Genomic DNA, 144,179 nt, shown 5'->3' with positions numbered 1-144,179 from the left:
TCCCCGGCCGGCGATGGGCCAAGTGGCCGCCCGTTTTTGCCAGTCCCGCCGGCGTAAATTAGAGTAGGCCCTTACCGGCGGGACCTGGCGGCGCAGGCTGCCTCCGGGGTTCTCGGGGGGCGCAGGGGGTTCTGGCCCCAGGAGGTCCCCCCACGGTGGCCTGGACAGCAATCGGGGCCCACCGATCCGCGGGCGGGCCTGTGCCATGGGGGAACTCTATTCCTCTGCACGGCCGCTGTGGTCCTCCGCCATGGCCAATGCAGAGATGTACCCTCCCGCGCATGCGCTGGGATGACGCCAGCACACGCTAGCGCTCCCGCGCATGCGCCAACTCGCACCGGCCAGGGGAGGCCCTTCAGCGCCGGTTGGCATAGCGCCAAGCCCCTTCCCCGCCAGCAGGCAGGGCGGAAACCACTCCAGGGCCGGCCTAGCCCCTGAAGATGCGGAGTATTCCGCACCTTTGGGGCGGCCCGATGCTGGAGTGGTTCACGCCACTCCTTCCCGCTGGAGTGGAATCCCACCCAAGGTCTGTGAAATTTTTTAAAATTTCATTTATGAGATGTGCGCATCGCTGGCGAGGCCAGCATTTATTGCCCATCCCTAATTGCCCTTGTTCAGAAGGACAAGTCAACCGCATTGATGTGGGTCTGGAGTCACATATAGGCCAGACCAGGTAAGGACGGCAGATTTTGTTCCCGAAGGTCATTAGTGAACTGGATGTTTTTTTTACGTTGATTGGCAATAGTTATATGGTCATTATTAGACTTTTTAATTCTGGATTTTTATTGAATTCAAATACCACAATGCCGCCATCTTCAAATGCCACATCCCAGCAACTGCAGCGCTACCTTCAGTCACTGCGCAATGCTCCACATCACCATCATTCAACCACCAATTTCAATCAATCACGTGTCAGAACTAACATGCATAACCTGCACATCAGCCTCACACACATGTGAGTGATACATGCTTTGCACCTCACATCACAACCTGGTTGCACTAAGAGCTGTTCCAAGCTGCCCAGCACAATAGGAGCAGGACTATGCTATTTAGTCCCTCCAGCCTACTCTATATCGTTCAATATTATGAAACTGGTGGCCAACTCTGAGGATCTAGACATGACGTGGTGTCTGATGGCTGATGTTGCAGTTTCCAACGCAGCATCAGCAGCAACAACCCAGCCTTTTAGTGCTGCACAGGGGAGCTTGGGCTGCTGTTGCTATGGCTGTGGATTAATATTCAAAGGGTATCACAGCGATCCATCAGTCTGCCCTCTAACAGGTTGCTGAGGCGCTGCGCCAGGGGGAGTGGCAGTGGTTCCATGAAGCATTAACCTGCTGTGATCCCTCTGGTAGACATTCGTATTCTCGCCCCTGACACTTTCCAATGCCCTTTGTTGTTGCTGGTCAGCTTCCTGAGTCCAGATTGCTAACCCCTGCCAAAACGGTGCTTTCTGGAGCCACACAGGATTACAGTGGTAGGATGACAGTGCTCGGATACAAGTCACAGAAACAGACCATTATACCCAAACAGTCCATTCTGACATTTATGCTCTCTGGCGACGCAGTGGCAAGCACTGCACCAGGGACCTGGGTTTAATTCCAGCCTTGGGTCACTGTCTGTGCGGAGTTTGCACGTTCTCCCAAGTCTGCGTGGGTTTCCTCTGGGTGCTCCGGTTTCCTCCCACAGTCCAACAATTAGATTAATTGGCCACACTAAATTGCCCCTTTGTATTCAAAGATGTGCAGGTTAGACGGGGTTACGGGGATAATGTGGGGGAGTATGCCTAGGTAAGGTGTTCTTTCAGAGGGTGGTGTAGAATCAATGAGCTGAATGGCCTACTTCTGCACTGGAGGGATTCTACGATACTATGACTTGAGTCTTCTCTCATTTTTTCTCATCTAAGAATAAATCAGCGTAACCTTTCTCCCTCATCTGCTTGTCTATTTTCCCTTCAATGCACCTATCGTATTCAATTCAGCCACTCCCTATGGTAGTGAGTTCCACATTCTTCCCACTCTCTGGGTGAAGAATTACTATTGGTTGTCTTGGTGACTATCTGATTTGATGGTCTGCAGTTATGCTTTCCTGACAAGAGGAAGCGTCCTCCCTGGATCCTCTCTGTCCAATTTTAAAGAGCTTGAACAGGTTACTATTCAGTATTCTTTTTTAAAACGCCAGGTTACAGTTCTTGGGTACCTGAGAGGAAAATGGCACGAGGATATGGTGCGGGCGTGGTGGAAAGTAAGAGGTCCATGCTTCCACCATCAACAGTTTGTAAATCAGATCATTGTGTGGGAAATGGGATGTCGGAAGGAGATTACACATGAAGATGCTATTATCTTCGATGATTCCTGATAGGTATAACAATGAGTTTCTATTAAGTCCTTTCCACACCCTTTCGAGTGGCTCCAAATTTATTTACCGCACAAATATATTTTCATTCAATGGAAATAAGGTCCATCCATAGTACATTCTTTTCACATGACTGCCTCATTTTATAATGGTTGAAGCAGTTTTCATTGTGATGTTGCTAACCGGAGTCCGCTCTTGTTAAGTTGCTCGAGTGCCAAAAAAAACGGCTGAATTATCTCCTTTTGCACTGTAGGAATTCTGTGATTCTATGATCAAACCCTCGGCTGGAGCTGAAGCCTCCCTTACCTGAACATCACTGGAATGGCCAAACAGAAACTCAATCTGAAGATGCCCATGTCAAAATGAAAGATATTTACAAACAAATACTTCCCTAGAAAAAATGTTTTCAGCTTGAATTACCAGTAAACAAATTACTTTGACTATTTTTCACATCTTTGTCACATATTCTGATCGTTTCTGATATTTATGGATGTTGATCATATATTTGGAAATTTAACAACGTAGTTTAGTACTTACCCACTTGCAAACCAATACCCACCAACTAATATGTTGTACGATGAAATGGCAAATCCCACATCAGATCTCTAACTTGGTCATTGGATCTGTTTTGTTTTAAGGTTAGTTCGGTTGGTTAATGGCTAGCTTGTGGATCAGATTCATGCCAGTGTAATGGGGTTCGATCCCTGTTTTGGCTGAGGTCTGTCTCCTCACCGTATCTGTAGTAAAAGCAAATCACAGAGGCAGTTGTTCAGCAGAGAACTTTTTGTCTTATTCACTTACGGGTACTTATTGCCCATTCCTAATTTGCCTTGAACTTACTGACTTACTCGGCAGTTTCGAAGAACTGATAAGGGTCATTGCTGTGGATCTGGAGTCACATGCAGAGTTGACATGGCTCCAAAACTTTCACACCAGCAGAAGGATGACATTTTATTTTGTGTACAATACTGTGCGGAGTCAACTGCAAGTGATACACAGTTTGGTGCAAAGGCGGCATTTTGGCCAGGATTCTCCCAGAATTGACGGGGTGGCCCGTACCGGCGCCAAGAGCGGCGTGAACCACTCTGGCGTCGGGCTGCCTGGAAGTTGCAGAATCCTCTACATTTCCGGGGGCTGGGCCGGCGCTGGAGGGGCTGGTGCCGCACCCCCACGTCCCTCTGAGGACCCTGCTAGACGGCCAACAAGCCAGGTCCCGCTGGGATGGACCATGTCCATTTCACGTCGGCGGGACTGGCCAGGAACGGGTGGCCGCTCAGCTATCAGGGCCCGGAGAATTGCCAGGGGGGCTGCTGCCAACGGCCCCCATCCGGCGCGGCGCGATCCCCGCCCCCACCTGAAAACCGGCGCCTGCAAATACAGCAGCTGGCGTCGGAGCGGCGGGGCGGGATTCACGCCGCTCCCTGGCTAGTCTCTGACCCAGTGGGGGGTCGGAGAATCCCGCCCTTTAAGTCTAAGTATGGTGATTGAGTACAGGATGTCAAGTAAAGTTAGTAAATCTGTATGTGAAGTTAAAAAATGCGGGAAGAACTTTTAAAATGAGAAATCATTATTCTATATCCGGTTATTATGTTACAAAATCATAGAATAGAATTCCTACAGTGCAGAAGGGAGCCATTGGGCCCATCGAGTCTGCCCCGACCCTTGGAAAGAGCACCCTACTTAGGCCCTCGTCCCCACCCTATCCCCATAACCCAGTAATCTTGTGACTTAATTTTGCATCAGGTTTTTGAAAACCTCAGCATTCAAAATTCTACAAATTACCGAGGAAGAGACAAATCACAATCCGGGTGACGTCCAAGATGTCCAGGGCCATTTAATCCGACAGCTGAGTATTAATTTCAAGAGTTGCATGAATTTTGAAATCGCAGGGTCAATTCAGAACTCTAGGAGTTGACCACTTGGACCCTTCCCTTGTTGCAAGGACAGATGGCTTTTTTTATATTGGACTTTATAGATTGACCTTGGATTGTTTCAGCAGCTGCGAGCAGATTCCTAACAATTACTTTGCTTTCATAGCGCTAAGCAGTCCAGAACGGGGCGGCTTCTGTGAGCAATGAATCCCTTCCCCGTGTGCTCTTCTCAAAGGGGGAACATCAGTCAAACTGCAGCAGGAACTATTTAATCACAGTGAATAATGCTCTCAATGATCGGCAGAGGTGCAAACACAAAATCAAACATGAGCAGCAGAATAAATCGCATTGTTCATAATCTCATAAATAATTGTCATTCATGGAAAATTATTGGAAACAATCAAATGAAGTTGTGTTTCTTGCTCCTTCATGCGCACATAAAAAACTAAGCAGATCAATTACCTCATATAAAGGGAATAAAAATATTAATCTAAAAAAAAGAACAGTGCCTTTCATGTGGACTGGATGTTCTCGAGAGCTTTACAGCCACTGAATAATTGCATTTTGAATCGTAATCACTGTTGTTTTATTTAGAGTACCAAATTCTTTTTTTCCAATTAAGGGGCAATTTAACGTGGCCAATCCATCTAGCCTGCACATCTTTGGATTGAGGAGGTGAGACCCACGCAGACAAAGAGAAAGTGGGCAAACTCCACATGGACAGTGACCCAGGGCTGGGATTGAACCTGGCTCCTCGGTGCCGTGAGGTAGCAGTGCTAGCCATTGCACCACCGTGCCGCCCGTCACTGTTGTTTTATAGGCAAGTGCAGCAGCTGATATCTGGACAGCAATTAAAAGTTTGGTCAGGTAATCTGTTTTCGTGACATTGGGTGAGGGCTGAATGTTGTCCAAAACATTGGGACCTTTTATATCTCCTGCGTAGGCAGACAAGGCCTTAATTAAACATTTCACCTGAATGACAATACATCCGGAAATGCAGGTTGTGTGCTTGACAAGTTATAAAGCTAATTTGGAGTTCCTGACGGCACGGGGGTGCCAACAATGGGACACCCCATTGGCCGGCTGCTGGGACGGATGCTCCCATTGTTGGGATGGAAGATCCCACTGTCAGCAGTGGCACATTACACCCGTTGAATCCTGCCCAAAAAGTTTACTTTACTCCCACTTATCTTCAGACATAGGCACAGGTTTTAAGGTTAAGAACATGAGAACATAAGAACATAAGAACTAGGAGCAGGAGTAGGCCATCTGGCCCCTTGAGCCTGCTCCGCCATTCAGTGAGATCATGGCTGATCTTTTGTGGACTCAGCTCCACTTTCTGGCCCTAACACCATAACCCTTAATCCCTTTATTCTTCAAAAAACTATCTATCTTTACCTTAAAAACATTTCATGAAGGAGCCTCAACTGCTTCACTGGGCAAGGAATTCCATAGATTCACAACCCTTTGGGTGCAGAAGTTCCTCCTAAACTCAGTCCTAAATCTACTTCCCCTTATTTTGAGCCTATGTCCCCTAGTTCTGCTTTCACCCACCAGTGGAAACAACCTGCCCGCATCTATCCTATCTATTCCCTTCATAATTTTAAATGTTTCTATAAGATCCCCCTCATCCTTCTAAATTCCAACGAGTACAGTCCCAGTCTACACAACCTCTCCTCATAATCCAACCCCTTCAGCTCTGGGATTAACCTAGTGAATCTCCTCTGCAGTATGTCCTTTCTCAAGAAAGGAGACCAAAACTGAACACAATACTCCAGGTGTGGCCTCACTAACACCTGATACAATTGCAACATAACCTCCCTAGTCTTAAACTCCATCCCTCTAGCAATGAAGGACAAAATTCCATTTGCCTTCTTAATCACCCGTTGCACCTGTAAACCAACTTTCTGTGACTCATGCACTAGCACACCCAGGTCTCTCTGCACAGCAGCATGCTTTAATATTTTATCATTTAAATAATAATCCCGTTTGCTGTTATTCCTACCAAAATGGATAACCTCACATTTGTCAACATTGTATTCCATTTGCCAGACCCTAGCCCATTCACTTAACCTATCCAAATCCCTCTGCAGACTTCCAGTATCCTCTGCACTTTTCACTTTACCACTCATCTTAGTGTCATCTGCAAACTTGGACACATTGCCCTTGGTCCCCAACTCCAAATCATCTATGTAAATTGTGAACAATTATGGGCCCAACACGCATCCCTAAGGGACACCACTAGCTACTGATTGCCAACCAGAGAAACACCCATTAATCCCCACTGGGCTGGTTTAGCTCACCAGGCTAAACCGCTGGCTTTTAAAGCAGACCAAGCAGGCCAGCAGCACGGTTCTATTCCCATACCAACCTCCCCGGACAGGCGCTGGAATGTGGCAACTAGGGACTTTTCACAGTAACTTCATTGAAGCCTACTCGTGACAATAAGCGATTTTCATTTCATTTCTTTGCTTTCTATTAATTAACCAATCCTCTATCCATGGTACTACTTTACCCTTAATGCCATGCATCTTTATCTTACGCAGCAACCTTTTGTGTGGCACCTTGTCAAAGGCTTTCTGGAAATCCAGATATACCACATCCATTGACTCCCAGTTATCTACTGTACTGGTAATGTCCTCAAAAAATTCCACTAAATTAGTTAGGCACGACCTGCCTTTTATGAACCCATGCTGCATCTGCCCAATGGGACAATTTCTATCCAGATGCCTCGCTATTTCTTCCTTGATGATAGATTCCAGCATCTTTCCTACTACCGAAGTTAAGCTCACAGGCCTATAATTTCCTGCTCTCTGCCTACCTCCTTTTTTAAACAGTGGTGTCACGTTTGCTAATTTCCAATCCACCGGGACCACCCCAGAGTCTAGTGAATTTTGGTAAATCATCATTAGTGCATCTGCAATTTCCCTAGCCATCTCTTTTAGCACTCTGGGATGCATTCCATCAGGGCCAGGAGACTTGTCCACCTTTAGCCCCATTAGCTTGCCCATCACTACCTCTTTAGTGATAACAATCCTCTCAAGGTCCTCACCTGTCATAACCTCATTTCTATCAGTCGCTTGCATGTTATTTGTGTCTTCCACTGTGAAGACCGACCCAAAAAACCTGTTCAGTTCCTCAGCCATTTCCTCATCTGCATTATTAAAACTCTCTTCTCATCCCAGCATAGGGGCTGGTTTAGCTCACTTGGCTAAATCACTGGCTTTTAAAGCAGACCAAGCAGGCCAGCAGCACGGTTCGATTCCCGTACCAGCCTCCCCGGACAGGTGCTGGAATGTGGCGACTAGGGGCTTTTCACAGTAACTTCATTGAAGCCTACTCGTGACAATAAGCGAATTTCATTTCATTTTTCATTTCATCCTCTAAAGGACCAATATTTACCTTTGCCACTCTTTTTTGTTTTATATATTTGTAAAACCTTTTACTGTCTGTTTTTATATTCTCAGCAAGTTTACTCTCATACTCTATCTTACTCTTCTTTATAGCATTTTTAGTACCTTTCTGTTGCCCCCTAAAGATTTCGCACTCCTCTAGTCTCCCACCAATCTTTGCCACTTTATATGCTTTTTCCTTCAATTTGATACTCTCCCTTATTTCCTTAGATATCCACGGTCGATTTTCCCTCTTTCTACCGTCCTTCCTTTTTGTTGGTATAAACCTTTGCTCAGCACTGTGAAAAATCGCTTGGAAGGTTCTCCACTGTTCCTCAACTGTTCCACCATAAAGTCTTTGCTCCCAGTCTACCTTAGCTAGTTCTTCTCTCATCCCATTGTAATCTCCTTTGTTTAAACACAAAACACTAGTATTTGATTTTACTTTCTCACCCTCCATCTGTATTTTAAATTCCACCATCACTCCTTCTGAGAGGATCACTAACTATGAGATCATGAATCAATCCTGTCTCATTACACAGGACAAGATCTAGGACCGCTTGTTCCCTCGCAGGTTCCATTACATACTGTTCTAGGAAACTATCGCGGATACATTCTATAAACTCCTCCTCAAGGTTGCCTTGACCAACCTGGTTAAACCAATCGACATGTAGATTAAAATCCCCCATGATAACTGCTGTACCATTTCTACATGCATCAGTTATTTCTTTGTTAATTGCCTGCCCCACCATAACGTTACTATTTGGTGGCCGATAGACTACTCCTATCAGTGACTTTTTAGCCTTACTATTCCTGATTTCCACCCAAATGGATTCAACCTTATCCTCCATAGCACCGATGTCATCCCTTACTATTGCCCGGATGTCATCCTTAAATAACAGAGCAACACCACCTCCCTTACCATCCACTCTGTCCTTCCGAATAGTTTGATACCCTCGGATATTTAACTCCCAGTCGTGACCATCCTTTAACCATGTTTAAGTAATGGCCACTAAATCATAGTCATTCACGATGATTTGCGCCATCAACTCATTTACTTTATTCCGAATACTACGAGCATTCAGGTAAAGTACACTCATGTTGGGTTTTTTTACCCCTGTTTTGAATCTTAACATCTCCAGTTTTATTCCTTTTAGTATTATTGGGCCTATTCACTGAGCTCCCCTCAGTCACTGTACCTTGTACTGTCGACCTTTTGATTTTTGACTATGTCTTCTCTGCCTTGCACTTTTCCCCTTACTTCCTTTTGCTTCTGTCCCTGTTTTACTACCTTCCAACTTCCTGCATCGCTTCCCATCCCCCTGCCACATTAGTTTAAACCCTCCCCAACAGCTCTAGCAAACACCCCCCCCTAGGACATCAGTTCCAGTCCTGCCCAGGTGCAGACCGTCCGGTTTATACTGGTCCCACCTCCCCCAGAACCGGTCCCAGTGCCCCAGGAATTTGAATCCCTCCCTCTTGCACCATCTCTCGAGCCACGCATTCATCCTGTCTATCCTGACATTCCTACTCTGACTAGCACGTGGCACTGGTAGCAATCCTGAGATTGCTACCTTTGAGGTCCTACTTTTTAGTTTAACTCCTAACTCCCTGAATTCCGCTTGTAGGACCTCATCCCGCTTTTTACCTATATCGTTGGATCCTATGTGCACCACGACAGCTGGCTGTTCACCCTCCCCCCCCCCCCCCCCCCCCCCCCCCCAGAATGTCCTGCAGCCGCTCCGAGACATCCTTGACCCTTGCACCAGGGAGGCAACATACCATCCTGGAGTCTTGATTGCATCCACAGAACCGCCTGTCTATTCCCCTTACGATCGAGTCCCCTATCACTATAGCCCTGCCATTTTTCTTCCTGCCCTGCTGTGCAGCAGAGCCAGCCACAGTGCCATGAACTTTGCTGCTGCCTTCCCCTGGTGAGCCATCTCCCCCAACAGTATCCAAAGAGGATCTGTTTTGCAGGGAGATGACCGCGGGGGACACCTGCACTGCCTTCCTACTCTTGCTCTGTCTTTTGGTCACCCATTTGCTATCTCCCTCAGTAACGTTCACCTGCGGTGTGACCAACTCGCTAAATGTGCTATCCACGACCTCCTCAGCATCGCTCCAAAGTGAGTCCATCCGCAGCTCTAGAGCCATCAAGCGGTCTAACAGGAGCTGCAACTGAACACACTTCTTGCACGTGAAAGAGCCAGGGACAGTGGACGTGTCCCTGAGCTCCCACATCACACACGAGGAGCATGACACGGGTCTGGGATCTCCTGCCATGTCTTAAACCTTAGGTAAACTTATACAACTACAATTTCAAAATATAAATAAATAAATTAGACAATGAAAAGAAAAACTACTTACCAGTCACTTACCAGGCTTAAAAAGCACCTCTGAAAAAGCACCTTCTCTCACTCTGCACCAAATTACCTCACTGCACCAAATTACCAAGTTGCAATTCCCACTCTGGAAGTGCCTCACTCCGGTTGTGTCTCCTTGACAAGCGCAAGCTTACTGAGTGCGCTTTCTGTCTGTCTTTTATGCAGACCTCAGCTAACCGATGACTCAAAAATACCTAAACTTCAAAGAGAAGAATACAATGTGCCCTTTGTGCCCCTAAACAGGCATCTGGTTACTGACAGATAACTGCCTCTCAGCAATTAGGGTGGGGGCAGCTTCAGCCAATCAGACACTAAGCTACACACTGCACTTTTAACTGAAAAACAGCAGAATTAGATTTACCACTTACCTTTCCTGATTACCTCACTGCACCAAATTACCAAGTTGCAATTCCCACTCTGGATGTGCGTCACTCCGGCTGTGTCAAGTTAAAAGTTACAAAATATATCTTTTGCAAAAATGGTCTCAGTAGCGCACAGTCCCTTTAAACACAGGCTGGCTGTGGTCAGACACACTCCACTTTGAACCCCAAGTAAAAATCAATGGATTTCAACTCAAAATCCCCCCTGATGTTTCTTATACTTTGAGCCACTTTGTCTCATAGATCATAGAATTTACAGTGCAGAAGGAGGCCATTCGGCCCATCGAGTCTGCACCAGCTCTTGTAAAGAGCACCCTACCCAAGGTCAACACCTCCACCCTATCCCCATAACCCAGTAACCCCACCCAACACTAAGGACAATTTTGGACACTAAGGGCAATTTATCATGGCCAATCCACCTAACCTGCACATCTTTGTGACTGTGGGAGGAAACCAGAGCACCTGGAGGAAACCCACGCATACACGGGGAGGATGTGCAGACTCCGCCCAGACAGTGACCCAAGCCGGAATCGAACCTGGGACACTGGAGCTATGAAGCGATTGTGCTATCCACAATGCTACCGTGCTGCCCTCACTGAACTCCGACTTCCACAAGAGTAATTTCAAATTCTTCTATCCAAAAAACGGACTCTCAAATTGTCTGTTAAACAATGCTTTCCCTCAGCTTCTTCCATCAAGGTTTCACTTTCAGGTTTTACACCTCCCCTTCAGGATTCTTTTGTCTTGACTGTTACACTAAATTTTCACAATTGCTTTAACTATTGATTCCCAGACTGCATTAAGATGGTGCCAAAGTTTAGATTTACCTCCAAAGTCTGCTTCCCCATTTTACATCGGAACATAGAAAATAGGAGCAGGTGGAGACCATTTGGGGTTCGAACCTGCTTTGCCAATGAATACAATGCTAACGGACTCAATCTCTCCTCACACATCTGTCCTTCCATCCCGGGAATCAGGCTGATGAACCTTTGCCACACTCCCTCAAGAGCAAGAACATCCTTCCTCAGATAAACTGCACACAATACCCGAGGTGTGGCCTCACCAAGGCCCTGTATAATTGCAGCAAGACATCCCTGCTCCTGAACTTGAATCCTCTCGCAGTGAAGGCCAACATACCATTTGACTTCCTTACCGTCTGCTTCACCTACAGCTTACCTTCATCGACTGCTTTATGAGGACACCCTGGTCTAATTCCCTTTTCTAAATTATGGCCATTCAGTTAATAATCTGCCTTCCGTTTTTGCGACCAAAGTGAACAACCTCACATTTATCCAAATTATACTGCATTTGCCATTCTTTTGCCTACTCATTCAACTTGTTCAAATCACACTGAAGGATCTCTTCATCCTTGTCAAAGCTCACCCAGCTCACCCTCCCACCCAACTCGGTGTCATTTGCAAATTTGGAGATATTACATTTTGTTCCCTCATCCAAATCTTTAATATATATTGTGAATAGTTGGGGTCCCAGTCCCGATCCCTGCGGTACCCCACTAGTCACTGCCTACCATTCAGAAAGAAACCCACTAATTCCTACTCTTTGTTTCCTGTCTGCCAACCAGTTTTCTATCCATCTCAATACATTACCCCTAATCCAATGCGCTTTAATTTTACACGCTAATCTCTTATGTGGGACTTTGTCAAAAGCCTTCTGAAAATCCAAATAAACCACATCCACTGGCTCCCCCTTATCAACTCTACTAGTTACATACTCAGAGAATTCGAGTAGATTTGTCAAGCATGATTTACCCTTCAGAAATCCATGCTGATTCTGTCCGATTCTGCCACTGTTTCCAAAGGGCTCTACTTTAAAATCTTTGATGATGGATTCTGGAATTTTCCCACTACCGACATCAGGCTGACTGGTCTATAATTCCTTGTTATCTCTGTAACCCCCCACCCCCATTTTAAAATAGCAGGGTAACATTAGTTTTATAAGGCCACAAAGGAATTCACACAGAGTAGTTCAAAGAAACTTAGTTTATTTACTATTCCTACATCAACAGTAGATCCCAACTGGGTCTGCTTTGCTGGTGCCTAACTGGACAGTTTATATACCATAGCAACTATATACATTGTTTAGAGGTACCCCCCCCCCCTCTCTTAATAGGGGAGCTTGTATTCTGCAAGGTTCACAGGAAAGTTAATTGTTCCCGCCTGTAAGACCCTTGCTTGTTACAACAATTAGCTACCCCCCAATCTGTGGAAACTGTTCCAGGGTCGATAGAATCTTGGAAGGTGACCACCAATGCATCCACTATTTCTAGAGCCACCCCCTTTAGTACTCTGGGATGTAGATTATCAGGCCCTGGGGATTTATCGGCCTTCAACCCCATCAATTTCCACAATACTGTTGCCCGACGAACATTGATCCCCTTCAGTTCCTCCCTCTCTTTAAACCCTGCATTCCCCAACATTTCTGGTATCTTATTTGTGTCTTCATTTGTGAAGACATAACCAAAGTATGTATTTACTGCAATTGTATCGGGCATTTGTGAGGCCACACCTGGAGTACTCTGTGCAACTTTTGTGTCCTTATCTGAGGAAGGATGTTTTTGCTATAGAGCAAGTGCAGCAAATGTTTACCAGGCTGATTCCTGGAATGGCTGGACTTCCATATGAGGAAAGACTAAGTCGATTAGGATTATAATCATTGGAGTTTAGAAGAGTGAGAGGGGGTCTCATAGAAACTTTAAAAATTCTAACAGGATTAGACAGGGTAAATTGTTCCCGGTGCTGGGGGAGTCCAGAACTAGGGGTTTTAGTTTGAGGATAAGAGGGAAACCTTTTAGGACTGAGGTAAGGGGAAATGTCTTCACCAGAGAGTAGTGAATCTGTGGAATTCGCTACCACAGTAAGTAGTTGAGCCAAGACGTTGTGTAATTTCAAGAAGGAATTAGATATAGCTCTTGGGGCTAAAGGGATCAAGGTATATGGGGAGGAAGGCGCGATCAGTGTATTGAACTTGATGATCAGCCATGATCATGATGGTAAGAAGTCTTACAACACCTTCAGGAGCTCTGCTCCGAAAGCTAGTGATTTGAAACTAACCTGTTGAACTTTAACCTGGTGTTGTAAGACTTCTTCCTGGGCTTACCCCAGTCCAATGCTGGCATCTCCACATCATGATCATAATGAGTGGAGGAGCAGGCTCGAAGGCCAAACGGCCTCCTCATGCTTCTATTTTCTATGTGTCTATGTTTAGTTGCTCAGCCATTTCTTTGTCCCCCATTATAAATTCCACCATTTCTGACTGGAAGGGACCTACATTTGTTTGGTTCCTGCAGTTGTCTCTTTAACTCCGAACACTTTGTCTGCTTTTTCTTTGAATTCTGCTGAACAATAACACCTTGTTCAACTTCTTGATCTCTGTTCCCTTAACTACATGTGTAAAAGCAAGAGGGTGGCCAGGGAAAGGATTGGACCAATTAAGGACAGTGGGGGGAATCTATGTGTTGAGCCAAAGGAAATGGGCGAGGTACTAAATGAGCACTTTGCATCAGTGTTTACCGAAGTAAAGGACTTTCTAGAAGATGAATCTTGGGTAGGGTGTGTGGACAGTCTGAATCATGTTAACATCGAAAAGGAGGAGGTATTGGGTCTTTTAAAAGATATTAAGGTAAATACGTCTCCTGGGCCAGATGGGATTTACCCCCGAATACTGAGGGAAGCAAGGGAGGAAATTGCTGGGGCCTTGACTGACATCTTTGTATCCTCATTGGCTACAGGTGAGATCCCAGAGGACTGGAGAATAGCTAATGTGATACCGTTGTTTAAGAAAGGTAGCAGGGATAATCCAGGAAACTATAGGCCGGTCAGCCTCACGTTGATAGTAGGTAAATTATTGGAGAGTATTCTCAGGGGCAGGATTTATACCCATTTGTAAACAAATGGACTCATTAGTGATAGACAGCATGGTTTAGTGAAGGGGAGGTTGTGCCTCACTAACTTGATTGAGATTTTTGAGGATGTGACAAAGATGATTGATGAGGGGAGGGCGGTGGATGTTGTTTACATGGACTGCAGTAAAGCCTTTGACAAGATGCTTCATGGCAGACTGGTTATGTTGCACTTGGAATATTGTGCACAATTCTGGTCGCCACGCTATCAGAAGGATGTGGAGGCTTTGGAGAGGGTGCAGAGGAGATTTACCAGGATGGTGCCTGGTCTGGATGGTGTTAGCTTTGTGGAGAGGCTGAATAGGCCTGGACTGTTTTCATTAGAAAGACTGAGGTTGAGGGGTGACCTGATATGGGTCTACAAGACTATGCGGGGCATGGATAGAGTGGATGGGCAGGCATTCTTTCCCAGAGTAGAGGGGTCAGTCACCAGGGAAATAGGTTTAAGGTCCATGGGGCAAAGTTTAGAGGAGATGTGCGAGGCAGCTTTTTTATGCAGAGGGTGGTGAGTGCCTGGAACGTGTTGCCAGGGGAGGTTTTGGAAGCAGATACATTAACAGATACAAAGGGCATCTTAAACACATGGATAAGATGGGTCGAGGGATACGGCACGAGGAAGTGTTGAGAGTTTTGGCAAAGGTGGGTATCATGACCGCTACAGGCTTGGAGGGCTGAAGGGCCTGTTCCTGTGCTGTATTGTTCTTTGTTCTTTGTTCAGTCTTCTAAGACATTCGTTCTGTCCTAATTCCCTGATTATCTGTACTTTATCTGGTTCTTTGGGATGTTTGCCTTTATGAACCCCCCTTGTCTTTCCCAGCTTTTCTTCTGGCCAAGCTGAAAGATGTTCCGTCCCTGGCTTCTATCTTCAACTGCGAATGAATTCAGTTGAATCTAAACTCAAAATACATTCCTACCCTAAAGGTGCCCCCAGTTGCCAAACAACAAATGAATGCTTCTACAAGCTTATTGACTTTCTACGCTATAACCCTCTCTTAGCACGATAGAAGCACAGTTTGAACGAAGCAAACCCCCACACATACAAACACCTTTTTCTAGCATGAATCTAATTATAGGTTTATCCTTCCTTACACAGAAACACTCAATTAAACCCACTTAGAACTATGCCTTATTTAATAAGATTTAAGAATAAAAATATAAATCCCTTAAAACTACCTTTGTTTTATTGACACCTCGCTCATGCTAACAAGTTAAGCGTGGTGATTGTCCCTTTAAGGGCAACACAGCAGAGAAAAGGTCACCTGGGTGGCCAATTGGGACTCAGAGTGTGGATTCACCCTAGAGGGAGGCGTTCTCATAGGCAAAAGGCATCCCAGAACTAGCTGCAGACATGCTGCTGAGCTTGTAGCTCCTTGTAAATAAATCCTTTGCTGTGTATCATTACATTAAAAATACTCATTTGAACAATTTTGGTCCTAGGGAAATAGCTTCACCACTTACCTCAGTTGGGAAGCCAATCTGTCACCATTTTCCCCAAGCTTTTCCAACTCTCTGGTCGTTCCTGTCCCTCTTTCGGTTGCCAATATTGGTTTGACTGAAACGCATTACTGCATTCGGCTGCAACTCACTGGAATGAAGTCAACCTTATCCATCTCCTCCCCAGTGGGTTATAAGAATGTAAAAACTAGGAGCAGGAGTAGGCTATCTGGCCCCTCGAGCCTGCTCCGCCATTTAATAAGATCATGGCTGATCTTTTGTGGACTCAGCTCCACTTTCCGGCCCGAGCACCATAACCCTTAATCCCTTTATTCTTCAAAAAACTATCTATCTTTATCTTAAAAACATGTAATGAAGGAGCCTCAACTGCTTCACTGGGCAAGGAATTCCATAGATTCACAACCCTTTGGGTGAAGAAGTTCCTCCTAAACTCAGTCCTAAATCTACTTCCCCTTATTTTGAGGCTATGCCCCATAGTTCTGCTTTCACCCGCCAGTGGAAACAACTTGCCTGCATCTATCCTATCTATTCCCTTCATAATTTTATATGTTTCTATAAGATTCCCCCGCATCCTTCTAAATTCCAACGAGTACAGTCCCAACCTCTCCTCGTAATCCAACCCCTTCAGCTCTGGGATTAACCTAGTGAATCTCCTCTGCACACCTTCCAGCACCAGCATCCTTTCTCAGGTAAGGAGACCAAAACTGAACACAATACTCCAGGTGTGGTCTCACTAACACCTTATACAAACTGTAGCATAACCTCCTTAGTCTTAAACTCCATCCCTCTAGCAATGAAGGCCAAAACTCCATTTGCCTTCTTAATCATCTGTTGCACCTGTAAACCAACTTTTTGCGACTCATGCACTAGCACACCCAGGTCTCTCTGCACAGCAGCATGTTATGTTGGGTAGGTTGGCTGATCCTTCCCCGTACAGATGCGATGATGTGGATCACAGAACAAACAGCAAAGGGATTCCAAATTATGGAATGACAAGCCATCTCCTGCAGTTGCTATTTTGGCAACCCCTTTGGCTTTCTCTTCCATTTTAAATGTGAAGGAGAAGATGCAAAGTAGTTTGCAGATGAGATTTTTTTAAATTGCCTGTCAGGTTGACAGCCAGGAGGAAAGCTGTAGACTGAAGAAAAATTTGAAACGCTGATGCTTCAGTCATGTCACACTGTGCAGGAAGCTAGACTTGGAATAGAAAACAGGCTTCAACATCAGGGTTCAACATTCTGATGTAGAACTGTTGGGATTTTACCAACAGCTAGGGGGAAATGGTGACAAATTGGCTTGATCTAAGTAGTGAAGCTTTTTCCCAAATGGCCACCATTGTTCAAATGAGTATATCATCAACCGTATCTCTTTCCACGATGCCCCACTGATTTGAAAAACACCTCATTCTGATCAAATTACGAACAGCTCAAAATAAACAGAAACTCTGAAGAACCCAGCTCCATAAAAATTCCCTCCCTCATCCTCCAGGTAACAGTGGCCCAGGAGTTTCAGTGATCTAAACTTCTGCTCTTCTCAAATGAGCTTTGCCTTGGAATGATTGAGAAATTAATTAGTCCCTTTTGGCAGCAATATAATGGGCTGAATGGCCATATTTCATAGAATCATAGAATTTACAGTGCAGGAGGTGGTCATTTGGCCCATCGAGTCCACACCGGACCCTGAAAGAGAACCCTACCTAAACTCTATTCTCGTAACCCAGCAACCCCACCTAACATTTGGACAACACGGAGCAATTTAGCGTGCCCAATCTACCTAACCCGCCCATCATTGGACGGTGGGAGAAAACCGGAGCACCTGGAGGAAACCCACGCAGACACGGGGAGAACGTGCAGACTCTGCACAGACAGTGACCCAAGCCAGGAATCAAACCCAGGTCCCTGGCGCTGTGAAGCAACAGTGTTAACCACTGTGCTACCGTGCTGATGCTATGATATGAGCATCCAGTGCACTTTGTGGAAGCTGTGCGTTGAAATGGACAATCTCTGGCTGTCCACCATTTTCTTGCTCTCTCATTATTTCTTGCTGGGAGGACGGCATGAGATATTGCACAAGCTTGCGGCTGATCTGCCATGGTAACAGTGATGCTTTTGAACAAAATAAAGGCTGCTTCCCCTGATGCTGCTGAATCCCAGGGGTGAATTCAACACAAGGGCAGCATGTCGGAAGGTAGGAACTGTGACCTAACTAATACAACAATAAATTGTAAACTCTATGATCGCCCTGTTGATTGAAATGGACCCTGTGGAAAAGCAAACAGTTAAGTGCTGTTGTCACTTTTAGCGCCGTTGGCAGTACATTGTTGATGTTCCTCTGTGGTCACAGGCACGATTCTATGAAATGCACAATTCGTCTCTGGCTTCGATCGAGCCACACAGCCTCTGTGGAAGATTAGAGATCTGTCTCGTTTCAAATTATGAAAGGCTATATTTGGGACTGGTTCAATAGACCGGCTGCTCTTTTCCTGTCTATCAATTCCACATGTTTGAATAGTTCTCCATCCTAAAATGTTCTCACACACTCCACAATGACTTTTAGTTAAAATTCATAATCGTTGACCTGCATGTTCTTCACCTTAACGTGCTGGCTGCGCAATAACATGCTCTGCCGAACCACCACTACCCCACTAATACCCAAACTGCTTAAAACCCATGAAAATAAATAATCTTTATTGTCACAAGTAGGCTTACATTAACACTGCAATGAAGTTACTGCGAAAAGCCCCTAGTCGCCACATTCCGGCACCTGTTCGGGTACACAGAGGGAGAATTCAGAATTCTCAGCTGGTACGGATGGGAATTGAACCCATGCTGCTGGCCTTGGTTCTGCATCACAAACCAGCTGTCTAGCCCACTGAGCTAAACCAGTCCCCTAACTGCCATGCTAATATATCCCTCTGACAATAATAGGTCAGCACTGTGTAGTCGTCATCACTGAACTCAGTCCAAGTTGATGGCGACATGTTTCCAATTCCCCCCTGAGGCAGCAGGTAGAAATTAAATTCAATTAATAACAATGGACTTTTTTTTTTAAAGCTGGTCCCCATTAAAAACTATCATCAATTGTTGTAAAAAACTCATCTGGTTCAGTAATATACTTTAGAAAAGGAAATCTGCCATCCTTGGTTTGTTTTCACTGGAACGACGGAGGTTGAGGGGCGACCTGATAGAGGTCTACAAAATTATGAGGGGCATAGACAGGGTGGATCGTCAGAGGCTTTTCCCCAGGACGATAGTGACATTTAAGCGGCATCTTGACAAATACATGAATAGGATGGGAATAGAGGGATACGGACACCAGGAAGTGTAGAAGATTGTAGTTTAGTCGGGCAGCATGGTTGGCACGGGCTTGGAGGGCCGAAGGGCCTGTTCCTGTGCTGTACTTTTCTTTGTTCTTTATTAACCCGTCTGACCTACAGGAGACTCCTGACCAACAGCAATGTGGTTGGTTGACTCTTAACTGTCCTCTGAGATGGTTCAGCAAGCCACTCAGCTCAAGGGAAATTAGGGATGGGTAATAAAAGTCTAAGAAACAGCTGACTTGGGAACTTCATCCAGCTGGAGACGTCAGTGACGATTACATGGAAGAGAAAGCTAGTCTGGAAAGGCAGATTCGGAAGGCAGCTAAGATCGAGCATCAGATCGCACAGGAACTCCAACAATCCAGCAACCATCTGCATGAGTTCAAAGAGGAAGCAACCACGACACGGGAGAGAGCTATTCACAAGGTAGCAGGTTGTGATGAACGAAACCGCAGGAACTGTGGAGCTCCAAGAGCACTCAAATTCTTATCATAATGGTGGCGCAGCCAATGATGACACTAGGATCTGGTCAGGAGGGACAGATGAAGGACTAAAGCTGCCTCACCGTTTCGCAGAGAGCAGCGCGCGTGGTGGAATCTGGAATCTGGTGGCTGAAGAGCTGATACAAATGTAGCTAGAATAGTCGGCACACTTTTCACCCTGCAACGACTGGTATTTGACACTGTCCACATGGACCAGCCATTACCAATTAATTTTGCCTATCCTCAACAGACAGCAAAAGAAGCAGAATCCAAAGCCATTGATAAATTTAACCCACTGGTGATGAATGCTGCAACAATGATCAACAATCTGTCATACGATCAGGTGGAACACTGCTGGTAAAGACACAAAAATAGTTTATTTCCTTATTATTTAGTGTACACCTGCTTTAGGATTTTCTCAAAGAGTCTCTGATTCATAGACATTTACAGCACAATAGGAGACCATTTGGTCCATCATGTCCATGCAAGTCAACAAAGACTTGGCTACATTAATCCCATTTTCCAGCACTTGGCTCATAGCCCTGGAGATTAAGGCGGCTCAAGTGGACATTTAAACTTTGCAAGAGTTTCTGGTTCAGCGACCCTTTCAGGCAGTGAGTTCCAGACTCCCATCACTCTCTGGGTGAAAAGGGTTCTTCTGCACTTCACTTAAATCTATGACCCCTGGTTATTGGCCCCTCTACTAATGGAAACATGCCTTCCTATCCACCCTATCAACACCCCTGAAAATCTTTTACACCTCTATCAGGTCCCCTCCCTCCGCTACTCCAAGATTCTCTGATACTTGCCTCATTTGCATGTCATGTGGATTCCTACCTTACGAATGTTGCACGGAATGAAAGCAGGAACTTGTCATATCCTGAGGGAATCTCAATGCTTAGCATCCAGTAAGCTTAAACCATTATTCTTCCACGTGCAAGTCACTCACCACACTGACTTGGGAATATATTGCCGTTCTTTCACGGTCGCTGAGTCAAAATCCTAGAATTCCCTCCCTAACAATACTGTGGATGTACCTGCAGCTCAGGGCCTGCAGCGGTTTCAGAAGGCAACTCACCACCGCCTTCTGAAGGACAAGTAGGGATGGGCAATAATTACTGGCTTAGCCAGTGGCACCATGACCTGTACATGAATATAAAACAACGTACATAAGGACTGGTTTTCCAAAATTGTCCAATTTGACCCCATATTTTGCAGTTTATTGTGGGATTTTGCAATTTGATCATTATTAGTTGATCGTTGCTTGCTGAGCATAAATGCTCCAGGTAGGGACATGAAGCACAAAGATTCTGGGCGGCATTATCCTTTCTGGGTCCCCACGCCGGTGGGAAAATCGGCGCGAACCACTCCGACGTCCACCTAGCCACCTAGGAATTCCCCGCACTTCTGGGGGCTTGGTGGATGCCGGAGGGGTTGACGCCGCACCAGCCAGCGCCGAAGGGCCTGCGTGGTTCCATTCGTCGAAGGCCCAGCGTGGTTCCATGCAGGCGCGGAACCGCCGGCGTATTCTGGCGTATGCGCAGGGGGTTGTCTCCTCCGTGCTGGCTATGGCGGAGCCCTACAGGGGCCGGCGCGGAAGGAAGGAGTGCCCCCATGGCACAGGCCCGCTCGCAGGTCAGTGGGCCCCAATTGCGGGCCAGCCCACCGTGCCCCCCCCCCCCCCCCGCCCCCGGGCTCGGATACCCCTCACCGCTCTGAGGACTGCACAAGCCGTCTTACCTGCCAGGTCCCGCCGTGTGGGACCATGTCTAATCCACGCCGGCCGGATTGGCCAAAACCGGGCGGCTGATCGGCCCATTGGGGCCCGGAGATTTGAAGTGGGGGGGGGCGCTGGCAACAGCCCCCGTCCGGCGTGAACCCTGCCCCCGCCTGAAAACCGGCACTGGTGAATACAGCAGCAGCGTTGGGGCGGCGGGGCCAGATTTGCGCCGACCCTGGGGATTCTCCAACCCGGTGAGGGGGGTCACAGAATCCCGGCCGTGACTTTCTACATTACAGTGACCACTTCAAAGTATTTAATTTGCTGTAAGTCCAAAGATGTGCTGGTTAGGTGTATTAGCCTGGCTAAATTGTCCCTTAGTGTCCAAAGGTGTGTAGGTTAGGTGGGATTATGGGGATAGGGTGGTGGGTGGGCCTAGTCGGGTGCTCTTTCAGAGGGTCATTGCAGCTTCAATGGGTTGAATGGCCTCCTTCTGCACTGTAGGAATTTTATGGATCTATACTTTGGGACGGCCTGAGGTTGTGAAAGGCGCTACATGACTGCAAATCATTTGTTCTTTCTGGGTGCTGAAATAACTTTAAAAGTCCAGGTGGACGAGGCAGCACTGTTGCGCAGTGGTTAGCCCTGCTGCCTCACGGGGCCGAGGTCCCAGGTTTGATCCTGGTTCTGGGTCACTGTCCCTGTGAAGTGTATTATTCCTTGTGTCTGAATAAAGCTCAGCCTTACAGTTGAAGTAGATGCTTTATTTTTTGAGTTTGTTCTCTCTCCAGCACTTATACTATGTTACATCTACGCTGCCTGTCTGTGTCCTGCCCACCAGCTGCCGTTCCTGTGAAGAGTGTCCTGACTTCCTGTTTGGCTATGTATATATACATCTCTGGTGCTCCCTCTAGTGGTTACTTAGTTGTAGTGTATTTACATTAACCTCTTGTGTATATGTAGTGATGCATATCACTGCATATCACCTTTTTAACATAGTTTTTTAAATAAATTTGTACGAAACAGGTAGATAAATGATGATATGTACAAGTTGTGATGATATTGATGATTATACAAAACCAATTAATATTTCTGAGTCCAATCTTAATTTAAAAATTTATGAGTCTAAACTTTATGAATTTGTTCGGTTGAATTGTTTTTCTGTTGTTGATGTGGTGATATTGATGTTGTAATTTCTTTGTGAATGTCGTCAGTGTTCTTGTTTTTAAGTTAGAAACAAATATAAAAGGTGTTCGAATGGTCGAACCACTGATGTTGACTGACGTGGACTTTTTGTTTGTGCCTGTGGTATCGATTTAGTGTGTCATCTGCCTTGAAAGCTGGTGTGCTTGTTTGTTCCGGAGCAAATGTGAATTCATGAGATTCATTGTCATGACATGGTATGTTTGTAGGCTTGTCATTGTTTTGGAGTGTGCTGTGCATTGTCCTTCATGTGCAGATTTGTACCATGTTGTTCAGGCCGTTGTCTCATTGTTGTTGTTTCAGCCGTTTCTGTCTTTGTTGTTTTCGTTGTCGTACTTGTTGTTTTTGTCGTGCTTGTTGTTTCTGTTTTGTTGTTTTTGTTGCTGTTCTTGGTGGTGTTGTGTTTGTTGTTGCTGTTGTTGTCTTTGTTATGCTTCTTGTTGTTGTTTTTGTTGTTGTTCTTGTAGTTTTTGCTGTTGTTCGTGTTGTGCTTCTTGTTGTTTTTGTTGTTGCTGTTGTTTTTGTTTCTGTTGTGCTTCTTGTGGTTTTTGTTGTTCTTGTTGCGCTCAATGACTGTTCCGTGTGGATAATTTAAGTCGTTCTCAGATTTATTGGTGGTATCTGATGTTTCATTGAACGTTCCTTCTTGAGGATTGTGAGAATGATCTGAAGTTGCATTGATCTTGCTGACATCAGTCATTTGTGGTGGATTTGATTCCTCTTCTTTGCTTCCTTGGTGCTCCTCTTCTGGAGTCATTTCTGGTTAATTTGAATCATCTTTGGTTTCTTGGTGCTCCTCTTCTGGAGTCAAAATCTTCAAGATTTCATTTTCTTGTGGGTAGTTTAGAGTAGATGGGGTTTCAATTGATGTGGTCTCACTGGACTCATGAGTTGTTGTGCTTTGATTGTCAAATTCTTTTGTGCAGACGAGCTGAGATATGTCAGTCTTGCTGTGATCTTGCACATCTTGTATGGGAATTGTGATTTCTTTGTCTCTTGTCTCACATACAGTGGGTAGACTTACATTGTCTTCTTGTTGATTATGTGAGCTTGGTAGACTTTCATAGTCTGCTTCTGTTTGCTCAGATATGGTGGGTAGACCTTCATGGTCTTGTTCATGCATGGATTTCGCTATGGATTCTTGAGTTGCTTCCATTTTGAAGTCTGTCAGCGAGCTCTCTCTGGAGGCTTATGTTGCTCTCTCTGTGGAGTCTTTCATCGCTCTCTGGGTGGAGTCGTGCAGTGTTCTCTCTGTGGAGTCGATCTGTGCTCTCTCAACGGAGTCGGTCAGTACTCTGTGTGATGTTATTTTCTTCTTGGGTATCTGACAGGTTGCTGTCATCCAATGTATCGACGATCTGCCATTGTATCATGGTATTGGATTCATCTACCATAAGTGGAGTCGTGTTGAGCTTTTCAACCGTGTCGCTGATGCAATGATTAGCATATCCAAATAACTCAGTCATATCTGTGTAGTATTTTTCGATAAACAAATCACCTTCCTTGGTTTCAGATTTGTCATTGTGCTCTTCAGTTTGGGTGGTGCAAACTGCTTGTTACAGTGTGCTACAAACGTTATTTTCAACTGTTGGTAGAAGTTCAGGCAATGTTGTGCCTTTTGAGGTTGAATGTTTTGGTCTTGTGCCTTGAAGAGTCTTGTTTGTGATTTTTGGGCATTTCCCCTTAAGTGGGCATGGTCTGAGCCTTCTGACATCATGACGTTCGTGACATAAAGCGTAGGAATCGATTGCACATGCACAAAACTATTTTTCTTTATTGTACGCTTTTTTGTAAACTGCGCACTCTTTCTGTTCAACTGCGTATGCGCGTCTTGCGCATGCGCAGATCCATCGGCAAATGATGTTCGATCTTCTTTCGGCTGCACATGCGTGGCTTGTACATTAGCAGAACAATCTGCACCCAAAACTTATTTTTTCAATTGCGCATGCGCAGAATGATCTGCTTCTAAAACAGCTGTTTCAAACTGCGAATGCGTGGCTGCGGTTTCCTGCGCATGCGCAGACTCAGATTTGCATCTTTTGTTCCTCGGGCAGTTTAAAATGTGCTTTTAACTTCTTCAGACCCGTGGAAAAGAAGTTTATCGGCATTTATTCCTGTTAAAATCTTAAAGTTAATTTTTTCTTGCGATCTGCACTTGTCAATCACGATTTCCAGCATTAAACCTTTCTGTCCTGATAATGATTGTTTGAGTTTCACATCACTCATTCCCTGTGCAATTTGGTCTCCAAGCATTGAATGTCTTAAAGTAGCATTGTTACTGGTGTTACAGTGATCTTCAAATTTTTTAAGTATTACTTCTAATTTGGTGTTGTCTTCACCTTTCAAGTAATTGAAGCAGTTAAAGGTTTCTCTAGCTTCATGCCCTGCTAGTAGAAGTGCTATTTTCATTTCCTCTGAGGCTGTGCTCAAATCATTAGCTACGATATATAGTTCAAAAGTTTGTTTAAACATTTTCCATCTATGACTTTAATTACCGGTTATTTTCAGTTGCGGTAGAGTTCCAATGAGTATCATCGACTTAGCAAAGTCTCCCCGCGTACGATTTTTCTTCTGTTTTTGATCTTGCTTTGTCTGCATCTTGTGTAACCTTCTTATAAGCATTCTGAAGGCACCTGGTACCATGTATTATTCCTTGTGTCTGAATAAAGCTCGTCATCTTACAGTTGAAGTAGGTGCTTTATTTCAATGAATTAGTTCTCTCTCCAGCGCTTATTACATCTGAGCTGCCTGTCTGTGTCCTGCTCACCAGCTGCCATTCCTGTCAAGAGTGCCCTGACTTCCTGTTTGTCTATGCATATATACATCTCTGGTTCTCCCTCTAGTGGTTACTTAGTTGAAGTGTATTTACCTTAACCCCTTGTGTATATACAGTGATGCATATCACTACATTTAGTTGCACGTTATCCCCGTGTTTGCGTGGGTTTCGCCCCCACAACCCAAAGATTTGCAGGGTAGGTGGATTAGCCACACTAAATTGCCCCTTAATTGGAAAAAATGAATTGGGTACTCTAAATTTATATGAAAAAGAGTTCAGGTGGACATCTTCACAATGCCAGACACAAAGGGCCCGATTTTAACTCAAAACCCTATTCCCTTGCGCGGAGTTAAAATCAGGCCCTGCTGTTCACCAATTGCTTCCTCAATCAGTTACAACCATGGGTTTGACCTGGCAGTGAATCAGTTAAGAGGTAGAAAATGCAGAGGCAGCTTCCACGCCCCCTTCTGTCCTGAAAAATGTAATTATTTAGAATCTTGATTACTGTGCTGCAAACCACATCATCTGTCCCATCAGGGAGTCCTGCAAACAATCCTCACCACTTGTCTTTTCCCTGAAAGGACATGGATGGCTGAAGGTTGTTAAGAAGACCAGCCTGAATTCTTTAGACCCTGCTGTGATTTGAGAAGGAGATTTCAATTGTCTGTATTATCTCTTTGATACTGTTTTGTTCGAATTCAAGTTTTAAAGCTGAGTGTGTGTATATATTTTGCCCTGTGCCTGTCTCTCTCATGAATTTCTGCACTGGCAAATAGTGAAAATCCATTGTGTGTACTTACATTCATGTGTGATCCAAATTGTGTGAATTATCGAATCTTTGAGGCGATCCTTAATTTTAAAATTGGCTTGGCCACTGGTTTGAAATAACAGGAGATGGAATGTGATGGGGATTCTTACAGAGCCAAAATGGAAGCGACTTGGATGAAATAACGCAGACTGTACCATTTTCCTGGGACTTCCATGGCTCTTTGGTGAAATTATGGTGAATGAGTCAGAGCGCACCAATAGGAAATGACCCCCGCCCCATGTGTCACTTCACTATATCTCGGGAAAATCATGCTTCTCTCTCATTTTGCTCCTTGAGTAAGCTTGATTTACAGCCAGGACGATCTAGGGCGGGATTTTCTGAATCCCACCTGAATCAGGGTCAAATGGAGTCAGAAGCCCACACAGCGTGGGAAACAGACATTCACCCGTGACCCTTAAATTGGTCAATTAGTGGCCAGAAGATTGGCTCACCGTCCAATTCGGGACAGTAGATGGGCTCTCAAAACTGGAGGATCAATAGGAGGCCCTCCCACAGTAAAGAAGCAGCAGGGTGCCTTTTCAGGTGCGAGTCCAAAGGTGGAGGCACCTGCTCTCCAACCTCTTCAAATTTAAAATAAAATTGCCTCAGCATCTGGGCCAATGTTGGTGGGGTGGGTGGGTGGGGTGGGTAAGATGGGCGAGGTGGGGGGATAAATCCCCTCCACAGGGTGGCCTGGAGGAGTTTCTGATGCTAGACAGACAACTGGGATCTCTCAGCCAGTCTAGAGTGCTGTTTCCTTGGACTACCACCGGGAGGCCACCGCCAGGCAGCTTGCTTCCGGGGCCTGGAGGTTGACTAACAAATTCTAATTGACCCCCAACAATTAGGTCTTAATAGGCCCTTACCTAGTTTAATCAGTGACCTGCCACTTGCAAGCACCCCCTCCCACATACGCATACACCCACAACCTCCTTCCTGCCTCGGGGGGAAAAGGCCGGGGCACGGGATGGAGCTAGGGAAACATGCCAATACAGTGAACTTTCATGCCCAACCCCCTCCATGCCAGTCCCCATCGAGGGCTGAAAGTCCCCTCTCCGGTCTTCCACAGAGTTGCCCATCAGCCAGAGAGTCAAATGCTCAGAGATGCTATGAACTGTTTCATTTATGTTCATCCCGGACACACTCCATTATCTGATGCTTGGTACGTAGAATCACATGCATTGGTTCATGGAGAGCAAGGCCTTAAATACAATAATAGTTTTTCGTGCTCTCTGTATAAACTGTGAAACCTAATCACTTCCTCACATTTTGCACCTTTTGTATGGTTGTGCTCGTTTAATAATCTGCAAGCTGTCTGTAGTAATAGCTAATTCAAGTGGTTGAGCTCCTAATGCCTTGAAACAGCTTGGCTCCTTCCTACAATGCTTTTCCTCCTTGTTGCCCAATATGTCCAACACAGGAAGACTGTTCCTCTGCGAAAGTATTGAGTCATCATCAACAAAAAGAAGCAGGTGACACCTCAGTTAAAATGGGGGGGGTGGGGGGGGGGGGGGGATAATTCCACTATAGGTGCGAATAGTGTCAATTTTTATTTTTGCCTCCAACTGTACTCAATGCTGAATCATTGCTGACCCTCGTCCATAATCAGGCCTCTTCAGAACAGGAGAGGACCATTTAACCCCTCGAACCTGTTTGGCCATTTTAATTAGATCATGGCTGATCTGCATCTTAACTCGAGTACCTGCCATGCCTCCACATTCTTTAGTACTCTTGCCCAACAAAATCCTGTCAATCTTAATTTTTGAATTTTCAATAGATCCCCCAGCCTCTACAACTCTTTAGCGGTGAGAAGTCCAGATTTCCACGACCCCTTGATGTCCCCTGAATAATCTAGTTTTAATTTTAACTCATTTGCCCACCAGGGGAAATAGCATTTTACTATTTATTAAATTCTTTAATCAAATTCGACATCTCAATTATCTACACCTCTTAATCGTCTGTACTTGAGGGAATGCAAAGTTGTCTTCATAACTTAAATCCTTTTACCCCCACGAGCTAGATCATTCTGGAATTCAGACAAGAACCTGTTTGTACATCTTTGAGTGCCACATGACAAACCCTTAATAACTCAATTGAGATGGGAGTGCTGGATCTGTGCACTAATGTTCAATGAAATGGTTCGATCCCACGGAAAATTTGAGAAAGTGAACAGGATTAGAGTAATCAGTATGATTGACACAACTGCTTATACAGTAACACATGCTGGGTCCATGTGTTAAACCAAATCCAAAGAGGAATTTTCCAAGGTTTGTAGCTCCAAAATTCCTGGCACTGACCTGGGGAATCACACCAGGTAGAGATGTGAGTAACTCGGGGCAGGATCTGATCAGGAGTCTTCGTCTTACTTTTTGGCCAGTTGAAAATTCTGGCCAGAAGTGGGGACAGGTCTTCCTTGTACCCGGCCACTTCTACGCAGACAACACAGAAAGAGGCAGGACAAGGAGGACAGTACCAGAAACCCTCCCTGCCTTGCCCAACTGCAGTGTGCCTGATCCTAGTGGAAGTGTGGCCCATATTGTTCTCAAAAGCTGGTCTCCTGCACAGTCATTGGGAAAGTGACAACTTGGCACCTACAAGGTTTAATACATATTTTGGTGAATCACTGCTAATGGCAATTGACAAAAGAAGCAATATTGACATGAGGGAAAACATTTTTATGCAGCGATTCGAGCGGCTGGGTTCCTGACGGCGTTGGTCTCTCATGGTCTCACCTGTCGGGAACTCGCCGTGGCGGCTGCGGACTCAATCCTGCGCAGCCACAGTCAGGGGAGGGCTGATCCGCGGGCAGTGGGGGACATTATTCGGGGCTGGGGGCACTGTGGGGGTTGTGGTCCAGGGCGCGCGAGCTGGCCGAAGGGGGGCCTATTTTGCGGGCTGGGTCCGTGAGAGGCCCCCACCAGATAGCGCGGCCGCTGCAGGCTGCCACGGTGCGCGTGCGCAGCCACAGACCCAGCAATTCCCCGGCACGTATCGGCAGCTAGAGCCGGGTGCTCTACGCTGTCCTCCAGCTAGCCCCCAGCAAAACGGAGAATGGGTGGCTATTTTGCGCCAGTTGTTCTGGCGTAAAATGCCACTGTTCCCATGCCGGCGTTGGGACATACCACCAGAATCGGAGAATCCAGCTTTTTTAATTTAAATAGCGCCTGTCACGACAACTGGACAACTCAAAGAGCTTTATAGCCAATGAGGTATCTTTTAAGTGTAGTCACTGTTCTAAGTCGGAAAAATGGCAGCCAGTTCACACACAGCAAACTCTTTCAAACAGCAATGCAATATTGACCAGATTGTTAGGATGTTGATTGAAGGATAAATATTAGCCAGGAGACTCAGAATCACTCCCCTGTTCCCCTTCAAAATAGTGCCAGGTAAGTTGTGGTGAATGTAATATATGAATGTATATATACTAATTCACACTGTTATTGTAAGCGCAGTAGCGCCATCCTACCACTAGGGGGAGTAGCGCTGGGGGCACTTAGGAACTTGTACTGGGCTCCACCCTTGGTTTCGCCCACGACTCCTCCCCCTAGTGCAGCTGTACAAGTACCCGTGTCCAGAGTCAGCCTGGGTCACTTCGAGTTCATCAATGGGTAACAGGCTGGCTCTGAAGTAAGTCGATTAAAGCCTAGATTCACATCGGAAACACGTGTCTGGTGAATTGATGGTTACATCAAATGTCAAACGTAATTTTTGTATTCAAATCCTGGTGTTGGGACTTGAACTTGGAATCTTGGACTCATTCTGCCGTGGACTCTCCGTGTCCACGGAGGGGCCTCACGGTAGCATGGTGGTTAGCATCAATGCTTCACAGCTCCAGGGTCCCAGGTTCGATTCCCGGCTGGGTCACTGTCTGTGTGGAGTCTGCACGTCCTCCCCGTGAGCGCGTGGGTTTCCTCCGGGTGCTCCGGTTTCCTCCCACAGTCCAAAGATGTGCGGGTTAGGTGGATTGGCCATGCTAAATTGCCCGTGGTGTAAGGTTAATGGGGGGATTGTTGGGTTACGGGTATACGGGTTACGTGGGTTTAAGTGGGGTGATCATTGTTCGGCACAACATCGAGGGCCGAAGGGCCTGTTCTGTGCTGTACTGTTCTATGTTCTATGACTCTGTGAGGGATGGGTTAATTCTGTCCACTGGGAGGATACTTGATAGCCTCCCAGAGCCAGGATGTTGACTGGAACATAAAGCAGCAGGTGTTCAGATTCAGGTGTTCTCATACATCTTGCTGACTTTCCCAGCCGCTTATCTCGCCTAGACTTACTTACTACACTGTATAAATATGAGGCCTTTTTGCCCGTTCGTTGGACTTCACCTGAGACCTGAGACGCGACAGGTACCAGGAGCCGAATCTCAAAGCTGCCGTCAACACCGGGGTCCCTGAAGAGCTGATGAGCGAGAGATTCTTGTGTTGTATTCTTAGCTTATACTATTCTTATATTATATTCTTGTATCATATTATTCTTATCAATAAAGTAGAGTCGACAAACGTCTTCATTGTTCTCTTGATTACATTGCGTCCGAATCTCACAGAACCCTCGAAGTAATCCAAGACGGACACCCATGAAAGCAAAATGGACACCCTCCCAAAAGATATTGGGCGCGATATTGAACCAAATGGGAACTATGTCCCATAGCGAGTGCGTTTAGCCGCGTGTTTCCCAGTGCTCACAGCGCCCTGAAACACAATGCTATGTAACGCGGCTCCAGTTAGATATGGGGCCTCAGCGGGGAACCCGCGATCAATGCTCCATTTTGTTCCATTTCCTGGACTGATGAGTCCTGGTCGCTGAAACTTCTTAGTGTAGGGAGAGATCGGGACACCATTTTCAAATGGCGTCCAAATCTCTTGGAGCCCTGGGCATGACCTCCCGAATGCCCCCAAAGCCTCAACTCATCTGCCCAAACGGCTTGTGCACACGGAACCCCCGGGCCCAATCACCACCATGCAAACAATGCCAGCTTGGCACTCTGGCAGTGCCCCTGCCAGCTGTCAGTGCCATCTAAGCACCTTGGTTGCTGGGTTGGCAACCAGTTGGCACTGCCTGGGTGCCAGGCTGGCACCAGCAGTGCCAGGGTGCCACTCTACCAAAAAGGTAGTGTACCGGGAAACCTCCACGGGTGCCATACATGAAGGGGTGAGATGCCAATGCCTTGGCTACCTCAGGGAACTGCATATTCGAGTGAGACTAGCTCAAATAAACAGATTTGACAAAAAGTGATCTCGCCCACAATGGGTGACGTCACATTGCGACATCTTGTATTAGACCTCGAGAGGCGTGGCGAGCCAGGTAGATCCCGCGAGTGGTATTTACCGGCCACCTTGCGCCGTGGCACTCTGCCTTTCGAGTGCAGCGTGGCCGATGAATTTCCCCAATAACCCCAGAATTACCCACTGGGTCTGTGGTGCTCCTTATAGGCAGGCAGATGTTCGTCTTTTTCCCAGATATACTGGAGTTTGGAAAAGGAAGCCCTGTGTGTTTAACCTGTATCAATCATAGCTAAAATATGATACAAAATAAAGGTCATGTTTTAAGATAAGTTTCATCCAATCACAAAAACAGTTCTATACTCCTTTCACTATCTTTCTTTTCTATTTGTTCTTGGGATGTTCGTGTCACTAGCAAGCCAAGCATTTATTGCCCATCCCTAATTTTTTTTAAATTTATTTACGGGATGTGGGCATCGCTGGTGAGGCCAGCATTTATTGTCCATCTCTGGTTGCTATTTAGAAGGTGGTGGTGAGCTGCCTTCTTAAAGCGCAGTCCCTGAGGAGTAGGTACACCCACTGAGCTGTTAGGGAGGGAGTTCCAGGATTTTTGCCCCAGTGACAGTGAAGGAATAGTGATATATTTCTAAGTCAGGATGGTGAGTGACTTGGGGGGGAGCCTCCAGGTAGTGGGTTTTCCAGATAGTTGAGCCTTGAGAAGGTGACAGTGCGTCACCTTCTGGATCTGCTACTGTCCATGTTGTGTAGGTACACCCACAGTGCTGTTAGGAAGGAACTTCCATGTACTTTAATCCAGCGATGTTAAAGGAATGATGGAATATGGGGCGGGATAATCCATTGGCTGACGCCAAAATCAGGAAACGTGATTGGGTGGAGAATACATTCTAACACCAAAACCACGGCGGACACCGACTTGACGTCAAATCGTAATTCTCCGTCACCTCAACGGCAGTGTCAAGGCGGTCCGGAACGCATGTACAGTAAACACCGTTTGCACATTATTCGCCGGTCTGAACTGGTATTTTGTGGGGCCTTCACAATTCTCCGCCTCCGATGGACCAAGTACTTGAGCTTTTAAAAATCATGAGACATGCGTTGTGGCTGCTGAGGGAAAGAGAGGGGGTACGGGAAGTGTCCAACATCGCCATAGTTTGCTGACAGTTCTGCCGCTGGCCAGGGGGCTTCTGCCACGGCCAGGATTGTAGCGGGGGGTGACCAGGAGGTGGGCTGTGCGATCGGGGTGGACGGGCACGGAATACCATTGCTGTAGCCGGAAAAGCAGCCATGCAGCTACATATGCCGCTGACTGCCCACTGTGAACTTAGGGCCATGCATCATATGGGTACCCCCCCCCCCCCCCCCCCCCCCCCAGGCCCCAGCCAACTCATCAGCTGTATGGGCATGCTCCAGCACAATCAGTGCACCTTGCTGGCTGAGATGAGTGTGCGTGTGTGTGGGATTGTGTAATGTGTATGTGTACCTACAGCTTGTCAGCCTCCAGAGTGTCAATCACAGACCCAGCGAACACCGCACCATTTTTCATTGGAATCAATTATGTTCACGTGACGCCGGTGCTGGCCCCTCCACAGTCGCTGAATCAGTCCCTGTTCGGCGCCAGTTTTGCTGTCACGAAAGTCTATCAATCTTGCCCCTGCATCAACACTTTAGTCTCAGGAACAGAGAATCCAGCCCATGGTGTGTGACTTGGGGGGAAACTTGCAGATGAAAGTGTTCCCATGCATCAGCTGCTCTTATGCTTCTAAATGGTAGCGGTCGCCACATGAATCCACGCATAGGGGAGAAAGAAACTAGAGGACATAAATATAGATTGATCACCAATAGATCCAATAACAAATTAAAGAGAAGTCTCTTTATCATGCAGCTCAAGGAAGGTGGTGTTGTAGGAGGCTTGACGAGTTGCTGCAGTACAGCTCATATATGATACACGGAGCAGCCACAATGTGGGGAATAAAGGTTTTGAATGGTGGATGGAGTGCTAATCAAATGGACTGCTTTGTCCTGAATGCTATCAAACTTCTTGAGTGTTGCTAAAGCTGCAATTACCCAGGTATGTGGAGAGTATTCCATCGCACTCCTGGCTTGTGCCTTGGAAATGGTGGACACGCTTTGGGGAGTCAGGAGGTGAGTTACCTACCACAGAATTCCCAGCTTCTGACCTGGTCGTTGTATGGTTGGTCCATTTCAGTGTCTGGTCAATTGATTCCCGGGATATTGGTAGTCGGGGATTCAGCAATAGTATTGTCATTCAATCTGAGGGGGAAATGGTGATATTTTGTCTTTTTGGAGATGATTGTTCCCTTGCACCTCTGTGGCATGAATATTGCTTGCCACTTATCAGCCCAAGCCTGAATGTTGTCCAAATTTTGTTGCATGTAGGCAAGGACTACTTCAGTATCAGAAGAGCTGTGAATGGTGCTGAACACTGAAATCATTAGTAAACATCCCCACTTCTGACGTTATGATGGAGGCAAGGTCACTGATAAAGTAGCTGAAGATAGATGTGCCTCGAACACTACCCTGAGGAACTCCTGCAGTGATGTTCTGGGGCTAAGATGATTGACCTCCAAAAACCACAACCAACATTCTTGGATAGAATTAGATATAGCTCTTGGGGCTCAAGGGCTTAAGGAATATGGGGTGAAGGTGGGATCAGAGTATTGAACTTGATGATTAGCCATAATCACAATGAATAGTGCAGCAGGTTCAAAGGGCCGAATGGTCTCCTCCTGTTTCTATTTTCTATGAATGCTATTAGTAATAGGTATGACTTCAACCAATCAAGTTTTCCCCGATGCCCATTGACTTCTGTTTTGCATTTTTGAATATTAAAGCTTATGAGATGATTTAGTAGGTTGGACGTTTGATAGGGTAGACGTTGGTAAGATGAATCCACACATAGGGGAGAAAGAAACTAGAAGACATAAATATATATTGATCACCAATAGATCCAATAACAAATTAAAGAGAAGCCTCTTTATCCTGCAGCTCAAGGAACAACTACAATGGCCCTGCAGTGATATCATGGCTGTGTTGTAATTCATCGGCTGACCACTAGAAGTCTCATTAGTATTTAAATGAATATTAGAGTGAGGTGAACAGGGATAGAGGTTGCTTGTGCATATTCATATTATTATTCATCTGTTGTTTTGTATATTTTTGACCCACAGTTAATGTTAATAAATCATTTATAGCTTTAGCTGCAAGTGTTCTTGTAATATAAATCAGGCCATCCAACAAGAACATTACATGGCATCAGGGTTGGATGGTATTGAACACTGACGAAAAACTATCCGCTTGCCACAGACTACAAGAATTAACAACATGGAGTCATTGAAGCCACCAATGAGTCTCAGATTTCATGGTAATGTGGACAGCATCTGGCATGTGTATAAACATGTAATTTGTTTCTTACTGCAGTAAATTTAGGAGATCAATCAGATTTGCATAAGGTAGTGATGCTCCTAACAAGGGCCAGGTCCCAAGCAACCGCTCTGTTTAATATGTTTAAATTTGCAAACGATGAATGTAGTACAAATTTTTACAAAGTAATTTGAAGATTTGATGAACATTCACCCCCGCAGAAAGAATTACATTTATGAATGCTATGTGTTTAGATCATGTTTACAGAAGATAGAAGAGTCCATAGATCGTTTCATCACTGATTTAAAGTTAAAAACTAAAACCAGCAATTTTTCGGCGGTGGAATCTTCCATGATTTGGGTCAAATTGTGTTTGGTGTGAATGAAAATAAGCTGAGGGAATGGTTGCTGAGTGAATCGGAGCTGACTTTGGAACAAACATTTAAGATTTGTCAGGTTCACGAGCTAGCAGCACAGCATTCTAAAATGTTTCTTAGTAATAGTAGCGTCTTCTTGAAGGAAAGCACTCTGGTTGACGCCCTTTTTCCAAAAAGGTGGGAAACTTCCGAAAAAAGGCGAGAAAGTTCCTGCAGCTCCTTGCGCACCAATAAACAGGTTAAAGATAAGGGTGAAGTATTTCTGTGTAAAAGTTATGGTCAAAGGCACAAATTAAGGGAGTGCCCAGCGTTTGGCAAGTTTTGTTCCAGATGCAAAAGAATAAAATTAACTTTGCTCAGAATTGTTGCTCTCGGCTCAATCCCAGATCAGTCAGCACAGTGAAAGAAACAGTCTCCAGTGATGAAACATCATTGTTTGTTGGAGTAATAACAGAGAAGAATAATTTTTTGGAGACATCAAGAAATTCTCCAGCATTTAAAAAAAATGCAAATTGAAGCTCCACTTAAAATAAATGCTGTTGATGAGGACAAATGGCTGCTACCACTTGAAGTGAATGGTACATTGGTCCATTTGAAGTTAGACACTGGTGCCAAAGCCAATTTAATCAGCATGACTGATATTAAAAATCTAAAAATTTAGCCGATTAGAAGAAATCACAAAATTTCACTGAGAGATCATAATGGTTCAAGCATTAAATGTTATGGTGCTTGTGGCCTGAGTGTGGTGGTGAAGAACACAGTTTATTCTGTCCCATTCTGTATTGTATCCGAGGGCTTGGATTCATTATTAGGTGATTAATCCTGTGAAGAATTAGGTCTAAGGCAGTTGGTATACAACATCCAAAAAGGATTGGTCAGTACTCCAATGATTCTGAGAACATTATCAGCAAATTCAGTGATGTGTTCACTGATACACCAATGAGATACAATTCAAATAAGATGCTTTATCTAAAGCACCGATACAAACTATTCGTCATGAAATTTCTGAAGATGTAGATCTGCATGTCAATCTCATTTCTACCCTAGTATGAGATACAAAACCATAAGTTATCAAGAAGATAGAAGAACCTACCAATGGGATAAATTCCATGGTATGTGTGAAACCAAAAATGGTGATGCTCTCATAGGCATGGATCCCAAAGATCTTAACGAATAAAGTGTACATATTGAAAACAATCATTACAGAATGCAATAAACAGCCAATCTGATCCATATGTCACGCAATAAGTTACAAAATGTTACCATTGTCACATGATTGATCGCCAGCAGAGTTAGTCATGAATAGAAGGTTGCGTACCACACTTCCACACTTGGAATAGAATGCAGTGATACTGCAGGAAATGCAAAACATTAAAGCTAAACAGAGGCACTTCTATGATAATGTTCTGGAACTATCAAAGTTCTAGAACTTTACCACCACTGAGTAGTGATGACATTGTGAGAATAGAAGATTCAGGCAATTGGTCGAGAAAAGCCATTGTACTTGAAGAAGTAGCATCTCATTCTTACAATGTACAGACAGAGGATGAGTTGGCTTTCAGACGAAATCATCGCGCACTTGTGAAAACCAGAGAAGACTCTCACAACAACATGATGGATGACCAATCAATGTCAGAATCAAAGGCAGCTGCACTGTTAGATAGTTCAGCAATTCCTTAGCATGAAAAGTTATGGAAAACATTGAATCCAGAAGTTCTGAGCAACAAAGTCAAACCTTGAGAAGATCAACCAGAGTCAGAAGAAAACCTGATCGACTCAATTTGTAGATTTGGACTATTTGTACATACTACGCTTTCTGTTCTTGTATATATATTATATATATATATACATATTTGTTAAACCAGTTTCAAAAATTATAAAGAAAAAAAAGAATGCTGTTAGACTCACAGGCTAATGATATCACATGTAAATAAACTAATGATAATGTATTAATTTATTCCTTCAAAGGAAAGAAAGGGGATGTAGTGATATCATGGTTGTGTTGTAATTCACCGACTGACCATCAGTGAATGTTAGAGTCAGGTGACGTCAGACTGACTAGAGAGCTGGGAGCGAGGTTGCTTGTGCATGTTCATACTGTCATTCATCTGTTGATTTGAATATTTTTGACCCACGGTTAATGTCAATAATTCATTTATAGCCATAGCTACAAGTGTTCTTGTAATATAAATCAGGCCATCCAACAAGAACATTACATGCCCCACTTTGAAAAGTATGCTGCTCGGGTTGCATGAAGTAGAGTGAGAGAGGACAGAGGTCGGAGTTTGGAACTTGCTACGTCATATCCCACACGGGACTTACGGAGTGTGAATGGATATCTTCCCCATGGTTCTTGCAGAGTACGAGCTTCCCCGCTGAGGGGGCGAAGGAACTCCATTCAGCTATGTTTAAAAGGACTTCCGGTGGCGGCGATGTGCTGAGCGGACTCACATCAGGTGGCTCTCCTTCCAACTAGAACCAGAAGAGTTAATTGCAGAAATTTCTAGCTCAAAAAGCCATCCAAAACTTTCCTGCAGGACAAAGACCAACAGTGATGAAGAGGATGCTGGCGAACAGTAGCCCAAAGAGCCAACGAGAAGGCAGGAGTGGCAGAAAGGGGCACGAGCAAAGAGCGGATGGACCGGTGGACTGAGGAGTCGAGGTGGAAGCCCCAACTACCCAAGAGCGGGGAAGACTGGCGACCCGAGCGGCGGAACCAACGCAAGTGACGGCCTCCCTGGAAAAGCTTTTTAAAAAAGGAGTTGGCCACCATGATGTAGGTGCGAAAATGGAAGGAGGACCAAGAGAACTGGTCTCAATGACAAAATGTCCGGATTGTGGGTTTGCCAAAGGGCATCGAGGGCAGGGACCCAACAGACTATATCGCCCAAATGCTGGGCAACTTAGTCAGGAGGAACAGCTTCCCCAACCTCCCAGAACTCGACAGGGCACACAGGTCACCCCGGCCAAAACCCAAAGCAGGAGAGCAGCCGAGAGTGATGATCGCTAAGATGCACTGCTACCAGGACCAGGACCAGATCTTGAGGTGGGCCCGGCAGACAAAGTCATTCTCATGGGAAGGGCACAGAATTCGGGTCTGCCAAGACATTGAGGCTGACCTTGCAAAAAAAGGGTGGAATTTAATAGAGCAAAATTGGCGTTCTATAAAGTGGGGTGAGGTTCGGCATGTTGTTCCCAGCCAGACTCTGGGTCACATACCCAGGGGAAGGAACATAACTTTGGCACCCCAGTGCAGGCTAACGGGATTGTGAGAGCGAGTGACCTGGAGAGGGACCAAATTCGGCTACGGTGAGGATGGGCCGAAAAACTACCGTCACAGGCAAGAAGAGAGGCGATCAGAGATTACTGTGTGGGCTTGGTGTTTGCCCAGGACTCGGAGTGGGTGCGAATGGAGGAGGCATTCTGCAGTGGGGTGACCCTCCGGTCCCTAGCCACGGCAGCACTCCCATCCCCCTTGACAAAACACACATCCAGCCCGGTGGTAGTTGCCACAATGAAAAAGTGGAACCAATTGAGGCAACACTTCGGACTGACCAAGATGTCCCCCATGGTCCCATCTGCGGAAACCAAAGGTTCCCACCAGCAATGCTAGGTGCCACCTTTAAAAAATGGAGACAGGACGGGAGAACGCTGGCAGTCAGGGACTTCAACATAGGAAACAGACTTGCGACACTGAACAAACTGGCAAAGGAATGGGAACTACCGACAGGACAAGAATTGAGGCACCTGCAAATAAAACACTTCCTCCGCAAAGAGGCTGTAGGATACCCCAGGGCCCCGGAGACAACACTATTAGAGGACCTGATGTTCACGGACAATAAATACAGGGGAAACTGTGGGAAAATATATGAACAACTACTGGACAGGGCCTGAAGGCCATTAGATGAGACCAGATGAAAATGCGGGGACGAACTGAAGACAGAAGTGGGGTGGGGACTCTGGAGGGAAGCACTGAGCAGGGCCAACTCCACCTCCTCCTGCGCAAGGCTCAGCCTCATGCAGTTCAAAGTGGTGCACAGAGCACACCTGACCAGAACCCGAATGAGTAGCTTCATCCCGGACGTGGAGGACAAATGTGAACAGTGCCAGAAAGGCCCGGCCAACCACACCCACCTGTTTTGGGCCTGCCCCAAGCTTGCTGGGTTCCGGACAGCCTTTTCTGAGGTGATGTCCAAGGTTGTGGGGGTGAGGGTGGAGCCATGCCAAAAAGTGGCAATCTTCGGGGTATCAGAGCAGCCAGAGCTACACATGGGGAAGAGGGCCTACGCCCTAGCTTTCACTTTGCTAATCGCACGCCAGAGAATCCTGCTCGGCTGGCGATCAGCAGCACCACCCACAGCTGCAGGCTGGCTGGCAGACCTGGCGGAATTTCTCCACTTGGAGAAGATCAAATACACCATCCGAGGGTCGACGGAAGGCTTATTAAAGCATAGGGGGAAATTTGTCGGCCTGTTCCAGGACCTGTTCGAGACCAACAATAACTAGCAGAGAGGAAAATAAAAAATGAGAACAGGAATGCACAACCCAGGGGGAGAGGGGAGGAAGAGAGGAGGGAACCTGAGGGGAATAAAGTGAACAATGCAGAGGGAGGGGAAGAGCTGAAGAAACCCCCCCCCCCCACCCCCACCCACCCACAAGCTGGACGCTGTGCAAACTCCAAGGAAAGAGGGGGGGGGGGGGAAGGGGCACAGCGGAGGTAGAGGGAATTAGAGGGGGGCACGCCGCCAAGCGAGCAGGGAGGGTACCAAAATGTAAAATGATACAAGAGAATCTTATGTAATGTACAATAACGAACACAAAATGCAAATGTATGCAAAACTGAAAATGCCAATAAAAATATATTTTTTTAAAGTGTGATGAATGATTACTGCACCTTTAATGTAATGATCCCTTTAAGACCGGGTTTGGAACCCTGGGGGACTCCGCCTCCACCCCCCAGGGAGCCATATATAAGCTAACGTTCAACGGGCAGTGTGCAGTGAGCACACTTCTTGGTATCTGTCTGGTTCTCTGCTAATTACGTGGAAAGACTCACCGCGCTCGCTAGGAACTGCGACCACAAGGAGGTGACGGCAGAAGTCCACATGAACTTGCACATCCGAGATGCTTTTGTGTCCAGTATACGATCCACATACATCAGGCAGCGACTCCTCGAAGACGAAGCAAAAGACCTCCAAGGCACGGTAACGCTCGCCTCCTCTCTGGAAGTGGCCCACCATAATCACTGATGGAACCATCAATTCACTAGACACGTGCTTTAAGATATGAACAGTGGTTTTAATCTAGTTACAACAAAGCCAGCCTGTTTCGCGTTGAACTCTCGATGAACTGAACAACTGGCTCTGAGCATTGGTATTCATACAGCAGTCCAGGGGGGGGAGTCGTGGGCGGAGCCAAGGGTGGAACCCTGTACAAACTCCTAAGCATTCCCAGCGCTACTCCCCCTAGTGGTCGGGCAACGTAACTGCGCTTACAAATGCATGGTCTCATGTATATACAACACAGTGTGAATTACGGAGTTACATTCACCACAATCACCACACGTACTCCGCGGACCTTGCGAGCCCCTCTCGGTCCCCTCCAGACTCGGCCACTCTACAGGCCTGCGCAGCGCAGCGACCTGCTCACACCGGGGGCACACCGTGCTATGTGGGCAAGGCCAGCACCCACGTCAGCGTTGCCCAGCCCGCTCCGCTATCTGCAACGACTGTGGAAAGAAGGGGCATTTCGCAAAGGTCTGCCTAGCTGGGCCCAAGGTACAGAAACAAGTTTCATCGGGCCCAAAAATCGAGCTCCCAGGCCCACAGGCCTCGCAACGCGGATGCGCGCCGGCCGGTCACGCCCCCTTCTGACGCGTCATCAGCCTCGTGCGAGTCATGGGGCGGCCATCTTGGCGGTGGCCATCTTCAAAATCCAACACTTGCAACCGACAGCGGTGGCCATTTTGTGACTCCGGGCGGCCATTTTGTGAGTCCGACTCAGCTGAGGACTCTGACTCCCCGCAACTGGGAGCTATCAACCTCGATCAATCACGGCCGAAACACCTACGGAACTCCATGATGCAGGTCCAAATCAACGGGTTTGACACCCCCTGCCTCTTCGACTCCGGGGACACGGAGAGCTTTATTCACCCAGAAATGGTAAGGCCCTGCTCCCTGCACACTTATCCCGCCTCCCAAACTATCGCCCTCGGGTCCGGGTACCACTCGGTCGAAATCACGGGGTATTGTGTCGCGGATCTCTCAATTCAGGGCACGGAATATGCCCGTTTCAAACTTTATATCCTCCCTCTCCTCTGCGCCGCCCCCCCCCCCCCCCCCCCCCCCCCGCTGCTCGGTCTGGACTTTCAGTGTCGCCACCGAAGCCTGACACTGAAGTTCAGCGGACCCCTGCCCCCACTCACGGTATGTAGCCTGGCAACACTTAAAGTTGCACCACACCCCCTCTTCGCGAACCTCACACCCGACTGTAAGCCCGTCGCCACCAGGAGTCGGCGGTACCGTGCCCAAGATACGACTTTTATCAAGTCAGAGGTTCAGCAGTTGCTGAAAGAAGGGGTCATAGAGGCTAGCAACAGCCCCTGGAGAGCACAAGTGTTGGTAGTCCGGTCTTGCGAAAAGAAATGGATGGTGGTGGACTATAGTTAGACCATAAACCGTTTTACGCAACTCGATGCGTACCCCCTTTCCCGTATAGCAGAAATGGCTAACCAGATCGCCCAGTACCGGGTATTCTCCACGGTTGACCTAAAGTCCGCCTACCATCAGCTTCCTATCCGCCTGGAGGACCGCCCCCACACGGCCTTCGAAGCAGCCGGTCGGCTTTTTCACTTCCTCAGGGTCTCTTTTGGCGTCACAAATGGAGTCTCCGTTTTTCAAAGGGCAATGGACCAAATAGCGGACCAGTACGGCTTACAGGCTACTTACCCGTACTTGAACAATGTCACCATCTGCGGCCATGACCAGCAGGACCACGACGCAAACCTGAAAATGTTCCTCCAGACCGTCCGGGCCCTCAATCTGACCTACAACAAAGAGAAATGAGTTTTCCACACAACCCGATTAGCCATCCTCGGCTACGTCATGGAAAACGGGGTCCTAGGCCCAGGCCCCGACCGCATGCGCCCCCTCAAGGAACTTCCCCTCCCCCGTAGCCTCAAGGCACTCAAACTGTGCTTGGGGCTCTTTTCCTCTTACGCCCAGTGGGTCCCCAGATATGCGGACAAAGCCCGACCATTCATTAAGACCACGGTTTTTCCCCTGACGGCTGAGACCCGGTCGGCCTTCAGTTGTATTAAGGCCGATATCATCAAGGCGATGGACAAAACCATCCCCTTCCAGGTAGAAAGCGATGCATCAGATGTTGCCCTGGCTGCTACCCTCAACCAGGTAGGCAGGCCAGTAGCATTTTTCTCCCGAACCCTTACCGCCTCGGAAATTCGGCCCTCTGCAGTTGAGAAGGAGGCACAAGCCATTGTGGAGGCCATGCGGCACTGGAGGCACTACCTAGCCGGTAGGCGGTTCGCCCTCGTCACCGACCAAAGGTCGGTAGCCTTCATGTTTGATAACGCACAGCGGGGCAACATAAAAAATGACAACATTTTGAGGTGGAGGATCGAACTCTCCACCTACGCATACGATATTACGTATCGTCCGGGGAAGCTCAATGAGTCCCCAGATGCCCTGTCCCGCGGCACGTGCGCCAACGCGAAGAAAGACCGTCTGTGGGTCATCCACGATGACCTCTGTCACCCGGGATCACCTGGCTCGCTCATTTCATCAAGTCCTGCAATCTACCTTACTCCACCGAGGAGGTCAAGGCCATAACCAAGGTTTGCCAGATCTGTGCGGAGTGCAAACCGCACTTCTACCGACCAGACAAGGCTCGCCTGGTGAAAGCCTCTGGGCCCTTTGAGCGACTGTGTGGACTTCAAAGGGTCCCTCCCGTCCACCAACCGCAGCATCTATTTCCTCACTGTCATCGACGAATTCTCCCGCTTCCCATTCGCTGTCCCCTGCCCCGATATGACCTCAGCCACTGTAATCAAGGCACTGCACAGCATCTTCACCCTGTTTGGTTTCCCTGCCTATATCCACAGCGACCTGGGTACATCGTTCATGAGCGATGTGCTGCGTCAGTATGTGCTCAACAAAGGCATCGCCTCGAGCAGAACGACCAGCTTAACCCACAGGGAAAGGGGCAGCTGGAGAGGGAGAACGCAACAGTTTGGAAGGTTGTCCTTCCAGCCCTACATTCAAGAGGTCTCCCAACCACCCGCTGGCAGGAGGTCCTACCCAATGCCCTACATTCCATTAGGTCGCTCCTGTGGATGGCCACGAACGTGACCCCTCACAATCGCTTGTTTGTCTTCCCCAGGAAGTACCACCCCTGGGGTCTTCTTCCACGTTGGCTGACGACTCCGGGACCAGTCCTACTCCGGAGACACGTGAGGAGCTATATGATGGATCCTCTAGTCGAGAGGGTCCAGCTACTGCATGCAAACCCCCAATACGCCTACGTCGAGCACCTCGACGGAAGGCAAGACACAGTTTCCCTGCGAGACCTGGCACTCGCTGGTTCTCCCACTGACAACCCCCCCCCTCCCTCTACCGGCAATTCCCTCCCCGCAACGGCTGCTGATTCCTAGTCACCCCGGATACCCCCCTTGCTCCAACACGGGCAAAGGCTCAGACCACCGTGCTCCTGGATATACTCCCACTGAAGACGCCCGTGTCCGCCTCACCACCGCCGGAGCTGAGAAGGTCAACAAGGACAATCAGAAAACCCAAAAGACTGGACATGTAATTCCACTTCACCCCCGACGGACTCTGTGTTTTCTTTTAAAACAGGGGGGTGAATGTGATGAATGATTACTGCACCTTTAATGTAATGATCCCTTTAAGACTGGGTTTGGAACCCTGGGGGACTCCGGCTCCACCCGCCCCCCCCCCCCCCCCCCCACCCCCCCAGGGAGCCATATATAAGGTAGTGTTCAGTGGGCAGTGTGCAGTGAGCATACGTCTCGGTAGCTGTCTGGCTCTCTGCTAATTAAAGCCTTTGTATTACCAATCATCTCTCTCGAGTTGAAATTGAGGGTATCTCAAAAAGGCTATGTTTAAAAGGTCGACCAGTAAGGCACTGATCGTGAAGAGACCCGGTAGGGATCTATCGGGGGTAACATAACTGTAAATAAACCAAAGTTCTTTATTTGTACTCAATGTGGGCTCCCCGTGTCCTTATTAAAGCTACCATATGGAATAAATGAGGCAAGTAGCAGGAATGCATTTAACAGGAAGCTAGATAAATACACGAGAGAGGAAGAAACAGAAGGTTATAGTGATGGGTTGGTTGCAGTTGGTTAGGAGGAGGTTCATGTCGAGTATAAACCCTGACATAGACCATTGGAGCCTAATAGCCTGTTTCTGTGCTGTAAATTCTATGTAATTTTTTCTACAAGTCTTTTCAGTCTATGACATTCCTTATTTATTCTTTTCATTCCTTTCCACCCTTACCGTGTTGGCTCATTCCCACTGTAGTATTTATCTAATTCCTGTTGCCTCAGTCTCACTGCATATTTTTTATTTACTTATTTCCGGCTGCCTCCTTGCGGCTAGATTATTTACTTCCTGTCAAACTCCTAATTATTGACTTATTTTCTTCCTCACTTGCCCCGGCCGTTGACTTTATTTAGTTCTCGGCACGTCATTTATTTATTAAGTGTCAGCAGTGACTCAGCTGGTCTAACCCTTTGTCTCTGAGTCCCAAGGTACTGGGTTCAAGTCCCACTCCAGGGCTATAGCACAGAAATCAAGGCCGACGCTTCAGCGCCACACTGTTGGAGGCACCGCCTTTCAAATGAGACATTAATCCGAGACCCCCCCCCCACTCTGCCTGTTTCGATGAAGAGAAAGATCCCATGCCACTGTTTTGAAGAAGAGAAGGGGTGTTAATCCTGGCGGCCATTGCTTATCCCTCACTCGACGTCACAATCCACACGTCCATTTACACCTCCCCCCTGCCTGGAGAAAGCGGGTAGCATAATCAAAGACCCCTCCCACCCGGCTTACTCACTCTTCCAACTTCTTCCATCGGACAGGAAATGCAAGAGTCTGAGAACACGCACGAACTGACTCAAAAACAGCTTCTTCCCCACTGTTACCAGACTCCTAAACGACCCACTTATGGACGGACCTCATTAACACTACACGCCTTTATGCTTCACCCGATGCCAGTGTTATGCAGCTGCATTGTGTATCTTGTGTTGCCCTATTATGTATTTTTTTTTAATTTCATTTTCTTTTCAAGTACCTAATGATTTGCTGAGCTGCTCGCAGAAAAATACTTTTCGCCGTACCTTGGTACACGTGACAATAAACAAAATCCAAATCAATAAAAAAACTGACTGGCTCATCATTACTCCCGAGCTGTTTGTGGGAGGTTGCTGTGCACAAACTGACTGCCGCATGATTACGGACAGGGTTTTCTGGCCCTGCCAGAGGCGGACATCATCGTGGGCAGGGAGGGAAAATCTGAGGAGGCCTGCCATTGGCAGGGTGGGAATTTGGTCCCCATAACTGTTTATTCCAAGCCAACTCCCACTGGCGGTGCGTCAGCACCACCCACCCCCTCCCCAAAACAGAAGACCTGCTGTGTTTTATAGCAAGACATGTTGTGTTCTACAGGAGGGCATTCCTGTCATTATGAAAGATCACACCCTCCGTCTCGCTGTGAAGATCTCCCAACAGATTATTTATTCCTTTAAACATTTTACTTATGCGTAATTTTTTTTCCGAATTGTGTTTGCTGTACTCGGTTAATTCTGCCCTTGGGCATTGTATCTTTTGCTGTCATCCTGAACGAGAAGGTCTTGCTGATTTGGAGTGGGTTAAAAAAGACTCTTGCACAGCGAGAGGCTGCGAATCAGCTCGTTCTGAGCAAAACTAAAGAACAGTAGCTCACATTTGGAATGTGACATGTGTCCTGGTGAGAAAGGAATAGATCATGAATTCTCACTGTTCAATTCCTTCCAACATTTCCCAGCCTACATCGCCAGCAAATCTAATCAGATGACGAATGGTGCAGTGCAGCAATAAAGGAGAGATATTACATTACTGCCCCAAGTGAGGCAACTCATCTATATCCATCTGGCATCTATAGAGTTTCTATAGATAACATCAGGTAAACAGCATCTATTGGCATAACCTTGTGCAATTCACTCTTTTTTTTAAAAAGTATTTTTATTGGAATTTTAAAACAATATCAAAATTTACATAACACATAAATTTAAAAAACAGAACAAGAACAACAAGCACATCAGCAACATATATATCACAGGTTGTCTCCGCATCTGTGACCATAGTTTTCATAATCACGTTTCCTTATTTACAATGGTGTACATAGTTACAAAGGGAACCTTTTATTTACATTCAGAGGTTACTAATGCAGGACTTCCTACCACCAAACTCTTTTGTTTTTTTTTATAAATCTTTTTATTGGCATTTCCCATATTTATAAGCAGTTGTATATACACATCACATTGTTCTCGCCCGCGCTGATTTCCTTTATTGTATAGAGAGGTTTTGTTTTTCCTTTGTTTAACTGACCCTATTTGCATTTAGTTGCCCTCTGGATCGGTCTATGGTTCTTCCCCCTTCCCCGTTGCCCTCCTCCCCTCCCTTCCGGCTTCAAAGAACAAAGAAAATTACAGCGCAGGAACAGGCCCTTCGGCCCTCCCAGCCTGCGCCGATCCAGATCCTTTATCTAAACCTGTCTCCTATTTTCCAAGGTCTACTTCCCTCTGTTCCCGCCCGTTCATATACCTGTCTAGATGGCTTCGGTTGTGCTTCTCTTGTATTTCCCGGACAGAGCAGAGAAAAAAAAAGAAAAAAGGGGGGAGTAACCCCCCCCCCCTCATCTCTTCTGGTTTCCCCACCTTCCTTTCGCGTCCTCCCCCCCGCCGCGCCCCCCCCCCCCCCCCCCCTTGGTACCTCATCTATCTTGGTGATTTAAAAAAAAATTCTTATCAGGTTACTCCTCGCTGCTGACCTCAAACAGGTTTTGGTACAGTCCAACAAACTGCCCCAAGTATCCAGGAAGCCTTCCTCTGACCCTCGGATGGCGTACTTAATCTTCTCCAGGTGGAGAAATTCCGAGAGGTCAGCGAGCCAGTCTGCAGCTTTGGGTGGTGCTGCCGATCGCCAGCCGAGCAGGATTCTCCGGCGTGCGATTAGGGAAGTGAAAGCGAGGGCGTTGGCCCCCTTCCCCATGTGTAACTATGGCTGCTCCGATACCCTGAAGATTGCCACTATTGGGCATGGTTTCACCCTCACCCCCACAACCTTGTACATTGCCTCGGAGAAGACTGTACAAAACCCAGCAAGCTTGGGGCAAGCCCAAAACATGTGGGTGTGGTTGGCCGGGCCCCTCTGGCACCGCTCACATTTGTCCTCCACCTCCGGGAAGAACCTGCTCATTCGGGTTCTGGTCAGGTACACTCTGTGCACCACTTTGAGCTGCATTAGGCTTAGCCTTGCGCAGGAGGAGGTGGAGTTCACCCTGCTCAGTGCTTCACCACATCCTACCTCTGTCCTTAGTTCGTCCTCCCATTTCTGGTCTGGTCTCGTCCAGTGGAGTCCGGGCTCTCTCCAGTAACTGTCCGTATATTTTCCCACATAGCCCCCCCCTTCTTTTTGCTTGTGCCTATCCGGTCCTCTCGTAGTGTGTTTTCTGCGGCCCCAGGGTACCCTACCGTCTCTTTGCGGAGGAAGTGTTTTATTTGGAGGTGTCTCATTTCCTGTCCTTTTGCTAGTCTCCATTTCCTCGTCAGTTCATCCCGTGTCGCCAGTCTGTGCCCTACGTAGAAGTCCCCAACCGTCAATGTGTCCCTGTCCCGCCCCAATCTTTTGAAGGTGGTATCCAGCATGGCTGGGGGGAATCTGTGATTGCCGCAGATGGGGGCCATAAGGGACATTTTGGTTATACCGAAGTGTTGTCTCAGCTGGGCCCACGTTCTCAGCGTGGCCGCTACCTCTGGGCTTATTGTGCATCTTGTTGAGGAGGACGGGAGTGCTGCTGTGGCCAGGGCCCGGAGGGTCGTTCCACAGGATGCCTCCTCCATTTGTACCCAATCTGTGTCGGGTTCTTGTACCCATCCCCTCACTCTTTCTGCCTTTGCTGCCCAGTGGTAATATTGTAGGTTTGGTAAGGCCAAACCTCCTTTTGGGTTGTGGTGGTATGGATATGAGCACTGCCATTGGTGCAGAGCACTGGCTTCCCATTGGCTCTGGCTGGTCATGTGCCTCTTGTCCGATTGGTTGGGTCTAGTCATGTGACGGCTCTCCAATTGGTCGAGAGGCAAGTAGGCCCCGCCTCTGAGGCGGGGTATAAGTACCCAGAGTTCCTGGCGGTCGGCCATTCTCTGTAGTCGACCACCGGGCTAACAACTAGCAGATTAAAGCCAATATTCGGTTCCTAAATGTGTCTTGAGTCGAATTGATGGTACATCAATTTAATCAGCTAGAGTTTTGGAATGGAGCTTCGCATCAAGCCTGACTGCCTCCGCACCAGCCCGCATGCTGCAAATGCGCCTGCGATCTTTAAACACTGGCAGGCGTGTTTTAATAGTTACCTGACGACTGCAGCCGGCAAGCCCACCAAGGAGCAGAAACTCCACATCCTCCACTCATGCGTGGGCACATCGGTCTACGCAATGATTGAAGACGAAGGCGACTTTGATGCGGCCATGGAGATTCTCAAAGGACACTTTCTCCGGCCGGTCAACAAAGTATACGCACGGCATCTCCTGACGACCAGACAACAGTTCCCTGGTGAGTCCCTCGACGAGTTTTACCAGGCCCTCGCAGCTCTAGGGAGAACGTGCGCATGTCTCCAACTTTCGGCGATGGAGCACATGGAACTTCTAATCAGAGATGCTTACGTTGCCGGCATGCAGTCTCCTTCTATCCGCCAACGATTGTTAGAGAAGAACACCCTCAGCCTAGCTGAGGCACGGACTCTGGCAACCTCCCTGGAGATTGCTGACCTGAATGCCCGCGCATACGCCCCCGGCCACGCAGCAACCCCCTGGACTTCATGGCACGTACCACCCCCATCCTCCGTGGACCCCGACCCCCCCCCCCCCCCCCCAAGCCTGCACCGTGGGTCGCTCCGACAAACTAGCGGGGCTCCGTTGCTATTTCTGTGGCCTCTCAAAGCACCCCCGCCCATGCTGCCTGGCCCGCTCCGCTCTGTGTAAGAGCTGCGGGAAGAAGGGCCACTACGTGGTGGTCTGCCAGACCAAGTCGGTCGCTGCTGTTCTGCGCAGCGACCGCGGATCGCCCCCGCCCCCCCCCCCCCCCCCCCCACCCCGGGCCCTCTCAGGGCCACACGCCGCGCACCAACCTCTCCAGCCCGCCTCCCGGCCCCACGGTCCTCACATCCCACACCCCCAGCTGCCATGAGGCTCCCACGGGCACCGCCATCTTGGGCCCCGGACGCCATGTGTGGGCCATGGGCGCCGCCATCTTGGGGCCCCGACTCTACGTCCGCGTCCTGGCCGCCGCCATCTTGGGCCAACTCAGAAGGCCCTGCAAGCAACTACTCTGCCACCGAAGAGGATCTGGAACTCTCACCTCAACTGGCCTCCATCAAGCTCGACCAGTCGCGACCACGCACGCTCGCCAAGACTATAACAATGGTTCAGCTCAACGGACACAAAACAAGGTGCCTGCTGGACTCCGGGAGCACGGAAAGTTTCGTCCACTCCGACACGGTCAGACGCTGCGCGCTCCCCATCCACCCAGTTAAACATAAAATTGAATTGGCCTCAGGTTCGCATTCCGTTCAAATCACCGGGTGCTGCATAGCGGACCTCACAGTCCAGGGGAGGGTTTTCAAAAATTTCAAACTCCCTATTCTCCCCCGTCTATGCACTCCGGTATTCTTGGGCCTGGACTTCCAGTGCAACCTGCAGAGCTTTACCTTTCAATTCGGCGGCCCTATTCCTCCTCTTACTGTTTGCAGCCTCGCGTCCCTCAAAGTGGACCCCCCTTCCTTGTTTGCTAATCTCACCCCAGATTGTAAACCTGTCGCCACTCGGAGCAGACGATACAGTGCCCAGGACCGGACCTTCATCGGGTCCGAGGTCCAGAGGCTCCTTAAGGAAGAAGTAATTGAGGCCAGCAACAGTCGCTGGCGAGCCCAAGTGCTGGTAGTTCGGACTGGGGAGAAAAACCGGTTGGTCATCGATTACAGTCAGACCATCAACAGGTTTACACAGCTGGACGCGTATCCTCTCCCCCGTATTTCTGACCTGGTTAACAGGATCGTGAAGTACAAAGTCTTCTCCACGGTGGACCTTAAGTCCGCCTACCACCAGCTCCCCATTCGCGTGAGTGACCAAAAGTACACCGTGTTTGAGGCAGATGGACGCCTCTACCACTTCCTCAGGGTTCCATTCGGTGTCACAAATGGAGTCTCGGTCTTCCAATGGGAGATGGACCGAATGGTCGACAAGCACGGTTTACGGGCCACCTTCCCGTATCTCGATAACGTCACCATCTGCAGCCACGACCAGCAGGACCACGACATCAACCTCCAGAAATTCCTCTGAACTGCAAAACTCCTTAATTTAACTTACAATAAGGATAAGTGCGTGTTTAGCACCGACCGTCTAGCCATCCTTGGCTACATAGTGCGTAACGGAGTGATAGGCCCCGATCCCGAACGCATGTGCCCCCTGATGGAACTCCCTCTCCCCAACTCCCTCAAATCCCTCAAACGCTGCCTGGGCTTCTTCTCATACTACGCCCAGTGGGTCCCCAACTACTCCGACAAAGCCCGCCCCCTCATCCAGTCCATCTCCTTTCCCCTGTCGATGGAGGCCCGCCAGGCCTTTAGCCGCATCAAAGCGGATATCGCAAAGGCCACGATGCATGCTATCGACGAGTCCCTCCCATTCCAGATCGAGAGCGACGCGTCTGACGTAGCTCTGGCAGCCACCCTGAACCAAGCGGGCAGACCCGTGGCCTTCTTTTCACGAACCCTCCACGCTTCTGAAATCCGCCATTCCTCGGTGGAAAAGGAGGCACGCGCCATAGTGGAAGCTGTGCGATACTGGAGGCACTATCTGGCCGGCAGGAGGTTTACCCTCCTCACAGACGAACGGTCAGTAACCTTCATGTTCGACAATGCACAGAGGGGCAAAATCAAAAACGACAAGATCTTGCGGTGGCGGATCGAGTTGTCCACGTACAACTACGATATCTTGTATCGTCCTGGGAAGCTCAACGAGCCTTCCGATGCTCTATCCCGCGGTACCTGCGCCAGCGCGCAGATTGACTGCCTCCGCTCCCTCCACACGGACCTCTGCCATCCACGGGTCACCCGTTTCTACCATTTTATTAAGACCCGCAACCTGCCCTACTCCGTCGAGGAAGTCAGGACCGTCACTAGGGACTGCTATGAGTGCAAACCGCACTTGTACCGCCCTGAACGAGTGCATCTGATCAAGGCATCCCGCCCCTTTGAACGTCTCAGTATAGACTTCAAGGGTCCCCTCCCCTCCAACAACCGTAACACATATTTCTTGAGTGTTATCGACGAATACTCTCGATTCCCTTTCGCCATTCCCTGTCCCGACATGACCACAACAACCATCATAAAGGCCCTCCTATCCATCTTCTCCCTGTTCGGTTACCCCGCGTACATCCATAGCGACCAGGGGTCCTCTTTTATGAGTGACGAACTGCGTCAGTTCCTGCTCAGCAGGGGCATAGCCTCTAGCAGGACGATCAGTTATAACCCCCGGGGTAACGTCAGGTCGAGCGGGAGAATGGCACCATTTAGAAGACTATCCTGCTGGCCCTACGGTCCAGAGATCTCCCTATTCCCCGTTGGCAAGAAGTCATCCCCGACGCCCTCTATTCAATCCGGTCCCTCCCCTGTACCACCACTAATCAAACACCTCATGAATGTCTTCTTGTTTTCCCCAGGAAGTCATCCTCAGGATCCCCTCTCCCGACCTGGCTGACCACCCCCGGGCCCATCTTGCTCCGGAAGCATGTGCGGGTGCACAAGTCCGACCCGTTGGTTGAGCGAGTCCAGGTACTCCACGCCAACCCGCGTACGTGGAGTATCCCGACGGTCGGCAGGATACGGTCTTGCTCCGGGACCTGGCACCCGCCAGCGTGCGGCCTTCTTCCCCTATACCAACACCTCCCCCCCAACCCCAATTCCCCCCAGCGCCCCCTGCGCCCCCACGACCCAGCGCACATGCCCCCTGTTCCCCGATTACAGCGTCTCCACCACCGGCCCGGAGTACGGAGACACATCTACGACCAACGCTCATGGAGGCAAGGACGACCATCGGCCCGACGTCACCGGCTCCACTGCGACGGTCCTCCAGAAAACCACGGGCACCCGACAGGCTGATCGTCTCCATCTGATGCAGCCATGGGACTTTTTTTTGGACATTTTTTATTATTCTGTCGTTATTAGTAGCAATAGAAGTATTGTTTTGCCACGAGCCAGTGGGCAGCTCACCCCTATCGATTTTTGCTGCTCATACCACCAGTCCTCAGACCCCCCCCCCTCTCTCCCACTTACACCCCCCCTTCTTTCTCCACAAGGGGTGAATGTGGTGGTATGGATATGAGCACTGCCATTGGTGCAGAGCACTGGATTCCCATTGGCTCTGGCTGGTCATCTGCCTCTCGTCCGATTGGTTGGGACTAGTCATGTGACTGCTCTCCAATTGGTCGAGAGGCGGGGTATAAGTACCCTGAGTTCCCGGCGGTCGGCCATTCTCTGTAGTTGACCACCAGGCTAACAACTAGCAGATTAAAGCCACTATTCGGTTCCTAAATGTGTCTTGAGTCGAATTGATGGTACATCAGGGGTGAAGATTGGGATGGATCTAAACAGGCAGAGGAACCTTGGCAGTACGTTCATCTTGATCGTCTGCACTCTCCCCACCAGGGAGAGTGGGAGTGTGTCCCACCTTTGAAGGTCTCTTCTTACTTCCTCCACCAGGCTGGTCAGGTTCCACTTGTGGATCTTTGTCCAGTCTCTGGCTATCTGGGTCCCAGGTAGCAGAATCTGTTCTGGGCTGTTTTAAACGGGAGCCCCTCCAGCTCTCGCCCTCCCCCGTTTGGGTTTACTGGGAATGCCTCACTTTTGCTCAGGTTAAGATTGTAGCCCGAGAAGGTTCCAAACTCTTCCAGCATTTGCAGTATTGTCTTCAGTTCCCTCTGTGGCTTCGAGACATAGAGGAGCAGGTCATCTGCATAGAGTGAGACTCTGTGCTCTCTGTCTCCTCTCCGGATTCCCTCCCAGCTTTTCGCGTCCCGCAGGGCTATCGCCAGGGGTTCGATCGCTAGCGCGAACAAGAGTGGGGACAGGGGGCAGCCCTGTCTTTTTCCTCTCTGCAGCTGGAAGTATTCAGAGCTGGTAGTGTTAGTTCGGACGCTTGCTTTGGGAGCGTTGTACAGGGGCCTCACCCAGGCGTTGAATCCCGATCCTAGCCCAAACCGTTCCAGTACCTCGAGGAGGTATTTCCATTCTACTCTGCCAATGGCCTTTTTTGCATCCAGGGAGACGATCACCTCTGGTGTTCTCTCCCCGGAGGGGGGTCATTATTACGTTCAGCAGCCGCCTGATGTTCACTGTGAGCTACCTACCCTTGACAAAGCCCGTTTGGTCCTCTGCGACCACCTCTGGTACACAGGCCCTCCAGCCTTTTGGCCAGGATCTTTGCAAGTATTTTCACATCCACTTTCAGCAGTGAAATGGGTCTGTATGATCCACATTCCGTCTTAGGTATCAGCTAGCGCTAGCGTTGGGGGCAGGGTGCCCCTTGCCAGTGAGTCCGCGAGCATGTCCCTTAAGTGTGGGGCCAGGACTGGTGCAAATCTTTTGTAGAATTCCGCCGGGAACCCGTCGGGTCCCGGTGCCTTCCCCGCCTGCATGGAGCTGATGGTCTCCATGATTTCTCCCAGGTCTATTGGTGCTTTGAGCTCCCCCCGTCTATCTTCCCCCACAACTGGTAGTTTCAGTCCATCTAGGAACTGTTTCATCCCCGTGCCCCCGTTGGGGGGCTTGGAGGCGTACAGTCCCCGGTAGAAGGACTCAAATGCCCGATTGACCTCCTTTGGTTCTGTTACCAGTCTGCCTCTGCTATCGTTAACCTGCGCTATTTCCCTCATGGCTGCCTGCTTTCTCAGCTGGTGAGCCAACAGGCAGCCAGCCTTCTCTCCGTGTTCATAGAAGGTTCCCCATGTCTGGCGGATTTGGTACACTGCTTTCCTAGTGGGTAACAGGTTAAAGTCCATTTGCAGCTTTTTTCTCTCCGACAGCAGCCCTACAGTCGGGGCCTCGGAGTATTTTCTGTTGACTTCCAGGATGGAGTTCACCAGTTGTTGCCTGGCCACCCTCTCTCCCCTATCTCTGCTTGCCTTGTAGGCTCTGATCTCTCCTCTAATCAAGGCCTTCAGTGCCTCCCAGAATGTGGAGGGTGAGACCTCTCCATTTTGGTTGTTACTAACGTAGTCGCCTATGGCCCGCAATGTTTTTTGACAGAAGGCCTTGTCGGCCAGGAGGTCCGTGTCCAGCCTCCACGTGGGGCACTGGGCCCGGCCTGTCTCCAACCTCACATCCATATAGTGTGGAGCGTGGTCAGAGATAACGATCGCTGAGTACTCTGTTCCATGATCCCTGGAAGCACCGATTTCCCCTTTGCAAAGAAGTCGATACGCGTGTATACCTTGTGTACTTTTGAGAAGTATGAAAATTCCTTCTCTCCTGGGTGCAGGAACCTCCATGGGTCCACCGCTCCATTCTGCTCCATAAATGCTCCTAGATCCTTACCCATGCCAGTCTTTTTCCCTGCTCTGGCGTTTGATCAGTCGGTCAGTGGGTCCTGTGCACAGTTGAAGTCGCCCCCACATGATCAGTCAGTGTGTGTCAAGGTCGGGGATTTCTGCCATGGTCTTCTTTATGAATTCTGTGTCATCCCAGTTGGGAGCGTACACATTTATCAGTACGACCTGTGTCCCTTCCAGGACACCGCTGACCATGACGTACCGTCCCCCTGGGTCCGTAGCTGTCTTGGTTTCTGTAAACTTCGTCCTCTTGCTAATTAATATTGTCACTCCCCTAGCCCTCGTCCCGTAGCATGAGTGGTATGTCTGTCCCACCCAGCCCTTTCTTACCAGCAGTCGGTCCTTCTCCCTCAGGTCCGATTCATGTAGGTACATGGGCCGGGATTCTCCCCTACCCGGTGGGGCGGGGGCCCGTTGGAGTGGCGTGAACCACTCCGGCATAAGGCCGCCCCAAAGGTGCGGAGGTCTCCGCACCTTTAGGGGCCAAGCCCTCACATTGAGGGGCTAGGCCCCGCGCCAGAGTGGTTCTCATTCCGCCGGCTGGCGTGAACGGCATTTGGCGCCACGCCAGCCGGGGCCGACAGGTCTTCGCCAGCCGGCGTATCCTGCCGCATGCGCAGGGGAGGGGGTCTCTTCCGCCTCCGCCATGGTGAAGACCATGGCGAAGGCAGAAGAAAAAGAGTGCCCCCACAGCACAGGCCCACCCGCCGATCAGTGGGCCCCAATCGCGGGCCAGACCACCGTGGGGGCACCCCCGGGGTCAGATCGCCCCACGCCCCCCTCCCCCCAGGACCCCAGCGCCCGCCCGCGCCGTCTACTCCCACCAGTAAGGTAGGTGGTTTAATCCACGCCGGTGGGAGAGATTTATTATTATTTGCAGGCATATTCCTGTTATGTGCCTTTCTATTTTTGGTCCTGGGTTTTGGTGCGAAAAAGTGATTATTTTTTTTCCGCCCCCAAAGAAAAAACAATTTTTTTTTATAGAAAGGAATTTTTATTTTTAGAGCGTTTTTTTTTAAATAAGTTTTTTAATTTTTCAGGAGAGGGGAAAAACAAAAAAATAAAAAAAATTATTATTTTGTTTTCGTCTGATCCTCTCCCTGCTCCAGCTTTCATGCAGTTTCTCGTTGCGATCCCCACTCCTCCGCAACGTGCAACTGCTCCGCTGACCAGGACCAGTCTCCCCTCGTCTTTATCGCTTCAGCTCCGTGGAACGGAGCTTTGGTGTCTGGGCAGGGAGAGGGAGGCAGGGCCGGTAAAAGCGGGGCTTTAATTCTTTTTAAGAACCCGCCAGGAAAACCCCTGAAAAAAGCCGCGATTTCGCCAACGCCACCGATAGTCTGTGGAATTCACTCTTAAGGAGTTCTGAATTAGTTGCAAAAACATATTGATATTTGCTCAGATTCTATCTGTAACATTTACAGACGTGATGAGTAACGTTTGCCTCTGGAGAAACCAGAGTTGAGGAAAATATTAAATGCAGTACACCAGCAACCAATGTTTGTGATGCAACCATCAATTCACTCGAGACAAGAGTAGAAGTAAACCGTGGCTTTAATCAACTTAGAACAGTGCCTGCCTGCGACTGATCCAATATTGAGAACCGCCGACAGGTCGACTGCTCTTTACACCTTCCTTCAAGGGGAGGAGCCATGGGCGGAGCCCATACATGCCCCAACATGTTCCCCTATGGATAATGCCATACAATGGCCCATAGGAGGAGCCCACAAGAGCAACAGCATAGCACAGATACAAATATAGTGGTGAATTATTGGCATAATATATTCACCACATTCACCCCCTGTTAAAAAAATGAAGTCCGGCGGGGGTGACGGGTTCATAAGTTCAGCCGGTCCGGCGCACGGATTGTGCGCTGTGATCACCGAAGCTCTGGCGTTGTTGCTGGCCCGGGTGTCGAACTCGTCCGTGCTGGCATCGGTAGTGAGGGCGCCGGTGCGGGTACAGACATGGACTCCAGGAGCGTCTCTTCTGGAACTTCATTCCTGTGGATCGGTGAAGGGGGGATGGCGGGCGGGAGGGAGTGCGGGAGCCAAATCGGGGCAGGGGTGCTGGTCATGGTAGGTTGGGCGGGATATGGTGGAGGGGCGGAGGTGGTGATGGTGGAACCAGCGAGCGCCAGGTCCCGGAGGGAGACCATATCCTGTCGGCCATCAGGGTGTTCGATATAAGCGTACTGGGGGTTGGAGTGTAGGAGCTGGACCCTGTCTACCAGAGGATCGGACTTATGGCTCCTGACATGTTTTCTGAGTAGGACTGGCCCCAGTGTCTTCAGCCAGGATGGAAGCGAGGCCCCTGAGGTGGATCTACCAGGGAAAACAAATAGGCGGTCATGAGAGGTTTCGTTTGTGGCCGTGCAAAGTAGGGACCTAATAGAGTGGAGCGCAGAGGTCTGGGAGCACATATAATTTAAAATTGGTGTACGCGGTGCCCTGTATTGCTAAGGTTGCGGTAGTGCACCCTCGGATTTGCACCAAGTGCAACCCAGAGGCGAGGGAGATGGTTTGGTGCGCTGGCAAAATTGTGAGCGAGCGGCGTCATACCACGTCCGGGTGAATGAAGCTCTCTGTGCTCCCGGAGTCGAAAAGGCAAGGCATCTCGTGCCCGTTTACCCTGACGGTCAGCATAGAGCTCCGGAGGTGCTTGGGTCGCGACTGGGCCAGGGTGACCGCGCTGACTTGCGGGGTAGCCGGTGTGGTCGGAGGTGCTGGGGCGGTTCCGCGATGGCTGCCCTTGTTGATCGTACGCATCGAGCGGCGTAGCTGATGGCGTCCAGGATGGCGTCCTCCCATGGATCGCACGTGGCCGACCGCGTGGGGGAGAATGGCCAAGATGGCGGCCCCCGTGAGTCGCACGTGCTGTGAGGGCTGGAAGATGGCTGCCCCCACAGATAGCACGAGGCTGATGACGCGTCTACAGGGTGTGGAGTCGGCAGACACACTGCCACACTGCGGGGTCTGCGGGCTAGTGAGTCTGAGGATCGGGCCTGAGAGTTACAGTTCATGGACCTGGCCAGGCAAACTTTGGCGAAATGGCCTTTTCTCCCGCAGCTGCTGCAGTTCGCGTTACGGGCCGGGCAGTGTTGCCGGGGGTGTTGGGACTGGCCACAGAAATAGCAGGGTAGCCCCCCCATGATGGGCGGGCGCCTGCGCGGCACAGGCCTGGGGTAGTCTTTGATCGGGGGTCCATGAGGGGGTCGCGTGGTCAGCCGGGAATGCGTTAAGGCTCTGGAACGCTACTTCCAGAGAGGAGGCTAACGTACCCATCTGATCCAGAACCAGGGCCCCCTTTTCGAGTGTAGTTGGACCGGACTCCCGCCACGTAGACGTCTCGGACGACGAGTTCCATATGTTGAGTGGCCATAACGTCCTGGTAGTTGCAGCTGCATTCGAGGACTTTGAAATCCCGTAGGTAGTCTTCTATTGTTTCCCAGGGACGTTGCCGACGAGTGGTGAGGATGTGTCGTGCGTAGACCTCGTTCACGGGCCGTACATAGAGGCGTCCAAGCATCGCAAGGGCGTCTGCGCAGGAGGAGGCCTCATCAAGTTGAACAGAGATTCGATGGCTCACCCATGCGCGGAGGAGGCTCAGCTTCTGTTGGTCGGTGACGGAAGGAGTGGAGAAGGCTGCGAGATACCTTGAAGCAGCGGAGCCAATGCGAAAAAATTTATTTCGCCTCCACGGCCTGCGGATCGGGTTCCAGTCGGTCAGGTTTGAGGGCCGATTCCATAGTTGCGTTTAAGTTGATTAAATTGATGCGACCATCAATTCACTCGAGACAAGAGTAGAAGTAAACTGTGGCTTTAATCAACTTAGAACAGTGCCTGCCTGCGACTGATCCAATACTGAGAACCGCCGACAGGTCGACTGCTCTTTACACCTCCCTTCAAGGGGAGGAGCCATGGGTGGAGCCCATACATGCCCCAACATGGTCCCCTGTGGATAATGCCATACAATGGCCCATAGGAGAAGCCCACAAGGGCAACAGCATAGCACAGATACAAATACAAGGGCAACAGCACAGATACAAATACAGTGGTGGATTATTGGCATAATACATTCACCACAGTTTGAAAATGTGATTGGGGTGATTTTGAGTCAGTGTTCGCTGTACGCTGGGTGGCCGAAGCGGGTGGATAATCCGGCGAGAATCGGGAAATGTGACGCTCTCTGGAGAGAGCGCATTTCCCAATTTTCCGCACCCCTCGCCAGTGACATCATGGGGTTTCTCACCCAAAAAGGTCAAGAACCTCTTGTTAATGATTTTGCATATATTTCAATGTAATTACCCAGCCTCCCTCTGCGCCACATCATCTCCCCTCACTGAGTATTCAAACCTCGCCAACGTGCCGTCACATCAGCAAGGTTTACAACAGGTTTTCAATAATGAGGTTCAATCGAGAGGATCCTCCCGGAGGTGCAGGTGTAAGTGTAAGCCCCTGGGGTGGGGGGGGGGGGGCTGAGAGATACATGCCCGACCAGTACCCTGGCACTGACCCTTTGCACAGGTTGCACTGCCAGGTTGGCAGAGTGCCAACCTATGCCAAGGTGCAGTACCTGGGGGAAGTGTCAGGGGTGGGCCCTCTCTGGGGAGCCACATTGAGAGGGGGGGGGGGGGTTTCCACTTAATGTGTTGGAAGGAGAATGCTGTGGCCATTGAGGAGGGACTTTAAAGGTATTGGGTGGGAGTGAGCAGTGGCTGGGGGGGGGGGGTTGGGGGGCAGAAATGCCAATGATACTTCCAGTGTTGTGAAGAGGGAGGGAGACACCTCAATGATTGTGCAGGGAGGGGAGGGCAACGTCAGTGATATCTCCGTGGTGGTGTGGCGGTGGGGGGGGGGGGGGGGGGGGGGTGCGGTGGGGGGAGAGTTGATCTTCAGCTCTGATTGGGGCACCCTTATCTCTGTCGAGCTGGCCTTGTCTGGGCTCTATCAGGCCCCACCAAACTGATGGCATAAACTCTGCCTCCACTGGGAGAGGGTGACGATCTGGAGTGAGAACTAGTCTGTGCAGCTGGAGGGCTGCATGCTGGTTTTCAGTCTGAGCCTCACACTGTCAAGAAATATAGGTAAGATTCCACCTATTTCATATCAATGTCATGGGGTCAAAAACCAAATTGGTCTAATTCACAGATGCTATCAAATTATGAAGTAGGGTTCAGTGCGGGGGGAGGGGGGGGGGGCAGTTGAATCTAAGTAGGGTGGCACAGTGGTTAGCACTGTTGCCTCACAGTACCAAGGGCCCGTGTTTGATTCCAGTCTTGGGTGACTGCCTGTGCAGAGTTTGCACGTTCTCGCTATATCTGCGTGTGTTTCCACCGGTGCTCGGGATTCCTCCCACAGCCCAAAGATGTGCAGCTTAGGCCGATTGGCCATGCTAAATTGCCCCCCTGTGTCCGAAAATTAGCAAATTAGGTGGATTGACCATGATTAATGCACGGGTCACGGGGATAGGGCAGGGGAGTGGGCCTAGGTAAAGTGCTCTTTCGGAGGGTCAGTGCAGCTGGATGGGCCGAATGGGCTTCTTTTGCACTGTGGGGATTCACTGGAGGTATCTCGGTAACCACTACAATGTCCTGGGAAACATAACACAACACTGTATGTAGAATAAATCTACGGATGTCTAAATTACTCCAGTGTTGAAATAATGGAGGATGACGTTGAATAAGATCTTGGGTCTTTAATGGATAGGATGCTCACAATGGTAGAGCATTGTCGAGCAGCACTCATCAAAGTGCATAGGAGACAGAACACTTTAGCCAACTCTGCACATTATAAGTCAAAGGAAATTATGTCTAAACTATATCGGGTTTTGGTCAGACTACAGTTATAGCATTTCATCCAGGTCTGGTCACCAAGATATAAGCAAGAGACAATTGCGCGCGTGCTTCACACAAGCTTAGGGAGGAATCACAGGCTTGATCTGAAGAGTTAAAGGAAAGACTGGACAATGTGGGCTATCAAGAAGGTGACTGTGAGATAATCTTACAGAAACATGTCAGATAGTAAGTAGCTGAGATATGGTAGGCCCAGAACATCACCTCAAACGAAATGATGAGGTTAGAAAAGAGAATACAAAACAGAGCCAACATTGCAGAAAACAAATATTAGCATGCAACAATGTAAATGATGCATAGAAGGTAGGAAATGAGAGAAAGGAATAAGAGGATCGGCTGGTGCCGAAATATAAACACTAATGCAAACCTGATAGTACTGTTTTTGTGCTGTTAAATCCAACGTGAGACGTCATGCTGATACATTCTGATGTTTTTTATTCATTGGCTGTGGTTCTCACTAGCTAGGCCCATCCCGAAATTCCCTTGACATTTAAGAGTCAACCACATTGCTGTGGATCTGGAGGTACATGTAGGTCAGACCAGGTAAGGATGACAGAATACCTTCCCAGCGAAGCAGATGACTGTTATCTTTCGTCTTTTAATTAATTCCAGAATGTGGTCGTATGACTAGGGGTATTACGGTACCTCAGAGGTGAGCTGCTATTGGTGCAGAGGACTCGCTGCCCATTGGCCCGGGTAAGTCATGTGCCTCTCAGCCGATTGGCTGAGAGGTAGGTAGCTCCGCCTACAAGGCGGGATATTAGAACCCGTATTCTCCGGCAGTCGGCCATTCTGCTGCCGGGCACACATCCTGTGCATTAAAGCCTTTTGTTTGGAACACATCTTTGCCTCGTGTCCAATTGATAGTGCATCACAGACTTTCGTTGAAAATTTCACCACCTGCCTCGGTGGGATTTGAACCCATGTCCCCAGAGCATTACCCTGAGTTTCTGGATTATAAATCCAATGACAATACCATTACGTCACCGCATGCCCTTAAATGATGATGGATTTGTGGACCCTTTGAGCCCCAGTCGAAAGTCTACAGCATGTAATTTATCATGTTAATCATAGCTGCTGTGGATTAGGGTAACTGCACTTGTAGTAATCATGCTGCCTTCAATTAATCCTGGTAACCCTCTTCCTGTGGATTTGGACCTCGCTTGCTCTCCTCTGGTATTCCTCGTCTGACATTTTCAGCAAGGCAAGTCCTCCTGATTACACAGGCCTGAGCCCCAACAGCTGGGTCATTCTTTCTGCTTTTCTGCTCCCTGATGGGCCTCTCTCGTTACTGGTAACTAGATACATGAGTAACACTCAGAAGAGAATTGAATAAATACTTAAGGGAAAAAAATACACAGGGCGATGGGAAAAGAGGAGGCGAGTAGGATTAATTGGATAGCTATAGAGAGCCAAGAGGAGCACAATGGGATGAGAACCTCCTTTTGTCTGCTATTTTATAATTTAATGAACTGGTTTTCCTGAAGACACCTCTAACATTTCACTTTGATCATTCAATTCAATATCTTCCACGACACCCATTGTGTGCAGCAAAGATGCATATCACTGCCACGTTGCTTAGAGCAATAATTAATTCCTCAATTGACGAAGTTTCCTCCATTGTTCCGAAACTGTCCAACACAATTTTGCATCCCATTTTCGCATACCAATTTACTGTAAAGGCAGACAATAGCTAAGACCTACATGCTGACTCAGCTTTCTCCTGCTGTCGATCCCCTTAATTAGTTTATAGAAGTAGCATAACAACAAGCAATCAAAGAGAACTGCGACAAGGTCATACATTTCACACGATTATTCCAGGAGCTCCTTGGGAATACAGAGAAACCTTGGAGCAAATTGCCACCAATTTCACACAGCTTGACGCCTGGTTTAAAAACACTGCTTTGGCAATTAATATTTAATTCTGTACTTCAACTTCTTCATAGGGCAACCTTGGCTGAGAGGGAGAGAGAGTTCTATACACAAGAAAAGCATTGGGCACAGCTCTGCTGCTGATCGTGATGCATCATTTTGATCTGTAGCAACCGTTGTGTGCATGCCATGATTTGGGTGCTCTTGTTTAACCATTAGCAACCAGGGGATACTGTACCAGTCACAATCTCAAACAATTTGACTGCTCCGTCTTTGACGGTACAGAGGTTGGCTTTGTTTAGGATTATCCTTATGAAACCCGTTGATTTCTGACTGGGTTTAGTGAGGCCAGAGGGAAGAAGGAAGAATTCTTGCAGTCTTCAAACATGGCCACAGAATTCCATCCAATATTGCGCAGACAGAAAGTACTGGACAATCTCAGCTGGTCTGACGTCATCTGTGGAGAGAAAAGGGAGCCAAATCTGGAGGGAGAATCACCCAGACTCAAAACTTCAGCTCCCTTTTATCTCCACAGATGTTGCCAGACCTTCTGAGATTGTCCACCATATTCTGCTTTTGATTCAGATTCCAGCGTCCGCAGTAATTTGCTTTTAACTGCTCAGATGTGGCTGGCCAATGTCACAATCACTCTTGGCAGAGCTTTTAACTTTACCTTCTTGGTGCTGTAGGTAACATCTCAGTTACCTGCTCATCGTCCAATACCGTCTAAACCTGCCTGCAATAGTTCATTTGCAGCTGACGGAACAATGTCGACAGCATGTCAATACCAAAGTAATTCAGTGGGTGAAAAGCACCTTCGAACTTCCTGCAAAGGTGAATGTTCTTTTCTTACTGCACTGGGTTTAACCACTTGGCAGCCGGTAACATCATGAATAAAGACAATATCACTTTTGATAGCAAACACCAATTGATTTCAGGAACAGGGTCAGCATAAGCAGAGTGGCATGGTGACAAGAGACTTATTCATCAGAATTCCCTCGAGCACGTTACACACCCAGTTTAGGAGCTGACTGCAGATGGCACAAGACACCAGCTTTTCGAGTTTGGACACAGCACGTGACTGAGGGCTCGAGAGATTTTAAGGGTCACTTCTCGAACGTCATGCTGGCAGAGCTGGCGCAAAGGGCTGAATGGCCTGTTCCTAATATTCCCCTATTGGATAGCAGGTGAACTTACGCATTGCAAGATTCTGACAGATGAGTCAGAAATCCAATTATTTCCTGTGAGGCCAAATGAATAGCAGGTGGCAGGGACAGAAATGATGCCAACAGCTTCTCATTAACTCCAGTTTAAATGAGCTTTAACAGGTTTGGCAAGAGGGATATGAGCAATAGTTATTCGATTTGGAACTTGAACCTTCCTTGTTTATCAGTCAATAAGGATAAGTCAGGGAGCAGCTGATTTCATGGATAATGTTTAGATACCCCAGTCATTAATGTAATTGAGCCAGTAAATTTATTCCAGACTTTAACTAATTTAGTTCTGCGCTTGATTGATCAAATCATTATTGTTCAACAGGACAATTGGTGCCTATGTTCAGTCCTCGGATGTCTTCCAGCCAACATAGTTTTGACAACACCACAAAGGCAAGATACTGCGGATCTGAAATAAAGCTGGAACTGGTCAGACACACCTGGAAAGGTCACACACCTGCAATGTTAACATTGTTTCTCTCTCTCCACAGATTCTTCTGGACCTGCTGGTGTTTGACAACATTTGAATTAGCCCCACAACTTAGGCACAATGTTGTCCTTGCGCAGGGAAAGTTTAAATGGGGTTGAAGGAGCCAGCTTTTGGAGACTGGTTGAAAATCATGGGCTAGATTCTCCGTTTGGGAGACAAAGTCCCCACGCCGGCGTGAAAATGGTGGTGTTTTACGCCAGGAAAACTGGTACAAAACAGCCTACCGATTCCCTGCTCCAGGGGAGACCAGCAACCAGGCAGCATAAAGCTCCCAGCTTTAGCTGCTGATATGGCCTGGAGTGTTGCCGGGTCCATGGCAGCGCATGTGCACGGCGTGGCCTGCAATGGCCACCGTCGTGCTTCATGGCGGATGTCCCTCGCGGACCCGGCCCGCAAAATAGTCCCCCCCCCCCCCATTCGGCCGGCTCGTGCGCCCCGGACTTCCCCACCACAGCGCCCCCAGCCCCGGATATGCCCCTGCCTGCGGTGCTGCACTGAGTCCGCAGCCATCTCGCTGATCCCGATGGGTGAGCCCTCACGTGTCCCACGCCGTCAGGAACTCAAGCCGGTCGGGGGCGGAGCATCGCGGGGCGGGCCTCTGCCAATGTATGTAGGCCGTGGATACGGCATGCGGCGATGGGACGGAGAATCCCGGTGACGCCGAAATCGGGGGCTGCGCCGCTTTCACGATGCTGCGCCCCCACGTGAATCGCGCCCCCACGTGAATCGCGCCGCGCACCTGGGAGAATGTCGAGGACCGGCGCGACGCAATGGGCCCTGGAGCCGCCCCAATTCTTCGGGCCGGATGGGCCGAAGTCTCACTGGCGTGACCCGTGGTAACGCCAGCATAAATCAAACCACCTATTTAACGGCATCAACCAGTCGTGCTGGTTGACGGCAGGCAGTGCAGAGGTAGGGGGTTGGCGTGGGGTGGCCGCCACAGAACTGACGACATGGCAGCAGGTGATGGGGGGGGTTCGCAGGAGCCGTTGGAATGTGTGTGCTGGGGAGGGGGAGCTGGGGAGGGGAGAGGCTTGGGAGGAGAAGGCCATTCCCCGGAACGGGCCCCAGCACCTCCTCCTCCCTCAGGGTGCCCGATGGCCCCCGGGCATCTACATGGGTCGGGGATGCGAACGGACCGAGCACCCATCGCCCCCCCCCCCCGACACCTAGTGCTGCCAGTCCTGGAGGCCCCCCTGGTATCAATGAGGGTCTGCAAGTTTGCAGCCATGGAACTCAAGGAGTTGGTCATCCCTGTCTGTGTCTGGGCGACGCCGGACAGCACCTGGGCAATGGAGCCGATGCCCTCAGCGATGGCCTGCAGAGACTGGGCCATTGGCTGCTGGGACTGGGCCACGGCATTGAGCGCCTCTGCGATCTGCTGATTGCTGTGGCTCATGACTGCCTGTGAGAGTGATGCCATGTCCTGGGCCACGGATGCAGCCTACACAGAAAGCCGCATACCTTGCATACTGTGACCCATGTCTGACACCGTTGCACCCATTGCCCCCACCGCGGACGCTTCCCGTGCAGTGTCAGCCTGGGTGGCACGCATGACCGGCACCCCACCTGCTCCTGCACACAGGTGGACTCCTCCACCTTCGTCTGCAGCTGCCGCAAGCCGGCCATCACCCCCTTCGGTCGTCCCTTGGTCCGTGACTGCATCAGGTCTATCGGTGGGTGTGGTAACTCCAGGAACCCAGGACCCGTCTGGGCGGCAGATGGTTGCCTGCACCGGGCTGCCCTCCAACCGCCCGGCCCCTCACCTGCTCCTGCCTCCACCTGCTGTACCGGGACGGCTGTGTTGTGCGCACCAGTTAGTCCCAGATGCCTCATCGCTAAAGTGCCCAACCGAGGTGAGTGTCTCGGGGATGGTGGAGGGTGTAGGAGGTAGCAGTGGCGTAATGGCGTGCTCCTCATCCGACCCGAAGTCCAGGGTCCTCTGGAGTGGTGATTCCTGTCCCATCCATGGGAGTATATGGGGGTGGGGTATATGGTGAAGGAGGGATATGGTAAAGGAGGGATATGGTAAAGGAGGGATATGGTAAAGGAGGGATATGGTAAAGGAGGGATATGGTAAAGGAGGGATATGGTAAAGGAGGGATATGGTAAAGGAGGGATATGGTAAAGGAGGGATATGGTAAAGGAGGGATATGGGCGAATGGGGGATGTGGGGGAATGGGGGATGTCGGGAAAGGGGGATATGGGGGAAGGGGGATATGGGGGAAGGGGGATATGGGGAAGGGGATGTGGAGGAAGGGGGGATATAGGGGATGGGGGGAGATGGGGAAGGGGGAGATGGGGGAAGGGGGAGATAAGGGGAGATATGGGGGAAGGGGGACGTGGAGGAAGGGGGATATGGGGAAGGGAGGATATGGGGGAGGGGATATGGGGATGTGCGCACCATTGTCCCAGATGCCTCATCACTAAAGTGTCCAACCGAGGTGAGTGTCTCGGAGGTGGTGGAGGGTGTAGGAGAATGCAGTGGCGTAGTGTCGTGCTCCTCATCCAACCCGAAATCCGGGGTCCTCTGGAGTGGTGATTCCTGTCCATCCGTGGGAGTATATGGGGGAAGGGGTATATGGGGGAAGGGGTATATGGTAAAGGAGGGATGTGGTAAAGGAGGGATGTGGTAAAGGAGGGATGTGGTAAAGGAGGGATGTGGTAAAGGAGGGATGTGGTAAAGGAGGGATGTGGTAAAGGAGGGATGTGGTAAAGGAGGGATGTGGTAAAGGAGGGATGTGGTAAAGGAGGGATGTGGTAAAGGAGTGATGTGGTAAAGGAAGGATGTGGTAAAGGAGGGATGTGGTAAAGGAGGGATGTGGTAAAGGAGGGATGTGGTAAAGGGGGGATGTGGGGGAAGGTGGATGTGGGGGAAGGGGGATGTGGGGGAAGGGGGATGTGGGGGAAGGGGGGATGTGGGGGATGTGGGGGAAGGTGGGGATGTGGGGGAAGGGGGGATGTGGGGGAAGGGGGGGATGTGGGGGAAGGGGGGATGTGGGGGAAGGGGGGATGTGAGGGAAGGGGGGATGTGGGGGAAGGGGGGATGTGGGGGAAGGGGGGATGTGGGGGATGTGGGGGATGTGGGGGAAGGGGGGAGATGGGGGAAGGGGAGATGGGGATAGGGGGATATGGGGGAAGGGGAGATATGGGGGAAGGGGAGATATGGGGGAAGGGGAGATATGGGGGAAGGGGGATATGGGGGAAGGGGGATATGGGGAAGGGGAGATATGGGGGAAGGGGAGATATGGGGGAAGGGGGATAGGGGGGAAGGGGGATATGGGGAAAGGGGGATATGGGGGAAGGGGGCATATGGGGGAAGGGGGACATGGAGGAAGGGGAATATGGGGGAAGGGGGATATAGGGGGATATGGGGGATATGGGGAAGGGGGATATGAGGGATGAGGGATGGGGGAGATGGGGGGAGATGGGGGAAGGGGGGATATGGGAGATGGGGGAAGGGGGACGTGGAGGAAGGGGGATATGGGGGATGGGGGGAGATGGGGGATATGGGAGATGGGGGAAGGGGAGATGGGGAAGGGGGAGATGGGGAAGGGGGACGTGGAGGATGGGGGATGGGGGGATATGGGGGAAGGGGGATATGGGGTAAGGGGGATATGGGGTAAGGGGGATATGGGGATGGGGAGATGGGGATATGGGAGATGGGGAAGGGGGAGATGGGGGAAGGGGGACATGGAGGAAGGGGGATATGGGGGATATGGGGGAAGGGGGATATGGGGTATGGGGAATATGGGGAGGGGAATATGGGGGAAGGGGGATATGGGGAGATGGGGGATGGGGAGATGGGGAGATGGGGAGATGGGGAGATGGGGAAGGGGGGTGTGGAGGAAGGGGGGATGAGGGGAGATGGAGGAAGGGGAGATGGGGGAAGGGGGAGATGGGGGAAGGGGATAGGGGGGAAGGGGGGATATGGGGAAGGGGGCTATGTGGAAGGGGATGTGGAGGAAGGGGGGATATGGGGGAAGGGGGAGATGGGGGAGATGGGGGAAGGGAGATGGGGGAAGGGGGACGTGGGGGAAGGGGGAATGTGGGGGAAGGGGAGAGGGGGAGATGGGGGAGGTGGGGGAACGGGGTATACGGGGAAGGGGATATGGGGAAGGGGAATATGGGGAAGGGGATATGGGGGAAGGGGGGATATGAGGGAAGGGGGGGTATGGGGGATGGGGAAATGGGGAAGGGGATGTGGAGGAAGAGGGGATATGGGCGATGGGGGGAGATGGGGAAGGGGGAGATGGAGGGAAGGGGGACGTGGAGGAAGGGTGATATGGAGGAAGGGGATATGGGGGAATGGGGATATGGGGGGTGGGGTGATATGGGGATGGGGAAGGGGATATGGGGAAGGGGGATGTGGAGGAAGGGGGGATATGGGGGAAGGGGGGAGATGGGGGAAGGGGGAGAGGGGGGATATGGGGGGAGAGGGGGGAGATGGGGAAGGGGGAGATGGGGACGTGGAGAAGGGGGATATGGGGGAAGGGGGGATATGGGGGAAGGGGGATATGGGGGAAGGGGATATGGGGGAAGGGGGGATATGGGGGAAGGGGATATGGGGGAAGGGGATATGGGGGAAGGGGGGGATATGGGGGAAGGGGGGTATGGGGGATGGGGGAGATGGGGGAACGGGATATGGGGAAGGGGGATGTGGAGGAAGGGGGGATATGGGCGATGGGGGGAGATGGGGAAGGGGAGATGGAGGAAGGGGACGTGGAGGAAGGGGGACGTGGAGGAAGGGGACGTGGAGGAAGGGGGATATGGGGGAAGGGGGATATGGGGAAAGGGAGGATATGGGGATGGGGGATGTGGAGGAAGGGGGATATGGGGGAGATGGGGAAGGGGGATATGGGGGAAGGGGGATATGGGGGGAGATGGGGAAGGGGATATGGGGGAAGGGGGATATGGGGGAAGGGGTATATGTGGGAAGGGGTATATGGTGAAGGGGAGATATGGGGGAGATGGGAGAAGGGGGATGTGGGGGAAGGGGGATGTGGAGGAAGGGGGGATATGGGGGAAGGGGATATGGGGAAGGGGGATGTGGGGAAACGAGGATGTGGGGAAAGGGGGATATGGGGGATGGGGGATGTGGGGAAAGGGGGACATGGGGAAAGGGGGATGGGGGATATGGGGGGAGGGGGGAATGGGGGAAGGAGGATATGGGGGAAGGGGATAGGGGGCAGGCAGTGAGTGATGTGTTGGGTGCTCTGGATCCATGGAACACATTCAGGCCACCAACACTTAAAATAGTACAACACTATTTTATTAAACTATAAACTGTTGAACATACTCTTACTGTGGGTTAATGCAATGTTAGATTAACTAAAGACCTGTGCCTATCCTAACCAGTCTAATCACTCAGCACACGGTGAGAATCTCTGCTGTAAACTCTAAACTCTGTCCTTCTGAAAGGCTGCCTCCCGAATGAGCGGCAAACTGATGCCCTCTGTCTTTATAGTGAGTGTGCTCTAACTCGTGATTGGCTGCGGTGTTGTGTGTGTTGATTGGTCCTACTGTATGTCCATCAGTGTGTGTGTCTGCACCATGAAATACTGGTGTATATTATGACATCCCCCTTTTTTTTAAATGTATGTTTGTGGCAATAAATAATGTGTGTTGATAATGTTCCTAACTATGTGTGGGGTGCGAAGACATATTTACAGGGCGATGTACATGAAAACTAAGCTATTTACAAGGGAAGGTGCCTGGTGCAGAGAAACAGTATGCAACAAGAGGAACAAGAACAACATAATATATAAACCAGGAAAACGATCAAACAAAGCAACAAAACAATTCAGAGAGTCCATAAATTTGTAAGTTCATAAATTTAGTCTCTGAGGTGGGCGACGAATTCGGGTTGACCGCCTCAAGGGTGGGTCGAGAGCCGTCGGTTCAGGAGCGGGCTGGACTGCAACACAGTCAGGGGGAGGCAGAGTGACAGGAAGCTCTGCATAGTCCGTGGCAGGGTCAGCAGGGGAGCGAGGCAACACCGGAGGATCACGTGGCAAGCGTGGAACGAGACGAAGGGCGCGTCGATTGCGGCGCAGAATAGAGCCATCCAGTAGCTGAACCAGGAATGAGCGGAGGGCCACCTGCCTAAGGACAACAGCGGTTGCAGACCAGCCACCTTCCGGGAGATGGACGCGAACATTGTCATCTGGAGCGAGAACGGGGAGATCAGCAGCATGGGAGTCATGAGTCGCCTTGTGTTGCGCACGAGACATCTGCATTCTGCGAAGAACCGGAACATGATTGAGGTTTGGTACATGGATGGACGGCACCGTCATCCTCAGGGTGCGATTCATGAGTAGTTGGGCTGGCGACAAGCCAGTGGACAGTGGGGCGGAGCGATAGGCCAGCAAGACAAGGTAGAAATCAGACCCAGCATCGGCAGCCTTGCATAGGAGCCTCTTAACGATGTATACTCCCTTCTCCGCTTTGCCGTTGGATTGGGGGTACAGGGGACTGGACGTCACATGGGCAAAATTGTACCTCCGGGCAAAGCTGGACCATTCCTGGCTGGTGAAGCAGGGGCCATTGTCCTACATCGCCATGAGCGGGATGCCGTGTCGAGCAAAGGTTTCTTTACATGCACGAATGACTGCGGACGAAGTGAGGTCGTGCAGCCGTATCACCTCCGGGTAATTTGAAAAGTAGTCCACGATCAGGACATAGTCTCTACCCAGCGCATGGAACAGGTCGATGCCCACCTTGGTCCAAGGTGACGTGACCAACTCATGGGGCTGCAGTGTCTCTCGTGGTTGGGCCACGTTTCGCGACGAATTTGGACAAGACGTTCATCTGAGGCTGGTAGATTGGAGGCTGCGAATGCCACCTGGGCGTAAACCTGGCAGACAAACCCCGTTGGGTCATATGGAGTGTTGACTGACCTGGAGAGAGCGTCCGCAACAATGAGGTCCTTGCCTGGGGTGTACACCAGCTGGAAGTCGTATCGCCGGAACTTGAGAAGAATACACTAGAGGCGAGGCGTCATGTCGTTCAAGTCCTTCTGTATTATATTGACCAGCGGGCGATGGTCGGTCTCGACGGTGAATTGAGGAAGTCCATAGACATAATCGTGAAATTTCACAACTCCGGTCAGAAAGCCCAGGCATTCCTTTTCTATCTGCGCGTCGCGCTGCTCCGTGGGGATCATCGCCAGCGACGCATAAGCAACGGGGGGCCCATGACGAGGCCTCATCACGTTGCAGGAGCACAGCTCCGATGCCGGGTTGACTGGCATCTGTCGAAATTTTGGTCTCCTTTGCTGGATCAAAGAAAGCCTGGACCGGGGCCGTGGTTAGTTAGCATTGAGTTCCCTCTATTCACGCTTGTGGGCAGGGAGCCATTGGAAGTCTGTCATCTTCCTGACCAGGTTCCTGAGGGCCGTGGTATGAGAGGCAAGGTTAGGGATGAACTTCCCTAAAAAATTTACCATCCCCAAAAACCGGAGGACCGCCTTCTTGTCTTCTGGCGTTCTCATAGCTGTGATGGCAGCTACCTTGTCCGCATCCGACTGCACACCCAATTGGGAGATGTGGTCCCCTAGGAACTTGATATCTGTCTGACCGAAAGAGCACTTGGCCCTGTTGAGGCGGAGGCCATGCTCATGTATGCGTCTGAAGACGCGCTGGAGGCGATTAACGTGCTCCTGCGGGGTGGTGGACCAGATGATTATGTTGTTGACATAGACGCGAACACCTTCAATCCCTTCCATCATTTGTTCCATGATCCTATGAAACACTTCTGACACAGAGATGATCCCAAACGGCATTCTGTTGTAGCAATATCTTCCAAAGGGGGTATTGAACGTACAGAGTTTCCTGCTAAATTCATCAAGCTGGATTTGCCAGAATCCTTTTGAGGCGTTGAGTTTGGTAAAGAGCTTGGCGTGAGCCATTTCACAGGTGAGCTCTTCGCGCTTGGGAATTGGGTAGTGCTCCCTCATAATATGCGATTAAGATCCTTGGGATCGATGCAAATTCTCAATTCGCTGGAAGGCTTTTTTACACATACCATGGAACTGACCCAGTCGTTTGGTTCCGTGACCCTGGAGATCACTCCTTAGTCCTGGGGGTCTTGCAACTGCTGCTTGAGGCGGTCCTTAAGGGGTGCTGGGACCCTGCGAGGTGCGTGCACCACAGGTGTGGCATTCGGCTTTAATAAAATTTTGTAGGTGTACGGGAGCGTGCCCATGCCCTCGAAGACGCCGCGGTACAGGTTGATAATGGCATCGAGTTGCGCCCTGAAGTCAGAAAGGCAGACGCGTCAGCAGGAGTGAGAGAGTGAACCCTCTGAACGAGGTTCAAAAGCTTGCATGCCTGCGCACCAAGCAAGGAGGCTTTCGAGGATTTCAAACAGCAAGATGGCTTTGCGTGACCGGTGCGTCACTTCAAGTTGGCATGAACTGCTGGCAGCAATGGCATTGCCATTGTAATCTAATAGTTTTTTAGAACAGTACAGCACAGAACAGGCCCTTCGGCCCTCGATGTTGTGCCGAGCAATGATCACCCTACTCAAACTCACGTATCCACCCTATACCCGTAACCCAACAACTCCCCCTTAACCTTACTTTTTAGGACACTACGGGCAATTTAGCATGGCCAATCCACCTAACCCGCACATCTTTGGACCGTGGGAGGAAACCGGAGCACCCGGAGGAAACCCACGCACACACGGGGAGGACGTGCAGACTCCGCACAGACAGTGACCCAGCCGGGAACCAAACCTGGGACCCTGGAGCTGTGAAGCATTGATGCTAACCACTATGCTACCGTGCTGCCCACTGATTGGCAGGCTGATGGCAGGATGGCTGGTTTGACTCGAAGGCTTTGGAGGTCAGACCGCACAATGAGATTGGCGGAGGCACCGGTGTCCAGGCGGAATCGTATTTGGGACCGGTTGACCGTAAGGGTGGCACACCACTCATCATCCGGATCGATGCTGTGTATCGGTAGAGGCTTGATTCTGTGCTTCGGGGACACCCTGTTTTTTTGTTATGATGCCGACTTGAAAAGGCGCCTTCGGGTCCTCGGTGTCAAAATCAGGTGACAGGTCTGAATTGGGCTCGGTGACTGTGGGTTGAATGGCCCGGACATCCCGGCGAGGCTGGCTGGAGCGAGGAAAGCTGGCAGGTTGAGTCGATCTGCATAAAGCAGCATAGTGGCCAAGTTTACCACATTGCAGGCATCGTCGGGATTTGGCAGGACACTGCCGCTTTAAATGGGTGGAGCCACAGATGCCGCACGCTGTTGCGTCAGTGCATTCGTTGCGCCACCACGCATACGCGGTGTGATCATGCGTGGTGCACGCCTGCGCAGTACGTTCATTGATGTCCCCTCGTTCGGTGCGCCCAAGCGTGGGTGTCCGCGAAAAGTGCACAAAATGGCCGCCCTCATCCAGGCTGAGGCCCTGGAGCTGTTTGATTGCTTGGACCCGTTCTGCCTCATGGGGAGCTTGCCGCGCCGTTTCAGCCGCTTGGATGTGGGAATACCGACTAGTGGCGTGTTCATGGAGCACGTAGGTATTGATGGTAATCGCTAGGGTGACCTGCTTAACCTTGAGGAGCTGCTGGCGAAGGGGGTCCGACTGAACACCGAAAACAATCTGGTCGCGTATCATGGAGTCAGAGGTGGGCCCCTAGTTACAGGACTGCGCAAGGATGCGGAGGTGGCTGAGAAAGGACTGGAAAGGTTCATCCTTGCCCTGCAAACGCTGTTGGAAGACATAGCGCTCGAAACTTTCATTCACCTCGATGTCGCAGTGACTGTCAAACTTGTGGAGGACCATCTTGAATTTTGATTTGTCTTCACCATCGGCAAAGGTGAGAGAATTGAAGATGTGGATGGCATGGTCCCTGGCTGTGGAGAGGAAGAGAGCGATCTTCCTGGCGTCTGAAGCAGCTTCCAGGTCTGTGGCTTCAAGGTAGAGCTGGAAGCGTTGTTTGAAGATCTTCCAGTTGGACCCTAGGTTGCCGGTGATGCGGAGCGGTGGTGGCGGGCGGACACTGTCCATGTTGCAGGGTGGCTGTATGCTGGTGGAAGGCAGATCGCTTGCAGGTAGGTCTAAGAAGTTCTAACATCCCTCAACTACTGGTACCACGATGTGTTGGGTGCTCTGGATCCATGGAACACATACAGGCCACCAACACTTAAAATAGTACAACACTATTTTATTAAATTATAAACTGTTGAACATACTCTTATTGTGGCTTAACACGATGTTAGATTAACTAAAGACCTGTGCCTATCCTAACCAGTCTAATCACTCAGCACATGGTGAGGATCTGTGCTGTATGTTGTAAGCTTTCGTACTTCTGACAAGGCTGCATCTCGAATGAGCGGGAAAACTGATGCCCTCTGTCTTTACAGTGAGTGTGCTCTAACTGGTGATTGGCTGTGGTGTTATGCATGTTGATTGGTCCTACTGTATGTCCGTCAATGTGTGTGTCTGCACCATGATATACTGGTGTATATTATGACATGGGGGGGTCTCACTTGGCGCTGCGCGGCGGGCGGCCATTTTGCCGAGTCTCTCTTTCGCCTATGAATTCGTGACGTTTCGGGGGGCCCGACGCCGGAGTGATTTGCACCGTTTTTGGCGCTGGGTTCGGGCCGTCGCGCCGATTCACGGAGAATCCCGCCCATGGTAGTCCTGTGTCTCTTTTGGGTCAGATGACAGAATATGTTGGGATAAAGTGTTTGAACCTTGTGCCTGGTTTTCGTCATTTACCAAAGGAGTTCTACTGACTGATTAATGCAGCACCATACATTTCATTAAACCAAGCTGTGAATCAATACTGAAATTTAACTGTGAGGAAAAGATCCATGTTTCTTGGTCTGACTCCAAATGAAAAATGGATTTATTTTTGACTGATGGATGGGACGGCAACTTCCTGACTGACATGCATTCTGGAATACAGAGCCAAATGTTTGCATGCGATAGTATTGTTCAGATCACAGAAAAGTGATGCTAAATTAGAAATGTGTTCAGTTGGAAGTAATAATGGTGTTTGATTTATAGGACAGTAAGCTGGGAGGGCGGGCGCATCTCATCACTCTGGATGAGTGATTCAGAGACCCACAAATGACTTTTTGGGGAAGGAAATCTGCCATTCTTACCTGATCTGATCTGCATTTGCTCCCACAGCAATGTGGTTGAATCTTAAAAGGCCTGGCAAGCCTTTTAGTTCAAGGGCAAATAGGGATGGACAATATATTCTGGCCTAGCCAGCGATGCTCACATACCATGAATGAATTTAAAACATTGTTTTAAAACTCCTCATCAAATTCATGTTCATGAACTTGCTGTTTAATCTTGATTTTTTTTTTAGGTTCTCCTCAGACCCTTTTCTCCCGGCACTCACACCAGGCTAGGGTCGCCAATAATCCAGGTTTGCCCTGGAGTCTCCAGGAACTAAAGATGAATCTCCTGGAGAAATTCAGGAGAATAAAATTATTGAGCTTTTTTTAAAGAAGTGGTTCGAATGGCCTCTTTGTTTTTTGCACTGTAAAGATTCCCTGGCCTGGGGCTGGATTCTCCGTCCCGCCACACCAGATTTCTGGTTCAGCACGCCAGCGGGATGCTCTGTTTCGCTGGCAGGTCAATTGGGTTTCCCATTGTGGGGAAGCCCCACGCCTTCGGGAAACCCCCGGGCTGCCGGAAAAATGGAGAATTCCGGCGGCGGAGAATCCAGCCCATGATTTCTGTCCTTTGAGCAGGGAATCAGGAGTTGGGCATTTTCCCAACATAATGATATCGCCACCTGCTTCAACCCACAAACTCATGTTGCTTTCCCCACCCGGAGTCAGGACCAGCATCTCCGAAAATGTACCTGAGGCAGGAACAGAGATGGGGGAATGACAAGGTGGCAGATTAGAAGGCCCCCTCCATTAACTGGGATATTGGCCTGTTTTTTTTTTTACAAAGCTGTTAGCATCCCCCCTCCTCCCTCCCTCCGCCCCCCTCCCACCCCTCCACGCCCGCCAGCCCTCACCCCCTTAAACCCTTCCCAACTCCATGATCCACACCCCATGACGTGTTTTCTGGCCATGATGTGGAGATGCCGGCGTTGGACTGGGGTGAGCACAGTAAGAAGTCTTACAACACCAGGTTAAAGTCCAACAGGTTTGTTTCAAACACGAGCTTTCGGAGCACGGCTCCTTCTTCAGGTGTTTTCTGGCAGCAGAGATGGCTCGCCATTGGCCCCCTTGGTGCAAGCTTCTGGTCCGGCCGAGTCTGTTGTCTGGCTCACTTGCCCCGTTGCTGCAGAACCCGCCGCAGGGTGGGGGAAATCGCTTCCGGTGGTGCCAGAAAATCCTTCGGGGGGGGGGGGGGGGGGGAGGAAATCCCACCCTGTGACCTTAGTTGATTGGTTATAAAAAATATTGGCGATGGAGGGAAAATAGTGTTCGACTGGGTGAGGCCATTGGGGGACAAAGGCCGTTTGTTTGAAACTTTATGTTTGACCAAGTTTGGAAACCTTGTACGGGACAGCTTCCAGGGCCACACATATACACACTCTGTCTATTCAGTTGCCCACTGACTGAAGTGCATTTGGAAGTGCAAACAATACGATGTAATGAATGCATACATACATGGGCAGGAATTCTCAGGCTGTTGGGATTTTCTTTTCCTGCCGGCAGCGCAACTCCACCCATGATTTTCCCAGTGGCATGGAGGGCTTCAATGGGAAATCCCATTGACAAGCAGCGGGAGCAGAGAATCCCACCGCCAGCAAACAGCACGCCGCTGAGAAACAGGTGGCTGGGGGACCGGAGAATCCAGCCCGTGACGTGAAACGTTGCATGCTGATTGGAGGGACGTAGCCAGATGCATCATGGACTGTGTAGTGATATGCATCACTGTAAATACACAAGGGGTTAACGTAGGTACACGGCAACTAAGTAAACACTAGAGGGAGCACCAGAGACATCATGACACAGACATTCAACCAATAGGTCAGTAAGATAGGACACGACCAATGGGCAGTCAAGACACACCCAGAGGTGACACTACCACAAGGGGGCTACCCATATAAAAGGACAGGGCACACATGCTCTTTCTCTTTCCATAGAGAACTCAGAGACACAGGGGCAGATCAGGAAGCATCACACCCACCGCATGGATTAGAGCAGACTGGTTAGTTAGATTGAGTTACTGTAGTAAGATTAGCAGGAGAGTCGAACCCAAATAGGAGAATTGTTATTTGTTCAATAAATGTGCTGAACCTATCTCCAAGTCTGAACCTTCCTTTGTCAAAGCATACTAGGAAGCAGTTTATGCTACATAAAGAAGCATAACACAACAGACTGGACATAGCAACAATTTGCATTTCGGTAGCGCCTTTAACATTAAACAAAACACTTTTCGAGGCACGCCACATGAACATAAGGAAGCAACAGAGCAAGCCAAAGATAGAGATAATGTTCCTTCAGGTAATTTCCGATAAGCGAATGTCTGAGCATGCACTTCTTGCCTTAGTTACCATGCGATGCATTCCAATTAAAATCACTGCCGGAGAAAAGCCACATCAGTCATTATGGGACTTGCATTAAAGCACAGACAAGCCATCCCCCAATGACAGACACAACTTGTTAACATTTAACCATGCCAGTGTCTTCAGGACCCAGGTCAATGGAAGTCTCCCTTGCACAGACATTGTAACCCTACCAGCAGATGCGATCACTTCAAGACATACGGAATTCATGTAGCAATTAATTATTACTAATCTTGCACTGAAATTCTATTTAAAGGAATAAAACGCTGTATTTTTCAGAGGATTTGCTGTGCAGCCTCTCATTATTATGTGTTGCTGCCTCCTGGAAGTTCAATCTGTGCTTTGCAGATAATACTCTTGCTTGGATGATATTGTCCTCATACCTTTGTTGCAGATTTTCTGACAGATGAGACAGAGAAACCATCGAAGCTGACTATGACTGAGAGGCCTGGCATATATAGGAGTCAGTTTCATTATCTTTTTATGTATGTCGATCTGGGTGTTTTTTCCTCACATTTACCTTTGAATGGGGGAGGCAGTGAAGTGTTGGCATTGTCACTGGGTTAGTAATGCAGAGACCAATGGTAATGCTGTGGAGACCTGGGCTCAAATTTGAATGCAATAGAATATCTGGAATTAAAAGCCTAATGAGCATTAGAATCGTAGAATCCCTACAGTGCAGAAGGAAACCATTCGGCCCATTGAGTCTGCACCAAACCACCAAGCGAGCACTCTATCTAGCCCCCCACCCACCCTATCCCTGTAACCCCGTAACCCCACCTAACCTGTATACCTTTTGGACTGAGGGAGGAAAACAGAGCAACCGGAGGAAACCCACGCAGACACGGGGAAAGCGTACAAACTTCACACAGTTGCCCGAGGCTGGAATCGAACCTGGGTCCCTGGTGCTGTGAGGCAGCAGTACTAACCACTGTGTCACCATGCTGACCATTGCTGATGGTCGAAATAAACAATCTGCTTCGCTAATGTTCTTTAGAGAAGGAAATCTGGTCCGGCCTACTTGGAACTCCAGACCCACAGCAATGCGGTTGACTCTTAAATAGCCCAGCAAACCATCATGAAGCCTACAAAAAGGAATGAAACCAGACAGCATCAAACTAGGGTATGTAAATTACAACGGCAAAATGTCAACCCTGCAAAATCCTCCTTACTAACATCTGGGGGCTTGTGCCAAAATTGGAGAGCTGCCGCACAGATTGGTCAAGCAAAGCCTGACCTAGTTATACTCACAGAATAATGTTACAGACAATTGTCAGACACATCCATCAGCATTTCTCGGAATGTTCCGGTGTTCAGCAGAGGTAGCGGCACAGTGGTATACATTCAGGAGAGGGTTGTCCTGGGAGCTCTCAATATCGACTCTGGACTCTGAAGTCGCTCCGCATTAGGTCAAACATGGGCAAGGAAACCTCCTGCTGATTACCAGATACCATCCCCGTTAAGCTGATGAATCAGTACTACTCCATGTTGAACACCACTTGGAGGAGGAATCACTGAGGGTGACAAGGGTATAGAATATACTCTGGGTGAGGGACTTCAATATCCATCATCAAGAATGGCTTGGTAGTACCACTACTGACCGAGTTGGCCATGTCCTAAAGGAAATAGCTGCTAGACTGGGCCTTCGGCGAGTGTTGAGGGAATCAACAAGAGGGAAAAACATACTTGACCTCATCCTCACCAACCTGCCTGCCGCAGATGCATCTGTCCATGGCAGTATCGGTAGGATTGACTGCTGCACAGTCCTTGTGGGGACAAAGTCCTGTCTTCACATTGAGGATAGCTTCCATCATGTTTAGCGGCGCTATCACTGTGCTAAATGGGATAGGCTTCGAGAATGGTTCTAATGCCTGCTTTTATTTGAGACAAGGCAGCTGGCAATTCCAGGCAATATGGATTCATTGGTCCAGAGCCGTGAGTCTCTGGAAAAAAAACGGAGCGCTGCTGCCAGCTTGAAAATCTGTGAGTTTCCCGCTGGCCCTGGCAGAACCAATCAGATGCTATTCTACAGCACTTGGAAAGCTTTTTGGAGGGGTGAATTTTGCACTGGCCTTGAGAGGGACGGGGCCTAAACACGCTGACAGGTTCTGCACCTCAGAGATCAGTTCACCCTTTTTAAAGGCTGCCCCAATCTCGGAATAAGACTGCAGTCCCCCCCCCCCCCCCCCCCCCCCTCCCCAAATGCTGGCAAGCCTCCTACTCCAATCACTGGTAAAGCCCCCCTGCAAGTGAAGATGTCCCTTTGTGGGCTCGCCAAATGCCACCCGCAGCATCCTCTTTTCAGGCCCCTCCCATCTTCAGACCCCCCCCCCCCGACTCAGTGCCCCCTTCAGGCCACACCACTTGGCAGTGCCAAAGGGGGCAAGGGGGTGAGTACCCTCTCTAGATTTACCTCCAGGGTGCCGAGCGGGATCCTTCAGGGGTGGTGGGGGTCAAGGGGCTCGGGCTGGGCTCTATAGTAATAATCTTTATTAGTGACCCAAGTAGGCTTACATTAACGCCTCAATTAAGTTACTGTGAAAATCCCCTAGTCGTCTGACTCCGGCACCTATTCGGGTACGGTGAGAGAGAGAGAATGTCCAATTTACCAAACAAGCACGTTTCGGGATTGTAGGAAGAAACCGCGGCACCTGGAGGAAACCTACGCAGACACGGGGAGAACGTGCAGACTCCGCAAAGAGTCAAGCCTCTGGTCTTTCTAGGAATCTCTTCAGAACAAAGAAACAGCTTCTTAAAAGAAACTGCAGTAAGAGCACCTGCTCAAAAGTAGAAGCACTTCAAGGTTCATGGACCTTGAAGAGCTATAAAAACAAACAAAGCACCCCACCTTTGAAATTGCCTGGACCTGTCACTCAAGAATCTTGTAAAAGGTCCATGAAATTGAATGTAAACAATGCAGCGCAAAGCTTTTAAGCTTCTCAGCCAGCCCAGAGGCTTGAAAAATTTAAAGGGGAATGAAATTGAATGCGAAAAAAAGCACTTCAAAATTGCCAACATATCAAAGGGAGGATTTAGTTCATCAGACATACAATTGAAATTGACATGTTGGAAGAGACATCAAAGGGTTTCAACACATCAGATGGAAAGCTTTTAACTACAACTTGACATGCTGAAAGAGAGTTTAATAATTTTCAAAGCTAGAGGGAAATCCTGCCACATGACCTCCATCCCATGGAAGACCCCGATCTGAGCCCCTCCTGCCCAGCCCGAGCTCCCACCCCCGCCCCCAACACCCACCTCACCTTAGGACGCCTCTCGACACCCTGGAGGGAAGTGTAGAGAGGGTGCTCACCCCTTGCTCCCTACCAGTGTGCATGCTGTCTGTGGGGAACATTTAGGAATCAATAGTGATTCGCGCTCGAGTGATTTTCCAACTGAGGAAGTGGGGGGACGGGAAGAGCATCCTCGGAGGACAGAGCACTCTGCTTCAAACCCTCTAATTACATCTAAATAAATGCTAATTAGTTTGGATCAGGTTCCCGCCTTCTCTGGACGGGAACCTAATCTCACCAGGGGGAACGGGCCGGGAGACTCACTGCACGCCCAGCAAGAATCCCGATTAGTTCCTCAGGCCTGATTAAACAGGCCATCTGGAATCCCGTCCAAGTCTAGTGGCCCCCAGATGTCTAATTAATCTGTAAGTATCAGTAGATACCGCCTCCTGTAGAGCACCATTAAACTAGGTACTGACCAATCTGTTTCTGCTGAAACAAATGCTTTGCTCCAGTATGTTTTTGTTGTATGTCAGTCCTTGGTGTAAGTACAGAATAGTTTTGCAAAACTATAAAAAGTTACAGCAATTAAATAAAGTATATACAAAATACATATAAATCAATGTTTGAAAGCTAGTTGTATGCTAAATATAACACAACACATTCAACAAACAGATATTAAAATTTAAAATAACCATAGAGTTATAAAAGCTAATTACAGATCTTAATTCCAAACTTACAAAATCAAAGAAGGTTAGATATAGTGAAATAAGGTGACTTGCTTTAAACATCACAAGTTAAACTGTATTAATTTATTGCACAAGACTGGATGTTGTTTTCCTTTGCACAATGGGACTTTGAATTTAGAGAACGCAGTTGATCATTTTAATCGTGAAGGAGGTGGTTGGTTCCATACCAGTAATTGTTTAACCGTGATGTCTTGCATTACTGCCTTAGGGCCGTATGTTCTTCCTCCCTTTTCAATTTTGAGTGTGATGCTAGGGACAAGTTTTGTGATAGGTTTGTGTCCCAGAATTCAGCACGAAGCACATTGGGTTGACATACTTTGATGATTTGACTAATGCAAAAGTGCTGAGTGGATGATCCATTTGGCCTTCTCTGGAGGTCTCCAGCATCGCAAATACCAGCCTTCAGCCAATTCAAGTCACTCCACGTGATATAAAGAAATGGCTGAAGGCACTAGATACTGCAAAGGCTGGGCCTTGACAATATTCTGGCAATAGTACTGAAGAGCTGTGCTCCACAACCTATCCCACCCCTAGTCAAGCTGTTCCAGTCGGGCGGCACGGTAGCACAATGGTCAGCACTGTTGCTTCACAGTGCCAGGGACCCGGGTTCGATTCCCGACTTGGGTCACTGTCTGTGCAGAGTCTGCACGTTCTCCCCGTGTCTGCGTGGGTTTCCTCCGGGTGCTCCAGTTTCCTCCCACAAGTCCCGAAAGATGTGCTGTTAGGTCATTTGGACATTCTGAATTCTCTCTCTGTGTACCCTAACAAGCGCCAGAATGTGACGCCGCGAGGATTTTCACAGTAACTTCATTGCTGTGTTAATGTAAGCCTACTTGTGACACTAATAAAGGTTATTATTATTATTACAGCTGCAACACTGACATCTACCCAGAAATTTGGAAAACTGCCCAGGTATGTCTTGTACAGAAGCTACTGGTTGGTCTGTCTATTATAAATGGGTCCTGGGTACTAAGGTTTGGCAGGTTCTCCTTGTTCCTGGGCTTGAGTAGTTCTTTAAAACTTTTTCAGTCTCCTTTATTTGAGCAGATTGGGCCCCTACATTGGAGTTTAGAAGAATGAGAGATGATCTTATTGATATTTCCAAGATTCTGAGGGGGGCTTGGCAGTGTAAATGCTGAGTAGATGATGCCCTCTTGGGGAAATGTAGAGTGATGTGGGTGAGCAGTTTCAAAGTTGGGATCTCTCATTAAAAATGGAGATGAGGGGAATGTCTTCTCTCATAGGCTCCTTCATTGGAATTCTCTTCCCCCAGTGAGCTGTGGAGGGGGGCTCATTGAATATATTCACGGCTGATTAACAAGGAGGTCAAGAGTTCAGGGAGTTAGGCAGGAAAGTAGAGACAAGGCCACAAATCAGATCGCCATTATCTCATGGGTGGCACGTTAGCACAGTGGTTAACACTGTTGCTTCACAGCGCCAAGGTCCCAGGTTCGATTCCCGGCTTGGGTCACTGTCTGTGCGGAGTCTGCACATTCTCCCTGTGTCTGCATGGGTTTCCTCCGGGTGATCCGGTTTCCTCCCACAAGTCCCGAAAGACGTGCTGTTAGGTGAATTGGACGTTCTGAATTCTCCCTCAGCGTACCCAAACAGGCCCAGGAGTGTGGTGACTGTCATAATATACATCCAGGTATATGATGGAGTGCGGACAGGCAGTGATTGACACACAGGATGACCAGTGAGCACACAGAACACAGCAGCCAATCACCAGACAGGACACGACCACTATAAAGCCAGAGGGCACCAGTTTTCCCACTCTCTCGGGACCAAGCCTCTGAGACAGTCAGAGCTTGTGAGCAGCAACTAGTACAAACACCATGTGGTAGTCAGTTAGCCTGGTCAGGTTATCCTCAGGTCTCCAGTCAAGTCAGCATAGTGTCAACCCACAATTAAGCATGTATGATAGTTAGTTGATCAATAAAATCATGTTGTATTTCTTCAAGTGTTGGAAGCCTGTCTCTCTCTACACTGCATCAAACGCAGTCCACGTAGACCCAGCTTACCCAACACATCAGCGTCTAGGGGCTTTTCACAGTAACTTCATTGCAGTCTTCATGTAAGCCTGCTTGTGACAATAATAAAGATTATTATTTATTTATTATTATTGTATGAGAATAGACTCGAGGGGTCGAATGGCCTACTCCTGCTCCCATTTCTTATGTTCTTACATTCTCCTCATAAATATTATGGGGCTGTTTAGCACACTGGGCTAAATCGCTGGCTTTCAAGACAGCCCAGCAGCATGGTTCGATTCCCGTAGCAGCCTCCCCGAGCAGGCACCGGAATGTGGCGACTAGGGGCTTTTCACAGTAGCTTCATTGAAGCCTGCTCGTGACAATAAGCGATTTTCATTTCATTTCAAATATTAGGGTGTTTGTCCCCCTCGTTCATCCTTTCCCCTATCAGAGGAAATAGTGACTCTGCATCTACCCCATCAAATCCTTTTAGAATTTTTTATGTATTCCTGTGTCTGTCAAAAGTGATTCTCCCTCATGCAGAATGATCATCCTCTCAGAACCCTCTCCATGAATGAATTTCCTTTCCCTGTACCATTATCAGTTGAGTCGTTTTGCAGCATACAGTTGATGGTAATAATTTCATCCACTCTCTGAGGGCTGACAGTCATGAGTCAGATAGCCCTACTGCACTTTGTCTAAAACCTGCACAAAGAGCACTTTGACCAAATGCTTAATAACTGGCTGCAAGTGTCTGAAAGAAATCTTCTTAAATATGTTAGTCATAACTTATATCATATCCTGTATATAAAGACCAGTAAACTGGCTGCACTGGTGAAAATTGCAAAACAGATGGATTCCAATTATCTCCCAGTCATTCAATAGTTTCTTTGTCCATGAGCACTCTTATGGCTGAGTGGAAGTGGAAAACAAACCCCAGATTGTGCATCGTTTTGAATGTTAAATTTATTTTGCTTCCCCTGCAACACGGTCCAGCACCAAGCCAGCATTTGCTTGGCACGGTGGTAACTATCTCATCTGTAAATCTGAAGGTCGCAAGTTGAGCTCCCACTCCAAGAAGTAGCAAGTGGCTAGTGTAAAATGGATGACGGGGAATAGCAGCACATTCCGCACTGTGTCCGGCTTTTATTGACTTAGTTGCTGCATGCACTGCAATGGTGAGTATGCTTGAAATATTCATTGGCCACTGGGGCCAATTACACACAGGCAGCTGACATGATGTAACTTTGCAAGGTCAGCTCATTTTATCAATGATCACTCACTCGTATGCTGTATGTGACACACCTGCCGGTCACTGTTAAAACAGAGCTGTACACTGGAGATATTTAAAGAATCACCACCGGCATTTGATGTAGACAAAAGGCGGACAGGAGCACAACAGCTTCTTTTGACAATGATTCTCCAGAGATCTTGCACCTACAGGCGGCACCTACAGGCGCTGAGGAGTCAGTGGGCTGAAGGAGACTGCCCACTTCCCCTCGCTCCCCCAGCTCCCACCGCTGCTGCCCCCCCCCCCCCCCCCTCCCACACACACACACACACACATCTCCAGAAGGATGTAAATGCGTTGGAAGCAGTTCAAAGAAGGTTTACCAGGCTAAAACTTAGAATGCGTGGATTGCCTTCTGAGAAAAGTTTGGCCAGGATAGGCTTGTATCTGGTGGAGTTTAAAAGAGTACGAGGCGACTTGATTGAAACATTAAGATCCTGAGGGGTTTTGGCAGGGTGGAGGTGGAGAGGATGTTTCCTCTTGTAGGAGAATCTGGAACTAGGGGGTCACTGTTTAGAAATAAGCGGTCGCCGATTTGAAATGAAGGTGAAATCTTTTCTCTCAGACTGCCTTAAGTCTTTGGTACTCTCTTCCTGAAAAGGTGGTGGAAGCAGTGTGTTTGAATAGTTTTTTCAAAAATATTTTTTATTCTCCTCCTTTTCACATTTTCTCCCAAATTCACACCCACCAACAAAAAACAATAATCAGTAACAAATCTGTCAATCCCCATATCAATAACAACGATCCCATCCTCCCACCAACCCTCAGACATCAGCCCCCATGTTCACACAAACAAATGACAAAAAGGAATCAGGAATCACCCATAGTCACCATTAACACACACAGTCCCCTTCCCCCCCAACCCTCCCAACCACCACCCCCCCAACTAATGTTCGATGTTATCCAGTTCTTGAAAGTGCATAATGAATAACGCTGATGAATTGTAGAACCCCTCCTTCCTTCCCCTGAGTTCAAACTTAACTTTCTCAAGAGTCAAGTATTCCAACAGGTCCCCCCGCCACGCCAGGGCACAGGGTAGAGAGGTTGCTCTCCAACCCATCAGGATCCGCCTTCGGACGATCAACGAGGCAAAGGCTACAACATCTGCCTCCGCACCCGTTTCCAACCCTGGGTCCAGTTTCACGTGCACTACTTTAGAGATTACCCTAAAAATCTCCTTCCAGTAATCCTCTAGCTTTGTGGACCAAAACATATGAACGTGGTTAGCGCCCCCCCCCCCCCCCCCCCCCCCCCCCACCTCCTCCAACGTTCACACACATCTTCTACTCCTTCAAAGAATCAGCTCATCCTCGCCCTCTTGAGGTGTGCTCTATATACCACCTTCAGCTGTATCAGCCCCAACCTCATGCACGAGGTGGAGGCATTCACTCTCCGGTGCACCTCACACTAGAATCCCTCCTCCATATCCTCTCCCAACTCTTCCTCCCCCTTTGCTTCGATCCCTTCCAGTGGTGCCTTCTCCTCTTCCAACATAGCTCCATAAACTGCCGACACTGCCCCTTTCTCCAGTCCCCCTGTTGTCAGCACCTCCTCCCGCAATGTGGAGGCCAGCTCCACCGGGAAGCTATGTATCTCCTTTCTGACAAAATCTCGAACCTGCATGTATCTAAACATTTCCCCCTGCTCTAGCCCATATTTCGCTTCCAGCTCCTTCGATCCTGCAAACCAACCCCTAAGAAACAAATCTTTAAGTGTTTTAATCCCCTTCTCCTCCCATTTCCGAAAATTTCCATCCCACTTCCCTGGCTCAAATCTGTGGTTCCCCCGAATCGGCATTTCCCTTGACCCTGCCCCCAACCCGAAGTGGTGGCGAAACTGCCTCCAAATTCTCAATGAAGCTATTATTACCGCGCGCTGTTGCTAGCGCTTTCACTCCCGACCCCCTGCTCAAACTCTCCTCCATTCTGACCCACTGGGAATCAACCCCTCTGACCCAGCTCCGCACCTTCTCCACATTCGCCACCCAGTAATAATACATCAGGTTCGGGAGACCCAAACCCTCTGCCTGTCTTCCCCTCTGTAGCAGCACCTTTCTAACTCTGGCCACCTTCCCTCCCCATATGAACAAAGTAATCATTCCCTCAATCTCTCTGAAAAAAGCCTTTGGCGGGAAAATTGGCAGGCATTGGAAAATAAACAGAAATCGCGGCAACACGTTCATTTTAACCACATGCACGTGACCCGCCAGTGACCGAGGGAGACCATCCCACTTCGCCAGATCAGCTTTCACTCTCCCCACCAAACTAGAAATGTTGTACCTGCGGAGCCCCCACTACCCGGCAACCTGCACCCCAAGGTACCTAAAGTGAGTCCCTGCCCTACTGAATACAGCCCCCCCCCACCCCTGTCTGCAACCAAAACACCACAAACTACTCACTCTTGTCTAGATTTAGTTCATACCCCGAGAAAGACCCAAACACCCGAAGCAGCTCCAATATGCCCCCGATCGACACACTCGGTTCCGACACGTACAACAGCAAGTCGTCGGCATATAAGGACACCCTATGCTCTATCCGTCCGTCCCCCCCCCCCCCCCCCCCCCCCCCCCTCCGCACTATTCCTTTCCAGAACCCCAAACTTCTTAATGCGATGGCCAACGGCTCAATCGTGAGTGCAAACAGCAGGGGGGATATAGGACATCCCAGCCTAGTTCCACGGTGGAGAGAAAAGTATCTCGAGTTGATGTTGTTTGTGCGGACACTCGCCCTCGGCTCCTTATATAGTCGCTTTACCCAGTTCATAAATCTTGGTCCAATCCCAAACCACTGCAGAACTGCCATCAAGTACCCCCATTCTACCCGGTCAAACGCCTTCTCAGCGTCCAATGCCACAATCACCTCTGTTTCCTTCCCCTTCGCCGGTACCATAACCATGTTCAATACCCTTCTAACATTTGAAAAGAGCTGCCTCCCTCTCACGAACCCCTTCTGATCCTCACCTATCACCTTCGGGATGCACTCCTCCAGCCTACCCGCCAGTACCTTCACCAATACTTTTGCGACCACATTCAAAAGTGTTATGGGCCTATACGACCCACACTCCGTCGGGTCCTTATCTTTTTTTAGCAACAGTGAAATCGATGCCTGCCCCAAGGTTTGTGGCAGCACTGCCTTCCCTATCGCCTCCTCAAATATCCCCACCATCAGGGGTGCCAGCTTATCCTTGAATTTTTTATAATATTCCACTGGAAACGCGTCGGGCCCTGCCACCTTCCCTGACTGCATCCTCCCAATCGCATCTTTTATCTCCTGCTCCACGATCGCTCCTTCCAATGTAGCCCTGTCCCCCTCCCCTAACCTCGGGTACTCCAACCCATCTAGAAATTCCTGCCTCTCACGGTCTGCCCTCAGTAGTCTAAATAAAATCATAGTTTTGTTTAAATACCCCGGTCTCTCATAAAATTCCTCAAAGACCTTGTTAATCAGATCCGGAGCCACCACCAACTTTCCTGCCCTGTCCCTCACCTGAACAATTTCCCTTACCGCTGCCACCCTCTGGAGCTGACCTGCTAACATATCTTATCTCCATGCTCGTAAACCGCACCCCTTGCTCGCCTCAGTTGGCGCACTGCCTTCCTGGTAGATAATCGGTCAAAGCTCGCCTGTAGTTCCTTCCTCTTTTCCAACTTCGCTGGATCCCCATCTTCTGCATAACTCCTATCTACCTCCAACATCTCGCCTATTACCCTCTGCCGCTCCAACATCTCTTTGTCCACCCTGGCCTTAAACGAGATAAGTCTTTGATTGTTTTTAAGGCAGATCCTTACTAAGCAAGAGGGTGGGATGCAGATTTGGAGTTACCATCAGATCAGCCATGATCCTATTAAATGGCAGAGCAGATCCGATGGGCTGAATCGTGCTCCTTGTTCGTATGTTCAAAGGTCCAGGGAAAACATGAGGAACACCTAGCTAGAGATGGTGGTTAAAAGCAAATTATTACGGATGCTGGAATCTGAAACAAAAACAGAAAATGCTGGACAATCTGACAGCATCTGTGGAGAGGGAACGGAGGTAACCTTTCAAGTCTGTGTGGTATTATCATAACTCTCAACATTACAAGGGTTAATGTAGTACGACGAATAGCCACTAGAGGGAGGTGCATATACTACTATATAAAGCAGTGATGCTAGTCTTAGAGGAGGAGTAAGCAGGAGACAGCTAGAGCAAGGTCATCAGAGCTGTTAGTGTTATACCAGTGAGTGAGATTAGCAGTAGGTGAGTGTAGTTAGATGTTATTGATCAATTCAGTATTCTAAAAGGACTAAGTGTAAAAACCGAGTTCAGTAGTCTAAATAAAATCATAGCTTTGTTTAAGTAAAAGCTATACTGTGGTCTTTGTGGAACACAGCGCAATCCATTCCGAATAAGCAACACAAAGAACACCACTTAATAATATGGCCTGCTGTAATGTTCCAGTGAAACTGAACGCAAACTGGAGGAACAGCATCTCATCTTCCGGTTAGGCACACAACAGCCTTCCGGCTTGAACATCGAATTCAACAAGTTCAGATGATTAGCTCTACCCCACCTCGACCCCATTGTTTTCATTCCATTTCATTTAAACTGTCTTTTACCATTTATTCCTTTCTTGTCTTTCTTTATATATATATACTCCCCCCATCTTATCCCCCCTTTCCTTACCTTTTCTCCCCTTTGCTCCCCCCTTTTCCTCTCTCCCACCCATGTCCCCCCCTACCCTCACATCTACATCACCACAGCTTACCTTCTGATTTTAGTTTCTCTGCTGTTTGGCCTTTCACACCTTCTGTTCTCTCTGGGGACTGCCATTAGCACTCTTTTCCCTTGGTTTCTGTGGCCATGACTCATCTTTCATTCCCTACAGAATACATATCCCACTTTTTATGTCTTTTAGCTTGGACAAAGGGTCATCTGGACTCGAAACGTTAGATCTTCTCTCTCCCTACAGATGCTGCCAGACCTGCTGAGATTTTCCAGCATTTTCTCTTTTGGTTACAAAGAACACCACAGTCTGGATGACTCTTTGTCAAAGCTAGCTATTGTGGACATCGTCTCCGAGATGTGAGCAGATGAGAAAGATGTTTGCTGACACGAATGTGACCTGGAGGATTGATGTTACATTGATATAGCCTAACTCAGATCGACATCCTCTTGAGTGTGACCCACTCCTAAGAAGAGGGGATTGGTGAATTTGCTCTGGATGTTTCTTCCCTCTAGTCATATTGGTATAAATCAGTTTAAAACAAGTCCACTATAGGAATTTCCCGTTCGCCAGCTGTGACAAAGCCGGCATTTATTGCCCATCCCGAACTGCCCTCGAGAAGGTGGTGGTGAGTCACCTTGTGAACCATTACAATGTTGTTAGATAGGGAATTCCAGGGTTTTGACCCAACAACCGTGAATAAGCAGCAATATAGTTCCAAGTCAGGATGGTGTGTGGAAACCAGAATCACCCGGAGGAAACCAGCGCAGACACGGGGAGGACGTGCAACATCCACACAGACAGCCACCAGAGGCCAGAATCGAACCTGGGTCCCGGGTGCTGTGAGGCAGCAGCGCTAACCACTGTGCCACCCCAAAGAGCTCTGACAAAGAGTCATCCAGACTCGAAACATGAGCTCTGTTCTCTCTCCATAGATGTTGTCGGACCTGTTGAGATTTTCCAGCAGTTTCAGTTTTTTGTTTTGTGACTAAATTGGGGGAATGCATAGTTTCAAATTTATTGAAAATGCGATGTTGGCAATGGCTCATTGAATGTGGCAGAAAACAAAAAAAATAAGGATTTGACGGTAATGATTAAATGTGCGCATTAAGCCCATTATCAGGAGGAAATGCAAGAGGAAGCTCAGGTTTTATTTATATTGGGACTGTCATTACCAGCTTGTTGATTGGCGATGTGTCATTTAAAAAGGCAGAGATACAATTCACTTCCTGGCCAGTTCCCACCAATCTTTTGCTGAGATTCCTCAAATGGAGAGGCCTCTTTCTTCTTTGAGTCGATTTGTAGACAGAATCTCTCAGGAAAGCTAAACTCGGCAGTGAGATTATTTGAGTATCAGCCTAATCAGCAGCACCAACAAAGAACAATGCTGGAAACGACGCTGCTGCATTAGAGAGAAAAAAATCATCTCTGGCATCCCTTATTAGTTATACTGAACATGGTAACTGGGAGATTTAAACTAATCTGTCTGCATTTAAAGTTGACCTTTGATTAGGCTAGAACCCTAATTTGTAAGACACAACACTGATGTTCTGAACTATTCGTGCTTTTGATCTGTGCAACAGGCATCCCAGCTTATTCTTCAAGTCCCTAGACATTTCCATTCGGAGCAGTTGTTCCACACAGATCTATTTTTGGACTTTCTTGCCAGCTCTCGTACAGAAGCAGCACAAACCTATTGCAAGATTCACAATGCTGTGCTGCATCTGCTTAATCTACACTGAGTTGCAGCCAAACAGCAAAAATGTCAATTAAAACTGCTCTTCCTAACACCCGGAAGCCTAGTACAAGCTTTGAGATCACGGTTTGCTTGTTTCCAAGCTAAGAATTTGAACTAAGAATTTGTTTTTATGCCCTGAATTTGCTCCATAAACATGCTACAGTTCGGCAGATCTGCAAGAAAACTCCATCTGATGAACGTTGCTTCCCTATGTATCAAACATTTATTTATATGCAGTGGCACCAACAATATGCACAAGGTAAAAAGATGTAATACTCCAGTATCCTTAATCCTATACAGAGTGTACCGACCCAGTCCAAGCAGAATATCAGCCTCCACTTTCACCCCGAGCTATAAGCTGTGTGTGCAGATGTTGCAGTTGATTGCAATGCCACATTGGGAATCAGTAGATTTTTCCACAAATCTAATATGACATCTGCAATCACCTCCTGGCAGGAAGTAATGAAATGTTCATTTTGTTTCCACAGATTGACCAACTTCAACTCTGTCACCATCGGTCCACTATGGCCCTGAAATTGCCCTGGCAAATCTCACCTCTTTCCATTTTGACGTTTTATTTCTCCAACCCCCTCCCCCCACATTCTTCCGAAGTGGCTGGCTCTTACTGAGGGTGAGCTTAGAACGTGAAGCTCTTCAATTATAAATGGCGTCACATCGAAACTAAAACCTGCACACACTCACACACTTTCCCGCAGACAGTACCAGATTGCAATTAGGCAATGGGAACCTTGGACAATCTGGTTCCGCCACTGTAGCCTCCAGTTGTTGAGACCAATTACAGCACCTCAGTTGTAGCCTGACTTAAATCAGTGAACTCATAAGAGACAGTGGTCGGGATTCTCCGACCCCCACACCGCAATCGCGGTCGACGCGGTTCCGGTCGGAGGCCGTTGAAAGAGGCCCCCGCGGCGACTCTCCGCGGTCGACCGGCCGAGTTCCCGCCAACGTGGTTCTCGTATGGTTCCACCCGGCGCCGCGGCTGCGGTGGCTGTCCTGGTGGGGGGGGCAGGGGGGATCAGTCTCCGGGGGGGGGGGGGGTGGGCCTCCACCTTGGCCATGATCTGGGGGGGCTACCTTCTTCCGCGCCGGGCCACTGGGTGTGTCCGCCATGTTTCATGGGGCTAGCGCCACAGGCGGCCGCCGCGCGCATGTACAGGCCCGCGGCCGGAGGTGCAGGGCCCCATATCAGCAGCAGGAGCTGCGCGGCGCACATCGGGGCCCTGTTATCCCCCCCTAAAAACAGAGAATCAACCCGGACTTTTTAGAAAAAAGTCCGGAGTGATTCACGCCTGTTTCCTGGCGGGCGTCGGGACATAGCCCCACTATTGGAGAATCCCGGCCAATGTTTTAGACAAGTGGTCTGGTCTGTATTGTTATTCCAGCGGGCAGCCCAGGTATAACACTGAGCCATCAGACCACATCTTTTTAATCCTCGAGATAAATGACCCAATGTAAAATCTTACATGAAGCACTTTGGCCTAATTAGCAAAGGTAAGCATTAAATAAATAAACTGTATTTCAGGTGAAATATAGCTGTAGATTCTGAATAATTTAAAATGTGTGCACAGTATCCACAGCTTAAAAACCCTCAGGCAAGGATTTCTGACATCTACATCAGTGGAAGCTCTCAGCAGCTCAGGCCACATTTATGAAGCGAGGAGGGTTAGGATTGAGGTTTCAGGTTGATGGCCTTTCGGCAAAACATAGTTAGGTTCAGAGGGGGTCACATTTTATTTTGATCTCTTCAAGAAGAACTGTCCAGGTGAGATGAGCCATGCTAGTTAATCCTTTCCCTTGTTCAAATCCATCTCCCTCAGGAGTCACAACACTCCATACCCTTAGGCTCAACCCTGGAATCATTAACAAATCCGCTGACGAGAGAGATGCTGGCTGTGTTTACCTTGTTGTGGAGATGTAACACCAGCTCTGCGGTCTCCTCATACCTCCTCCAAGACCACCAAGTACCACCACCTCATTACTGAACATCAAACCATCTATTCTCAGGCCATCCCAAACTTCAGCAACCCCTGGAGGTCTTCCCTTCACCCACAGCCACCAACGTCATAATGTAGACCCACCGCGCAGCCTATATTTTTTTTACCATTTCCCCAAGGCCCCCTATATGTGGAGCTATATGGATTGATTTGACCTCCCCACGTCTGGTGGTGGGCAGAGCAGTTATACTAGAGATGGGGACCTGCCCCACTCATTTCCCACCCTGATCAGGCTCCAACAGGAAAGCTCAGGTCTTGTCTGTTTTCTCAGCATCTCTGCTCACTCGGATTCTCCATCCCGGGGCACTCACGGGGCTGGTTTAGCTCACTGGGCTAAATCGCTGGCTTTTAAAGCAGACCAAGGCAGGCCAGCAGCGCGGGTTCGATTCCCGTACCAGCCTCCCCGGACAGGCGCCGGAATGTGGCGACTAGGGGCTTTTCACAGTAACTTCATTGAAGCCTACTCGTGACAATAAGTGATTTTCATTACCTCGTCCATAAACCTCAGGCAGAGACCTTGTACCACCTGATGTTAATGGTTGTTTTAAAAAGGACGCAGGGAGTCCACATGAAGTAAGAATAACAAATTTTGGTTTATTTACAATTAGGTTATATACAACCCCCTGTAGATCTTTAAAGGGTCTCTTCCCAGTCGATGCCATTCTGGCCAATCTTTTATACATAGTGGAATGGAGTTTCCCCGCCATTTAGTCGGGGAGCTCGTACTCCGTGAGAAAAATGGGGAAGATAATCATTCCCATCCCGTAATTCCCATGCGGGATCTTACATTCCTCCCCAAAAAGGCCGAATACACTTGACGGCCGAAGATATGGAGAAGGAGGAACAGGTGGAGGAAGTCGGACCCTGATCAGATGATGTATCCCTCGAAGGGGAACGTCGTCTGCAGCAGGAACGCCATGGTGGTTGGTCAGCAGGAGGCGGCAGAACTGTTGAATCTGCACCTGAGACCTCAGATATCTGCTTCTCCATGTCTGAATCTGAAGATACAGTGTTGGGCACGTCGAGCATGTTGGTGTCGACACAGACTGGAAGCGTCACAGCAGGCTGGTTCGGCAATGCAGTTGTAGGATCCAAGACAGGATTCTTCCAAGGAACCGCATGAAGGATCAATCTCCATGAGTGAATATGATCCAAGTGCCGTCGCATCAGTTGCCCTCAGACCTGAACTTGTTAAGAGACCGGTCCCATTTAACGGACGACAATTCCAGGGAGCCAACGAGCACCGTTGGTGAAGTTACAAATGAATGTTGCGTCATCAAGTGCAAAGCGTTGGAGAGGTCGATGTCCTGGTTAGGGTGCACATTAGTACCTATGTCTGGGAGGAGTAAACTAAGTCGGGTACAATCCATGAGCATCTCAGCGGGGGCCAGCCCAGTTACTGTGTGCAGAGTAATCCTGATGGAGAGCCAAAAACGTGCCAGCCTGGTGTTCATCGAGCCTGAAGTCTGCTTCTTGAGCCCCCACTTGACTGTCTGCAGAGCCCTCTCTGCCAAGCCATTTGATGCCAGATGGTATGGGGCAGTACGGACATGCCAAATCCCATTGTCCTTTATGAAAGCGGCAAATTCTTCATTCGTGAAAGAAGCCCCGTTACCTGTTAAGAGCATCTCAGGGATTCCATGGGTTGAAAAAGAATCGTTCGACAGTCACCTGGGAGGTGATTGTCACCATCCTGTGGACCTCAGGAGTGGGTGTCCACCAGGACGAGAGACATCAAACCCAGAAATGGGACTTCCAGTGGCGGCATGTCGGAGGAAGTCTCGCGTTGGGTGGCTCCTGCTCGAGGATTGATTTTTTTTAGAATTTAATGCCCGGTCCCGGGGCAATTATTTGACAAATAAATGCAGGAAGACATAAGGAAGGAGGGGGATGTTGAAAAACCAAAAGAAAGCTGTCATGAAGAAGGGGGCGAATGAAGGTTCACCATTGAGCGAAAGAGTCGGCTCGGCAACTGGAAAGATGGCAGAGGCTGGGTTGATGGGTGGGGCCGTTCATGGCACAAAAGATGACCAAGGTGATGGCTTGGGAACTCGAGAAACAGTTTGCAAAGCACAAGGAGGTAATGAGGAAGGAGATGATGGCGGCGCTGAAGATGCTGGTGGAGGAGGCGATTGCCCCGGTGACGGCGGTGGTGTCGAGGGCATCAGCTGAGGTGCGAGAGCAGAGTGAGAAACTGAAGAGGGTGGAGGAGGCCCTGACGCAGCACAGCGATCAGCTCACTTTGATGGGTGAGGAGCTGCAGAGGATGCTCGAGACCAACAAAGGGTTTCTGGGGTTTGCCATTGGGGTCTGGGTGAACAGGTTTCGATGGGCCAAGGACCCAAGTTGGAGGACCTGGAAAATTGATTGATGTTGCAAACCTTGAGGATCGTGGGCTTGGCCGAAAGGGTGGAGGGCTCAAGGCCAACTGAGTACTTTGCCAAGATGTTGGTGGAGCTGTTGGGGGAGGGGGAGGATCCCTCCCGGTGTGAACTGGATCGGTCTCATAGATCGTTGTGGCCCAAACCAAAGGCGAATGAGCCGCCAAGAGAGGTGATTATTTGTTTCCATAGGTACCATGTGAAGGAGAAGGTCCTAAGTTGGGTGAAACAGAAACGGGAGGTGCAGTGGGCTGGAGCTGATACACTCATGTACCAGGACGTAACCATGGAGCTACCGAGGAGGCGGGCAGCCTTCGGCCGAGTGAAGCCGCCACTGTATATCAATGGTGTAGTGTACCCAGCTAAGTTGCGGGTGACCTATAACTCCAAAGACTTTAATTTCAAGACGGTGGAAACGGCGGAGGCGTTTGTGAAGGCAGGGTCAGGAGTGAGAAATGGGACTGAGGGTAGGGGGATGGAAGATTGTGGGCTGGATTCTCCGTCCAGTCGCGGCAGATTTCCGGTTCAGCATGCCGGGGGGATGCTCCATTTCGCAGGCTAGTCAATGGGGTATCCCATTGTGAGGCAGCCCCACACCATCGGGAAACCCCTGGGCTGCCGGGAAAATGGAGCATTCCATTGGCGGAGAATCCAGCCCTGTATATAGTTCCATTTTTTATTTCATGTTGTTATATGTGTTAAATGGGATAAAGTTACCTATTTATATAAGGTAAAAGTGAGTATTTTTTGTAACTAGATTTTGGGGGGGTTTCTAGGGGTTTTGTGCTTGTTTGAAGGGGATTTCTTTGTATTCCTGGGGCCAGTTGGTGGGAGGTGATTGGAGAGGAGTGGGGCCAGGGCAGGGGCCTCCACACTCGCAAGCTCAAGTCGGCTAGTGAATGGTGGTGTGGTGGGGGGAGGGTTTGCGGGCATTGGAGCCTGCTCAAACAGGTTAGGAGGTGTGAAAGGGGGGGAAGGGGACTGATACTGGGTGCGGTGTTTTCGAGGGGAGGTAGGTGGGGGGATTCTGGGAGGGGGAGGGGTTTGATGGCAACAATGGGACGGGCCGGGCCAAGCCCAGTGGGCAAGACCCGGAGTTATGATGATGGCAAATAGGAGGGGCGTGGGGGGTGGTGGGTGAGACTCCCGGTCAGGTTAGTTACGTTGAACATGAGGGGTTTGGGGGGGCCAGTGAAGAAATTGAGGGTGTTTGAGCACCTAAAAAGCTTAAAGGCTTGAGGATCGTGAGCCTGCCTGAAAGGGTGGAGGGCCCGAGGCCGACTGAGTACTTTGCCAAGATGTTGATGGAGCTGTTGAGGGAGGTGGAGGATCCCTCCCGGTATGAACTGGATCGGTCTCATAGGTCGTTGTAGCTAAACAAAAGGGGACTCACCTGAGGGTGAAGGAACAGGTGAGGCTCAGAAATGGCTGGGTAAGCCAAGTATTTCACTCGGGGGTTCGACAGCAGGGCACGGTGGGGCAGCAGTTTTGGTCAGTAAGCGAGTGAGGTTCCAGATGGAGAAGGTGGTGGTGGACCAGGGGGGTAAATATATGATAGTAGCAGGGGTGTTGGAGAGGAGGCCAGTGGTGTTGCCGAGTGTGTATGACCCTAACTGGAAAGGTGCAAGGTTTGTGAGGAAGGTGTTTGGGGGCATTCTGGACTTGGATTCGCATGAGCTAATAGTGAGAGGGGACTGGAATTTGGTGCAAGAGCCAAAGTTGGATAGGTCACAGCCGCGTTCGCTCGCCCAGTCAGGGGGGACGAAGGCGCTGACTGGGCTTTTGAGGGAGATAGGAGGAGTGGACCGGTGAGGTTCTTGCACCCGAGGGCGCGGGAGTATTTTTTTTTCTCTTCGGTTCTCAAGGTTTACTTGAGGATAGACTTCTTTGTAGTAGGGAAGTCGTTGTTGGCGGGGGTTAGAGGATCAAAGTTTTTGGCGATAGCAATTTCGGATCACGCGCCGCATTGGGTGGACATGGTCCTGGAGAACGGGGCATTGCAGAGACCGGGGTGGAGATTGGACGTGGGGTTGTTGGTGTATTATTCCTTGTGTCTGCATTAAACTCGTAGTGTTACAGTTGAAGTAGATGCTTTATTTCTATGAGTTCATTCTCTCTCCAGCGCTTAGACTATGTTACATCTGAGCTGCCTGTCTGTCCTGCTCACCAGCTGCCGTTCCTGTGAAGAGAGAGAGAGAGGCTGACTTCCTGTTTATCTATGTACTTATACATCTCTGGTGCTCCCTCTAGTGGTTACTTAGTTGTAGTGTATTTACCTTAACCCCTTGTGTATATACAGTGATGCATATCACTACATCCCCCCCTTTTGTCTTGTTACATATTTTCTGTACTTGGTAGATAAATGATGACATGTACAAGGTGTGCTGATATTTATGATTATAAAAAGCCAATTAATATTTATGAGTCCAATCTTAATTTTTAAAAATTATGAGTCCAAACTTTATGAATTTGTTCGATTGAGTTGCTTTCTTCTTCTGTTGTTGAAGTGGTGATGTTGATGTTGTCATTTCTTTGTGAACGTCATCAATGTTCCTGTGTTTAAGTAACCAAGAAGTCATCATGAGGTGTTCGAATGGTCGAATCACTTTGTTGTCTGATTTAGACTTTTTTTTTCTATGCTTGTGGTAGCGATTCTATATGTCATCTTTGTTGTCTGCCCTGGACATTTTCCTGTGACTGCTGTTGTTTCTGTTGTTGTGCTTCTTGTAGTTTTTGTTGTTGTGCTTGTAGTTTTTGTTGTTGTGCTCCTTGTTGTTTTTGTTGTTGCTGTTGCGCTTCTTGTTGTTTTTGTTGTTGCTGCTGTTGTTCTTGTTTCTGTTGTGCTTCTTATGGTTTTTGTTGTTCTTGTTGCGCTCGATGACTGTTCTGTGTGGACAATTCGAGTCATTCTCAAAGTTATTTGTGGCATCTGATGTTCCATTGACCGTTTCTTCTTGAGGATTGTGAGAACAATCTGATGTTGCATTGATCTTGGTGACATCACTCCTTTGTGGTTGATGTGATTCCTCTTTGATTCCTTGGTGCTCCTCTTCTTTAGTCATTTATGGTTCACTTGAATCATCATTGATTTCTTGGTGCTCCTCTTTGGAGTCATTTCAGGTTCACTTGAATCATCTTTGGTTTCTTGATGCTCCTGTTCTGAAGGCAAAATCTTCAAGATTTCATTTTCTTGTGGATAGGCTCGAGTGGTTGAGGTTTTAATTGACGTGGTCTCACTGGAATAAAGAGTAGTTTCACTTTGATTGTTGAGTGCTTCTGTACATACGAGCTGAGATCTATCAGTCTCGCTGTGATCGTGCACATTTTGTATGGGAATTGTGATTTCTTCGTCACTTATCTCACATACAGTGGGTAGACATTCAGTGTCTTCTTGTTGGTTAAATGAGCTGGGCAGACTTTCATAGTCTTCATCTGGTGGCTCAAATAAGCTGGGCAGACTTTCATAGTCTTCATCTGGTGGCTCAAATAAGCTGGGTAGACTTTCATAGTATTTCTGTTGTTCAGGTGAGCTTGGTAGACTTTCATAGTCTGCTGCTGGTTGCTCAGATAAAGTTGTTAGACCTTCATGGTCTTGTTCATGCATGGACTTCGCTATGGAGTCTTGAGTTGCTTCCATTGTGGAGTCTGTCAACGTGCTCTCTGTGGAGACTCGTATCGCTCTCTCTCTCTGGAGTCTTTCATCGCTCTCTGTGTGGAATCGTGCAGTGGTCTCTCTGTGGAGTCGATCTGTGCTCTCTCAACGGAGTTGGTCAGTTCTCATTGTGTGGCATTGTTTTCTTCTTGGGTATTTGACAGGTTGCTGTTATGCAATATATCGACAATCTGCCATGGCATCATGGTATTGGATTCAGCCATGCCTGAGTAGTATTCTTCGATAAACAAATCATCTTCTTTTGTTTCGGATTTGTTATTGTGCTCTTCATGTTCAATGAACAAATCATCTGCTTTGGTTTTGGATTTGTCATTGTGCTCTTCACTTCGGGTGTTGCGAACTGTTTGTTCCAGGGTGCTGTGGACGTTATTTTCAACTGCTGGTAGAAGTTCAGGCATTGCTCTGTCTTTCGAGGTGAACAAATTGTGTCTTGTCGCTTTAAAACTCTTTTTTTCAATTTTCGGACATTTCCCATTTAAGTGGCCGTGGTCCAGGGCCTCTGATGTCATGATGCTCGTGACATAAAGCGTAGGAATGGATTGCGCATGCGCAAATCGCTTTTCCTTTACTATGCGCTTTTTTCGGAAACTGCGCATGCGCGCAATCCCTCTTCGAGCTGTGGGCTCTTTTTGTTCAACTACGCATGCGTGGCGTGTGCATGCGCAGAACGATTTGCGCCCAAAATGTCTTTTTTCAATTGCGCATGCGTGGTTGCCGTTTTCTGCACAGTCACAGACTTTGCGTCTTTTGTTCCCCGGGGAGTTTTAAATGTGCTCAGACACCATTTTAACTTCTTCAGATGTGTGGAAAAGAGCCTTTCTGCCGTTTTTTTCTTGTTAAAAAAAGTTATTTTTTTCTTGCAATCTGCACGTCAATCGCGATTTCCAGCATTAAACCTTTCGGTTCTGATGATTGTTTGAGTTTCGCATGAGTCATCCCCTGTGCAATTTGGTCTTTGAGCATTGAATGTCTTAAAGCAGGTTTGTTACTGGTGTTACAGTAATCTTCAAATTTTTTAAGTATTACTTCTAATTTGGTGTTGTCTTCACCTTTCAAGTAATTGAAGCAGTTATAGATTTCTCTAGCTTCATGTCCTTCTAGTAGAAGTGCTATTTTCATTTCCTCTGAGGCTGTACTCAAATCATTAGCTACGCTATATAGTTCAAACGTTTGTTTAAAAATGTTCCATCTATGACTTAAATTACCGGTTATTTTCAGTTGCGGTGGAGTTCCAACGAGTTTCATCGACTCAGCGAAGTCTCCCCACGTACGATTTTTCTTCTGTTTTTGATTTTGCTTTATCTGCATCTTGTGTAACCTTCTTGTAAGAATTCTGAATGTACCTGGTACCATGTATTATTCCTTGTGTCTGAATAAAGCTTGTCATCTTACAGTTGAAGTAGATGCTTTATTTCTATGAGTTTGTTCTCTCTCCAGCGCTTATTACATCTGAGCTGCCTGTCTAAGTCCTGCTCACCAGCTGCCGTTCCTGTGAAGAGAGAGAGAGAGGCTGACTTCCTGTTTGTCTATGTATTTGTACATCTCTGGTGCTCCCTCTAGTGGTTACTTAGTTGTAGTGTATTTACCTTAACCCCTTGTGTATATACAGTGATGCATACCACGACAGTTGGGGGATCGAAGTTTCTGTGAGAAGATCGGGAAGGTGATGGAGGAGTATGTGGGCTTTAACTGTACAGGAGAAGTATTGCAGGCAGTGGTATGGGAAGCCCCGAAGGCAGTGGTGAGGGGGGAGGTGATTTAATTTAAGGTTAAGGTGGATAAAGAGGAGAGGGAAGAGCATTAAAGGCTGAGAGATGAGATGTTGGAGGTGGACCCGGGGGTACGCGGGGGATGCAGTTCCAGCACTTTTGGATAGAAGGAAAGAGCTACAGATTAGCTTTGATCAGTTGTCCACAGGGAAGGCGGTGCGCCAACTGAGGCGGGCGAAGGGAGCGATTTCTGAGTATGGGGAGAAGGCATGTTGGCAAGCCGGAGGGAGGTGGCGGCGAGGGGAATTGTCCAGGTGCGGGATAGGACAGGGAAATTGGTGGTGGCCTGTACCAGATTAATAAGGTGTTCAAGGAGTTTTATGAAAATTTGTATAGGTCGGAGCTACCGGGAGAGGAACTGAAGATGCGGGAGTTCCTGGACGAATTGGAGTACCCGAGGTTGGAGGAGAAAGATAGGGTCAGACTGGAGAGGTCTGTAGGAGAACAGGAGGAAAAGTAGGCAATTGGAAGGATGCAGTCGGGGAAGATGGCAAGGGGTGGGCTGGGTGGGGTGGAAGATAGGTTGTCTCTGTACATGGACTGTTTATTGTTATATATATTAAAGCCGGGTGCATCAATGGGGAATAATAGAGTTTCTTTGGGTCCTTTTCAGGTTTTAAATTAAACCTGGAAAAGAGTGAATACTTTGTGGTCCTGGCAATTAAAATGAATGTGCTGGCGCAATTTTTGTTTTTATTTCAGTGCCTGCTGGTCTTTTCGCCGAAGGCAGTGGATAAGCTGATCACCGTGCTTATTTTTGGGGGGGGAATGTAGCCAGGGTTAGGAAGGTGGTTCTGCAGAGAGGGTTGCAGACAGGGGGGTCGGACTTCCCGAATGCATTATATTACTATTGAGCGGAGATGCTGAAAAGGTGAGGAGGGAATTGGGAAGGGTCTTGTGTCGGTGACCTGCGGAAGGAATCCATAGAGTGGATCAAAGCCAAGTGGAAGGAAGAGTTGGGGAGGTTATGGAAGACGGTTTGTGGTATGAGGTGCTCTGGAGGGTGAACACCTCAACCTCGTGCGCAAGGTCTGGGTTGATACAGCTGAAGGTCGTGTATAGGGCGCACCTCGCGAGGGCGAGGACGAATCGACTCTTTGAGGAGGTGAAGGATGTATGTGAGCGATGTGGGAGGAGTCCACAATGTTGGTCGTGTCCGAAGCTGGAGAAGTACTGGAGGGAGCTGTCTCGGGGGTAGTGCACGTAAACTTGCAACCAGGTTCCCTGGAAGCCACGTTCGGGGTGTTGGATCAGCCAGGGCTGCAGGTGGGGGCAGGGGCAGATATTTAAGCCTTTGCCTTGCTGATTGCCCGGGGGTGGGTCCTGTAGGGTGCTTCTCCGCCCTGTACCTCAGCTTGGCAGGGGGGTCTACTGGAATTTTTCACTCGAGAAGGTGAAGTTTGAGCTGAGGGTGATGAAGGAGAGGTTCTACAATTCATTGGGGGCTGTTTATTATGCACGTTAGAGAATTGGTTGCCATCGAACATTGGGGGGGAAAGGGGGTTTGGGACTATTGTTGTTCTTGAGTACGCTGTTTACTGATTGATTGTTAATTTTCATTCATTTTTACTTGGCATGTATGCTTTGGGTGATGTTTGGGTTTGTATGCTGAGGGGGTTGCTGTTTGGGGGATTAGTACTGTATTTGTTTTTGTTTGTTATCTTTTGTTGTTTATTTGATGAAAATGTTGATAATGAGGAGAATAAAAGATTTTTTTAAAGAAACAGGATTGGATCGGCGGATTTGGCATGTACGCGAGCCCAAGGGCACCCCAGCCACTCCCAAGGGTATAGGGGTCCCGCCCTGGGGAGCTTCTGGTGCTTTCGACAAATGGAGCACCGTCTCTATATCTGTCCAAACCCCAGCCACCAGACATAACTTCTCAGCAATATCTTCATCTTGGACACTCCTGGTTGCCCGTTGTGGAGGTCCTTTAACAAGAATTTCTGGTCCTTCGCCAGAACAACCTTCATGCCCCATAGGAAGATACGGTCTTCTATGGTCAGCTCTGAGAACTTCAAGGAGAAACTTCAACTCACCCAATAGCTGTTGATGCTGGCCACTATATAGCACCAAATGCCGCATCTTGGCAAGGACGGGATGAGTTTGCACCAGCTATGAGTACAAGATACGGTGACGGGCAAGTAGTCCACCGGCTTGGGTCACTGTCTGCACGTCCTCCCCGTGTGTGCGTGGGTTTCCTCCGGGTGCTCCGGTTTCCTCCCACAGTCCAAAGATGTGCAGGTTAGGTGAATTGTCCAGGCTGAATTGCCCTCAGGGTCCAAATTGCCCTTAGTGTTAGGTGGGGTTACTGGGTTATGGGGATAGGGTGGAGGTATGGGCTTGGGTAGGGTGCTCTTTCCAAGAGCCGGTGCAGACTCGATGGGCCGAATGGCCTCCTTCTGCACTGTAAATTCTATGAAAAGAATTCAGGACAGCGAACACCCCGTCTGCCGCAATAGGGTGATTTACAGGCTCAGTCTGCAGAGGAGATGGCTCATTGCATCGGCGTGTGCAATCTGGGTCCCTGGGTGGTGCTTGAGAGAGTACTTGTAAGCCGCCAATAACAAGGCCCAGTGTTGAATCCTTGCAGAAGCAATTGATGGGATCGCCTTGTCTTCATGGAAGAGGCCCGGAAATGGCTTGTGATCTGTGACGATAAAGAAACTGCGGCCATAGGCGTAGTGATTAAATCTCGTCACTCCAAACACGACCGCCAGACCTTATTAATAATAATAATAATAATCACTTATTGTCACAAGTAGGCTTCAGTGAAGTTACTGTGAAAAGCCCCTCGTCGCCACATTCCGGTGCCTGTTCAGGGAGGCCGGTACAGGAATTGAACCCGCGCTGCTGGTCTTGCTCTGCAGTACAAGTCAGCTGTTTAGCCCACTGTGCTAAACTGGCCCCTAACCTTCTTTTTCTATTTGAGCATACTTACACTCAGCTCCGGCCGGTTAGCTCAGATGGGTGGAGCTAATGATGCCAACATAATGGGTTCAGACCGGTACCAGCCAATGACACAAACCTGTCATGATACTGATACTCCGCCACAGCTTCTAGGAGGCAAAGGTGATCAGACATTCACAGCCATCGCTCATCTGATGGGACAGGACTGCCCTAATCCCAAACATTTGATTGGGGAATGATGACTTCGAAGGATCGAAATGCATCAACAACCCCGAAGAGGACAATCGCCGTTTCACTTTCTTTTGAACATTTAGATTACCCAATTAATTTTTCCAATTAAGGGGCAATTTAGCGTAACCAATCCACCTAGCCAGCACATCTTTTTGGGTTGTGGGGACGAAACCCACGCAAACAAGGGGAGAATGTGCAAACTCAACACGGACAGTGACCCAGAGCCGGGATCGAACCTGGGACCTCGCCGCCGTGAGGCAACAGGGCTAACCCACTGCACCACCGTGCTGCCCCACCCGTTTCACTTTTCTAAAGGCCTCCTCCTGGGCTTTGCTCCACACCCAATGCTGCTGCTTCATGAGGAGCAAATGAAGGGAAGCCAGGACGGTCGCCAAATTCAGAATGAATCTGCCACAATCATTGACCAATCCAAAAACAGAGCCAAGCTCCATGGCTGGGCTTCTGGTTGCACCTGGGTCTTGGTGAGGCCCCATTAATTGTACCCAGACCTGCTGGAAAACCTCAGGGAACATGCTCAGGACTTCACAAAGGCCGCCAGGCCCCATGTGGAGAATATGCTGCCAGTCCATCTGCAACTGGTATAACCAATCGCAGCCCAACAGGCTCGGGCCGCTTCCTATGCATGCATGGGTTCGAATCCCATCGTTGCGCCAGTTTAATAAGGATACGGGGAGTCCACACCGAGTAAGAATAACAAACTTTTATACAAATATTACAGGTGTGCCGTTGCTTCTCACTGAGCTCCCATCTGTTGTGGTTCTCCAATCAGCAAAGCAGTATAAACAAACAGGCTAAACCACTCCTGGACAGGTCTACCCATCGCTCCTGCACATTTCCGCCACTCAGTTAAAATTGTATTTTCATTCCCACCGCCTCCTGGAGTCCATGTCCTCTCTTCTCAGCTTCACCTTTATTACCGTCCATATCCCATCCCCAGCACAGGCATAGCTCTCAGTGACTGCAAAGGGCTTTGGGATGTTCTGAGGTTGTGAAAGGTTTGGGATAAATGCCAGTCTTTTTTACTTATTTTTCTTCTGACGCCCTCCTTCACTTGAGAAAATAGGAACAGAAGGAGGCCATTCGGCCCCTTGTCCCTTAGACCCTGTGCCGGTCTAGGCTCCATATCCTTTTATACCTTTACCGAGTAAAAATCTCTCACTTTAAGTTATTAATTGATTTAGCATCTACTGTTTTCTGTGAAGAGATCTCTGCACCTCGCCAACCTTTTGAAGAAATATTCCCTTTCTGGTCTGGCTCTGATTTTAAGGTTATACCCCCTTGCCACCGTGGAATAGACTTTTGTCTCTTTCTCTCTATCCTACCAGTTCTTTACAAAATCATTAAAAACATCAACTGAACCACCCTTTCACTTTTAGGCGAGATGTAACTTCTCCTTACAATTTTAGCTGAATCCAGCTTTCTGGCCCTAACCATTTCAGCAGTCATCAATCTGAAATGTTCCTACCTGCCCGCCTCACAGATGCTACCTGACCTACTGAGTGGTTCCAGCATTTTCTATTTTTATGTTATAAACATTCAGGGACAGTGAGTAAGTCACCCGTCCTATTTTTCACTGTCAGTATTCAATGAAATTACAACACCCCACTGAACTCAATCTTAACTCTCAAAAGCAAGTGTTTTGGGACTGGGTCAAAGTTGGGAGTCATAAAATGAACCAGAAACTCAACAGAACCATTTCTGTTTTTTACAGAGGCGGCACAGGAGGTTGGTGACTCATCAATTCATCAGAGACAGGTTCGTTACTTAAATATTTTAATGGGATTGTATGCCTTCATTGCAAGGATTCTATTTTTAACCACAGATAGCTGTGTTTCTCCATTGCCCAGGGAAAGCCAACATGGGAAAGGAGGTGCGAAGGATACAATCCATCAGGTGAGTGTTTTTACAGCACTCCTTGTGGACCGGGAGGACAAGCAATGTTTCATCTAGGCTCAACAAGCTAAAAAATTGAACACCACGACACACCCAGCACCTCCCTCGCCTTAATTTGTCTTCTCCCACCGTCATTGGAACCATCTACCTCGAGATTAAGGCCTCATCCCCTCCACCACCTGACAGGTCTGTAACCTGTCAACCAAGCTGTGGACGGTAAATCTGCAGGGCATTTGATAAACCTGTACTTCAGGGTTTCCCAAACTCAAAACAGAACCTCCCTCAACAACAGCGCCTCCCCCACACCCCTGCCCCCGTCCCCACCCCCCACCCCCACCCTGTGATCCCAGCCACAACCCAGCACGGAATGCACCTCTGAGCTAAAATCCAGATTGCTACATTTGTGTTCCAAAGTTCATTCCTTTTCTTCCCCATATCCTGCTAAGAACATTTCCAAATGTCACTGGCAAAGATTTCATGAAATGGATTCTCTGGTATAGCTATTCCTCCGTAATTAAATTTCCTAACATCTGCCGTACTTTAATTTAGATTTTTTGTTCGACATCTGTCTTGCCTAGTGACCCACATTCCCAATGAATATGCACCCAGGCAATGGTAATGACTGTAACTCAGTACACAGCTCCACTTTACTGGGTGTTGTACATTATTGCATGCCAAATAAATGGATGGTCTTTCTGATCACAAGTGACATTGAGTAATTGAAATGCTGGAGCCCGAATCGGTTCATTTATTTTTCATACATTTCCCAATTGCCCTGAAACAGACAGGTGGTTTGTATTTGTGTCTTCCTCTTCTACCTTGGTCACCAATAATCAAAGAGTGACTTTGAGAGTCCAGCTCAACATCAGCCGGCGTACAAAACAGACAGGAATGATATTTTGTATCTCTCTGAACAAAAGGATGCTCTTGTTGGTGGGAATTGGGGGATTCAGGAACTGTCAGACTGCGAGTTCCCAAACCCACTCACCATCCATCTACAGAATGCCAAGCCTGGAACCCACGTACTGTTTCACTGCTCACATCCAATACACAGTAACTTGTATTGGAGAACATTAAAACAAAACAACTTGCTTTTTATATAGTGCCTCTCACAGCTTAAGGCTGCCTCAACTTATTTCAGTGACCGCTGCAGCCAATTTGCGCACAGCAGGATCCCACAATGAGCATATGAATGAACAACAGTTGTTTTCTTCTGGTGCAGTTGGTTGAGGGTTGTCCAGGACACTGTAATAATTCTCCTGCTCTTTCTTAATCCCAAATGGAGCCGCGTGATTACTTGTACCCATCTGAATAGACAAACAGGACCTCGACTTGATGCTTTAAACCATAAGACATAGGAGCAGAATTAGCCCATTCGGCCCATCGAGTCTGCTCCACCATTCAATCGTATGTTATGTTTCTCATCCCCATTCTCCTGTCTTCTCCCCTGCCATAACTCCTGATCCCTTATTAATCACAAACCTATCTATCTCTGTCTTGAAGACACTCAGTGACTTGGCCTCCACAGCTTTCTGCGGCAATGAGTTCCACAGATTCACCACCCTCTGGCTGAAGAAATTCCTCCTCATCTCGGTTTTAAAGGATCGTCCCTTCAGTCTGAGGCTATGCCCTCGGGTTCTAGTTTCTCCTAGTGGAGGAAACGTTCTCTCCATGTTCACTCTTATCTAGACCTCTCAGTATTCTGTAACTTTCAGTGATTTACTTATTGGGCAGAAGACAGTTACAACAGTCCATCACCCCCTCAGTGTTGAATTGAAGTGCCGTCCGAGGTTATGTGCACCCAGGTGGGAGTGGAACCCACAGCCTTTGAGTCAGAGGCAGAAGTGTTTCAACTGAGCCGGGCTGCCAATGTTCACTTCAACATGCTGCAAAGTACTAATGTCAGATAGTTGAAATGAACTTAAATCCTCGGAGTTGGCTTGTCAGAAACTGAAAGCTTGCAGCAGGAGGCTACATTTCCTGTTTGCTGCCACAGCTCCTCCTGTGTGTCCGTTATGGTTAGCAAGGATACAAGGTTCAAGCACCCACAGCACCGTCACAACCTGGATTATTGATATCCAGAAGCGGCTCTTCAGATGTCTTAATGAGGCACGGTGTGTTTATCGACTGTTATCATCATCAGCTGCAGCACACTGCACAACCTTGCAATACTAAAAGATCTAACCATGGAGGAGGAGGAGACTGACCCTCAGTCGAATCCAGAATAGAACACTAGGCTATGATGATGCCATTCATCATTGTTAAATATATTGAAGATGCTGGCGTGGATCTTTAAAAAAAAAAGCTATCCAGCCCACATGACGCTGAGAAAATATTTCCAAGGACTTTCTAACATCCTGAATTTCCTTGACAAGGCCCACAATTGACCGCACTGCAGCCTGCGACTCTGGAAAAAGTTCAAATCCAGTGCAACAAATTGATGTCACCTGCTGTGTGTCACATGTGTGAGATTAGTGTTGTTTTCCAAAAGCTTCAGCTGTTTTCCCTGAGCTGAGAGGCCACTAACCAAAGGAGATGGATCTGAGGTGATTGGTATTGAAGAATTAGAGGAGACATGAAATAAACAGTTTTGCCCAGAGGGCGTCTGGAATTCACTGCTCCACGTTGGTGGTTGAGGCGGAAATGTTCAACTCATTTAGAAGGTACCTGGATCTGCATCTGAAGTGCTGTCACCTGCAAGGCTGCGGATTGTGGCTGGAAAGTGGGATTAAAATGAGCGGCTAGTTCCATAGAACATAGAACATAGAACACTACAGCGCAGTACGGGCCCTTCGGCCCTCGATGTTGCGCCGACCTGTGAAACCATCTGAAGCCTATCTGACCTACACTATTCCATTTTCATCCATGTGTCTATCCAGTGACCACTTAAAAACCCTTAAAGTTGGCGAGTCTACTACTATTGCAGGCAGGACGTTCCACACCCCTACTACTCTCTGAGTAAAGAAACTGCCTCTGACATCTGTCCTATATCTCTCACCCCTCAATTTAAAGCTATGTCCCCTCGTGTTGGTCATCACCATCCGAGGAAAAAGACTCTCACTGTCCACCCTATCTAACCCTCTGACTATCTTATATGTCTCTATTAAGTCACCTCTCAGCCTTCTCCTCTCTAACGAAAACAACCTCAATTCCCTGAGCCTTTCCTCGTAAGACCTTCCCTCCATGCCAGGCAACATCCTAGTAAATCTCCTCTGAACCCTTTCCAAAGCTTCCACATCCTTCCTATAATGTGGTGACCAGAACTGCACGCAGTACTCCAGGTGTGGCCGCACCAGAGTTATGTACAGCTGCAGCATGACCTTGTGGTTCCGAAACTCAATCCCCCTGCTTATAAAGGCTAGCACACCATATGCCTTCTTAACAGCCCTATTAACCTGGGTGGCAACTTTCAGGGATTTATGTACCTGGATGCCGAGATCTCTCTGTTCATCTACACTACCAAGAATCTTGCCATTAGCCCAGTACTCTGCATTCCTGTTACTCCTTCCAAAGTGAACCACCTCACACTTTTCCGCATTAAACTCCATCTGCCACCTCTCAGCCCAGCTCTGCAGCTTATCTATGTCCCTCTGTATCCTATAACATCCTTCAGCACTATCCACAACTCCACCGACCTTCGTGTCATCTGCAAATTTACTAACCCATCCTTCTACACCCTCTTCCAGGTCATTTATAAAAATGACAAACAGCAGTGGCCCCAAAACAGATCCTTGCGGTACACCACTAGTAACTGAACTCCAGGATGAACATTTGCCATCAACCACCACCCTCTGTCTTCTTTCAGCTAGCCAATTACTGATCCAAACCGCTAAATCACCTTCAATTCCATACTTCCTTATTTTCTGCAATAGCCTACCGTGGGGAACCTTATCAAACGCCTTACTGAAATCCATATACACCACATCAACAGCTTTACCCTGATCCACCTGTTTGGTCACCTTCTCAAAAAACTCAATAAGGTTTGTGAGACATGACCTACCCTTCACAAAACCGTGTTGAGTATCGCTAATCAACTTGTTCTTTTCAAGATGATTATAAACCCTATCTCTTATAACCTTTTCCAACATTTTACCCACAACCGAAGTAAGGCTCACAGGTCTATAATTACCAGGGTTGTCTCTACTCCCCTTCTTGAACAAGGGGACAACATTTGCTATCCTCCAGTCTTCCGGCACTATTCCTGTCGACAAAGACGACATAAAGATCAAGGACAAAGGCTCAGCAATCTCCTCCCTGGCTTCCCAGAGAATCCTAGGATAAATCCCATCTGGCCCAGGGGACTTGTCTATTTTGACATTTTCTAAAATTGCTAACACCTCCTCCTTTTGAACCTCAATTCTATCTAGCCTGGTCGACTGAACCTGAGTGTTCTCCTCGACAACATTGTCTTTCTCCAGTGTAAACACTGACGAAAAATATCCATTTAATGCTTCCCCTATCTCCTCTGATTCCACACACAACTTTCCACTACTATCCTTGATTGGCCCTAATCTTACTCGAGTCATTCTTTTGTTCCTGATATACCTATAGAAAGCCTTAGGGTTTTCCTTGATCCTATCCGCCAACGACTTTTCGTGTCCTCTCCTCGCTCTTCTTAACTCTCCCTTTAGGTCCTTCCTGGCTAACTTGTAACTCTCAAGTGCCCTAACTGAGCCTTCATGTCTCATCCTAACATAAGCCTTCTTCTTCCTCTTGACAAGTGCTTCAACTTCCTTAGTAAACCACGGCTCCCTTGCTCGACAACTTCCTCCCTGCCTGACAGGTACATACTTATCAAGGACACGCAGTAGCTGTTCCTTGAAAAAGCTCCACATTTCGATTGTACCCATCCCCTGCAGTTTCCTTCCCCATCCTATACCTCCTAAATCTTGCCGAATAGCATCATAATTGCCTTTCCCCCAGCTATAATTCTTGCCTTGCGGTATATACCTATCCCTGCCCATTGCTAAAGTAAACATAACCGAGTTGTGATCACTATCACCAAAGTGCTCACCTACATCTAAATCTAACACCTGGCCGGGTTCATTACCCAGTACCAAATCCAATGTGGCCTCGCCCCTTGTTGGCCTGTCTACATACTGTGTCAGAAAACCCTCCTGCACACACTGCACAAAAACTGACCCATCTATAGTACTCGAACTATAGTATTTCCAGTCAATATTTGGAAAGTTAAAGTCCCCCATAACAACTACCCTGTTACTCTCGCTCCTGTCAAGAATCATCTTTGCAATCCTTTCCTCTACATCTCTGGGGCTATTCGGAGGTCTATAGACAACTCCCAACAGGGTGACCTCTCCTCTCCTGTTCCTAACCTCGGCCCATACTGCCTCAGTAGACGAGTCCTCAAGCGTCCTTTCTACCGCCGTAATACTTTCTTTGATTAACAATGCCACACCCCCCCCTCTTTTACCATCTTCTCTGTTCTTACAGAAACATCTAAATCCTGGAACCTGCAACAACCATTCCTGTCCCTGCTCTACCCATGTCTCCGAAATCGCCACAACATCAAGATCCCAGGTACCAACCCATGCTGCAAGCTCACCCACCTTATTCCGGATGCTCCTGGCGTTGAAGTAGACACACTTCAAACCAGCGTCCTGCTTGCCGGTGCCCTCTTTCGAACTTTTAACCCTATCCCTGACCTCACTACTCTCAACATCCTGTACACTGGGTCTACAATTTAGGTTCCCATCCCCCTGCTGAATTAGTTTAAACCCCCCCGAAGAGCACTAGCAAATCTCCCTCCCAGGATATTGGTACCCCTCTGGTTCAGGTGAAGACCATCCTGTTTGTAGAGGTCCCACCTACCCCAGAATGAGCCCCAATTATCCAGGAAACCAAAACCCTCCCTCCTGCACCATCCCTGTAGCCACGTGTTCAACTCCTCTCTCTCCTTATTTCTTACTTCGCTAGCACGTGGCACGGGTAACAACCCAGAGATAACAACTCTGTTTGTTCTAGCTCTCAGCTTCCACCCTAGCTCCCTGAATTTCTGTCTCAAATCCCCATCTCTCTTCCTACCTATGTCGTTGGTACCTATGTGGACCACGACTTGGGGCTGCTCCCCCTCCCCCTTAAGGATCCCAAAAACACGATCAGAGACATCACGAACCCTGGCACCTGGGAGGCAACACACCAACCGTGAGTCTCTTTCGTTCCCACAGAACCTCCTGTCTGTTCCTCTAACTATGGAGTCCCCAATGACAAGTGCTCTGTTCCTCTTCTCCCTTCCCTTCTGAGCAACAGGGACAGACTCTGTGCCAGAGACCTGCGCCCTATTGCTTACCCCTGGTAAGTCGTCCCCCGCAACAGTATCCAAAACGGTATACTTGTTATAGAGGGGAACGACCACAGGGGATCCCTGCACTGCCTGCCGGTTCCCTCTGCCTCCCCTGACGGTAACCCATCTACTTTCTTCTTTTACCTGAGGTGTGACTACCTCCCTATAACTCCTCTCAATAACCTCCTCCGCCTCCCGAATGATCCGAAGTTCATCCAGCTCCAGCTCCCTAATGCGGCTCTCGAGGAGCTGGAGTTGGGTGCACTTCCCGCAGATGTAGTCAGAAGGGACACGAGAGGTGACCCTTTCCTCCCACATTCTGCAGGAGGAACATTCAACTGCCCTAGCCTCCATTCCCACTGAACTAACTTCCCAACTAATGAAAAATAAAAAACTTGTTAGTTTAGCAATCCAACGGACAGAGCTTTTTTTTTTGGTTAGAGGAGGAGGATGGATGGGAGACAGTACGTAAGTAGTGTTTCGGGTAAAGCTGTCACTCGAGAACAGCCCCTTCACAAACCACCTTCAACCTACGCTGACCGCACTGCACGTATGCAAATCTCCCCGGAACAGCCAATCAGAAGCTCTGCTCTGCTGGATGCTCACCTTCCGTCGAACTCCTCGGGTCACTGATGCAGGTGCACCTTCAACTTACGCTGACCGCACTGCACGTATGCAAATCTCCCCGGAACAGCCAATCAGAAGCTCTGCTCTGCTGCCCTCTGCTGGATGCTCACCTTCCGTCGAACTCCTCGGGTCACTGATGCAGGTGCACCTTCAACTTACGCTGACCGCACTGCACGTATGCAAATCTCCCCGGAACAGCCAATCAGAAGCTCTGCTCTGCTGCCCTCTGCTGGATGCTCACCTTCCGTCGAACTCCTCGGGTCACTGATGCAGGTGCACCTTCAACTTACGCTGACCGCACTGCACGTATGCAAATCTCCCCGGAACAGCCAATCAGACGCTCTGCTCTGCTGCCCTCTGCTGGATGCTCACCTTCCGTCGAACTCCTCGGGTCACTGATGCAGGTGCACCTTCAACTTACGCTGACTGCACTGCACGTATGCAAAATCCGTTTTTCTCCTTTTTGTCTGGCATGGACATGATGGGCTGAATGGTCTCTTTCTATGCTGTAACTTTTCTGTGGATCTATAGATTTTTCTGGTGTTATGTAGTACCACACAGAAGGGGGGGGGGGCATTTGGCCTCTGAAGGCTTCCACAATGTACTATTTTGCAACCTTAATCTGTTACTTCAATATGATTCATAAGTGGTTGGAGTAAATGTGCTGACTGTGCTGACTGTGCTGAGTGGGAGATTCGGGCGACCCATATATCCTTGTGCAGCTAGACCTGAATTTGTTTCAACGATAGAATTATAGAATCCCTACAGTTCAGAAGGAGGCCATTCAGCCCATGGAGTCTACACCGACCCTCTGAAAGAGCATCCTAACCGAAGCCCACTCCCCCACTCCCATCACCTTAACTCCAACTAGCCTTTGGACACTAAGGGGCGATTTATCATGGTCAATCCACCTCACCTGCACATCTTTGGACTGTGGAAGGAAACCTGAGCACCCGGACGAAACCCACGCAGACAAGGGGAGAACGTGCAAACTCCACACAGACGGTCTCCCAAGGTCAAAATCGAGCCCGAGTCCCAGGCACTATGAGGCAGCAGTGCTAACCACTGTGCCACCATATTGACCATTTTAGTTGCCATGTAGCACAACAGAATGGGAGACATGACACTACCATAGCCACTATAATCTGTGATCAATCCATCCAAGCCCTTGTCTTTGGCTGCATCGCAGGACATCTCCTAAACTGCATTAGAGCAAAGCAAAGGTCTGCAAAACCCTGACTCATCACTTAATATCCCAGCAGTTTGGAAGTACATGAGAGAACTAAGAGTGTACATATGTACTATAGAATCCTTGACTTCGATAGAAGTAATTAATTTCTGGAACGCTACACCTCGTGATGCCTAGTGAGCTCCTAACAGACTCACATCACACCTGGGACTGTACAGACCAATTTCAAAAGAGACCAGGGGGATGTCAATTGCATTTAATAAGCCAACCTTGCGAGTGGAGTGAGTGGATCTGCTGAGGCGAGGGCTTCCCAAACATCAAACGCTCAATTTAGATGACACCCCTTTCAAAAATGAATGACTGAGCAATGATCATTCCTGAAATCAAAACCATTTCCAGATACTGGATAAATTGTGGAGAGGAAAGGTCACATGACCCAAGCCTTCAGTCGTTTGGACAGGTTGACATTACATCTTTGGTCTTCACAGCCCAACTGTCCTTTTAGCATCAACTGCACAGAATTCCAGCAGCCAGATTGGATAAGTAGTGTTAGGAAAACAAAAGTAATTTTAAGGAATTTATATTTGTATTGGTAAACATTAAGGTATAGTTTTAAGTGGGTTTAATTTAATGGTTTTGTGCCTGGAAGGGTAAAACCTGTAGTTAGATTCATGCCGGGCAAAGGTGTTTGTAAATGTGGGAGTTGGTTAATTTCCAACTGTGTTTTTCTATTGTGCTTAGAGAGGACTATGGTGTGAAGAATATATACAATTCTATACAACACCACAATATGTGGTGTTGTTTTAGCAGCTGGGGCCTTGTAAAGTAGAGAAGCTTTTATGTTTCTTATAAAGTAATTTTATTGCAGTAGGAGATAGGCAATGAGAAAAAGGCAACTCTCGCAGTTCTGCTAGGAGCAGCTGGTTCAGAAGACTAGAGAGCGAACATCTCCTTGGCTTTGTCAGAAGAAAAGCCATACCATGGAGTAATGCTTAAGAAAGCAAGTGCAGAGATTTGAACAGCAGCTAGTTATGGAAACTAAAGAAATGAAGAGTAGTTTCCAAGAAATCTGAGGTTAACGGTACTAGAACAGAGAACTGTTCAATAAGGACAGTTCAATGAGCTGAGAAAGCTGAGATACCGGAAAGATATCTGAAGTGATATTCTGGTTTGTGAGGTTTTACAACAGCTTGTGGAACATGAGTTTAAATAACTATGGAAATCAGTGGTGAGATCACGTAGTTTATCTAAAAGCAGTTCAAACAGAGGAAACCTAAACGGGGTGGTGTAAAATCAAGGACTGGGTTCGTTGTTAAAATTGGAGTGGAAGCTTGGGTTAAAAGTCCTCCATTTGTAAAACCTGGATGGATTTCAGAATGTATACCGTTCATGGAAAACATTTTCATGAGAGAAGATTTGAAAGCATATTTTTGGGAGTGGAGTTTGCAAACTCTTGTGTGATCATCAACTGGGTGAATTCTGAGGAGAAATCAATAATAATTATTGTAACTATTATAATATTATATTAGCTTTTTTAGTGCCACAAGTAGGCTTACATTAACACTGCAATTAAGTTACTGTGAAAATCCCCTAGTCGCCACACTCCGGCACCCGTTCGGGTATACTGAGGGAGAGTTCAGAATGTCCAATTTACCTAACGAGCATATCTTTCGGGACTTGTGGGAAGAAACCAGAGCACCAGGAGGAAACCCACGTAAGGAGAAGGCAGAACCCGTAGAGTCACCTTGTATGCTTCAGAGGGACTTTGTATTAGTGTTAATGAAACGATTGTAGATTAATATGTACTTTGTAATCTGTGTTAATCCTAAAAGTTGTGTGTAATTATTAAAGGCATATTGCGTCAAAATCCAATTTTTAAAAGTTTAATGAAAATATTTCATTGTTGTAAAAATTAATTAGCAGCTCTGTGACTCTGTTTCTCCAGGTTTCATTTTTAAAAATAAAAGTTGCGGCCTTTTGAGCCAGGGTTCTACTCTGGAATCTTCCTGATCATCAACTGGGACCATAACAGTCGTCTCAACTCCACAAAGCCTGCTTGATCTTTAAAAGTCCCTGATCAATGCCTGCCAAGTGGTCTAAACATAGAAATGTCCCTTGTGTGACACCATCATTTTATTTCAAGGACCTTTGCCTCATTTAACCAATCAGAAACTCATTGGAATGGAACAGTAGCACAAAATAAACACTCTTTGGCTCTGACTTTGATGTCTGGAACTCGCAGGGACATTCATTTGTGTGGTCTTTACATTGTAAAGCTGCCTTTCTCTATCCATAACCCCACCCCCACATACACCAACCCCCACTTCACTTGCCCAATCCTTTTGCTGTGTGAATATTCAGAGTGGGAAATGGAAAACATTAGTTTTTTCTGAGTTTTGACCGTGTAACTAAACTAACCCTCTGAGTTAATCCTAACTCAAGTTCATTGTAGATTATTAGTAAAATTGGATCACAAAAACTGGGCGATTGGGCAAACATGGCACCTCCTATTCTTTTAAAAACTAATTCAAATCATCGCCTGCTTCTGGAAATCAGTGCAGCTTGAATTATCCCTCTCCTTTTTTTTGGAAATGTTTTTTATTGCGTTTTCATATTTTATATCCAACAAATTATTAGAAAAAAACATGCAAAAATTAACATGTATATTTACAGGCAAGCATCTTCATAATAACAACTGTGGCCACCCCCTTTAACCGGCATACATATTTTACATTCCCCAATATGGCCGAGGCACATGTTTATAGGCATTTATTTACAATTTGGTTTTGGGCCTTAGCTTGCCATCAGACTGTGGCTTGTGGCTTTGTCCTTCCTTTTTTTTGGAATAATTTTAATTCAAGTTTTCAACAACAAATTTTATCACAACAGAGAAAAACAGTAACCCCTCCCCTCCAATAAAAAAACAATAAATTAACAAGAAAAAGAAATAAGCATAAAACCATGAGAACAAACCCCCATAATGAACCCGTAGCCCCCCCCCCCCCCCCCCCCCCCCCCCCCCCCCTCCGGCTACCAATTATCCCTCTCCTGTCCGCAGCAATACTAAGCTCGGTAGAGACCTCTGCCTTCATCCTCTCAAAGACGCTAATCCCTCTTGTAACCAGTGATGTTAAGTCTGGTCCCCTCAAAGTCCTTGTCATCTCTGGGCTTTACTCCAGTTCCTTTTTAATTAGCTGCCATTTTGTTTTTAGATGAGTGCGTAGAATGCCAGGCATGTGACCGACCTCTAACCCCTCCCCGTTCCCGTGTTGGAGATGGGACATAACATGCGAACTGAACATGCATCATGAAGCTCGATTGCATCAGAAACAGAGGGTGGGATTTTCTGCTCCGACCCTCCACTGGTATCACTCCCTCCCGCCGATAGACAGTGGGTCCCACCATGGTGGGATTGGAAGATCGCAGATAGAGTTTAACAAGCAGCCCAATATTATTTTATTTTAATCTCATTTGATATTTTATAATATTGCATCATAGAGTTGCAGAATCATAGAATCATCAAATTTACAGCGCTGAAGGAGGCCATTTGGCCCATCGAGTCTGCACCAACCCTTGGAAAGAGCGCCCTATCCAAGCCCACACCTCCACCCTATCCCTGTAACCCGTCTTAAATTTTTTGGTCACTAAGGGCAATTTAGCCAGGCCAATCCACCTAATCTGCACATCTTTGGACTGTTGGAGGAACTGTTGCACCCGGAGGAACAGCTTTGCTCCACGCAGACACGGGGAGAACGTGGAGACTCCGCACAGACAATGACCCAAGCCGGGAATCGAACCTGAGACCCTGGAGCTGTGAAGCAACTGTGCTTGCCACTATGCTACCGTGCTGCCCCTATCAGAATAGGAAGGTATATTTTTGGGGTTTTACATTAGAAATCCATCCAATTGTGTTTATTGGCAATGACTGCTCACATAGTGTCCGCAATGAACTACATTGTGTCTTTATAAGCCTAATATCTGGCTAAATGTAGCAAGATTGAGTGACTGGAAGGCTAACTCTTGCCACTGTATTCCAAGTTATTGGATCAGGTGCTGCTACATAACTTTTTCACCTTCAGTAAGTCAATTGAACCTGCATTCTATCAGACCAAGGCTCTACCTGTAAAGCAGTGAATATATTTAACATAAAACAGGCAGAAGGACTGGACTCAGTGCAACAGAACCCCAGGACTAATGGATCCATGTGAGATGATCATCCACCCACTGGCTGTAGGTGCTGCAGATTATATTGGATATCCTGGGCTTTTGTCCTTGATGAAGGAGTAGCGCTCCGAAAGCTTGTGATTTCAGATAAACCTGTTGGACTTTAACCTGCTGTTGTAAGATTCCTTACTGTGCCCACCCCAGTCCAGTGCCAGCATCTCCACATCCCAGTTAATGGTGACTGACAGTTAACTGTCAAGCATTGTTTGGAAATTTAAAGCAGACAGCTTGACTCTGATTTGTCAAGGCATTGCCCTGAGGAATGAGCCAGAAAATAGCTGTCACTTATTTTGTTTAGCTGAAACAGACGCAATGTGTGTACATGTTCTTTCTGTCCGCAAGGAACAGGGCGCTGTGTATTAATATATCTAGATTCCAGTATATGCAAATACAGCACACTGTGAGCCCGATTGGCAATCTTAAATTGGTTGTCAGCGTAATTTTTAGCACACTGAGGATTATTTAGCAAATGTCCAATCGCAGAATCACATCTAACGTTGGATACTGTGTTTTGTATTTTAGAAGCATGGGCTTGTTGTGTACAGTCTGTGCTTTGCACATTGTGAACAGCAGAATGAACATGTTGTTTAACATAATCTGCCAGCCTATGGGATGTATGACCTACAATACTTAGCATCACACTGGTGCTGAAATACATATACCACATTACTCATCTGTGTGATGTGTAGGATATCTCTTTGGCTTGATGGTATCATCCTGTTAGTGGTGAATACCACTGGTGTTGCTGCTGCATAGTAACAATGTGCAATAGCTGGCTTCACTTGTTGCTCATGTTTTTGAGATATCTTGCCCTTCCAAGGTAATCTGAGGTAGACTAATGTTATGCATTTGTTGTTACTCACAAAGAGTAAAAGAAGTAGAGGTGCCAGGTGAAAGTTTGTAAAAACATAGTGCAGGGTTTATTAAGAAAGTTGCTTCTACAGCATAAGACACTGCTGACATCGCTGCATATCACGTGTTTTTTTACCAGCTGATAGCGTTACTTGAATACATGACACCCCTCCCCTTTACTCTTTCAGTGCCAACAGCTTTTCTTTTATATACTTAAACAACAGATCCAACACGATATTCATTACATTACACCATCATGTTATTTATACACATATACATCAGTAAGACGGTCTCTTTGGTGGACACCTGCATCGTTGAGGCAATATTCGACATTCAGGAATTTGGCTCTTTGAGATCATGGAAGTGTCTTCCTGTTCACTTGTTGGTGGTACTTCTTGTGAAACTAACACAGTATCTGTCTCTGTTGGTAGTGATTGTTCTGCAATGGCAGATTCAGTCATTTCTTCAGTCATGGATCTCAGTTCTGGTGCATCAATGTCCATATGCTCCAAAGTGAATATTTATGCTGAAGACTCTATGCATTCACCCTGTGAAGCTAATGGCTAGTCAGCATGCCGATGCCAAATTCATCGTCTCTTTGAAATATGGAAGATATCGGGCTTGTCATGGCAAAATAATGGCTGGATCCCATTTTTCACTCATGGTATAATTTTGAACAAAAGCACGTTCTCCACAGTTAAAGCCTCTAGGCTTTGAGATTCACTCTCTTCCAAGCATTTCTGTTTGATGCTGCCAGCTGACAATTTCTGAAATTGTACCCAGTGTTATGAGGTCACACTGGTTTCGCAATTTCCTCTTGAGTAGTAGCATTGCTGGTGAGTTTTGCATGATTAAATGGGTGGAATTTCAATATGACATTAGAAACTTGTTAACACATCTAGATAAGGAACCTTGATCTCTCGATGCCTGTACTGTGTGTTTGAGTGATTGCACAAAGTGTTCAGCCAACCCACTGGTTGCTGGGTGATACAGAGCAGATTTAATATGGCAGATACCAATCCTCTTTAAGCAATCTTTGAACCAAACCTCTTTAAGTAATCTTCGATGATGCTCAAAGCTTTTTTCCTCGTTGAGCATAGTTTAACTCAGTGCTAGTTAAAATTCTAAACGCAATGCTATTGTCCATTCCTCTCCTGAGGGCATTATGTGTGAGGCAACTGCGCCAACTACAGGTGATGCGTCACAAGCAAGCTGCAGCCTCAGCTTTGGATTGTAATGGACCAATAACTCTGACTTTTTTTAAACTTCTTTGAAATTTTGATAAGCATTTTCACATGCTTTAGTCCAGTGCCAGCTTGTTTGGCATAAAACAAAGTGCGTAAAGGCTTCACATTCATTGCTAAGGTGAGAACAAATTTTCCACTGTAAATGAGTAGTTCTAAAAGCAACCTGAACTGTATGATGTGGACATGGAGCTTCTAGGATCTCATTCATCTTCCTTGGTTCTCTATGTGAACTGTCTTTGTCAATGAGATGACCCAGATAATTGATGGAAGACTTAAAAAATTCACACTTTTCTTTCTTGTCTCTAAAATTGTGATTTTGTAAACGTGCAAGAGTAGCTTTCAAATTTCTTATATCTTCTTTATCATTCAAAACCGTAATAAGAGTGCCATCTAGGTAATATTGTACACCAGTTAATCCACTCAGAATTTGATCATGGATATCTGAAAAAGAGCAGGTGTCAAAGTTATCCCAAATGGAAGTCTCCGATAACAACAAAATGCGCTTATGTGCCACTATGGTAAGTAACGGTTTTGGGGCAGCACAGTGGACTAGTGGTTAGCACTGCTGCCTGACTATGCCGAGGACCCAGGTTCGATCCCAGCCCCGGGTCACTCTCCATGTGGAGACATTCCTTCTGTGGATGCGTGGATTTCACCCCCACATCCCAAAACAATGTGCAGGCTAGGTGGATTGTTGGGTTCATGACAGCCCAGTTGAGCTTTATCTTCCTCAACCATAATCTACCAAACAATGCTGGAAAGTTACCTTGGGCAGTGTGAAGAGGCAACTCTACTTTTTGACCATTAACTTCCACGAGCACCTGAATGCATTCCTTTGATGGCACAATCTCTTTGGTGTATTTCCTCAGGACAACATCTGATAGTTGTAAAGGTAGATGTTTTAGTTTTTGACTGTATATTGTCTCAAGTCTGAGTGATACTGCAGCACCCATGTCTACTTCCATTTTGAAAGTGTTGCCATCAAGCTTTGATAAACACAAAAGCATGGGCTGGATTCTCCGCATCCCAACGGCGAAATCGCGGCCGGTGCCGGGGTGGAGAATCCAGTTTGACACTGAAATCGGGCCCAGTGCTGGTTCGCCAATTCTCTGGGCAGCAAAAGGTTCACTGGGGAGTACGCCACGCCGCTGGGGGCCATTGCCAGAGGCCGCTCCGACATTCTCCGCCCCAGACTGGCCGAGTTCCCGATGGCGTGGAACTAACCTGGTATTGCCGGTTGGGATACTCGCGTGACAGCTGCAGACGCAGTCCATGGCCGCCCTGGTCGGAGGCGGGCCGATTGGAGGCCAGGAGTGGCCTATACGCAGTGGGAGAATGATTGTCCAGGGTTTGATGATCAGGCACGTGGACAATCGGGGGTCTCTTTCTTGGATCTACCTCCGCGGTCCAAGTCTGCCATGGAGCATGGCGCAGCCGCTGGAGGCCACTGACGTGCACATGCACCCTCTGACCCGAACGTACGGAGTCCGTATCTGCAGCAAAAGCTGTGAGATTTACTCCGGGTCCCTGCTAGCCCCTGCAGGGCTATGAATTCGTATCCCTTTTTTCCAGGATTTTCAGCTGTAAAACTCCACGGTTTGACCCCGGCGTGGGGACATAGTCCCAGTAATGGAGAATCCAGCCCATGTGTTTTTGTGATCTCCTGATAAGATTCCAAGCTTGAATTCTTTAAGCTGACTTGTCACCTTGTCCCCCAGTGAGTCTTTAGTTCCATCACTTAACTGGTAAACGTGACCAGCAGACTTGGCTATGTTTTTCTTGGTACACTTCTTTTGAGCTGATGAAGGTTGGCGTGACCAACATACCTTGGTGATGTGGCCTCCTTAACCACAGTTTTTCTCCTTATTCCAACATTCTCCTGCTGAATGTCCTACTTGAGTACAGTGACAACATGGTAGATTTTTTTGCAAACCAGCTTTTACCAGTTGGCACATTATGAAATTTTGCTCGAGCTCCAATCAACGAAACCTCTTTTGCTGCAAGTTCCACGGAGCTATGAAATAAATGGCAGAACCATCAGGAGCATAGAGACACAGAGAGATCTGGGTGTGCAGGTCCACAGATCCTTAAAACTGGTGGAAATGGTGGAAAAGAAAGCATATGGCAGGCTTGCTTTCATAGGACAGGGTATCGAGTATAAAAGCTCGCAAATTATGTTACAGTTAAAAAATTGGTTAGGCCACATTTGGAATACTGTGTCCAATACTGGTCACCACATTACTAGAAGGACGTGGAGGCTTTGGAGAGAGTACAGAAAAGGTATACCAGGATGTTGCCTGGTATGCAGGGTATTAGCTATGAGGAGAGATTGAATAAACTGGGATTGTTCTGCCGAGAGAGATGGAGGCTGAGGGGGCTACCTGATAGAAGTTTATAAAATTATGAGGGGTATAGATAGGGTGAACATTTGAAGGCTTTTTCCCAGGGCGGAATTAAAAATTACAAGGGGGCCCAAGTTCAAGGTGAGAGGGGATAGGATCAGTGGAGATGTGCAGGGGAAGTTTTTTACACAGAGGGTGGTGGTGGCCTAGAATGCACTGCCAAGTGAGGTGCTTGAGGTAGATACGTTAGCGACCTTTAAGACTTATCTGGATAGACACATGAACAGACGAGGTAGAGAAGGGTTCAGACGTTTGGTCGAGATAGGACACGTGAAGGGTGCAGGCTTGGTGGGCCGAAGGGCCTGTTCCTCTGCTGTATTGTTTTTGTTCTTTGTTCTTATTTCAGATTTAAGTTTGCATGGTGGGAAAATGGCTTGTGTCCTATTTACAAGGTTCCCATTAAGTCCAATCGTACAAAGCATGGAGCTGAAAGAATCTTAATGAATGGATTGACCAGTGACAGTAAGGTTGTGGACGACCATGGTATAGAACTCCTGTTAGATTTCTCAACTGGTGCTGCAAGGAAAGGGAGTTCATTTGACTGCTCCATTTCAAAGATTAATTTGAGAGCAAGATTTTTGTCTTGCATTCATCAGGAGGATTGCTCCCGGGCAAGATCGCGCTATGAACGCGATTTCACACCGGGCGGCCAATTAAGGCCAGACCTATGTTAAATTTGTCCTCCAGTTTGCCTGACAGTGAGGGTGGGAACAAGTTGGGCACTGGACCCAATTATATCCCCCAGAACATTGGGAACTTCGATTAAACCTCCAGTGGAAAAACAGATAGGTCCAACAACATGGAAATGAATTTGGTATTAATACTGTACCTTTTCAGCTGTGGGTCGGTGCAGACTCGATGGGCCAAATGGCCTCTTTCTGCACTGTATGTTCTATGTATCTATGTAACTGATCCTGACTAAAACCTTCACTGACTCGATGTATTTGTAGCTCTAGCAGCTCTGAAGTATACCTTGAAGGCCCTGCCCAGCATCTGCGCTGGGACTGTAAGCACACTTGCTCAAATTTCTGGAGTGGGACTCGAACCCATAACTTACTGAATTCAGAATGCTCCAACGTGGTAGACACTCAGACCATAAAGGGTGCGTCTGGTCTACCTACTATTCATGGAATCATAGAATTTACAGTGCAGAAGGAGGCCATTTGGGCCATCGGGTCGGCACTGGCCCTTGGAAAGAGCACCCTAATTAAGCCCACTCCTCCACCCTATCCTCATAACCCAGTAACCCCACCCAACCTGTTTTGGACACTAAGGGCAATTTATCATGGCCAATCCGCCTAATCTGCACATCTTTGGATTGTGGGAGGAAACCCGGAGCACCCGGTGAAAACCTACGCAGACACGGAGAGAAAGTGCAGACTCCGCACAGACAGTGACCCAAGCCGGGAATCGAACGTGGGAACCTGGAGCTGTGAAGCAACTGTGCTAACCACTGTTCTACATAGCAACTTTGGACTGCACAGATGAGGTGGCGCAGCTGAGACTAGGGGCCATGTGGGCAGGGTGGGGTGCAAAGTGAGGAAGGGAGTGATGGGGACTGCAAATGAAGCAAAATTGATCCATTTTATAGTGGAATAATTTTTATAAAACTGTTCTTAATCTTGCAGGTATCTGGACATCTACTGCTGGGTCAGTTGGGACACCTCCGATAACAAACCTGCTGTATCTGTACGATGGGTCATTATGAAGGCCTGGGTCATGGAGAGTCTGATGTTCAGAGAACCCCTACCTTCAGCTCACCTCCCCCACTGACCCCATCACCTTCCCATATAATTACAGTGCCCATGGATTTTAAAGACCATGATTTTTGTCCCCCATGGTGTGTGCAGACTAATCTATTTTGTTGGAACTTTGGCACAGATTTGTCAGATGATCAGTTTAGAAAGCTAACGGAATGAAACGGAAAACTGGCAAAACTCAGAAATATGGCAGCAGCAAAATCACAAATCAATATATTACTGTGTCAATGAGAACTTAATATTCAATTGTATATAAGATTGACATATTGATAATATTTCAGTAGCAAATATCACTGAAACCGACCCGACAAGGAAGCAGTTTGGGAAACCATGAACGGATTGCAGCTTGTGTTCCGGGGGTCTTTGAGCCCATCCAAGGATGACAATTTGAGAAAAGCATAACGCCCGCCTGTCCATTTTGCCTGTGCGATGAGCGCAAAATAGCAGGAGGCAACGCAAAATCTCGATCATTAGGCTTTTTAATGGCCTTAATTGGCCCTTTAGTTGTTGGCAGGTGCAATTCGGACTCCCACGCACACCCACCAACCTCAATACTGCACGTGTGTGCAATGACGTCAGGAGTCATGTCCAATGCAATTTTACATGCGGTCGGGTCAGGCGCCTGCCCGACCTCAGAACTTAAAACTCAGACCCTGGTGATTTCGATTTCACCATTTGAAGCACTAAGCTGGCACCCAAGGTCAGGCACATCTTAATACAAAAGCAAAATCCTACGGATGCTGGAAATTGGAAATAGAGAAATTAGAAATGCTGAAAAGGTTCCGCAGCTCTGGCAACATTTATATAACAAGAAACAAAGTTATGGGCCGCGATCTATCAGCCTTGTCACACTCGACACTGGTGTTCTTTGTGGTTCAGATCCTAGGATGGCTGGCGTAAGACCACAACTAGCTTTAATATTAAACAAAGCTCAAGATTTATTTTCACTACTTAATTGAATTCGATTCTTTCTTCTATATAATAAACAAGTCACAATAAACATACAATCTACACTCATCTACCACTAATCTCTACACTAACACAACAGGGGCTGGTTTAGCTCACTCGGCTAAATCGCTGGCTTTTAAAGCAGACCAAGCAGGCCAGCAGCACGGTTCGATTCCCGTACCAGCCTCCCCGGACAGGCACCAGTGCCAAGGAGCCCAGGTGGCATCTTGCCCACAGCAAGGATCAGGCCAGGGGGTGCCCTGCCTTTATGAGGTGGGGGGGGTTCAGTGATATATCTTCCTCCGCTGGCAAGCAGAGTCAGAAAGGAAGCAGTGTCCCATTTAATCATGGGGTCGTTCTTGGGGGTACGCACACTGGGAAACACCCAGCTGAATGCAACTGATACGGGGCTCGGTTTCATTTCCATTAAATCACTCCCAACATTTCAGGGCATTGGCCTTTTGTCAGAAGTGGAAAAAGTTTCAGATGGAACAGATTTTTAAGCAAATACAAAGGTAGTGGGAAAAAACAAGAGGGAGGTTGCATGAGGAAAAGGCAATCAATGCAAATAATGAGATTAGGCAATAGTTGAAGCACTTTGCCTCCTGAATTCCCGTTCCTGTTTCCTGAACTGCTTCATCTCCAGGTTGGGTTCAGTGCTATTTGCGACTGAAATATTATCAATATGTCAACCTTATTTTGTAAAATGCAATTGAATCTTAAGTACTCATTGACACAGTGATGTATTGATTTTTAGAAGTATTTCCTTTATCATGTTAATAGCACCATGATTATCAGGTGCTTTGAATGGCAGTAAAGGATTGGGCTGTCAGTCAGCACCTTTGGTTTGACTGAGCTTTTCATCAAATATATATAACCTGATAAAATATTCATTGTTTAATCCATTTGTTGGAATATGACCAGCTGTGAATGAAATCATCCGATAATCAAACTGTCAAAATACTGAAGTCAACAACTACTGGTAAACAAAGGCCAAAATCTGAAAACTTGGCATTCCGGATATGACCGGATTGGCACCAATGATTATAGGGCAGATATCTCAATTCTGCAGGGCTGGAATAAGTATTGGCTCTTTACGCTGTAGTCGCTGTTTAGAAGGACTTACTGTGAAATGAAAATCACTTATTGTCACAAGTAGGCTTCAAATTAAGTTACTGTGAAAAGCCCCTAGTCGCCACATTCCGGCGCCTGTTCGGGGATGCTGGTACGGGAATTGAACCGTGCTGCTGGCCTGCCTTGGTCTGCTTTAAAACCCAGCTATTTAGCCCAGTGTGCTAAACCAGCCCCTGTGTGATGCTCTTGAAGCATCATAGAATCATAGGGCAGTTGCAGCACAGCAGGAAACTATTCATCCCATTGTGTCCATGCCTGCCCTCTCCAAGAGCAACCCACCAGGTCCAACTCCCTCACCTTTTCCCCATAGCCCTTCAAATCTTTCCCTTCAGAGGAGAATCCAAAACTCTTTTGAAGGTCTTGAGTGACTCTGTCTCCACCCTGTCACTATGAGTATAAGTTGCAGCCTGCAATTGTGCAGTGATCAGCAATCAAAGGACTGCACGATTGAACGAACCTCATTGAGCCAGAGGGCAACAAAAGTAAAGGACAGCAAACCAAACCATGGTGACAGTGCTGGAGGCCACAGTTTAGGAACTCTGAGACCACAGGTTGGTAACCCACAGGCAAAGACCTAGGAACAGCTCAAATTCACAAAGAAGAACAAAACTAAAACTTGCCTTAGTAGATGAACCTCTCACGATGTATACCGCCATTGAACAGACAATACCCCTTCCAGAATCTTTCCGACACAATTGAAAGTCTGAAACTAGGACAACGACGGGAGCTCTGAGGCCGACAGTTTCAAAGGTACCAAACAGATTTGGGTTTACACAAAAAGGCAATAAAAAGATCAGGTCAGTAACCTTCTGTATGCAATTGGGGACATAGCTAGTGATGTGCTGGAGGGGCAAGGAGACAAGGACATGTTGCCAACCTACAAGGAGGTTTTGAATACCCGCGCATGCGCAGTTGCCGTCCTCCCCGCAGGCGCCCCGCAAGACATGGAGGATTGATCTTGCGGGGTGGCGGAGGAAAAGAGTGCGTCCTTTAGAGACGCCAGCCCACCGATCGGTGGGCACCAATCGCGGGCCAGACTGCTAATGAGCGCCCCCATGATGCTCGGTCCTCCCATCCCTCCCCCCCACAGGCCGCACATGCAACGTTTGCGCGCTGTTCACGCCGGCAGCGACCAGGTGTGATTGGCGCCGGCGTGAACCCGTTGGATTGGGCAGGCCGCTCAGCCCATCCGGGCCGGAGAATCACCGCTCGCCCGTTACAAACAACGAGCGCCGTTTCTCCGAGCAGCCTGTCGTGAAACGCGGCACGCCGTTTTGGGGGGGGGGGGGAGAGAATCGCGTGCGGGTGCCAGGGCGACGTGGCAGGAATCGCCCGGTACTCCAGCAATTCTCCCACCCGGTGTGGGGGTCGGAGAATTGGGCCCCCAGAGTCTTCGCTCACCTGAAAAGTATGAAAGCTGACATAGTCTTACTCCAAGAGACACACCTGAAGGCAAGACTGTGGGTAAGATAGGGATCGGTGGGACAGGCCTACCATTCATGTTATGGGATGGGAGCTAGGTGGGGAGCAATCCTGATAAGTAAGAGGACAATGTTCACTGCGATGTTCACTAAGGTGGTTACAGACGAAGGGGAACGCTACGCTGTGGTCAGCGGTGTTTGAGACGGGCACTGGCGGCTCTGGTATATGTGTATGCACCCAATTGGGATGACACGGAATTTGTAAAGAAGGCCATAGTGGAAATCCCAGACACAGGTAAGCTCCAACTGAGCATGGGATGGGACTTTAACTGCATACAGGACCCACTGACCGGCAGGTCAAACCCCAAAATGAGGAAAACGGAAGGCATGGCTAGAGAACAGGAGACATTTATGAAACAGATGGGGGCTGTGGACCCATGATAGTTCATGCATCCAGGTAAGAAGGAGTTTTCTTTTTTCTCACAAGTACACAAGGTCTCTACCCATATACAACCGTGCTCCACACTACATCGATGCGAGATTGGAGACGGGCCATGCCCAATGCCTGTTGTGAAAACTCGGAAGAATATGACATTTGAAACATGAAAGTAACACTAAGAGTGTCTGAGGCTATATGAATCAAAGGGAGAAGTCCCACAAGGGGTTAACAGCAGCAGCCTGTTTTGAAAGCAACAAATTCGACAACAAATTCTTCATCCAGACGCACGGAACAGCCATGGGGACCAAATTTGCACCTCAATATGCCAACATCTTCATGCACAAGTTTGAACAGGACTTCCTCACCACACAGGACTTTCAACCGATGCTATACACCAGATACATCGATGACATTTTTTTCCTTTGGACCCACGGCGAGACATCACTGAAACGACTACACGATGACATCAATAAGTTCCATCCCACCATCAAACTCACCATGGACTATTCTCCAAATTCAGTTCCATTCTTGGACACACTCGTCTCCATCAAGGACGGTCACCTCAGCACCTCGCTTTACCGCAAGCCCACAGATAATCTCACGATGCTCCACTTCTCCAGCTTTCACCCGAAACACATTAAAGAAGCCATCCCCTATGGACAAGCCCTCCGTATACACAGGATCTGCTCAGACAAGGAGGAGCGCAACAGACACCTACAGATGCTGAAAGATGCCCTCGTACGAACGGGATATGGCGCTCGACTCATTGATCGACAGTTCCACCGCGCCATAGCAAAAAACCGCACCGACCTCCTCAGAAGACAAACACGGGACACCACTGACAGAGTACCCTTCGTCGTCCAGTACTTTCCTGGGGCGGAGAAACTACGACATCTTCTTCGCAGCCTCCAACACATCATCAGCGAGGATGGACATCTTGCCAAGGTCATCCCCACACCCCCACTACTGGCCTTCAAACAACCGCGCAACCTCAAACAAACCATTGTTTGCAGCAAATTACCCAGCCTTCAGAACAGCAACCACAACACCACAAAACCCTGCCAGGGTAATCTCTGCAAGACATGCCAGATCATCGACATGGACACCACCATTACACGTGGAAACACCACCCACCAGGTACGCGGCGCATACTCGTGCGACTCGACCAATGTAGTCTACCTCATACGCTGCAGGAAAGGATGTCCCGAAGCGTGGTACATTGGCGAGACCATGCAGACACTGCGACAACGAATAAACGGGCATCGTGCGACTATCAACAGGCAGGACTGTTCCCTTCCAGTTGGGGAACACTTCAGCAGTCAAGGACATTCAGCCTCTGATCTCCGGGTCAGCATTCTACAAGGAGGCCTTCAGGAGACGCGACAACGCAAAATTGCTGAGCAAAAACTTATAGCTAAGTTCCGCACGCATGAATGCGGACTCAACCGGGATCTGGGATTCATGTCGCATTACATTCGGCCCCCACCAACAAGCCTGGACTTGCAGAGGCCTACCGACTGAACTGGCTTGGGACAATTCACACCTCTTTAACCTGGAGTTACCTCTCTCTCTGCATCTTTGATGATTTGATTGCCTGCAGGTGCTCGCATACCGGGGCATCTCTGACTGTGTCTATATAAACATTTCTGGAACAAGCCTTTCCATTCACCTGAAGAAGGAGCCGTGCTCCGAAAGCTCGTGTTTGAAACAAACCTGTTGGACTTTAACCTGGTGTTGTAAGACTTCTTACTGTGCTCACCCCAGTCCAACGCCGGCATCTCCACATCATGTTTTGAAAGCAGACAACTTCACACAGCAGCCTGTTTTGAAAGCAGACACCTTCACAAGACATGGAAGGGAACTGATAGGAGCTTCATTCTAATCTACAAATTAGAAAAGTCCTTGGATTGACTTAAACTCTTAAAAGTTATATGAAAGGAAACAGTATTTCACAAATCTTGAAGCAATGGATTTTATTTAACAATTAAGAAAGACAGCCAGAATCTAAAGTGTAAAAGATAAGGAACACTGTAGAACATAGAACATTACAGCGCAGTACGGGCCCTTCGGCCCTCGATGTTGCGCCGACCTGTGAAACCATCTGAAGCCTATCTGACCTACACTATTCCATTTTCATCCATATGTCTATCCAGTGACCACTTAAATGCCCTTAAAGTTGGCGAGTCTACTACTGTTGCAGGCAGGGCATTCCACATCCCTACTACTCTCTGAGTAAAGAAACTGCCTCTGACATCGGTCCAATATCTACTACCCCTCAATTTAAAGCTATGTCCCCTCGTGTTGGTCATCACCATCCGAGGAAAGAGACTCTCACTGTCCACCCTATCTAACCCTCTGACTATCTTATATGTCTCTATTAAGTCTCCTCTCAGCCTTCTCCTCTCTAACGAAAACAACCTCAAGTCCCTGAGCCTTTCCTCGTAAGACCTTCCCTCCATACCAGGCAACATCCTAGTAAATCTCCTCTGAACCCTTTCCAAAGCTTCCACATCCTTCCTATAATGTGGTGACCAGAACTGCACGCAGTACTCCAGGAGCGGCCGCACCAGAGTTATGTACAGCTGCAGCATGACCTTGTGGCTCCGAAACTCAATCCCCCTACTGATAAAGGCTAGCACACCATATGCCTTCTTAACAGCCCTATTAACCTGGGTGGCAACTTTCAGGGATTTATGTACCTGGATGCCGAGATTTCTCTGTTCATCTACACTACCAAGAATCTTGCCATTAGCCCAGTACTCTGCATTCCTGTTACTCCTTCCAAAGTGAACCACCTCACACTTTTCCGCATTAAACTCCATCTGCCACCTCTCAGCCCAGCTCTGCAGCTTATCTATGTCCCTCTGTATCCTATAACATCCTTCAGCACTATCCACAACTCCACCGACCTTTGTGTCATCTGCAAATTTACGAACCCATCCTTCTACACCCTCTTCCAGGTCTTCCAGGACATTTATAAAAATGACAAACAGCAGTGGCCCCAAAACAGATCCTTGCAGTACACCACTAGTAACTGAACTCCAGGATGAACATTTGCCATCAACCACCACCCTCTGTCTTCTTTCAACTAGCCAATTACTGATCCAAAGATAAATCCCATCTGGCCCAGGGGACTTATCTGTTTTTACACTTTCCAAAATTGCTAACACCTCCTCCTTGTGAACCTCAATTCCATCCAGCCTGGTCGACAGAACCTGAGTATTCTCCTCGACAACATTGTCTTTCTCCAGTGTAAACACTGACGAAAAATATCCATTTAATGCTTCCCATATCTCCTCTGATTCCACACACAACTTTCCACTACTATCCTTGATTGGCCCTAATCTTACTCTAGTCATTCTTTTGTTCCTGATATACCTATAGAAAGCCTTAGGGTTTTCCTTGATCCTATCCACCAACGACTTTTCATGTCCTCTCCTTGCCCTTCTTAACTCTCCCTTTAGGTCCTTCCTGGCTAACTTGTAACTCTCAAGTGCCCTAACTGAGCCTTCATGTCTCATCCTAACATAAGCCTTCTTCTTCCTCTTGACAAGTGCTTCAACTTCCTTAGTAAACTACGGTTCCCTTGCTCGACAACTTCCTCCCTGCCTGACAGGTACATACTTATCAAGGACACGCAGTAGCTGTTGCTTGAAAAAGCTCCACATTTCGATTGTACCCATCCCCTGCAGTTTCCTTCCCCATCCTATACATCCCAAATCTTGCCGAATAGCATCATAATTGCCTTTCCCCCAGCTATAATTCTTGCCTTGCGGTATATACCTATCCCTGCCCATTGCTAAAGTAAACATAACCGAATTGTGATCACTATCACCAAAGTGCTCACCTACATCTAAATCTAACACCTGGCCGGGTTCATTACCCAGTACCAAATCCAATGTGGCCTCGCCCCTTGTTGGCCTGTCTACATACTGTGTCAGAAAACCCTCCTGCACACACTACACAAAAACTGACCCATCTATAGTACTCGAACTATAGTATTTCCAGTCAATATTTGGAAAGTTAAAGTCCCCCATAACAACTACTCTGTTACTCTCGCTCCTGTCAAGAATCATCTTTGCAATCCTTTCCTCTACATCTCTGGAACTATTCGGAGGTCTATCGACAACTCCCAACAGGGTGACCTCTCCTCTCCTGTTCCTAACCTCGGCCCATACTGCCTCAGTAGACGAGTCCTCAAACGTCCTTTCTACCGCCGTAATACTTTCCTTGATTAACAATGCCACACCACCCCCTCTTTTACCATCTTCTCTGTTCTTACAGAAACATCTAAATCCTGGAACCTGCAACAACCATTCCTGTCCCTGCTCTACCCATGTCTCCGAAATCGCCACAACATCGAGATCCCAGGTACCAACCCATGCTGCAAGCTCACCCACCTTATTCCGGAAGTAGACACACTTCAAACCAGCGTCTTGCTTGCCAGTGCCCTCTTTCAAACTTTTAACCCTATCCCTGACCTCACTACTCTCAACATCCTGTACACTAGGACTACAATTTAGATTCCCATCCCCCTGCTGAATTAGTTTAAACCCCCCCGAAGAGCACTAGCAAATCTCCCCCCCAGGATATTGGTACCCCTCTGGTTCAGGTGAAGACCATCCTGTTTGTAGAGGTCCCACCTACCCCAGAATGAGCCCCAATTATCCAGGAAACCAAAACCCTCCCTCCTGCACCATCCCTGTAGCCACGTGTTCAACTCCTCTCTCTCCTTATTTCTCACTTCACTAGCACGTGGCACGGGTAACAACCCAGAGATAACAACTCTGTTTGTTCTGGCTCTCAGCTTCCACCCTAGCTCCCTGAATTTCTGTCTCAAAACCCCATCTCTCTTCCTACTTATGTCGTTGGTACCTATGTGGACCATGACTTGGGGCTGCTCCCCCTCCCCCTTAAGGATCCCAAAAACACGATCAGAGACATCACGAACCCTGGCACCTGGGAGGCAACACACCAACCGTGAGTCTCTTTCGTTCCCACAGAACCTCCTGTCTGTTCCTCTAACTATGGAGTCCCCAATGACAAGTGCTCTGTTCCTCTTCTCCCTTCCCTTCTGAGCAACAGGGACAGACTCTGTGCCGGAGACATGTGCCCCATTGCTTACCCCTTGTAAGTCGTCCCCTGCAACAGTATCCAAAACGGTATACTTGTTATAGAGGGGAACGACCACAGGGGATCCCTGCACTGCCTGCCGGTTCCCTCTCCCTCCCCTGACGGTAACCCATCTACCTTCTTCTTTTACCTGAGGTGTGACTACCTCCCTATAACTCTTCTCAATAACCCCCTCCGCCTCCCGAATGATCCGAAGTTCATCCAGCTCCAGCTCCAGGTCCCTAACGCAGTTCTCGAGGAGCTGGAGTTGGGTGCACTTCCCGCAGATGTAGTCAGCAGGGACATTCGAGGTGACCCTTTCCTCCCACATTCTGCAGGAGGAACATTCAACTGCCCTAGCCTCCATTCCCACTGAACTAACTTCCCAACTACTGAAAGCTAAAAAAAAAACTTGTTAGTTTAGCAATCCGATGGACAGAACTTTTTTTTTTGGTTAGAGGAGGAGGATGGGTGGGAGACACTACGTAAGTAGTGTTTCGGGTAAAGCTGTCACTCGAGAACAGCCCCTTCACAAACCACCTTCAACTTACGCTGATCGTACTGCACATATGCAAATCACCCTGGAAAAGCCAATCAGAAGCTCTGCTCTGCTGCCCTCTGCTGGATGCTTGCCTTCCCTCGAACTCCTCAGGTCACTTGCGCAGGTACACCTTCAACTTACGCTGACCGTACTGCACGTATGCAAATCTCCCCGGAACAGCCAATCAGAAGCTCTGCTCTGCTGCCCTCTGCTGGATGCTTGCCTTCCCTCGAACTCCTCAGGTCACTTGCGCAGGTACACCTTCAACTTACGCTGACCGTACTGCACGTATGCAAATCTCCCCGGAACAGCCAATCAGAAGCTCTGCTCTGCTGCCCTCTGCTGGATGAAAAGTTGCTGATACCGGTAATAAAGTGAAACAACTGATTTACAAATTAAGAAAACTAAAAGGTGACAAGGCCACACTATAGCTTATATCATTTTGAAGTTAAAACCTTGTAGAAGATGAACAAGGCAGATGAAGCTAGAGTCGGAAGGGATAACCCTAATATGACATCAGCTTAACCCAAAAATGACCCGAGTCGAATCTAAGAAAACTCATTAAGAGACACATAAATCCAAAAGAAATGCTAACTAAGACACAGACAGATTAATTACATGTCAAGAAAAGTGAGAAAAGTTACAGTCAGGAATGGCGAGCTGGTGAGGAGGTAACTGCACAGTTACGGTTAGGGCAGCGCCACGCTTCTAAATCGATAAAACTTAACTTTCAAACTGTCAAGCAGACAGTCTGAAGGGTGCCAGGTGCAGAGATTAAGTGGCCCCAAATTGCTATAAAAACTGGGGCAGATGAGCAGAGAATTCAGACTATCTTTCTCGGTGATGGGACGAGCAACATCGACAGACCAAGCAACCCAGAGAATCGAACAGAAGACCAAAAGTTAAAGAAAACTGATTGTCAAGAGAGACTTGAAAGTCTGCAACTGGTCCGAACCTTTCTGTAAAAGTAGTTTAGACATAGAATTTACAGTGCAGAAGGAGGCCATTCGACCCATCGAGTCTTCACCGGCTCCTGGAAAGAGCACCCTACCCAAGGTTAACATCTCCACCCTATCTCCATAACCCAGTAACCCCACCCAACACTAAGGGCAATTTTGGACACTAAGGGCAATTTATCATGGCCAATCCACCTAACCTGCACATCTTTGGACTCTCTTTTAACTTGAAAATAAAGTTAAGTTCAAATTGATAACCTGAAAAAGTGTTTATTAGTATTTTCTTTTAAAAGTTTACTTTATTTCACTTAGCAAGCTGGACCCTTGTGTAAGTTACTAAGTGGTAAGTAAATAAAAGTCTTCTACGAAGATACGGGTTATACCGGGGATAACTTGAGACACTAGTTTGACCTGAATAGCACCCGCCTAATTCTGCGTAGAAGTCGGGGAGTGAGAATCCTTGCTCACCATTTGGAATAAACCGACCCTTTTTGGTATAGGGGGAATCCTAAGAATGGTGGTGAGGTAAAAACTACATGGCGCCCAAAGTGTTGACCGTGTTGGAACAGGCTGCCAGAGAATGAAGTGGCGCCCAAACGTGGTTCATTTTGAAAGTTGAAAGTTTGAGGGGCTTCAGGACCCAGCGGGTCACCCTAACTTACTCGATGGCACCCAGCGTGGAGGCCTAGAATACTAGAAATTTCTAGGTTAGGCCGCCTAGACAGTTAGCTGTTTCTAGGCGAAGCGAGGCTAGAATACTAGAAACTTCTAGGTTAGGCCGCCTAGACAGTTAGCTGTTTCGAGGCGAAGCGAGACTAGAATACTAGAAATTTCTAGTTGAGCAGAGCCGCCTGGAATATTGGCAATTCCTGGCGAGCAAACTATACCGGCCAAATATAGTTTGACAAGTCATGAGTGATTGACTTAGACGGATTCTATAGGACCAGGGGGCATACGGCTCAGTTGGGTGCGAGAGTTAGTAGACTAGAAAATACTAACCCTGAGTGGAAGTCTGCGGGATGGCTTAGTAACTAGTACAGAGTGTCCTGCATCCCACTGGTAGAAGTAGGCCAGAAATAAATTCTCCTTGGAGTCAGGCAGATTGTGAAGATAGAACCTGGAGCAATAGGGACGCCGAGAAAACTTTGGGGACCAATCAATTGACCCTTAACGAACACAGGAGGATAGTGCCTTAGGTACCTTTGAGATAACTGCCCACGGGTACAGTTATCCCTTAATTTCGGAGTCTAGACTGAAAGTGACCGCCAGTCACACTTCTAACTACATGTCGTTAAAAAATCCAGAAAATGGCAATTAGGGTAATCCTCTTGCCCTGGAATACGGGCGAGAGAGATGGAGCAATAAAACAGAAGTGGAAAGAGTTAAAGGAGCAGAGGAAATCTTGGGAGAAGGTGGTTACTCAGGGGACTGATATGTATCATTCTTCGTTAGGGTGCTGAGAGCCCTGTAGTATAGGGATCCAATCGGGATCCTTAAAGCATTATGTCAATTTGCATTTGAAAGACGAGCTGAATCACTGATTTTGTTCGGACTTAGGCAGACGCAGGCGGCTGCTCAAGTGGGCAAAATTTACTCTAAATTGGTGAAAATGTTTGATCAGGACAATATGAAGGAAATTACTCAGGTTGCTAGTGAATACAGACTTAAATCAAAACTGGCAAAAGGTTATAGAAAGCAGTTGCAGAACAATGAGACGTTGGAGATGGAGGAGGATGAGGAGTCAGTGTTAGAATCAGATAGCACTGAGATGACAGTAGGGCTACAGACGAGTGCGCTACGTGAAGGCAGAAGTGAACAGGAACAGCTGAAAGTTTTAGAAATCCTACACCAGGGAGGAAAGCAAATACAATTGGTAGCAGGGGATTTTGTGAATGCCAAGGAGGTTGTGCAAGTAAATCCTTCCAATAGGAGGGGGAAATTAGGAGCAGGAATTTCGGGAGTGTTAGCTCACAAATGTAATCCGGAGCTACAGCAGAAGATGGATGACGAAATAACAGAGAGAGGGGAGTTTAGTGAAGAGCCACGGTTTTGAGCCGCAGGATAAAGATTATACATGTAGTGTCATTAGACAATTCTGGACAAGCACATACTACAGCAGATGAGTCGGTAGTAAATCAAGCAAACATGGAGGGTATCCTAAAACATAGCATGGGGAGAGATGTGGACATGACATTATTAGGAGACGGGAATTCCAAAATGACTCAGGAGAATCACTGAGAGCAATAATGAGAGCGTGTGCGTTAACACCACCGGTTAGAATGGGTCAGGTAATCAGGATTTGTAGACGACACTAGCCACAAGTCATTTTAGACATAGCAGGACAAAGGCAGCGGTTTGAACAACACTTCAGAGCAGTACTGTCACCCCTAGCGGAGTTGGAGGAAATGTGCCCCAGCGCCCCGGATAACAAAGAGAATCAGAGCCCCCTTGAGGATTTTCCGGCTGGTTACCAGAACCAATACCCAGACTTGGCGCAGTATAGAAGGGATAGTTGGCCCACCCAATCTAAGCCACAGAGAGAAGGAGCTTTCATAGATTATTTTAATCCGCACAACAGTGCGGAAGAGCAGAACATAGCTGGGATTACAGCGCTTCCTTTATTGGAGCAGGATGAGACATCATCCTCCTCAGAGGATGAGGAAATAATGAAACCGAGAAAAAGGACAGGGAATAGGAGGAATTCAAAACCAGTGGACATAGGGTATTACAGCATTCCTGGCAACAACGGCAGACTCCCACGGCTCCTCTATGGACTGGATATGCCAATTGTTGGGGATGATTGGAGGAGGAATTGGAAACACCACTAGAACTGGGAGAGGTCTTGGAGAGTATCAGCTCCATGCAGGTGGGGAAGAACGCGTTCCCGGTGGACCTCTACAATAAATTAATGACGGCACTGGCCCTGCACTTGCGGGAGATTGTCACAGAATCATTGGCGAGGGGCATCCTACCTCCAACGCTAGAACAGGCCACCCAAACACTGATGCCCAAGAAAATCAAAGACCCAATCGTATGCGGATCATACAGACCCATTCCACTACTCAATGTGGATGCAAAAAATACTTGCAAACATTCTGGCTAAATGGCTGGGGAACTGTACACCAGAGGTGGTCCCAGAAGACCAGATTGGTTTCGTTAAGGGTAGACAGCTAACAGTGAACATCAGGCAGCTGCTACACATGATAATGGCCTCATCTGGGGAGAGAACACCAGAGGTGATCGTCTCCCTGGACGCAGAGAAGGCCTATGACGGAGTATCTCACAGACGTATTAGAAAGATTCCTACATCAGACTCCTATTCATTGACTACAACTCCACCTTCAACACCATAGTCCCAGCCACTAAAACTCCAAAACCTAGGATGTGGCTCCTCCCTCTGTAACTCGATCCTCGACTTCCTGACCCATAGACCACAATCAGTAAGGATAAACAACAACACCTCCTCCACGTTAGTCCTCAATACTGGGGTCCTGCAAGGCTGCGTACGTAGCCCCTTACTATACTCGCTATACACACATGTCTGCATGGCAGAATTTAGCTTCAACTCCATCTACAAGTTTGTTAATGACATGACCGTAGTGGGTCAAATCTCAAACAACGATGAGTCAGAGCACAGGAGGAAGATAGAGAACATAGTGGCGTGGTGTAATGACAACAATCTCTCCCTCAACGTCAGTAAAACTAAGTAAGAAGTCTTACAACACCAGGTTCAAGTCCAACAGGTTTGTTTCCAACACGAGCTTTCGGAGCGCAGCTCCTCCTTCAGGTGACTGGAGAGGTATGTTCCAGAAACATTTATATAGACAAAGTCAGAGATGCTGGACAATGCTTGGAATGCAGGCATTTGCAGGTAATCAAATCATTACAGATCCAGGGAGAGGGATAATCACAGGTTAAAGAGGTGTGAATTGTCTCAAGCCAGAACAGTTGGTAGAATTTTGCAAGTCCAGGCCAGATGGTGGGGGGTGGATGTAATGCGACATGAATCCAAGATCCCTGTTGAGGCCGCACTCATGCGTGCGGAACTTAGCTATAAGTTTTTGCTCGGTAATTCTGCATTGTCACGTGTCCTGAAGACTGCCTTGGAGAACGTTTACCCGGAGATCAGAGGCTGAATGCCCTTGACTGCTGAAGTGTTCCCCGATTGGAAGGGAACATTCCTGCCTGGTGATTGTCGCACGATGCCCGTTCATTCGTTGTCGCAGTGTCTGCGTGGTCTCGCCAATGTACCACGCTTCGGGACATCCTTTCCTGCAGCGTAAGAGGTAGATTACATTGGTCGAGTCGCACGAGTATGTGCGGCGTACCTGCTGGTCATTGACTTCAGGATCCTGTACAGGGACGACCCTCCAGGCCTTCGCCAAGGCCTTCACCAAGGCTCCTATCCCCGCCAGCAAAACACTCAGCAAGCCCAGTGGTGGTAAGCCACGCTCAGAACCTGGAACCAGATGAGGCAGCACTTCAGCTTGACCAAAATGTCCACCATGACCCCCATCAATGGCAACCACAAGTTTGTACCATGCTAGACGCCACCTTTAAGAGGTAGACACAGGATGGGGGGACACTGACTGTTAGGGACTTTTACACAAGACAGGCCTGTCTGTGGAAGTAGTTGAGTCGGAAAGATTAGGGACATTCAAGTGGCTATTGGATAGGTACATGGATTACGGTAGAATGATGAGGTGTAGATTAATTTGTTCTTAATCTAGGACAAATGTTCGGCACAACACCGTGGGCCGAAGGGCCTGTTCTGTGCTGTATTTTTCTATGTTCTATATTCTAGGATAGTGACCTCAGAGGAACTGACAGAGAGACTGCATCTACAGGTTAAGAGTTTTCTCCGCAAGGAGACAACAGCGTGCCCACGGAGCCCGAGACGCACAATGTTAGAGTAACTACTGGACGCAGGTAACCTGGGAAGGGGCTGGTTTAGCTCACTCAGCTAAATCGCTGGCTTTTAAAGCACACCAAGCAGGCCAGCAGCACGGTTCGATTCCCGTACCAGCTTCCCCGGATGTGGCGACTAGGGACTTTTCACAGTAACTTCATTGAAGCCTACTCGTGACAATAAGCGATTTTCATTTTCATTTTTCATTTCCTTTTTCATTTCATTTAATTTTCAAGGGGGGATCTGCGGGGATCTGTACAGAAGGTTACAAGAAAGGGCACGCTCCCAACTGGACAAAACTCAAGAAAAATGGGAGGAAGAACTAGGGATGGAAATAGTGTGGGGACTTTGGAGCGAAGCACTGAACAGGACCAACTCCACCTCCTCCTGCGGCAAGGCCTTGCCTCATGCGGCGCAAAATGGCACACAGCATACCTGACAAGAACCCGAATGAGCAGGTTCTTCCCGGAGGTGGAGGACAAATGTGAATGTTGCCAGGGAGGCCCGGCCAACCACGCCCACATGTTCTGGGCAGCCTTCTTCAAGGTGATGTCCAAGGTGATGGGGTGAGGGTGGAGCCATGCCTGAGAGTGGCAGTCGTTGGGGTTTCGGACCAGCCAGAACTATTAATGGCGAAGAGGGCCGAGGCCCTTGCCTTTGCTTCCCTAATCGCCCTCCAATGAATCCTGCTCGGCTGGCGATCAACAGTACCACCCACAGCTGTAGACTGGCTAGCAGGCCTTTCGGAATTTTTTCACCTGGAGAATATCAAATTCACCATCTGAGTGTCAGAGGAAGGCTTCCACAAAAGGTGGAGGCCATTCAGCAACTTGTTCCAGGACCTGTTCGATGCCAATAGAGCGAGGGGAGGCTGAGCACATGGGAGCCGATGAGACCGCAGTGACCAGATAGGGAATGGAGGGAAGTGGGGGGTCGGGGGGGGGGGGGGGGGGGGGAGGCCAGGGAGAAAGGAAGAGGAGGCTGGAACAGACAACAGGGGTCTAGAGCAAGGTCACAAGGAACAGAATCCGCAAAGAAATACCAAAAACTGGAGGGAGGGGGGCAATCAACAAAGGGGGGCAAGGGAATGAACCACATAAATGTAAATAGATGACAATCAATCACTGTATGATATGAGACCGAAGAAAGTTTCTTAAAGCAACAAAAAGGGGGACGGGGGGTACCAAGGAGTGGGGGGCGGGGTGGGGGGAGGGGGTGGGGGGCGGGGCCGGGGGGTTGGACCCATACCAGTGGAAAGTTCTTGTATATTGTGCCTGATGCAAAAACCCTTGTCTATTGTACAGTGTGAAAATAAAAAACTGGAATAAAAGCATTTTCGGAAAAAGAAGACAGCTGGCTACAGAAAAATTGGCTGACGCTCGCTATTTTTCCTATTACCGCAGAATCTCTTGCAGCCACAACCCCCCAGTACTGATGTTGACCTTTCAAGCAAGTTTGCAGGCCTTCCTGTGGATCCCAGTCGAAGGTTATTCCATTGTTAAACTCCAACAACTCAGCTGCCTCTCCAGTTGATGATGGTGCAATCCTGCGTTCTGCTGATCCTTACCCACGGCAGAGCAGCCTCACACTGAAACTATTGTGTAAATAATACCACTTTGTGCAGAAAGTGAAATTCCTACCCTAAGTGTAGTGGGAAATTCTTCTTTTCCTTGTATCCTGAAGTATCTTCAGAATGTTTCTCGTTTTTCTATTGGTCTGCTGTTTTCACTCATGTCTCAGGTATTGAACGCTTGACTTGCCCTCACAGTGGTGGAGAACGACGCAGCTGTAAAGTTCTTCAGAGGCCCTGCAAGTGCTTTATTTTCTCAGAGCTGTGCTCTCAATTTCCCCCAGTGTGCAGAAGAAGATGAGAGCGAGAATTGCAGTTGTCTGACTTCCTTTTCAAGGGGTTGTGATCATCGTGTCCTGGAGGATTATCTCTTGAATCAGTTTTTTCTTGATTGGTTTTCACTGCCTTTATATTCAGAATTAGAAGTCTCACAACACCAAGTTAAAGTCCAACAGGTTTGTTTCGAAGGTTTGTTGGACTTTAACTGTTGTGCTATTCACCCTGGGGTAACACGGTCTGCAACTGGATGCAGTTGTACTTGAAAGTAGACTCCAAACTGTGATGTTGGTTCAATACACTTTATTGAACTTGTTAAGCAGTGCACACAATTCACTGTGGGTTTGACACTCTACTAATCTAAGCGTGCTTGTTATAACTAACTAGACCAGGCTAGCCCTGAGCCATGTGTAGAAGGTGCTAACTGATATATACAACCTGACTGTCACTACTGTTGTCACCAGTGGAAAGAGGCAGAGTTCTGATGCCTCATGTGTTTTATAGTGGGAGACCACCCTCTAGTGTTCTGCCTGGTGATTGGTTGTGTTCTGTCCTGTGTGTTGATTGACTGTACTGGGTGCCTGTCACAGCCTGTCTGTATCTCATTATGTACATGAGTGCATTTCATGACATTAACTTGGTATTGTAAGACTTCTTACTGTGCTCACCACAGTCCAACGCCGGCATCTCCACATTGTTTATATTCAGAGACACAGCCCAGATACAGGCATCATGGGAAGCTGCTGTCCCACTCCACCAATGCCTTTCTCTTCCGAGGAGACGATAATGGACCATTCACATTCTACACATCCTCCAAGAGAGTCAAGGACACTGTTGGGTTTTGACATAAAGTGACATGGAGAAGGGTGAGGTAGGATTTGGATGGAAAATGTAAACAGCACATGGGGCGAACAGACGGTGGGAATGTAATGTCAATAGTTTAACAACATGCTTATGTAACAGTTTTGAGATTATACTTGGAGGGAGATGTGGACCAAAGGGTTACTGGTTGTGTTAGTTAGACAATGATGTAATGATGATTTAAGAATGACATCTTGGTCAGATGATCAAGAGACTTCAAGGGAGCAAGACGCAGAACAGTCCGCATCCAGTGAACATTGTGCTTACCATGAAACCTTGGATGCAAATAGTTGTACATGAATGGTTTCGAGAAAACCTAAATACTGAGATATCAACGAATCAGTCATCTGTGAATGAAACCTCATCGAGACAGAAGACAACACAAGCAAAGGACGACAAGCCAAACAAAGTTCCTGAATTTCAAATGCAAAACTTAACAACTCTGTAAATCTGATTGCTATACATATGTGTTCCCCTGGCCTTTCCATCAATCTGGGTGAAAAATTCCGAAGTTTTCCTAAACTTTGTTTTATCCTGATTATCCTGCCACCTGGCATTTCAAATTTATTTCTAATCTATGAAGTGAGATTGAGCAAAATCACCGCCCATATGTTGCCATCTCTGAGGAGCGATTGGCGTTGTGGCTTGAACTCCACAACGCCCAAGTCCAGGATTTATTGTCTGTTTGATAAATAGTCAGATAATTGTGAACTGGGAATGCGCAGAAACAGAAACCCCAAGCCTATACCAGGAAACTTATCGCTACTACCTAACACGCAAGGAGATCTTGCAGTGAGTACCGGCCCTGCAAAGAGAAATCAACCCAGATTTATTTCTCGATAGCACTGTACTGCTATCTGCACTGTAAACTCTATGTCTATGTCTATGTCATTGCCAGCAATCTGAAATCTGTGGCCCTGTCAATCAGTC

The sequence above is a fragment of the Scyliorhinus canicula genome, chromosome 12 (assembly GCF_902713615.1).
Source record: "Scyliorhinus canicula chromosome 12, sScyCan1.1, whole genome shotgun sequence".
Classification (NCBI taxonomy): Eukaryota; Metazoa; Chordata; class Chondrichthyes; order Carcharhiniformes; family Scyliorhinidae; genus Scyliorhinus; species Scyliorhinus canicula.
Note: the sequence above shows the minus strand (reverse complement) of the source record.